This window comes from Carcharhinus amblyrhynchos, chromosome 28 (assembly GCF_965287045.1).
Source record: "Carcharhinus amblyrhynchos chromosome 28, sCarAmb.v2.hapA, whole genome shotgun sequence".
Taxonomy (NCBI): domain Eukaryota; kingdom Metazoa; phylum Chordata; class Chondrichthyes; order Carcharhiniformes; family Carcharhinidae; genus Carcharhinus; species Carcharhinus amblyrhynchos.
This window is the reverse complement of record NC_137351.1, coordinates 9,866,734-10,010,912: the sequence shown is the minus strand read 5'-3', so window position 1 is coordinate 10,010,912 and position 144,179 is coordinate 9,866,734. Positions and strand designations below refer to the sequence as shown.

The window sequence follows — 144,179 nt, the reverse complement described above, 5'->3', positions numbered from 1 at the left end:
AGAATTACCCACTATCAACATCTTAGGGTTACCATTGACAAGAAACTGAACTGGACTAGCCATATAAATACTGTGGCTACCAGAGCAGGTCAAAAGTCTAAGAACTCCATGGTGAATAACTCACCCCCAACCCCCCAAAGTCTGTCTATTATCTACAAGGTACAAGACAGGAGTGCAATGGAATACTGTCCACTTGCCTGAGTGTAGCTCCAACAACACTCAAGTAGCTTGACACCATCCAAGACAAAGCAGCCCACTTGGTTGCTGCCCCATCCACAAACATTCAATCCCTCCACCACTAATGAACAGTGACAGCAGTGTGTACCATTACAAGATGCACTGCAAGAACTCACCAAGTTTCCTTAAGCAGTACATTCCAAACCCACGACCACCACCATCTCAAAGTGTAGACAGTAAGTCTCTCACAGAACTGACAAAGCGCATCCTTTCTAAATTCACAAAAAAACCCTGCTCTGTGCAAACCTGGAGTTGGAGAATAAACATAAGAACATAAGAACATAAGAAATAGGAGCAGGAGTAGGCCATCTAGCCCTTCGAGCCTGCCCCGCCATTCAATAAGATCATGGCTGATCTGTCGTGGCTCAGTTCCACATTTCCGCCCTCTCCCCATAACCCTTAATCCCCTCTCTTATCAAAAACCCATCAACCCGCGTCTTAAAAATATTTAGCGAGGCAGCCTCCACCACTTCAACGGGCAGAGAATTCCAGAGATTCACCACCCTTTGAGTGAAGAAGTTCCTCCTCAACTCCGTTCTAAACTGCCCCCCTTTTATCTTGAGGCTGTGCCCCCTAGTCCTACTGTCTTTTTTGAGCGGGAAGAGTCTCTCCACCTCTATCCTATCCATCCTATTCATCATCTTATACATCTCAATAAGATCTCCCCTCATTCTTCTAAACTCTAACGAGTACAAGCCCAGTTTATTCAGCCTCTCCTCATAGCTCAACCCCCTCAACTCCGGTATGAGCCTAGTAAACCTCCTCTGCACTCCCTCCAAGGCCAAAATATCTTTGCGCAGGTGCGGCGCCCAAAACTGCACACAGTACTCCAGCTGCGGCCTCACCAATGCCCTATACAGCTGCAGCAAGACCTCCCTACTTTTATATTCAATCCCCCTCGCTATGAAGGCCAGCATCCCATTCGCCTTCCTGACCACCTGCTGCACCTGCAAGCTGGGTTTTTGCGACTCATGCACAAGGACCCCGAGGTCCCTCTGCACCGCCGCCTGCTGCAGTTTTTCGCCCCGTAAGTAATAGTCCTTCCTACCATTCTTCCTACCAAAGTGGACCACCTCACACTTGCCAACATTAAATTCCATTTGCCATTTCCTGGCCCATTCGCCCAGCCTATCTAGATCCTTCTGCAGACTCTCCACACCCTCCGCACAATTTGCCGCTCCCCCAATCTTGGTGTCATCAGCAAATTTCGACACCCTACACTCGGTTCCCTCCTCCAGATCATCTATATAAATGGTAAAAAGCTGAGGCCCCAGCACCGACCCCTGGGGCACTCCACTAGTCACCATCCGCCAATCCGAATAGCACCCGTTGACCCCCACTCTCTGCCTCCTATTTGACAACCAATCCTCTAACCACGCTAACACCCTACCCCCAACTCCATGTCCCTTGACCTTCTGCAATAACCTCTTGTGAATCATTTAATCTCTCCTCACATGGCTGGAACAATATATATAGATAAATGCATACAGTTTTATAAATAGAAAAGCATTAAACTTGTAATTTTTTCAAGAAATCAATGTGACAGCAAGTGGTTTCTAAATTTATACTAGAATGCAAGATATCTGCTGAGAAATAATTATGCACAATGCAGACATCTGAGGTGTTTTCTGAGCACATGGTTTACTGGGTAATTCAGTAGATTCCAACTATTAGATTTAGCCCCAGCCTTACTGGGATCCATCTGTAATTAAGAAGAGGAATCAAGGAATATTGATTCCTTTTCTTAATAGCAAGGTGCAGGAAGTGAATAAAAATAACACAAAAGCAAAATACTGTGGATGCTGGAGATCTGAAATAAAAATAAAGAGTTGGAAAAAGTCAGTTGGTCCATCAGCATATGTAAAGTGGGAAAAACAGAGCTAATATTTCAGGTTCAATGTGATTCATAGGCTTCCTTCAATCTTTGATTGACGTTGAATTAACAGAGTCAGGGTAGCGGCAGAGTCAATACAAGTGGCCTCAGCAGCCCTGTCTGTGCATGGCATATGAAAGATCAACTGGGGTGGTCAGTCCCGATTGCTACCCATTGTTTTGGGTACATCCATGTCCATCGAGAACAGGATTGGGATCAAATCTTGATTTTTCTTCCTCTTGATGTCAGCACAAGGAACAACCAAGTCAGATTAGATCTGCAGTGAAAACATTCCTTCCAGTCAAACCGAATTCCAACTTCAAAAAAGAACCCTCTAAAGACACTTCCCTCTATTTGCCATCATTATAAACCTCACCATTAAGCTGCTAATCTCATAGCAATTTATGCACAATCCTTGACTGCTAATATTTCTGACTGCATACTATCTTTTTCAGTGAAGACCTTTCTGCTTCGGACTGTCTATTTTAATGAATGAAGAATGGTTACCTGTGCAAAGTGCACCATGATGGCTGGCATCCATTTATGGAACTATGGTTCAGCATGAATCAAGTACAACAGCTCTGTTCTAATATACATCTCCAGCTGCTTCATGAGAGGAGTTGTTAAATTTCAAGAGGGGGATAAAATAAGGAAATAACATTAGTTAAAAAAATTAATTGGGCGGGAGGGGGGAGTGGAGGGATGGGAATAAGAAATGAAAAAGAAACCTTAAAGTTTCAATATTCTCCTAAACACTCTCCATTGAAACAAGATTGAATCATAGTAAAAAATCATAGAATACAACACTTAAGGAGGCTATTCAGCCCATTGTGTCCTTGTCAGCTCTCTACAAAGTCAACTCAGCTAATTCCAGTCTCCCTTCTTTCCCTGTAGCCCTGTAGATATTTTCTTTTCAAATAATTATCCAATTCCCTATTGAAAGCCATGTTTGAATCTACCTCCACCACACTGAATGGCAGTGCATTCCAGAATCCTGGGCAGGATTCTCTGATCTTGTCCATGCCTGATGCAAATGAGATCGGAGAATTTGGCATTCCAGGCATGACTTCATTCACTTTCAGCAGCACTGGAAAATCCCCGTCGCGAATGATGGAGGTTTTCGGTGCAAAAGTTTTTTTATAGTTTTATTTATTAGTCAAAAGTATGCTTAAATTAACACTGCAGTGACATTACTGTGAAAATCCCCTAATTGCCAGTGCCTGTTCAGGTACACTGAGGGAGAATTTAGCATGGCCAATGCACCATAACCTGCATATCTTTGAACTGTGGGAGGAAACCGGAGCACCCAGAGGAAATCCACGCAGACATGGGGAGAACATGCAGACTCCGCACAGTTACCCAAGCTGGGAATTGAACCCAGGTCCCTGGCACTGTGAGGCAGCAGTGCTAACTACTGTGCCATCATGAAGTGGGGGTTGAGTGGGAGTGGTTGGTGGTGCAGGAGGATGGGTGCAGAGAAAGGTGTCAACTCGCTCCCGTTGCTTTTAAACATACCATTCTTTTGTGAATGCCTCACTTTGTGCTGTCTACATTCTCTGATTCTATTCTAAGAACCTTTCCCCATCTTTACAATACCTTAGCTCTCCTTCCTGCCCAAGTCTAGCTGTTAGAAGAAGCTAGACTTGGTTCTTGGTGAATTTTTCACTAAAGCGGGTGAATTCACACTTGAGCATTCAGATCTCTTGGAGAGGGGAAGTGAGGAGGATGAAGGGAGTAAAAAAAAAGTCAGGAGGTAAACTGAGTTGGTGAAGATGCAGAAAATAAAAGTTAGGAATTGGAGAGTCTGTCTACAAGTAGGATTATACAGCACAAATGTCTAGACCCTTGCACAGATGGAGGAGGAAGTTATTACTTTAAAGATAAATAACAGTAAAAGAGAGTTTGTAAAGAGAATGGTTTGGATAGAGGTTGGAGATAGACAAATCCCTGAACATGTCCTCCTGGCTGACGCTCTCTGCTCAGCTCAGGTGAGCTTCCAGCCAGCTGCGCGCGCCCCTCACCTGCCGCTCGCTCCCGGGGAGGCGGGGCTCGCGCCCCAGGTGCGGGCGGCGCGTGCGCGCGCTTTCCCATTGTGACGCAGCGCACGTGCAAAAAAAAAGCACCAGGACAACTGGTGGCCAAGAGCAGAGAGGCAAAGACGCCATGTGTGGCTGGAAGACTGGCATGCTATCACTCTGCCTCATATCCCTCCATGCAGCCACCTGCATGATATTTCGAGGTAGGTGACCTTTCCTGGTCTACTTTCCATCGGTGCATCCTGGATGTGGCTTCAAACATCATGGGTAAACCCTCAACAGGTTCACCAACATTGGGGTTAGGGCTACAATGCTGTAGGACAGAGCTGCCCAGGTGGGAGAATCCACTGGGTGCCTCAACCTTGAGTACTTATCCGTTCATTACAAACATTGACCAGAATTTTCCCGTCCCACTTACAGTGGGAATCAAAGCAGGTTGGGGGGGAGGGGGTAGACCGTGCAAAGGACTGTTGATCTCAGGTGGGATTTTCTGCTTTGGGGGCGAGTGCAGCTGGAAAATCCCACCCATTATTTTACCTTTTATCTCTGGGCGGCACAGTAGTTAACAATGCTGCCTCCTAGTGCCAGGGACCTGGGCTTGATTCCTGACTTGGGTCACTGTCTGTATAAAGTATGCACGTTCTCCCCGTGTTTGCGCGGGTTTCCTCCCACAGTCCGAAAGACATGCTGATTAGGTGCATTGGCAATGCTAAGGTGTGCCTGAACAGGTGCTGGAGTGTGGCGACTAGAGAATTTTCACAGTACCATTGCAGTTAATGTAAGCCTGGTTGTGATATTAATAAATAGACTTTAAAATTAAACTAATGATGTCTAGCTCACAAAACAAATGCCTCAAGCATTTTGGTTGCTCAGCTGTAAATGAATGATCAGATGATGCTCTTCAGTCTTTATTTGTTGATGTTCTTATCACTCATTATTGCCAGCTCCCCACCCCACCCCACTCACCCTCCTTATATTCGTTTCTCTCAAGTAAAATTTCCCTTCCTCCTCACCATTGCTAAACTTGTCTCCAAAACCTCATTTTGGGTCAGACATTTTAGTCCTCAACAACTGTGTCCATAAAGCACAAAATTCATTCTAACCTGGGGAAGGACAAGAAGGCCAGGATTTGGGTAACAGTGAGTTTTTGGAGAATTGGGGTTGGGGAAGGTTAGTGGGAGGGGCAAGATCAGTAAAGCAAGGATGCTCACCAAGTGGGACTTTTGATTTGATTTGATTTATTATTGTCACACATGTTGGTATACAGTGAAAAGTATTGTTTCTTGCATGCTTTACAGACAAAGCATACTATTCACAGAGAAGGAAACGAGAGAGTGCAGAATGTAGTGTTACAGTCATAGCTAGGGTGTAGAGAAAGATCAACGTAATGCAAGGTAGGTCCCTTCAAAAGTCTCATGGCAGCAGGGAAGAAGCTGTTCTTGAGTTGGTTGGTATGTGACCACAGACTTTTGTACCTTTTTCCTGACAGAAGGAGGTGGAAGAGAGAATGTCCGGGGTGCATAAGAACATAAGAACATAAGAAATAGGAGCAGGAGTAGGCCATCTGGCCCCTCGAGCCTGCCCCGCCATTCAATAAGATCATGGCTGATCTGTTGTGGCTCAGTTCCACATTCCCGCCCTCTCCCCATAACCCTTAATCCCCTCTCTTATCAAAAACCCATCAACCCGCGTCTTAAAAACATTTAGCGAGGTAGCCTCCACCACTTCAACGGGCAGAGAATTCCAGAGATTCACCACCCTTTGAGTGAAGAAGTTCCTCCTCAACTCCGTTCTAAACTGCCCCCCTTTATTTTGAGGATGTGCCCCCTAGTCCTACTGTCCTTTCTGAGTGGGAAGAGTCTCTCCACCTCTATCCTATCCATCCCATTCATCATCTTATACGTCTCAATGAGATCTCCCCTCATTCTTCTAAATTCTAACGAGTACAAGCCGAGTTTATTCAGCCTCTCCTCATAGCTTAATTAAGGACCCGCATAGGGTCCTTAATTAAGCTGCTTTGCCAAGGCAGTGGGAAGTGTAGACAGTTAATGGATAGGAGGCTGGTTTGAGTGATGAATTGGGCTGCTTTCACGACCTTTTGTAGTTTCTTGTGGTCTTGGGCAGAGTAGGAGCCATACCAAGCTGTAATACAACCAGAAAGAATGCTTTCTATGGTGATCTGTAAAAGTTAGTGAGACTCATAGCTGACATGCCAAATTTCCTTAGTCTTCTGAAGAAATTAGAGACTTTCAGCATTTGCTTAAGAGATTTGGATGAGCTGAAGTGTGTAGAAGAAGGAGAATGGAAGTCCATCCAGGATAGCATTTAAATAGTCAAGTCTGGAAGTAACAGAGCACAAATAGGCATTTTGATAGTAAATGGGTTGAGGCAGGAGCAGGGATGTGCCATGTTATTAAGTTGGAAGTAGAGAGTGATAATGATACCAGGAAACATTTATTTAGTTGGGTGGTGCCATGTTCAGGATGCTCCTTTGTCATTTGAATATGACTTTGTGTTGACTGCTGTGAATGTAATGAAATGCAACAGCCAATTTGAGCATAGCAAAGTTCTATAAACATCAAAGAGAATATGACCAGATAATCTGTTTTAGTGAGTCTGGTTGATAAATAAATTTTAGCCAGGAGAATGGTGAAAACTCTCCTTCTCTTTGGCATTCTTGCGTAAGTCTTGACGAGTGCAAGATGAAGGTAGCAGCTTTCTTTTTGTGGCAATACACAAGTTCTGTACTACCAAGCAACTCTCTCCTCCTGCCATGAGATGTTTTACATCCACCTGTGTAGGCACTCTGGGCCTCAGTTTAACATCCCGTCTGAAAGACGTCACATCCAACAGTGCAGCACTCATTCTGTGATGCATTGATGTGCTGGCCTAGTTTATGTGCTCAAGTCTCCAGAGTAGAACTTGGACACCAATCTTCTGATTTGGAGATAAGAGTTCCACTATACAGTTAATCAGCTAAGGCATAAAAGCTTCCTCCCCAGTGTTTATGAATTATACTGCGGACTGTCTTCCCTAACTTTGCCAACATTGGAAACAGGTATTGGAAATTGCAGAAATAAACTTAGATCCAGCTAATCCTGCACATGCATTTAGTGATTCGCTAGTATGCTGTTTTCATTTGAAGACTTTAATCAAACTCTTCTAGCCTCAATATTAAGTGTCCATCTTATTCAAATTGGGGGGATTAGCTCAGATGGTAAGAGTGCTCACTTTGCGTATGAGTGGTAGTGGGATTGATGCCCACATTCTCCAATTTGATTTTGGTGGGAGGTCAGATGTTTCTCATGTGTCGGTGCAGACTTGATGGGCTTCTGCACTGTATGATTTTATGAAAATGCTCTCTTTAACCATACATGTACAACCTGCAAAATAGATAATTTCAGCCAATTCATCCAATAATTATTGTGCATTATCTAATGCAGGTTACAAATATGGAACATCAGGCTTGAGTACTGATGTATCCATAAGTCCATAAGATATAGGAGCAGAATTAGGCCATTCAGCCCATTGAGTCTGCTCCGCCATTCAATCATGGCTCATATAATTCTCATCCCCACTCTCCTGCTTTCTCCCTGTAATCCTTGATTCCCTTATTGATAAAGAACTATCTATCTCTGTCTTAAAGACACTCAGTGACCTGCCCTCCACAGCCATATGTGCAATGAGTTCCACAGATTCACCACTCTCTGGCTGAAGAAGTTCCTCCTCGTCTCAGTTTGAAAGGAGCGTTCCTCCACTCTGAAGTTGTTACCTCGAGCCTCTCCCACTAGTGGAAACATCCTCTCCATGTCCACTCTATCTAGGCCTCTCAGTTTCTGTAAGTTTCAATTAAATTCCCCCCTCATCCTTCTAAACTCCATTGAGTATAGACCCAGACTCCTTAACCGCTCCTCATATGACAAGCCCTTCATTCCTCAGTTCATTCTTGTGAACCTCATCTGGACCCCCTCCAAGGCCAGAAATGTTGTGAAATGGGGTCCAAAAGTTCAGCATTTAAACAAATAAATTTCTTTTGAAGTTGCTCAGAGCTGGGAGTGTATTTGTGATGTTTAGATGCGAACTTGTCCCATCTCAATAAATTCACTGCCCTAAATAGGAAAAACAACAGTTACTTGTAGGTACATAAAAGTGTTGAGATCAATTAAAAGGTATTTATAACTGCATGCAAACTGCGGTTGGTAGTCTGGTCTCTTTCTGTTTTGTAAAACAATTGCTTTGAGTCTGTAGTGTGACACTGGTATGTATGTGACATAGAAACACAAAGAGAAATTTTTTTAACATATATATAGATTAAATATATTAAAACATTCTGTTACAAAACATAATAGAATATGTATGGAATGCTTATTTGGTGAATATGATTAAAAACAGAGCAGTATGAAATTTGAATCATAAATAATAAAAATTCCTGGTTGTTTAATATTTCCCATTTATGCCAATGTGATTAACGATTGTTAACATTACAGAACTCAAATCAATTATGACTTAATGAAGACCTGTATTCATCTGAATTGCCACATAAAGGTACATGGTGTAAAGGGAGATGCCCAAGCACTTATTGGCATCCATCAGTCCTTCCTTGTTCCGAGGATTTATTCTTTAAAGTTGCTTGCCATTGACAGCATGGAATAAGACATATTGAACAGGATTGTAATTTTCTTAGTGCAGCTGCCAAATGTCACAGAATCATGGTAACATACTCAGATCTCCCCATTAGCATTGGCTAAACTAGACTCCCATTGCTTCTGGAAATACACTATTAGACTTTTTAAGATTTGCATTCTTATATTCAGGAGCATGTTTCAATATAAGGCCATTCCTCCAATGCAACATGTTCTTTCACATTCTTGTCATTATTTTAGTAATACAGTACTACAATGCTCAGGGTTCCTGAACGTTCCTCAATTATTCCTTCAGAAATGGGAATATGCTATCCCATACAATTTCTTCTTTCCCTCTACCACACCACGGTAAAATCAAAGCCCAGCTTACATTTATTAGCTCTAACTCATCCATTCAGCCCACCTGAACACTCTGGAGTTCCTTACTGCTTTCAGTCTTCCTTTACAATCTCAGGCCTTACCTTACCTAAGGACAATTTATGATTTACCTAATTTACGTGACAGCATGGTGGCACAGTGGTTGGCACTGTTGCCTCACAGCATCAGGGACCTGGGTTCAATTTCGGTCCTGGGCGACCGTGTGGAGGTTGCACGTTCTACCTGTATCTGTGTCGATTTCCTCCAGATGCTCCGGTTACCTCCCACCCTCCAAAGATGCGCAGGTTAGATGGATTGACCACGCTAAATTGTCCCTAAGCGTCCAATGATGTATATGTAGGTCAGGGGGATTTGCGGGGCAAATATATAGCTACAGTGATAGGACCTGCGTGGGGTACTCTGTCGGAAAGTTGGTGCAGAATTGATGTGCCGAATGGCCTCCTTCTGCACTGGAGAGACTGGATGATTCTAATATTTATCCACCCTTTCCTATGCTGTTCTCAACCTCAATGGTGTCCTGCATGGTGGACCAAGATGTTACTTTGATCTCTGAATTTTAAAACAGTACTGAGTGGCTGGAAATACACAATGAAAGAGTATTTTGATTACAGTTCAAATATTCATTCAGCTGCACATAATTCTGTGCTAGGCCACAGAATAACTACGTTTTGGAGGAGCATGTTTCCACACATTGCCATTGGTGTTGACGACAGTACTCCCACATAGAAAGGCTGATAAATCATGGTTCTTTGTATAGATAGTTGCTGCTTTGACTTCATGAACTGAAGGGAGGGCCATCTGACCTCTGAGTGATGAAGTGCATTCCTACCCTTGATATTGCTGAAGCAAAGCATTGTAGTAGCAAAATGAAGGACGTTCTACATAAAAATATTTGATTTTAGATTACCTCTGATTCGAGGTTTTTAAAATGGGAGAATAAGCCAGGCTGTGATCATTTGAGTATACAGAAATATTTACAGCATTCATGTCCTATTTTGACAGTCAAAATGTTTTTGGCTGGAATAGTCCTAACATGAACTAGACTGGTGCATGAACTCGCCAATATTAAAATCACACCCTTCAAATTTAACACAGTTTTAAAAGTACATTTATTTCAGTTTAGATAATTAGTATCAGTTCAAGGTGTCGCACTGTCACCTCATGCAACACCATGCCAGAATTAACTGGGGATAGGCTTGAGAGATATAACTGCTTTGTAGCTGCAATTACGGACTTCAAAAGTAGATTGAAGCCTGAAACAAGTAGGGGTTAAGCCTCTTTCCATTGTTGAGCTAAAGGAAAGAAAAGGTCTGCAGAAACTGATGATGTGGTGAAATGGCAATCCAAGATTTTAGAGCGTTTGACAGGAGGTCAAAGAATATTGTTTCCTTACAACCATCAAACCAACCTACTTGTTTTATTTGTGTGGACAGGGTTTGGTATCAGTGACTTCACAAAGTCTACAAGCATCCCCCCCACTGATGTAGCTCGTGTGCATGCAGCAGGTGTGACGGCAAGATTCACGGTGGCAGACTCCCCCCATTGTATAAGGGCAGTCTAAACGGGGACAAATGCGTGCTGAACGTCTACCTCACAGTGGAGGAACCATTTCTGAATTAGAGCCGGCTGCACTGTAAAAAAAGGTAAGGGCGTTATGTGGCAACCTGGATGAATACATGTCTTTAAAGTTGATGTATGAAATATATATGGAACGACCAGTCCAAAGATGTGCTGGTTACATTGATTAACCATGCTAAATTGCTCCTCAGTGTCAGGGGGGTTAGCAGGATAAATAAGTGGGGTTCCACGGAAAGGGCTGGGGTGGGATTGTCGTCGGGGTGGGAGGCTGAATGGCCTCCTCCTGCACTGTAGGGATTCGATGATATCTTTGCAGAAGGGAAAAACAGTTCAAAGATTTCACATTCCAGTAAAAATTACTAATATTGGCACTAGTAATACCGGAGTTTCATTTTAAGGTATACAATTTGGTATTACACCTGCATATATCACACTATATGTTGCATGATGTGGATGGCCTGAAATAATAGGGGGCTGGTTAGAGCTCAGTTTGCTGGGTGGCTTGTTCGTGATGCGGAGCAAAGCAGCGCAGCTTCGATTCCTGTACCGGTTGAGGTTATTCATGAGTCTCTGCCTTCTCAACCTTGCCCCTTTGCCTGAGATGTGGTGATCCTCAGGTTAAATCACCATCAGTCAGCTCTGCCCCACAAAAAAGGGAGAGAGCAGCTAATGGCCCTCAGGGACTTTGGTGATTTTCAGGCACGTTTTACTGGTACCCTTAATTTCCAAGTTTTACTGGCTTTTTCTTTTGAGTTTCTTTAGATCAGACTGAAATATTGAAACTGTAGAGCACAGGGGCACCAGAAAATTCAGTTTTTCTCAAAGTATTTAGACCTCATGGTTAAACAAGCCATAAAATTACAGTATGAAATGGAGGACCAGAGCTATCACCCCTTGTTGTGAATTCTTCCCATCAGAGGAAATACTTCTCAGTGTCTGCCTTATTGTGTGCCTTTATCATTTTAGAGACCTTGAAGAACTTATCCTTCAGTCTTCTAAACACAATGAATAGAATACAGTTTATGCAACCTGACCTTGTAATTTAACTCTTTAAGTTATAATTCTGTTGATTGCACTGTACCACCTTGAACCTGTTCCATCGTTCAGTTAGATCAGGGGGCAGCACCTTGGCACAGAGGTTCGTGCTGCTGCCTCTCAGCGCCAGGGACCCTGGTTTGATTCCCAGCTTAGGTCACTGGCTGTGCCGAGTCTGCATTGTTCTCCCCATGCCTGCGTGAGTTTCCTCTGGGTGCTGCAGTTTCTTCCCACGTTCCAAAGATGTGCAGGTTAGGTGGATTGGCCATGATAAATTGCCCCTTAGTATCCAAAGATGTGTAGGTTATTTGGTTCAATCATAGTAAATGCACAGGTTTATGGGGATGGGGCGGGGGAGAGGATCTGGGTAAGATGCTCTTTCAGAGAGTCAGTGCAGACTTGTTGGGCCAGATGCACTTTCAGGATTTTGCGATGCTCTGATCTGTGTTGTAACTCCATTTACACACCTTTCTTCCCCATCCTTTGCTTTTTTTACCTGGCAAAAATGATCACTCAGCCTTGATTATTTCAATTGACCCAGAAACCACATAGCTTTAAGGGGTGGTTTCTATTATTCTGTTCAATTGCTGTGTTCCAGTTTTGATACCCCCAAAATTGTTACGTCCCGGGGGAGGAGGGATAAACTGGCTCCCAGTCTTTCTTCAGCCCCCTCCGTTGTTAGGAATAAGGTTCAGTCTAAAAAAGGAATGCCTTTTCACGGATTTCTTTTCCCATGCCCAATATATATATTTTAAAAGAAGCCAATTTAACTTGGCTTTCTTGAGTTAAGATAGAGTGAGTTCACTAACTGCTAAAAGGCAAGATAAAATGGAGAAACACAGAGGTTAGGAGAGAGACCTCTCCTAAGAGAGTCCAAAGTAAGTAAATGAAAAAAAAGGTATAAGGAAACATCCTTGACTGGCAAGGAGTAGATGGTGAAATTAAAAAAAGTTTAACTTATTTATTAGCGTCACAACTAAGCTTACGTTAACACTGCAATGAAGTTACTGTGAAAGCCCCTTTGTCGCCACACTCTGGTGCCTGTTCGGGTATATTGAGGGAGAATTTGGCATGGCCAATGACCTAACCAGCACGTCTTTCAGACTGAACCGGAGCAGCTGGAGGAAACCCATGCAGACATGGGGAGAATGTGCAAACGCTGCACAAACAATGGCCCAAGCCAGGAATCGAATGTATGTCCCTGGCACTATGAGGCAGCAATGCTAACTACTGTGCCATCGTGCCGCTCTATGGTGCAACTGTTACAATTCAAGCTTCCAGTAAAGTTGACTTCTGTGAATAAGTAATGAGATTTCAGTAGAATTTATTTCAGTGGGCAAGAATCTGGTTTGTCAATTCCAGTGTTCTGTCATGTCTTACAGCTTTAATTTAAACACCTTTCAAGCATTCCAGTTTAATGAGACCCTTAAGGATAGTAATTAAATTATTTCTTTATTTAACACTTCCAATACCAACTCAAACATAAACAGTTGCAACTCATCAACTCTTTATTGAACTTTAACTCTAACTGAACATCAACTTTAATATCAACTTTAACTATTTAACTAAAAATAAATACTACCAAGTTTAGGAAAACCTTGGCCAAGAAACATCTTTGATATAGAATCTATCTTCTTGTTCTCTGAAGCATCCTTCAGGGTACAGGTCTTGTTGTGACGGTTGGTCTCTTTGAGTTATCGCTGCCAAACAAAGGACTCACATGCCTTTTTATCCACAATTGTTCACTTGCTTCTGGAAGATTCTCTGTCATCCAGCCAACTGTGTAACCAAAGACTGATCACATTGCTTGAACATGCAATGAAATTACTTTTGAATGACGCCATGATGTTTGCTTCATTTAACATGTACCATATATAACAGCCATATAAATCAGTCACATTGTCTCGATTAATGTAAAGAACTTTCCTTATCTGGGCCAACACAGGGGGCTTGAGGTCACAGCTCCTAGACAAGAGCTTTACAACCTGCATCTGGTTTTAATCTATAATTTGACCAAAACTCCCAGATGCTTAACTCTCAAGCCAGAATTGCCATTTTAAAGCCATTATTGCCAGTATTGTTAAATCATTGTTGTAGCCATTCTTTCTCTGTTCACAGTAGTTCGGCATGAAGCTTACATAGTTCTCCTTTCAACTTTGGTCACTTGATGACTGGCTGATTTCCACAGGCACATAAAGATTTGAGATCTACCTGGAAAAGTGACCATTTGCAGGGCTGCTTCTGCTACTGTGTCATATACTTTCTGTGTAAAAAACATGCAGCACCAGTCTCTCAGAGCACAGTCAGGTGACCTGCAGCAGCTGGCTTTGAACCCATTCTTTAGAGATTCTGTATAGAAGACAGAATCCACAATTCCATCTGTGTCTTTACTCAGAGAATCTCTGAAGACGAGACGGTCATTATGTTTCTACCAGAAACAGCAATTAGTTTCTGGATGCTTCCCAGGAAACAGGGTGGGGTTCCATTGTCTCTCAGAGCAATTAAGCCAGTGGCTTGGATGTCCATTCTAAAATATAAAACCCAGATCTTATTTAAAGTTCAATATTTCATGAGTAATTCCAAGGTTTTTGCCCAAGATCATGACAGTACCTATGTTAACTCTTTAAACCATGGTGTGATTCTGGTGAATGTATATTGAATCTCCTCCAAGGCTGATATCTCTTTCCTGAGGTTTGATGTTAAAAAATGAAGGTAGTACTTTAGGTGGGATCTGCCCCTGGTTCTGTACATCCACCATAAGTATCTCAATTTTGAATTCCACTCTTTTGACATAAAGACCAACACTGCATTTGCCTTTCTGGGTACTGTTAATATCTGTGCAGTGGCGTCTAATGATTTGCTCCTCCACATCTTCCAAATTCACACCATTAAGAAAATGTTCCAGTTTCTCCTTCTTGAGTCCAAAGTGGACGACTTCACATTTCTACTCCTCGAACTCGAAAGCTGGTTAAGTTGATAAGACATAGGAGCAGAATTAGGCCATTCAGCCCATTGAGTCTGCTGTGCCATTCAATCATGGCTGATATGCTCCTCATTCCCATTTTCCTGCCTTTTCCCCACAGCTCTTCAAGCCATTACCAATTAAAAATCTCCTCCTTAAGTTTGCTCGTTGTCCCAGCATCCACCGCACTTTGGGGTGGCGAATTCCATAGATTCACAACCCTTTGGGAGAAGTAGTTTCTCCTCAATTCTGTTTTAAATTTGCTATCCCTTATCCTAAGACTATGATCTCTCATCCTAGAATGCCCCACAAGAGGAAGCATCCGCTCCACGTCTACTTTATCCATACCTTTTATCACCTTGAATACCTCAATTTGATCTCCCCTCATTCTTCTAAATTCCAGAGATTATAGGCCTAAACTGTTCAACCTCTCTTCAAGTGACAAGCCACTCATCACTGGAATTAATCTGGAGAACCTGCTCTGAACTGCCTCCAATGTCACTACATCTTTCCTCAAATAAGGGGACCAAAACTGTGCACAATACTCCAGGTGTGGCCTCACCAATGCCTTGTATATTTGCAACAATATGTCCTTACCTTTATATTCTATTCCTTTAGCTATAAACGCTTAACATTTCCATTTGCTTTCTTTATTACCTGCTGTTTGATAAAATGGTGATAATCCTCCTATTAGTCATTTTAACCCAACTCACAAGGCTAGAATATACTATTTGTGATAATCTATGTGCACAAACGTTTTGTGCTTCGCAAATGCCTGACAAACCAGCAATGTTCTTTGAAAAAAAATTGTGATTAATTTTCCCAGGAAACAATTAAAAGACACCTTAATTCGTGTTTCGAGTCCTGAGCTCAGAACTAACAGTGCTTTCAATAATAATTCAAACCAACTTTGGGTTAATAAAACAATATATTGTCCAATTCACTATGAACAGTGATGTGGTATGCCACCAGCCCTAATTTAAAGAAAGATATGAAAGCTTCATATTATAGCGCCAGGAATTGGCTGTGAAGGAACCATGTTCTTATTGCACAACATGAAACTAAACAATAACCTCAAGCCTCTGGTGGACACGACAAGTCCCAACCGGGACTAAAAGGTTACTGGACCCTTCTCAGGGTCCTGCTTTATACAGGGCTTGGTATACGAGCTCCACCTGGTTGGCTGATTACCAATTCTTAGGGAGCTCATATTCAACGAGCGCAACTGGGAGGTCAATTAGTGATTCCCTATGCAAATCAGGGGGGTTATCACTCTTCACTTCAATTCTTCCTGTCTTCAGTTTCTCCTACCCTTTGTTCTTCCCTGTCCCAGTTTTTCTGTTAACCTCAACTGCCAAACACATAATTTCAGCATTTATTTTCATTACTCTCCTCCCGGTTTTGCTCTACTGTTAGGTGCTGTGTTTGCTGCGGCTAAGAGAAGTCTCTGATTTGCTACTACTCAGTGGCAAAAGCTATTTTAGTGACCAATCAGGAAATAGAATACTGCGATATTTTTATCTCTAGTTAATATCACTGAAGCTCAAATAATTGTGCTAAAAATCACTTGGATGCCTGAATTGTTACTGTGATATTTTATGTTGATGGCTAAGGCAGCTGGTCTCTTCAAAGCATATAAAGATAGATTTTCCAATGCCTGTTCATTTTCCATGGTCAGTGCATCTTAATTATTTTGAGTTCCAGGTGTAGATTGGATATGTGTAGAATGTACACCAGTGAGAGTGGGAAATTGTGTCTAGGTTAAATGTAAAGTATCCTAAGGAGCCAGAAAATAAAGCAAAATTTCCAAGATGTTTGAAATGAAATGAAGATGGGGATGCTTGCTGATGATTGCATAGTGTCCAGATCTAATCACATCCTCTCAGATAATAAAATAGTCTGTTCCCGCCATGAACATGTATTGTAGCTACAAGGACAAGTCAGAGGTTGGGTACTCTGTGGCAAGTAGCTCACCTCCTGATTCACCAAAGCCTGTCCACCAACTGCAAGGAATCAAACAGCTACTCTCTACTGACCTCAATAACTGCAATGTCAATAACACTCAAGAAGCTCAACACCATCCAGGACAATGCAGCCTGCTTGACTGCACAAGGACAAAAGCAGAAAGTGCATTATGTTTAGGTATCACTTACCTTTGGGACTTGAAGCTTGCATATGTACAAAAGATCTGCAGTTGTCTCTGTGGGTGTGACTGCGGCAAACTACGAGTGGGGTTCTCCATTTCTTTTCTAAGGACAGCGATGGGAGGTTCCATCGGGGCTGTTTCCATTGGCTCGAATGGCGTGGACTTACTCTCGATTCCACACCTGCCGCCTCATTGCTTATGCACAAGCAAACATCTGCCCCAATCATCGGGTGGTTCCAGAGCTGATTCACCTGGTTGTCATCAGCTAGCCGATTTCAAGGTCATATGTAAATCCAGTCCAGTACCCTCATATCACTCTCTCCAGCCCACATGCCTTCATGAGGCTGAGCAGAACCCAGAGGCAGAAGGCTAGCAGCCTCAAGAAGAAGTCTGCACCCTGATTCAATTACAATGCCTTGTCGGTGGCCAGCTTCCTGCTTCTTGCTCCTCACTCTATTTCCATTGTTCATCATCCTCACTCACCTCCTAGCACCTCTGCATGAGATCATGCACCCTCACCCTTCAACGTCACCCCCCCCCTTGCCCATTCACAGCGCTCCTTCTACAGATTCCCCTCCCCCCCCTTTTTATTTGTCACCTCTCCTCCACCCTCACCTCATAACCCACCCCAGTTCGAACTTCAGCCCTCTGGAGTGGAGGGTCCATGAGTCCTACAGCAGAGTGCTGTCCATAAAGACCAGCTGGACATGGAGCTGGAGGGGGGAGGCATGAACCGAGCTGCCCCAGCAGCGTGGAGTTCAGCGCAACAGGAGTGGTGTGGTACTGTGGCAGGCAGGCTATGTAAGTTGCACTTACCTCAAAATCTGAAGCAAACTGAGATCAACCTTGTGCATTCTTCATCAAATGGATTTGATAAAGATTTCCTGATGGCGTGACGCAAGATTGGCAGGCCTGATGGGATTCTGGCGAGCAGATATTTTAATGAGCATTCCTGAGATACAAATGATTGGAACAGGCATTTACACCACCAAAAAATGGAAGAAGTGTCCCGCCACTAGGATAATTTCAAATTTTTTACACCAGCCGGTTCCCAACTTTTCAGCTCCCAGTGCATTCTCCACTCCCAATCTTGCTGTGGACGAGATGGGGGAATGTACATTGAGTATTAGAATGGCAAAATACTGCAGATGCCGCAAATCTGAGATGGAAAAGGAAAATACTGGAAAAGCTCAGCAGTCTGGCAGCATGTTTTTTTTATTCATTAGCAGCACATGGGTGTCGCTGGCTGGCCAGCATTTATTGCACATCCCTATTGTCCTGGGAGGGCAATTGAGAGTCAACCACATTACTGTGGTTCTGGAGTCACATGTAGGCCAGACCAGGTAAGGTCAGCAGATTTCCTACATAGGTGAACCAGATGGCTCTTTCTGCCAATCTGCAATTGTTTCATGGTCATCGGTAGATTCTTAAATCCAGATTTTAAAAAAAAATTGAATTCAAATTCTAAGCCAGGCGCCTAGAATGTTAGCTGAGTTACTGGATTAATAGTCTAGCAATAATGCCACTAGACCATCGTCTCACGGTGACGAGAGAAGCAGAGCTAATAATATTTCAATTTGAATGGCTCTTCTTTGGAACACTGTTGACTCGAAACATTAACTTTTGTTTTTCTCTCTCCACTGATGCTGCCAGACTTGCTGAGCTTTCCCAGTACTTTTACATCTCCAGTATTGCCTGAAATTACATTTGCAACACTGTGTACAGTTCTGGTCACCCTGTTATAGAAAGGATATTATTAAACTAGAAAGAGTGCCAAAGAGATTTACTAGCTTGATACTGGGACTTGATGGTTTCAGTTATAAGGAGAGGCTGGATAGGCTGGAACTTTTTTTCTCTGGAGCGTAGACGGTGGAGGGATGATCTTATAGAGGTCTATAAAATAATGAGAGGCATAGGTTAGCTAGATAGTCAATATCTTTTCCCAAAGGTAGGGGAGTCTAAAACTAGAGGGCATAGATTTAAGGTGAGAGGGGAGAGAGACAAAAGGGTCCAGAGGGGCAATTGTTTCACAGAGGATGGTGAGTGTCTGGAAGAAGCTGCCAGAGGTAATAGTAGAAGCAGGTGCAATTTTGTCTTTTAAAAAGCATTTAGATAGTTACATGGGTAAAATGGGTATACAAGGATATGGGCCAAACGCAGGCAACTGGGACTAGCTTCAGGATTTTAAAAAAGGGCGGCATGGACAAGTTGAGCCAAAGGATGTGTTTCCATGCTGTAAACCTCTATGACTTTATGAGCTGTCAAGAATCCGTCCAGTCGCCCTTCTCTCCTTCTTGCCATTGGAGCAATTTCAAAAGCAGCTGATTGGCTGTAAAGTGCTTTGGGATGCCATGAAAGGTTTTACACAAATTCTAGTTTGGACTTCCTTTCTCAATAGTGAGAACCTGAAACTGGAGGATGAACACAAAAACGAAGGAGCCATTGCCACCAGGATTCCACAATACGAGAGAAAAATAAGACAAACAGTGCAGAAATTACTTTAAGATTGTTAAATGATTTTTTTTAACCATGCCCTTTAAATGAACTTGTGTATGTAACTGATTCCCTGTCAACCCTGGAAGCCTATTATTTAGGGGTATAATTATTGCTGTATGTCCTACGTGAATGAATGTGAGGAGATTTTATGCAGGACATTAGCAGCCTTATTTCAATATCTTAATACAACTCCTGCTGATGATAAAAAGGAATTTCCTGCCCCCATTTCTCCCTAAATTTCGCTAAGACCTGGTGTTACAGATCTTTTCCCAACTATTTTCTCATCTGCTCTGGCAACCTAAGGGCTCTGTGAATGGATGTTGCAAATAAAGTAATTCTGCTGTGAAGTCGAAATTATAGAGTATTTATTTTCACAGGATGTCACCAATTCTGGAGGGTGTTACACAGTGAAATAATAGGTTGAGATACTCGAGCTTCTGTGGTCCTTTACTGGTGTAGTTGGCCTTATTTTCGTTGAGTGAATTCTTTTTGCAGCAGGTAGTGTGGTTAATAGTGACAGGTGTTCACATTTAAACGTGAGTTCCTAACAGAATTGCCTTCATACCAAATGATTTAAGGAGCAGGAATGTTGGGATTTATTTTACTCATTAGAGGTTATAAGGAAATAAACATGTCCTACATATATTTGAAATTAATCTCCACAAAAGATTTTGCTTTTGCATTCATCACAACTATGGTTTGGATTGCATAGCAACATTGGCCATGCTAAATTGACTATTAATATCATCAGGAGGATTAGCAAGGGGGTTACAGGGATGGGGCCCAAATGGGATTGTTGTCAGTACAGGCTTGATAGGCTGACTGGCCTCCTTCTGCACTGTAGGGATTCTATGATGTGTACACGATTCTATGATTATTATACAAATACTGTTGATGCACTTATTACCCATTCCTATTTGTCCTTGAATTGGTGCACCTCTCTCTGCAATACATGTGGTGTTCGTACAACCACGTTGTTGTTAGGAAAGTGTTCCAGTGTTTTTTGATTGTATAACAGTGAAGGAACAGTGTGATATAGTTCAGTGTCAAGACAGTATGATTTAGAGGGGGACTTGCAGTTGTTGTTGTTCCCAAGCATCTGCACTCCTGTTCTTTGACGTGGTCGATGTTGCTGGCTTGGAAGGTGCCCTCGAGGGAGGCTTGATAGGTTATAGAGTCATAGAGGTTTACAGCATGAAAACAGGCCCTTCGACCCATCTTGTCCATGGGGCCATCCAGTTTTTACCACTAAGCTAGTCCCAATTGCCTGCATTGAGCCCATATCCCTCTACACTCATCTAACCCATGCAACTATCTAAATGTTTTCTAAAAGACAAAATTGTACCTGCCTCTACTACTGCCTCTGGCAGCTTGTTCCAGATACTCACCACCCTCTGTGTGAAAATTTGCCCTCCCTGGACCCTTTTGTATCTTTTGTATCTCTGAAGAGAGAGGCAGCAAGGGTTCTGCAGGAAATTGCAGAGCTTAGTGACCAGGAGTCTAAAGACCTGTGGGTGAAGGAGTTCAGCGATGCACAGGAGGCCAAAATGGGAGAAATGTAGAGTTGTTGATGAATTGTATGGGTGAAGGAGCTTACAGAGGTTAGCAATGTAGGTCAGTGACAAGGGAGGTGAATGGGGGAACTGGACATGACCCATGTTTGGTGGCAGGCAGCAGAGTTTTGAATGAGATTAAGTCTATAAAGGATAGAGGAAACGAGGTGAGTCAGAAGAGCATTGGAATTGTGCAGTCTAGTGGCAAAAAAATCATGGGTAAGGGGTTTATCAGGAGATGGGCTGAATTATGATTGGTTTGAAGGAATATATAATCCTTCAATAAAGTTGTGAAGTTAGAGACAATAATGGAGTTAAGGCGGCGTGGTAGCCCAGTGGTTGGCACTGCTGCCTCACAGTGCCAGGGTCCTGGGTTCGATTCCTGGCTTGGTTCACTGTCTGTGTAGAGCTTGCACGTTCCTCTTGTGTCTGCGTGGGCTTTCCTCGAGGTGCTCTAGTTTCCTCCCACAGTGCAAAGATGTGTGGGTCAGGTTGATTTGCCATGCTAAGTTGCCACTTAGTGTTAGGAGGACTAGCAGGGTAAATACGTGGGGCTATGGGGATAGGGGTTGGGTGGGATTGTGGTCGGTGAAGACTGGATAGGCCAAATGGCCTCCTTCTGCACTGTAAGGGTTCTATGATTCTAAGATGCCGTTGAATGTAAGATTGGATTTGTTGGAAAACTGGAGGAATTACTTTCAGTGAACCAATGTTTTTTTTTCTCATTCTTAACTTCTTTCGCTTTTAAACAATGTGCACTCATATATCGCAGTGGTTTTAAACTGTGACAGTGTAACTATAGCTCCACACTCCCCCTATAGCGAATGGCTATCGGAACAATGCTATATAGGCCAGAGGGGAATGAATTTCCCTGCCTAAATAATGTAGCAATAACATCAGTACATGCAAAAAGAACAAGTTTATGATGTGACCATAGAAATTCCTTCCTTCCATTTGTAAAATACCAAGTTTAATCCTAGACCTGTGGAATCAGCTGATCTGACATGAGACAGGGGTGAGGAAAGAAAATAGCATCAGTGTTTTCTAACGTTTAGAAAATGTATGTAGTGAATGAGGCTTTGGGACCAGAAATTTTCCATAGCGCTCTCGACCACGGGTCACTTGGAGTGACGGTGTCGGTCAGTGATGAGCAACCTAGGCTAACCAGAGGGCTGCATCTCAATGGGCTGCAAGATTGAAATACCATAAATATCATAGAATCCCCAGAAGGAGGCCATTTGGCCTATTGAGTCTGCAATGACTCTCTGTAAAAGAAACTCACTCAGGCTCAACTCACCTCTGCCCCCCCGAGTCATATCCCTGTAACCCCGCACATTTACCATGGCTAATCCACCTAACCTACACATCTTTGGATACTAAAGGGCAATTTAGCATGGTCAATCCCCCTAACCTACTCAGCTTTGGACTGTGGGAGGAAATGCACAGGCATGGGACAAACTTGCAAACTTCACACAGACAGTGACCCAAGCCAGGAATTGAACCAGGGACCCTGCTTCTGTGAGGCAGCAGGGCTAACCACTGTGCCATTCATGAAATCAGACTTGTTCTTTAACTATGACACCACGAATAAGATTAAGTACATTTAATACACTCTAAATATTTTGTAATAAGTTACAGAAAATGCTTAATCATTTATATATTAATCGAACTGTCATCAGCTTCAAATGGGAAAAATAAAATAAATATTTGCATTTTGGACACAGAGGGAATGTACGGCTCTAACAGTCAGTGTTGTGAGCAATCAGCATGCACATCACTTCACTCTCCCTTGCTTTACGTGGAATCACTTCAGTCACACCAGTCGAGACTAAGCTGCAGGGACAGTAATCAGCAGAATATGGCAACTCTGCATGTGGGCAATGGTCAGCGAAATCAGTAAAGTTTATTTATTAGTGTCACAAGCAGGCTTACATTAACACTGCAGTGAAGTTACTGTTAATCCTGGAGTTGCTGCACTCCAGCGCCTGTTTGGGTACACTGAGGAAGAATTTAGCATGGCCAATGGACCTAACCAGCACATCTTTCAGACTGTGGGAGGAAACTAGAGCACCCGGGGGAAACCTATGCAGACTAGGAGAACATGCAGATTTCGCTCCGACACTGACCCAAGTCAAGAATCGAACCCAGGTCCCTGATGCTGTGAGACAGCAGTGCTAACCACTGTGCCACCATGCACAAATGTCTGGTGGGTCACACTCTGAACCCCAATGGGCTGCAGGTTACTGCTATTGATATAGTAATTGGCCTCAGTATCCCTCTTAGGGAGGTGAAAATCCATCAGGATTTTGCTTCTAAATGCATCCAGGAGATTAGGCTATGAAGATAATAAAACCTTTTGGCTAAGATCAAGTGTAGTATCGACATGCTATACTTGGTTGAAGTCATTAGGTTACATTTTAGCTTCATTTGAAGCAATTTTTTTAAAGCGGTATCTCAGTCTTTTGGCTAAGATGCAAATGAGATCAAGCCTTGGAGGAGGAGCTATGCCTACTCCAATCAGTTTAGATCATGTAGATCAAGCCCAAGATAGGAGGTGAGAGCCCTGTCTCGTCAGCTTGGATCGGGAATGTCTCAACTTGTTGGGACTCTGAATTGGACTTGATTTGATTGGGATTGAATTGGAATAAAGTATGAAGATCATAAAATGAAAAAGATGCCAGGATTTGGATTAATGTAATGCCTTTCACGATCTCAAACTTACACTTATGGAACACCTTTAACATGAGAAACTGTGTGCGAGAGCATTAGAAGTGTCAATTCTAGAGTGACAAAGGTGTAATGAGCTGGGCAAGTTTACAGACGCTATGCAGGGGGTCTCGGTGATGGAGAGGATACAGAATTGGACTCTCAGCTCAGGCTCAGATGGTTACCAAGTTTATGAGCGTGTTTGTTCAGCCTCACACAATGGTCTGGTATCATGATGGGGTCAGTGGCACAGTGACATTTCTCCTGGGGGTCGAAGGCTGATGGCATAGGTCTTCCCGATATTTAGTTGGAGGAAGTTTCCGCTCATCAAGCAACATGTAATTGCACAATGTGTCACATCGGAGGCAGTCAGTGGGCAGGAAAAGTAATGGTGAGCTAAAGAAGTGCGGGTTAGGTGGATTGGCCGTGCAAAATTGACTCTCATGTCAGGAGGGCCTAGCAGGGTAAATATATGGGATTACAGGAATAGAGCTTGGGTGGGATTGTGGTCGGTGCAGACTCGATGGTCCAAATGGCCTTCTTCTGCACTGTGGGATTCTTTGATTTGATTTGATTCATTATTGTCACATGTATTAACATACAGTGAAAGGTATTATTTTTTGCGCGCTATACAGACAAAACATACCATTCATAGAGAAGGAAACAAGAGAGCGCAGAATATAATGTTACGGTCATAGCTAGGGTGTAGAGAAAGATCAACTTAATGCAAGATGAGTCCATTCAAAAGTCTGACAGCAGCAGGGAAGAAGCTGTTCTTGAGTCGATTGGTACATGACCTCAGACTTTTGTCTCTTTTTCCCGAAGGAAGAAGGTGGAAGAGAGAATGTCCAGTGTACATGGGTCCTTAATTATGCTGGCTGCTTTGCCGAGGCAGTGGGGAATGTAGACAGAGTCAATGGATGGGAGGCTGGTTTGCGTGATTCTATGATTCTATCAACAATCTATTTAGTTTTTGGTAATAATTCTGGAATTTTTCTTGTAGACCAGCTTCCGAAATTCCGTTCCCAAAGATCAGTGCCGAAAATAGAGGTAAGAGCGTCGTTTTTTTTTCCATTCCAATGAGGCTGTACAATAAGAATAAGATATTCTTCATATATTTTTCTCCATAGATGGCTGGCTAAGTCAGTTCTGTTCGTGCATAAAATCAAGCAATGGGAAAAAGAATGTTCAGCCTGTTCTCGATCCTTTAGGGAGTTATATAGTCATAATTTTCCAAATGCTTTCCAGATTCAGCAAATGTGCTAAGGATTGGAGAATTGTGAATTTTGTCTCTCTGTTTACCAAATGAGGGAGGGAGAAAATAGAAAATTGATGTCGAACATCTGTTGTAGGCAGGTTCAGTCATCAGAAAGTGACTGAGACATAAATGTGAGTTCATAGAATCCCTACAGTGCAGAAGAGGCCATTCAGCCCATTGTGTTTGACAGAGCATCCCCCCCAGGTGCCTCTCCCCTGCCCGTCACCCCACACATTTACCATGGTTAATCCATCTTTGGACACTAGGGGGTAATTTAGCATGGCCAATCCACCTAACCTGCATATCTTTGGACTGTGGGAGGAAATGACTGAGGCGTCATTCTTTTCACCGTGTAAATGACTTGAGTGAAAGAGTAGATGGCTGTATATTCCAGTTTGCAGATGACGCTACACTCAAAGGCACAGGAAGTCATGTAGATGGGAGCGGGAAGTTACAAGGAAGAAAATTAGTACTGATGGCGTTCAGTGTAATCTGAGAAAGGCAAATCAGAATGTCTTCTTAATGATGAGTGAGCTCAAACTGTAGGAAAGCGATAGGTCCGAAATTAAAAATCCTGGCAAATTTGCTAAGTTGGTGCAAAGGGCGGCACAGCGGCACAGTGGTTAGCACTGCTGCCTCACAATGCCAGGGACCTAGGTTCGATTCCTGGCTTGGGTCACTGTCTGTGTGGAATCTGCATGTTCTCCCCATGTCTGCGTGGGCTTCCTCTGTGTACTCCAGTTTCCCCCCACAGTCCAAAAGCCATGCTGGTTAGATGCACTGGCCATGCTAAATTCTCCCTCGGTGCACCCGAACAGGTGCTGGAGTGTGGTGACTAGGGGATTTTCCCAGTAACCTCATTCCAGTGTTAATATAAGCCTACTTGTGACACTAATAAATAACGTTAAACTTTAAAAAAAGTAAGAACTGGCATAGTGAAAAATCGGCCACTAATTCTCGAGGAGCATGTTTCACACTGCTGGCCTGAAATGATTCCATCGTCCTATCTGTCATCATCCGTGTAGAGACATTGGTTGCATCATGCAGATGTTTTGTGACATGTTCTGCCTTTGTCTGTAGCCCAAAATAGTTAGATGGAAATTAGATACTGAGTGAAAAACTTCAAAAGCCAGAAGTTTGAGAAAACATTAGAAAATGTTGGCAGTATAGAGAAGATGTATCACAGGGAGGAGACAGGTAATGTTTCTAATGTACGTCTTTCATCAGAAGCGACTTTAACATGTCAAAACTATAGTTAGAGTTAGCGTGCCAGCTCGGTTTCACATGGTAATGCAGTTAGCTCCCATCACCCATGGAGGTTCCATTCCTGTGTAATCTTGCAACTGCTGAAATAGCGAGTGGTGAACTTGCACATGAGCAATGTGTACTTTGTACATGGGAGTGACATGGGAAAGGTGAGAGTTTAATCTTCCTTCTACTAATTCTCTGGTAGTCCAGAAAACTGAGAGTCATTGGTCCATTTGAAAAAAATGATGCATACAGAATTATGCGGCATATCTTTGGACCTCTTATTCATATCCCTTGCCACAATAAGTATCCCACACACCCTTAAATTGGAGGAACAGACATTTGGGGAAGCTAGAACTTTGATATTTTTGCTGCAAAGCCAAAGATTCCATCTCCGAAATCCAAGGACACTGTTTGATTTGGATGTTGTCTGCTTGATGTGGAATCTCTGTTGAAGATTGTTTTGAAGGCAAGCCCCCAGAAATGGTGTTGCTGGAGAGCTTGATTACAGAATTTAAAACTTATCTGTTGGTGCACCCCGTTTTGTTGGAGAGGCACGTTATTTGGCATCAAACTCAGTTTCCCATTGGTCCCCCTTTTAACCCTTTTTTAATTTCTATCAATAGGTGAGTGGGTGGCACAGTGGTTAGCCCTGCTGCGTCAGAATGCCAGGGACCCGGCTTTGATTCCCGGCTTGGGTCACTGTCTGTGCGGAGTTTGCACATTCTACCCGTGTCTTCATGGGTTTCCTTCCGGTGCTCCAGTTTCCTCACACAGTTTGAAAGACGTGCTGGTTAGGTGCATTGACCCAAACAGGCGCCAGAGAGTAGCGACTAGGAGAATTTCACAGTAACTTCATTGCACTGTTAATGTAAGCCTTACTTGTGACTAATAAATAAACTTTAACTTTACTGCTATATATTTGCAGTTCCGAAAGGTTGCCTTGCACATCTTGAGATTTCCCTGATGCCTGAACCATGTGGCGCTCTACAAATAGCCTGGTTTTTTTAACTTGTTGGGAACATTTTCTCTACGTCTACCTCATCAATCCCTTTCATAATCTTAAAGACCCATATCGGGTCACCTTTCTGTTTCCCCTTTTCCAGAGGAAAAGGACCTGGCTTGTTCAATCATTCCTGACATTTAGCAACTCTGAATTCTTTGTCTGAAGGATGTCTGTAATGATAAATAACTCACAGAATCCCTATAGTGCAGAAGGAGGCCATTCGGCCCATTGAGTCTGCACCACCCACAATCCCACCCAGATCCAATCCCCATAACCCCAAGCATTTACCCTAGCTAGTCCACCTGACACTAAGGAGCAATTTAGCACGGCCAATCCACCTAACCTGCACATCTTTCAGGGAGGAAACAAGAGCACCCAGAGGAAACCCACACAGACACGAGCAGAACGTGCAGACTCTGCACAGACAGTCACCAGGAATTGAACCCGGGTCCCTGGCACAGTGAGGCAGCAGTGTTAACCACTGTGCCCCCTTCTCACCTATTGATAGAAATTAAAAAAGGGTTGAAAGGTGTTAAAATATATGAAAGACTGGTCTGCTTGTTATTTTATGGGGAAGGAACTTCATTCTTATGTCTTATGCCACGCAAGATGTACATCAGTCTGTCCACTGTACAGGCAGCATTCAATGGATTTATTCGGCACTGATCTGTGTGTAGTGTAAGATATTTCTGTGAATTGACTGCCATCCAGTGGATAATGCTTGTCACAGTGATCTGATTGAATGCTCTCTGTGGCTTCAACTGATGGTTAATCCCAAATCAGAATTCCCCACTGATGGCTAAAATAAATAATAATTGTATTTAGGTGGCACAGTGGTTGGCACTTTGACTCACAACGCCAGGGATCCAGGTTTGAATCCTGGCTTGGGTCGCTACTTGTACGGAGTTGGCACATTCTCCCCATGTCTGCGTGGGTTTCTTCTGGGTGCTCCAGTTTCCTCCCCAGGCTGAAAGATGTGCTGGTTAGGTGCACTGACCATGCTAAATCCTCCCGCAGTGTACCCAAACAGGTGCCGGAGTGTGGCAGCTAGGGGATTTTCACAGTAAATTCATTGCAATGTTAATGTAAGCCTATTTGTGACACAAATAAATAAACTTTAAAAAACTTTATATTGATAGAAATTAAATAAGGAGTAAAAGGAGTTAAAATGTACAAAACATTGGCTAGGTTCTTATTTTATGGTTCCTTCACATGGTGAAGGAACTTCATTCTTATGTCTTACGCCATACAAAATATACACCAGTCTGTCCACTGTACAGGCAGTATTCAGTGGATTTATTTGGCACTGATCTGAGTGTAATATAAGACATTTCTGTGAATTGACTGCCATCCAGTGGATAATGCTTGTTACAGTGAACTGATTGAATGCTCCTGTGGCTTCAATCCCAAATCAGAATTCTCCACTGAATAAATAATAATTGTATCTATGTAGCACCCTTTAAAGAATAATGATGGTTTGCAGCTGTTTTGCACAAGGAAGATCCCATTAACAACCACGAGGTGACTGACCAGTTCGTCTGCTTTTGGCAATAATTTGATTTGATTGATTTATTATTGTATACAGTGAAAAATATTGCTTCTTGTGTGTTATACAGACAAAGCATACCATTCATAGAGAAGAAGAGGAGGTGGTGCAGAATGTAGCATGGTCGGTGCAGGCTTGGAGGGCCGAAGGGCCTGTTCCTGTGCTATAATTTTCTTTTTTCTTTGTTTTTTTATATGTTAATCCTGCCATCCCAGGAATCAGTCTGGTAAACCTTTGGTGCACTCTCTCCATAGTAAGAGCATTCTTCCTTAGATAAGGGGACCAAAACTGCGCACAATATTCCTCCATCTCAATAAATTTCAGGCTTGACATGATACAGAACTCTTCTTCTGCTGCCTTTGTGTCTGTGCCCAGTAAGCCTCCCCTCGTTCAATGGACCCATTCGCCTGCCTCCAATATTCTCCCTCCACCTCTCTTTTGCTGTTATTCTTTTCATTGAGGACTGTCGATGTGACAATGGCTGTCTCAGTTTCTCTTCTCCACTCACCCACTCTAACCTTCGCCTTCTGAACTTGCTGCACTTCGCTCTTTTAGGTCCAACCCTGACTTTGTTATCAAACCCGGCGACAAGTTGTTGGCCTGTCGTACTGACCCCAACCTCACAGAGGCTGAGTGCCAACTCTCAGATGCTTCCTCTCCCCAGACCACAACCCCACCATCGAACATCAAGCTATTATTTCCAGGATTATCACCGACCTCTTCTACTCCGGAGATCTTCTTTCCACAGTTTCCAACCTTATAACCTCCCAGCCCCAGACAGCCCGCTTCCACCTCCTTCTCAAAATCCACAGGAAGGCTGTCTCGGTTGACCCATTGTGTCAGCCTGTTCCTGCCCCACTGAACACATTACTTCCTATCTTTACTCTATCTTTTTGTCCAGTCCCTTACCCACCTACATCCACGATTCTTCTGATGCTCTACATCATATCGACAACTTCCAGTTCCCTGGCCCAAACCGCCTCCTTTTTACCTTGGATGTCCAATCTCTGTGTATCTCCATTCCCTGCCAGGGTGGCCTGAGAGCTCTCCACTTCTTCCTTGAACAAAGGCCTAAAGAATCTTCATCCACCACCATTCTCCTCCCTCGAACTGAACGTGTTTTCTCATTCAGCTATTAGCTCTGATGAAGGGTCATTCTGACTCGAAACGTTGGCTCTATTCTCTCTCCACAGATGCTGTCAGACTTGTTGAGATTCTGTTTTTGTTTTAGATTCCAGCATTCACAGTAATTTGCTTTGAACATAATATTTCAGATGTGGTCTCACCAAGGCCTTGTATAACTGCAGTTTTTGCTATGAAGGCCAAAATGCCATTTGCCTTCTTCACCACCTGCCTGCTTACGTTCAGTAACTGGTGTACAAAAACATTGCACATTCCCCAATCTTTAGCCATTCAGATAATAATCTGCCTTCCTGTTTTTACTGCCAAAGCGGATAGCCTCACATTTATCCGCCTTATTTTGTACCTGCCGTGCATTTGCGCACTCACTCAGCCTGTCCAAATCATGTTGAAGCATCTCTATGTCCTCCTCACAGCTCACTCTCCCATACAACATTGTATCCTCTGCAAATTTGGAGATATTGCATTTCGTTCCTGCATTTAAATCATTAATTTACATTGTGAATAGCTGTGGTCCCAGCACTGATCCCTGTGGTACTCCACTAATCACTGCTGTCATTTGGGAAAAGACTCGTTTATTCCTACTCATTGTTTCCTGTCTGTCAACCAGTTTTCTATCCATCTCAATACACTGCCCTCAGTCCCGTGCGCTTTAATTTTGTATGTTAGTCTCTTATGTTGGACCTTGTCGAAAGCCTTCTGAAAATCCAAATAAGCTACATCCACTGGTGCCCCTTCATCAACTCTACTAGTTACATCCTCAAAATATTTCAGTAGATTTGTCAAGCATGATTTCCCTTTCTTTAATCCATGCTGGCTGTGTCCGATCCTGCCACTGTTTCCCTGGTGCTCTACATTTTCCCTGGACTCTACATTTTCCCCATTGATGTTAGGCTGAATGGTCAACAATTCTCTGTTTTCTCTCTACCTCCCTTTTTAAATAGTGGGGTTACATTAGCTCCTCTCCAAATCATAGGAACTATAGTCTGTAGAATCTTGGAAGTTGATCACCAATTCATCTACTATTTTTAGGTCACTTCCTTACGTACTCTAGGATGTAGATATCAGGCCTTGGGAATTTATTGGCCTTGAACCCCATCAATTTCTCCAACACCATTTCCCTACTAACACTGATTTCCTTTCCTTCCACCGTCTCGCTAAATGCTGTGTTCCCCAACATTTTTGGTACATTATTTGTGAGCTCCTTTGTGAAGACAGAACTAAAATATGTGTTTAGTCAGTCGGCCACTTCTTCATTCACCATTAGAAATTGCCCTGCTTCTGACTGTAAGGAACCTACATTTGTCTTCACCAAGTGTTCACCACGAGTGTTGTGGGGTAGTTTTTCTACCCTCGCAGAACTGAAGCTACAATCTAATGATTCTGAGGTAAGATTACCTCAGCAAAAGTGGACAAAAAAATTGATTAAGAAGGGAAAATAGTATACGAAAGTAAACTTGTAGGGAATGTAAAAACTGACTGGAAAATCTTCCAGAGAAAATCATTGATTTGATTTGACTAATTATTGTCACATGTACCGAGATACAGTGAAAAGTATTGTCTTGCGTGCTATCCATATAAATCATACCAGACATAGCTCACAAAGAGTCACCACGCTCCAGAGCCATCTGGAGACATGGGTATCCAGTGAGACACAGCTAGCACCAATGCTAGGTTAGAATTTATAACAAAATAATTTAGATTAAATTAAAACTCTCAGGATAATCTCTCCAGCTGCTTGCTGTGAATTCGCCACCATCTCTCCCCTCTCTCTATCTCAGTCTCAATTTCTCTGCCTCTATTTCTCTATGTCTCCCCCTCTCTCTCTGTCTCCCTTTCTCTCTTTCTCTGTCTCTCTCTCTCCTTCTTCCCTCTCTCTCCCTCTCCCTCTCTCTATTTCTTTCTCTCTCATTCCTTCTCTCCATCTCTCTCTTTCTCCTTTTTTCTCTCCCTCTCTCTCCCCTTCTCTCTCTCCGTGGGGATATGTTACTAATTTCACTGTGGATTGACCATACTTATGTTTCCAGATGGTGCTGAAGTCTGGCGACTCTTTGTGAGTTATGTCTGGTATGATTTGTATGGATAGTGCACAAAACAAAACTTTTCATTGTATCTCGGTACATGTGACAATAATAAATCAAGTCAAATCAATGATTTTCTCTTCACATTATTTGAGACGACTTTCCAGTCCATTTTTATGTTCCCCACAAGTTTATTCTTGTACTCTTTTTTCCCCTTCTTAATCAATCTTTTTGTCCATCTTTGCTCAGTTATGTATAATATAATTTCAAGGTGTCTGTGATACTAAAGTTCTTCCTTCTGCTCATCTATTCTGCACTTTGTAGTTCGACCAGGAGGTTGGCTCAGAAAGTGTGTTTAATTCTTTCAACTTCTTTTATCTTTTCCAGGATCACAATATGTCAGCAACGTTGTTTGAGATCGCATTACTCAATGCTATAAGTGATTTTAGCAACGAAAGAGGCAAGGCTATTTGATTTCTATACTCAGTTGAAAGAAGTTGTGTAAAAAACATAATAGTACATTATAATCAGGCCACTTAAATGCTGAACGTAGCAGAGCAATGTGAAAATTTCCAGAGCGTTGCCTGAATTCTGGACAATGTGCTGTGTCTGGCACTGGCAATAGTAAGAAGTCTCACAACACCAGGTTAAAATCCTACAGGTTTACTTGGAATCACAAGCTTTCGGTGCGCTACTCCTTCATTAGGTGAATCTCTCACCTGAGTCTTCATCACTCAACTGGTGAAGGAGCAGCGCTCCAAAAGCTCATGATTCCAAATAAACCTGTTGGACTTTAACCTGGTGTTGTGAAACTTCTTACTGTGCCCACCCCAATCCAACGCCAGCATCTCCACATCCTGGCACTGGTGAAGTTGAGGAGTGTCACAAGTTTTTTATATTTTTCTTCTGACTTTTTGCTTCCAATTCCATGGGCTGGAAAAGAAGGGTGCATCCAATCAAAATCCAGTGACACCCCATCCCTATTGGAAAGGGTTCATTGTTGCAAAACTGGGTTAGAACAAGATGCATCTCACTGTCCGTCCGCTGGCTTCCACATCCCACCCCGATCTAATCTCTGTCTCCCACACACACAGACAAGCAAGAGTCAATATTGGCTGCCCGTGTTTGGTGTTAACTTTTAAAAGTAAATTTATTAGTCACAAGTAGGCTTACTTTAACACTGCAATGAAGTTACTGTGAAAATCCCCTAGTTGCCATACTCTGGCACCTGTTCGGGTACACTGAGGGAGAATTTAGCATGGCCAATGCACCGAACCAGCATGTCTTTCGGACTGTGGGAGGAAATTGGAACATCTGGAGGATATCCACGCAGACACAGGGAGAACGTGCAAACTCCGCACAGACAGTGACCCAAGCTGGGAATCGAACGCGGATCCCTGGTGCTGCGAGGCAGTGGTACTAACCACTGTGCCACCGTGCATAGCGAACATGGGGCTTTTGAAGTCCCTCCCACTCCTTTAACATCAGCGATATGACCAGCCCCATTTTGAAAGGGGTTGGATATCCAAAGCGTCCACTTGTTTCAGGAGGGCCATCTCCCCACCCCATCTCTTTTATATGAAAACCAGGGACCTGGGACCGAACTAGATTCCTGATTGCCATTTCAGGACAGACAGCCTGACCCTGACAAACTTTGACCACTTCATAAAACAATGTTAGAGTAGAGGCCTCACAAAGGGAAACTGTTGTATTATTTTTGCGGTGCTCTGAGACAGACTGCACTTCTGGGGTCCTACAAAATAGCCTGAACTGCTGGTATCCTGGGAGACCCACCCTTCATGATCAGGATCCATTCCCTTCCTCTGAATCCGGGCCTTACTATCCCGCCAGCTACAATTGGGACATCTATTTGTCAGCCTGAACTGCACCTGCCAACACTTTAGTGGTGTCCTCAGACTAGCGCGGCAGGGCCTCTTCACTGGCAGGGACACAGGGCAATATTGTGTGATGTGGGGGCTGTGGCGGAGAAAGAGCGGGGGAGGAGTGCCTCAGATCCTCAACATGCTCCACCAATGGTTCACCAAATAGTCAACACCCACTCTACTGCCCAGCATCACACACAGGGGGGTGACCAGTATCAACATCACATAACAATTAAAAAGATGTTGAGGTCTCATGTCTACTACTTTACTAAAGTGTCCACCTGTCATTTTAATGTATGTTAAGGTATGTTACATCAATAAAGTTAGCTTAATAAGCTTTTGCTTGTCTGACATCCATCCAGTATGCTGAAATTCCCTCCAGTTAAATATTGGGAAGAACAGAGTTGGAAAGGTCGGAATTCTCTGGTTATCCATGTCCCGCCAGCACTGCCAGCGAGAATGGAGAATTTGGTGCTCAGCCAAATGGCCATTCACTGCAGCAGGACTGGAGAAACTCAGCTGCAGGCGAGGTTGGAGAACTTTGGCCCGGCTCATTGCCTTTGGTTCTGACCAGGAGGTGCATTTCTTAGCCACTGATTCCAATCCCTCTTCTGGTCACTCATTGAGTCTGCCCCTGACCGCTGGTTACCCAAGTACAGAAACATTGATGATAGGAGCAGGAGGAGGCCATTTGGCCCTTCATGCCTGCTCTGCCATTCATTACAATCATGGCTGATCGTCCAACTCAGTAGCCGAACCCTGTGTTCGCCCCATAATCTTTGATCCCATTCACCCCAAGTGCAATATCCAGCGTCTGTTGAATACATAGCATCATAATCAATCCTGAATTGTTTTTCTGCAAGCCTATCATTCCCCCCTCCCACTACTCCCTAGCCCCCCTCCTGCTCCCAAACCCTTGGTGTCACCACAATATTGCCCTGTTTCCACTTCTGCTTCAGACTGTGTGGTGAAATGCTTGGCCATGCTGTGCTGCATCCAGAGTTGACTAATGCAAGACTCTTCTTGAAAGCCTCTCATTTTCCACTGTCCATAAACTTGACCTCATCCAAAACTTTGCTGCCTTGAACCTTGACTCACACCAAACCCGATTGGTCCATCATCCCTGTGCTCGGCAACAATGCATTTGTTTTCAGTTCAAAAACATTAGGAACTTACAATTTTCATTCCTTACCCGCCTGTCTCCATAGCTCTTATCTCTTTAACTTCCAAGAACTCTGCATCCTTCCAATTTTGGCCTTTTACGCAATTACAGTTTCCTCCAACTCACTTTGGCAATTGCACCTTTGGCTACCTGGGCCCTCATCTCCAGGTTCCTTCCCTCAACCGTTCCACCGCTCTCGCACCTCATTTAAGAAGCTCCTTTAAAGCTACCTCTTTAACCAAGCTTTTGCCCACTTGTCTTAACATCTCCTTACGAGGCTCAGCATCAGTTTTGTCTTATAACACTCTTGTGCAGTATTTTGTGAAATTCCACTGTATTAAAGCCATTATATAAATGCAAGTTATTGGTGTTAATACACTGTACATCTTCAGCTGAGTCAGAGTCAGCAATATACTGACATCTGATATACAATATACTGATGAAAGAGTAAGAAGTCTCACAACACCAGGCTAAAGTCCAACAGGTTTATTTGGAATCATGAGCTTTCAGAGCGCTGCTTCTTCATCAGGTTAATGTTCTCACTTGTTGGACTTTAACTTGGTGTTGTGTGACTTTTTACTGTGATCACCCCAGTCCAGTGCAGGCATCTCCACATCATCAATGAAACAGCCTGTGATTTTGTTGAAAATATTCACAGGACTATTTTTTTGATTACATTGTGTAGTTATTAAAATTTTAAACATTTATGTTTCTGCTAGACCTTACATTACATAAAGAGGACCAACAGAACAAAAGTAAAACGGTAGAAGTTCCTTCAGGGGCTTTGGTCAGATTACTAAAAGAACATCCTGTGGAGCAGTTAAACATCGATTTAGGAACTATTGTCAAAGAGAAAGGAGTAGAGGAAATAAAAGCTACTCCCGTTAGTCAGGATCAGGACGTGCTTCCTGAAATCAACAGCATATTAGAGAAGATGTACCTTGAAGCAAACTTGCTGAAAATGATGAATAATGAATCCTCAGACCCCTTTCTTCCAGAAGGCAGCACCACGCAACCATCTATCCAAGGTGGAGATACAAACACATCGCAGGCTGATAACAATAACCTTACGAGCCAAGTTCTGGTGGAAGGTGGTTCTAAAAGCCACGGCCCCAAGGGAGAACCTGAAAATAAATTATTGGCCACTCAGATCACAAAGGTGATGAATCATTATTTGCAAAATGTATCAGTGGCTAACGAGACAGTTAAAGTGGTAAATGCCAGCCATTTGTATCGAAATGGACAGAAATTTTCAGAACTTTTAGCAAAGTTGGACAAAGTGATGGCTGCAGTGCCAGACATGCTCACGATGGACAAAAGAGAGGACCTTCAAATTAGCGAGGGCATCTTGTTAAAGATTCTTAACCTCAGCAACAATGCTGTTCAGGATCTGAATGGTCGACTCAAGGGAAACTTGGTGCACAAGGTTGTCGATGCTGAGCCAGATAAACCTTTAATGGGAAACGGATCGATAGAGAAAAAATCCAAACAGGAAGAATTTGACGAAGTTAATCACTTTGTGCAAATGTTTTATAAGCTGGAGGAAAATCTTTCCAAACTGAAGGTATTCCTGGAAACTCACAATAAGGCGAAGGGATATGCAGGGGCTCTGCAACTTTTGGATCAGTCGCTTAAGACGGTCACTCAGCTGGAACGGATCCCATGGTTGAGAGGGAAAAATTCCTTCATAGATTTTGAACTGAAGGCTTTAAGGGACTTTGCAGGGGTGTTGTCAGAATCAAAATTTACACAACAGAAGCCGTCAGTATGATCAAGTATGAGATATAAACAAGCTTAAAACAGAGTACATCACACTAAGCAATTGGAGCTACTTGAAATTATAATCAGCTGCTGCAATATTTACTTCATCAAGGAATTAATCAGCACTTGAAATGAACAATAATTTTAAAAAATGGATACCCGTATATGCACACAATGATGTGCTCATTCTTCCCAGAGGCCAGGACCAAGGCAGATCTTTGTTTAAAGGTGTTTTCTATCTAATTTCAATAACTAAATTAAGATAGTAATTTCAGCTGAAGCATTAAAGTTTTGACATGGAGAGACCATCTTTGTTTTGTGCTTTGAAAAAAATAAATTGTAAACAAAAGGAGAGAGGATGGGCGATAATACAAATTGTCTCAGAGACATCACGGGCAGAGTTTCGACATGGCTATTTCTTGGCAGTTTTTTCTGAAAATTTCATATTGCAAAATTTCAGATGTAAATTATGCATCACACAAATCTAGTTTTTATGGTACAGTGGCCTGTTTTCAAAAAAAAAATTGCATTAGAAGCCAACCTTGCTAAAAAAATCTGTCTGTGCCTCAGAGTGAATTAATCAAGTTTCTACTAATTGTACTCACATGTGGACACTCAAAAAGTGAGGTTGGAATCTTTGGGTGCAAGGATACCAAGAAGCACAATGTAAAAGATTTTGAATGGGGACATTTTTTACTTTATTGAGGAACTGACACTGTACAAACAGGACTAGTACATAGTCAGTGTAATTCCTAAAAGCCCTCTTCTGTAATTTAAAACCACGTTAATCACAGGTAGTGTATTGACACTGTGATTAAAAATGTGTCTTTTCGTACTAAACTCATTTTCTGATCTATTACCCAAGCAAGTTGCTGCTTGTAAAGGTATCAAGGGATATTTTTAAAGCAATTTTTAAAAAAAATTACATTTTAAATATAATTCCAGTCCTGGTGTCAATTACATTTTTTAAATGTTGCTAGCTTGCGATGGTACATGGCAGATTTTGCATCCACCGATATGCAAATGAGTTTGAGTGGAAAGTGGGAAAAAGATTCCTTTCAAGACCAGAACAATTTTGTACTTAATTTGATAGGTTGATTATGCCCATATTGGAAACTCTTTCCCCAGGTTTGAGTTGTTTCATTTAAATCAGGGCAGAGGTTTCTCCATTGTTCATTAGGACGGCACAGTGGTTAACACTGCTGCCTCACAGTGCCAAGGATCCGGGTTTGATTCCCTAAATTGACCCTAGTGTCAGGGGATTAGCAGAGTAGGGGCTTGGGTGGGATTGTGATTGATGTAGATTTGATGGGCCAAATGGCCTCCTTCTACACTGCAGGGATTCTATGATCTCTCCATACTCACAATGCTTTACCACATGAGCAAGAGACATAAGTTGCAATGCTTTCTTGGGCAACATCAACAAGCCAACTCTTTTTCCTGTCTACCCCATACAAACTTTGACTCCTTTGCTTATCAAGAATAACTCAGTCTTAAAAATATTAAATGAACCAACTGCACTGCTGTCTGGGGAAGAGATCTTCTGAGGGAAAAAAATTCTCTTCACCTCCATCTTGAGTGGTCAGAGTTGACCTGCCTAGTTTGAAAGTAAACAAAAGCTCAGCAGTTAACTGTTCCCTGGTGCATGCTCAATGGTAATGCTTCTACCAATCAGAGTCCACATCCCAACCAATCAGCACTCTCATCATGCCTTATAAATAATTATTTCCTTTACAATTAGTATTCTTGCGAATTGTCACTACCAGAAGAATGTGCATGCTTTGGAGAGAGTACAGAAGAGACTTATTAGGATGTTGCCTGGTCTGGAGGGTATTAGCTATGAGGAGGGGTTGGATAAATTTGGTTTGTTCTCACTGGAACGACGGAGGTTGAAGGGACTGACAGAGATTTACAAGCTTATATGTGGCGTGGAAAGAGTGGATAGTCAGATGCTAGGGTAGAAAAGTCAAGTACTAGAGGACATAGGTTTAAGGTGCATGGGGAAAAGTTTAGAGGTGATGTACGAGGCAAGTTTTTTTTACACAGAGGGTGGTGAATGTCTGGAACACGCTGCCTGGGGAGATGGGGGGAACAGATAAAATAGTGGTATTTAAGGGGCATTTAGACAAAATCATGAATAGGATGGGAATGGAAGGGTACAGACTCCGAAAGTGCATACGGTTTTAGATTAGACAGGCATCATGATCAGTACAGGCTTGGAGGGCCGAAGGGCCTGTTCCAGTGTTGTATTGTTCTTTTGTCCTGACGAGTGCAAGATGAAAAGCTTCAACACCGTGACCCTTTTTTCAACATTACTCTCGAGTTCTGCACTACCGAGCAACTGTTTGTATGCCTGAGACAGAAATACAACAAAGACCAAAGTTTGGGATAATAACAACATAGTTAGACTCACAGCTGAGTTAAGAACAGGTAAGCTATCTATTGAGAGTGTATTAGAGCCACATTGTGCCAGTGTTCATTTCCAAGCATTGTGATAATTAATAAAGTGAGACACTGATCCACAATTGAGCAAATACTTTATTCAAGATGAGATTGAACTGATTGGCAGTAGGGTTGCTAATTTATGCCATTGCCCTACATTGAGCTTGGGCTGAGATGTGCAAATGGCTTTCATTTATCAATTTGATCTGTTTGTGGCACTATATTGCCTCAATACAAGACTGCACCATAAACGATAGCTACTTGAAACATGCTCATACTGTAAACTCACTTAAGCAGTAGCTCTTTGGCAGTGCAATCTCTTTGACCTGTACTCTCAGAGAGCAAGAAGCTTGTTCCTGCGCATAGTTTCAATATTGGTGGGTCTGCATCCCACATCAAACAGGAAGAGGTGTTTGCTGGGCTCGAACTCCTCTACTTGCAGCTGTCCCACCATAAACCAAAGACACTGAACCCTTGGAAGTGTGTCTAACTAACCCAACACACATATATTGCAGGATTCTGAAGGACTTGGCTAATTTTCAAACGCAAAGCAAATTTCTGTCGGAGCCCTCAAGGTCAATGCAGACATACACAGCTGTAAATTTAACAAAGGGACAGCAATAGTTATCTTCAATAGGCATGACTATACCCATAAAATGCATGCCATTCTTATTGTCAGGTTCAAATTTGTTTCCATTGGACCTGTTGCTAAGCATGACTGGATAGCCTGCCTCAAGAGCAAATTACAAAAACACTTGTTGGTCTTGGATAAGAGTATCGAGCTGGCAGTTGGTACATATAATAAGATTCTTCTTTGTGGCTCACTGCATCTGCCTATGTAAAGGAAACAAAAATGCAATGTCCTTTTACGCACTATCTCAGATATGACTAGTTCCAGAAACATAGAAAATAGGAGCAGGAGAAGGCCATTCGGGCCTTCAAGCCTGCTCCAGCATTCATCACGATCGTGGCTGATCGTCCAACTCAGTAATCTAATCCTGCTTTCTCTCCATAACCTTTGATCCCGTTCGCCCCATCTAGCCACCTCTTGTTCAATGTTCTGGCGAAAAACTGCAACAAAGTCAGACTTTCGCAGGAGGGTCACACACCCGCTGTCGGATTGCGGTGCGCTACCTCTTCCCGGCCCAATGAGAGCCTGGGAGCAGAGCTGTCAGTGCTGAGTTCCCACCTCCTGGCTCTCCCCCAAAACCCTGCTCCTCCCCGACAACTGCCCCTGCCTCCTCCCTACCATCCCCCCTCTCTCGTTTCCAAACCCCTCGTCCGATTTCTGCGAAATATGAATTGGCCGAATAGTTGGGCGAGCCGCTGCAACCAGTTTTGAGCAGGTTTTTCAGATGAGGTGAAGGATCCCGTTAGCAATGATTATCGAGAACTTGCCTATCGATGGTAATGCTGTGTCCCTGTGCTCACTAAACATCGCTAGCCTGTTCATGAAGAATGGATTAAGAATTGATCTGCTGATTTCAGTTTTGATTTGGTGCTTGATTCTCTGTTAATACCTGGCCATGCAAATTTAAAACTCATTCCTTTGTTATTGGTCTTTGGCAGCAGCCAGGGTAAATAGATTCCCTTCTTGAAAAAAATAACTTGCTCTGTAAAACTATATAAATGCAATTTGTTTTGTTTATGTACGGAATAATTTAGAAGTCATTTTCTGACTATTTCTATCATGGACACTTTTGCTCATGTAATTGTGTAGATTTAAACAAAATATACTGCTCAGGGAAGCCGTGGACATTTGCACTCACTATTACCATGGGGATCAGTAAGTGCCTCTATTGTCTGAATGTGTACTCATTGAGTTTATGAACTGATAAATTTATGCAGTTTAATTCACTTTAAATGATACCACGTGTGCCCAAATGAATGGTCTTACTGTGGGATCCCCTTTAGGCCCAGCTCTCGCAAATATCTTTGTCGGTTTCCGTGCGATACATGTTGCTGATGGAATAACCCTAACCTCCTACCCCTTGCCTAGTTCAATACATTTGCCCAGTGGGCCGACGGTGGTGCAGTGGTTAGCACTGCTGCCTCACAGCACCAAGGACCCAGGTTCAATTCCCACTTGGGTCACTGCCTGTGTGGACCCTGCATGGTCTCCCCATGTCTGCGAGGGTTTCCTCGGGTGCTCCAATTTCCTCCCACAGTCCGAAAGATGTGCTGCTTAGGTGCATAGGCCACGTTAAATTCTCCCTCGGTGTGCCCGAACAGGAGTGTGGCGATTAGGGCATTTTCACAGTAACTGCATTGCAGTGTTAATGTAAGCCTACTTGCAACATTAAAAAATAAACTTTAAAAAAAAGTAATAATTTCCTTACGTACCTTTGAAATGGAGCAGCCCAATGTGCTCCCTTTCCTTGATGTGCCAGTTGAGAAATCTGTCAGTTTGTTCTCTACTACTCTCTACCCCAGCCCACTTCCACTGATCAATGTATGCGTTGGAATTTCAACATTTCCACATGTTATAAAATTAACTTTATTAACTACCTCCTAAACCTGAGCTGTTTGCTCATTGCACAAGTTTGAAGGTGAAAAGGGGGACATCAAAGGCATCCTGTGGGTTAATGGCTACCCCAATCAGATCTTTACTCACTGTGTATTGCACAAACTCATGAATGAGCCTAAGGCCAGCCCCTTTGGTCCTGAAAAGTTCTCAGTTTACCTCAAAATACCTTGGAACAAAGAACCTACAGCATAATTCAGGCCCTTCAGCCTACCATGCCTGCCCTAATCATGCCCTATTTAGACCAATTGCCTGTATCCCTCTATTCCCCACCTGTTTATCTGTCTATCCAGATAAGTCTTAAATGTCACTAATGTGTCTGTGTCAACCACCTCGCTTGGCAGTGCATTGCAGGCCCTCGCCACCCTCTGTGTAAAAAACGTCCCTTGCACATCTCTACTGACCCTTTCCCCCCTTTACCTTGAACATGTGCCCCCTTGTAATTGTTATTTTTGCCCTGGGAAAAAGCTTCCAACTGTTCACCTTATCTATGTCCCTCATAATTTTATAAACTTCTATCAGGTCGCTTTTTAGCCTCCACCTTTGCAGGGAGAACTATCCCAGTTTATTCAATCTCTCCTCATAGCTAATACCCTTCATACCAGGCAATAAAAGGTAAAGTGTTGGAAATTTGCACAAGAGGTGAAACTAGCCTTACATGTTGCTACTATGCAGCAGCACCACCAAGTGGACTAACTTCACTGACAGGATGCTGCCATCAAACCACAATGATGTTCTGCCTATCACACAAAGGAGTATTATGATATATGAATTTCAGTGCCATTGTGGTGCTGGGTATGTAAGTTGTATGTCCCAATGACTGGTCGATCATATCAAACACAATGCTCTTTGAATGTTTGCAACAAGCAAAGTATTGATCATACCCAAACAGCCTGTTGCTTACAAAACGGACAACATATTGTCCAACATTAGATATGATTTTGTGATTGTAAAGCATTTGCTATGCAAATCTAATTGTGTTATGATTTACAGTGACAACCAATTTAAGATTATCAGTCAGGCTTGTTGTGTGTCACATTTACACATGCTCAAAGCTATATATGTTCATGTACGGCCCTGTCCTTTGCAGATGGAAGGAGCATATGCATGCATTGTGACTTTTTCAATGAAATAAAGATTGGAGGCCAGCCATTCTCTGGTTCATTCCCTAGGGCAACGTCTTGGCCAATCAGAGTCGATCTGCCTGATTTGAATTTAAACAGAAGCTTGGCAGTTAACTGTTCCCTGATGCATTCTCCATGGCAATGCCTCTCCCCATCAGAATCCATTTGTCAACCAATTAACACCCTCTTCCCATGTAGTACAAATAGTTGATTCCTCTTGTGAATTTGTCCTGATGAGTGCAAGTTGAAAAGCTTCAACAGCATATAGTTTTTTCAGAAATATTCAAGTTCTTCCATTGCAAACAATTATTTGAATATCCAACTCTGTCCTATTGTTGCACTCACTTTGTTGATGTCATCAGTCCAGTTAATTGTCTAGCCAGGCCTGAGCAACAGAATATTAATGGTTTAAAGGGCAGAAATGGTTTTTGTCTTTTTTAGAACAAATGACAAAGAAAGAACAAAGAAAAGTACAGCATAGGAACAGGCCCTTAGGCCCTTCAAGCCTATGCCAATCATGATGCCCTAACTAAAAAAACCCTTCTGCCCTTACTCAGTCCCTTTATTTCCTCCCTATTCATATATCCATCCAGATGCCTCTTAAATGTTGCTAATGTGTCTGCTTCTACCACCTCCTCTGGCAGTGTGTCCCAGGCACCCACCACTCTGCATGAAAAAATGTCACTAATGTATCTGCTTCACCCTCACATCTCCCTTAAACTTTTCCCTTCTCACCTTGAACCTGTGTCTTCTTGCAATTGACACTTCCACTATTGGAAAAAGCCTTTGACTATCTACTCTGTCTAAGCCTCTCATAATTTTGCAGACCTCTACCAGGTCTCCCCTCAGCCTCTGTCCTTCCACTGAAAACAGTTCTAGTTTATTCAACCTCTCCACATAGCCAATGCCCCCGAGACCAGGCAACATCCTGGTGAACCTTTTTTGCACTCTCTCCAAAGCTTCCACGTCCTTCTGGTAGTGCAGCAACCAGAACTGCACGCAGAACTCCTAATGCGGTCTAACCAAGGTTTTATATAGCTGCAACATGACTTCCCAACACTTGTATTCAATGTTGTGGCCAATGAAGGCAAGCATGCTTGCCACAAGTCTTGTCACTTTTAGGGAACTGTGGACCTGCATGCCCAATTCCGTCTGTATGTTAATGCTCCTAAGGATTTACCATTTACAGTATAAATGTCCTTGGTGAAGTATTTGAAGAATATTAAGCCGAAGGTCTCTCAGTATAACTAATCTTCCGTTAAAGACTAGAATAAATCATCATTGGCAGTAAAGTGCTTGTGCTGTTCAAAATACCGGGATAGTATTGGATTACTGGGAATATAGTCTGGCCATCCTTCCAGACAATATTCTTGGGTTTGAAGATATTCTCCATCCTATTTCTGAGCTTGCTTTACTTCCTGCAATTCCCTTGCTGTGGTTGGGAAGTGCTGCAAGTTTAAGGATGTATATGTTTCAACCTCCTTGATGAACTCTAAATTCTCTTGTTCAATTGCATCTGCTAATGTCCACCTTAGTGTGTCTTATGACCAGGCAACATCCTGGTGAACCTTCTTTGCACTCTCTCCAAACCTTCTATATCTTTCTGGTAGTGTGACAACCAGAACTGCACACAGCACACCAAATGCGGCCTAACCAAGGTTTTATATAGCTGCAACATGATTTCCCAACTCTTGTACTCAGTGTCCTGGCTGATGAAGGCAAGCATGCCATATACCTTTCTAATCACCTTGGCCTCCTGTGTTGCCATGTTTCGGTAACCGTGGAGCTGCACACACAGATCCCTCTGTATGTTAATACTCCTAAGGATTCCACCATTTCCAGTATAATTCACAGCTAAATTTGATCCTCCAAAATGCATCACCTCGCATTTGTCCGGATTAAACCCCACCTGCCATTTCTGTGTCCAAGTCTCCAATCTATCTATATCTTGTTGTATCCTCTGACAATCCTCAGCACTATCAGCAACTCTGCCACTCTTCGTGTCATCTTCAAACTCATTAATCAGACCACCCACGTTTTCAGATCAGATCATTTATATATACTACAACCAACAGAGGTCCCAGCACTGATCCCTGCAGAACATCACTAGCTACAGAACTCCATTCTGAAAAACACCCTTCCACCGCTACGCTCTGTCTCTATAACCAAGCCAGTTCTGTATCCATCTAGTCAGCCCACCCCGAATCCCAGGTGATTTTAGTTTTTGTACCAGTCTGCTATGTGGGACCTTGCCAAAAGCTTTACTAAAGTCCATATAAACTAAATCCACAGCCCTTCCCTCATCAATTATCTTTGCCATCACTTCAAAAAGCTCACTCAAGTTGGTGAGACTTGTAATTTTGATTAAAGATAGCCACTGATCGATATTAATTTTACATATTACTGCCCAGATGTTATCCAAGCCCGAAATGAGTGGCTTAATTAACTGTGTCGAAAGCTGTAGAATTATGCTGGAGGTTAGAAATAGTCTCTTATTAACAGACTTTACCAAATAAGGGACATTATATGTCTATATGGACTTTTGGCAAGGTCCCACATAGCAGATTGGTACAAAAACTAAACTCACCCGGGATTTGGGATGGGCTGATGAGATGGATACAGAACTAGCTTGGTTAATGAAGTCCTGGCTCTCAAGAACTTCTTAAAAAATTTGTTCATGAGATGTGGACATTGCTGGGTAAGCCATTTCACAGAGCATTTGCTGTGGCTTTGGAGTCACATATAGGCTGGACCAGGTAAGGAGAGCAGATTCCTTCCTTAAGGGGTACACTCATGAATCAGATGTATTTTGACAACATTTGATGTGTGGTCATCATTGGATTTTTAATTCCAGATTTTACGTTACACTATCTACTAGTGGTGGGATTCGAACCTGGGCCTCCAGAGCATTAGCCTGGGTCTCTGGATTACTGGTCCAATGACACTACGCCACAACCTCCCCGTTACTACTGCAGCGATGTACAGATTGTGTGATGGTTTACCTCCACAGCCAGGGCACAATCCCCCGTATCGGGTTAAACACCTCCCACTTCAGAGTTTTACTCGGTTGTGATGGAAGGTCACAGATTTTAAATGTTAACCATGTTCCTCTCTCCACAGTCGCTGCCTGACCTGCTAAAAAAAATCATTTTTTTTTACCATTTCTGACTTCCAGCATCTGCAGTATTTTGCTTATGTCTTTCTACTTGTGGGGGCTTGCTGCATGCACACGTGGCTGCGGTGTTCCCTGCGTTACAGCTGCATCAGTGCTTCATTGGCTGCAATCGCTCTGGGACATCTTAAGGTTGTGGAAGGCATTGTGTAAATGCAAGATCATCAATAACCACTTGAAAGGTGTAATTGAGAATAGATTGTCAGAACCATCTGTTCCTTGAAGAATCAGAAACCTTGAGGGGAGGAAACGAGAAAATTCAAGACCTTTCTTAAAAGTTGTAAAAACAGCAAGAGTTGCTTGAATTTGTGCCTTGGAAAATATCCGTTTGTTCTGTGGTGACTTTGTTTTCCTTGGAATTACATGATACATTTTGGGAATTAGTTTTTCTGGAACAAATTAAATGCTGTCATTGTTTTCAAGAGCAGAAATATTTGAATGGAAGCTTCATTAATATTCAGGTTCACGGATAGAATCCAAGTGTGCTCCTGAAAACTGCATCTTGCCGTCATCGGAAACTGGAGCCACTTGAAAGGTGTAACTGGGAATAGGTTGTCAACAGCACATGCTCCCCGATGAATCACTCGAAATCCTTTAATCTACGGACGAACGCACGTAACCATCACAAAGCAAAGTGCGGGCATGGCTTGAAAATCTTCTGTACTACCAGAAACACAAACAAGACAAGATATTCCATACTCGGATAACTCCACTGTACACAAAAGAGGGAAAAGAAAATCGAGGGAAAGAGATATCTTTAAAAAGAATTGTTTCGAGATGCTTTGGACAATAGCTACATCTTCCCTGACATGGTTATGAAAAATAACAGGTAAATCTGTCCCCTGTCTTTTGTTAGGTTTATTTTTAAAGTAATCCAACTATGTATTCAGTAGCTGAAGATCCAATTTTATGCACTGTTGTTGGATTCATGTTATTTAGATTTTTTTATTGCAAGGGTTTGATTTGTATGGTGCTAAAAAGCTTGAGGTTGAACCTTTACTTCCGGTTCTGTTGGGTGCATTTTTCTTACAGCTATCGCCAATTTTGTCCTCTACCATCTTGGAAAATGAGAGTGCCCCGTATTGGCAGGGTGGCACACTGGCTTGCGCTGCTGCCTCACAGCGCAAGGAACCCAGGTTCAATTCCCAGCTTGGATCACTGTCTGTATGGAGTTTGCATTGTTCTCCCCGTGTCTGTGTGGGTTTCCTCTGGGTGCTCCGGTTTCCTCCCACAGCCCAAAAGATGTGCTGGTAGGTGCATTGGCCATGCTAAATTCTCCTTCAGTGTACCTAAAACAGACACTGGAGTGTGGCGACTAGGGGATTTTCACAGTAAGTTCATTGCAGTGTTAATGTTAGCTTACTTGTGATACTAATAAAATAAACTTTAAGTCCCACAAATGCTGAAGATCCTTTGGTTCCTCACCAAGCTCACTCTTCTTCATTGTAGAAGTGAGATGGAGTGATGGTCAAGCAGGCTGTTAAGTCTGGAAGGAATTAGAGGTTAAACCTGATCGTGTTCTGATGAGACATCTGTGTACTAGTTGCAGTAACCGGATAGCAATCAGGAGTGGGAAATTAAGCCAATTTCCCCCCTCTGCAACTCACCATAGCATTCCAAACCAAGCTGTCAACAAAAGATGTCCTGAACCATGCTGTTTGGGATTAATTAATTCAAGGTAGATCAGAGCTTGACTGCCAGACATTCCTGGTGTCAGTATCATACTATTTAATGCAATTACGAATATTCCGTTTTGCACTAAATCCCAGTCGACGAAATTACTTCTCATTTATTCCCATTGAAGAGACACTTCTCCTCCCATTCACTCCCAATGAATATCAGTCGTACTAATGAACAAATAAATTATTTTATATTCAATTCTTTTCAAGGTTATGAAGGGAGATCTGGTGTTAATTTTGTCAAGGGAGTTTAATTGTGTTCCGGTAGTGGCATTAATTGGAGGCTCATCTGTGCTCCGATATATAGCAACAGTTTAAAACTTTGAAAGTTGGATTGCAGCATATCTTCCATCTCTATAAATAAACTGTTTGTACAAAGTGCATAAAGACTTGGCTCCAGGTCCACCCTTCACTATCTGGCTAGATAAATTGGGTCAGCACGGTGGCACAGTGGTTAGCACTACTGCCAGGGACTCGGGTTCTGTTCCCGGCTTGAGTCACTATCTGTGTGGAGCCTGCACGTTCTCCCCGTATCAGTGTGGGTTTTCTCTGGGTGCTCCGGTTTCCTTCCACAGTTTGAAAGATGTGCTGGTTACGTGCATTGACCCGACGGCTGAGAATTTCAACCAAATCAGGCAGAATGGGTGTTCATTTTTCCTTCAAGATTAGGCTGTTACCCCGCAGACACGATGATAACATGCTGACTCTGCTCAGATAGTGACCCAACCCGGGAATCGAATCCGGGTCCCTAGCGCTGCGAGGCAGCAGTGCTAATCACTGTTTCACCATGCTCCCATGGCATTGCTTCTGGCACAAATTCACCATCCTCTGTAAGAAGTAGTTCCTCCTCATCTTAGTTTTAAATCTGCTGCCTCTCAATCTATTCCTGTGACCCCTTGTCCAAGATTGCCCCATAAGAGGAAACATTTGGTCTATGTTTACTTTATCAATTCCCTTTTTGTATTTTATATACCCAAATCTGATCCGCTTTCATCCTTCTAAACTTCAACAAGTATAAGCCCAAACTGTTCAATCTCTCTTCATATGTCAACCCTTCAACCTTCAGTCCAAAGATGTGCGGGTTAGATGGATTGGCCATGCTAAATTACCCCACAGTGTCAGAAGGACTGGTTAGGGTAAATGCATGGGGTTATGGGGATAGGGCTTGGGTGGACTTGTGATTGATGCAGACTCGATGGGCCAAATGGCCTCCTTCTGCACTGTAGGGATTCTACGATTCTTTTATTAATCTGGTGAATCTCCCCTAAACTGCCTCCAATGCCAGAACATCCTTCCTCAAATAAGGAGACCAAAACTGGATACAATGGAAGCAGCATCTCACACTCCCCTGTGCACCGGACATGGGTTCCTATGTGCCAGCTGTTTGTTCCTCTTCAACCCAGACTGCTCTGGATTGTGAATGAGTTAGTGGCTGTTCCATGCTGTAAGTGTGGTTCATTTTGGCGTGGTTATTAAGGGTATTTTAAGAGGGTTGCAGCCTCCTGCACTACTGAGCTCAGGGTATAATGTCTCTGGAGTCAGCCAGGATTAGTGTCAAATAAACAAGATGTGAGTGACTGTAGAGGCTGCAGTTATGAAAGATCTGCAGCTACACTAACCTGACCCAAGTGTGAAACAAATTTAAGTTGACATTAATTGTTTCCCTTTGTCTGAATGTTAGTTGTAGCTGTCACAAGCATGACACGAGGTGTGGTGAATGGCTGCAATGGTGCAGAGTCTCAAACTGTTTCGACACCAGTCCTGCCCCCAGGAAAGACCACATTAAATCTATGATGGACAGGGGCCAGAGTGAGAAATAGCAGAGGGTATGAGCTAAATCATTGCCAGAGGTTCTGTTTCAGAGCAAAGATCAGGCTGCCATCATCCAGAGCACTCAGCATGTTTGCATCCATGGTCCGATACACTTTGCATCATGTTTTAAACTGGCTTGGAATTGAGTGGCAATGGAATGGCTGTACTTTGAACATTTATATTTAGGGTTCTGTACAAGATAAGGGGGATACATTAATCCATACTGCACCTTTTGGGTATTTGTTTTGGGTATTTTGAAGTAAACAAGAGTCTATTTACAAATGAGCAGCAAATAGAACCCTTGACCTAAAACTACAGCAACATCTCCCAAAAACATGGGGCAATTTCTTCAGCTAAATGCAGTAAGTGGAGGATAGTTCCTTATACAAGGATAGTTCCTTATATCAATCCTAGTCACTTACCCCAGAGGTGATTGATGGGGCAATTATTTAGTCATCTTCACCCCGGCCGAGAATAGTGGCAGCAATGTATGCAAACAAATTGTAGCACTTTCAACTCGAAAGCAGCTTCTGGCAAGAATCAACCCTTTATAGAGTCATAGAGGTTTACAACATGGAAACAGGCCCTCCGGCCCAACTTGTCCGTGCCACCCTTTTTTGTTAAACCGCTAAGCTGGTCCCAATTGCCACAAGTGGCCCATATCTCTCTCTACCCATCTTTCCCATGTAACTGTCTAAATGCTTTTTAAAAGACAAAATTGTACCCACCTCTACTACTACCTCTGGCAGCTTGTTCCAGACACTCACCCTCTATGTGAAAAAATTGCCCCTCTGGAGCCTTTTGTATCTCTCTCCTCTTACCTTAAACCTATGCCTTCTAGTTTTAGACTCCCCTACCTTTGGGAAAAGGTATTGACTACCTAGCTGATCTGTGCCCCTCATTATTTTATAGATCTCTATAAGATCACCCCTCAGCCTTCCACACTCCAGAGAAAAAAGTCCCAGTCTATCCAGCCTCTCCTTATAATTTAAACTTTATCGTGAGGGCTAGAGTGAAACTAAGGGTAGCATGGCCAATGAGGAGCCCGAACCTTAGGAGAAAGCACCACTATGCCATCTCATCTATTGGCAATGAATGGGAGTCTCAGGCAGGGTTGGGCAGCACAATGGCACAGAGGTTAGCATTGCTGTCTCACTGCGCCAGGGACCCGGGTTCAATTCCTGCCTTGGATGACTGTCTGTATGGAGTTTGCACATTCTCTCTGGATGGAATTGTCCTGTCCTGCCTGCCCCGGGAATCCGAGCGGTGGTTCAAGATCATACAAAGGTCCATTGACCACAGACAGGGTTTTCCGGTCTTGGGGTGAGCGCGGCAGGAAAATCCCGTCCTGTGTATCTGCGTGGGTTTCCTGCAGGTGCTCCAGTTTCCTCCCACAGTCTGAAGATTTTGCACATTAGATGGATTGGCCATGGTGACTCGCCCCTTAGTGTCAGGAGGATTAGCAGGGTTAATATGCGGGGTTACAGGGAGGACCTGGGTGGGATTATTGCCAGTGCAGACTCGATGGGCTGAATGGCCTCCCTCTGCACTGTCATGGTTCTGTGACTCCATGATAATAAACTGCTGTGTCCCAAAACTAAAATATGTAGTTCTAATTTGCATATTTGCATAATTAACATACAATCTCACAAATCTTTTGTCAATTACTCTTAAACAAGCAACAGGTCAATAATAGCAGATAACAGCAAGTGTTACAAATTATACACCTTAAAAATAGTTCTCATTAAGTAAACTTGGGTAAAATATTTGAATAAAGCCTGGAGAGAGAGAAGATTTACTCACGTTGTAAATGCATCAGTGACATTAGAAACGCAACAAGATGGTTTTTTATCTTTGTTTCTTCCAGTGCCACGCTAAAACTGTACGGAGAAAGTGAGCTTATGATGTTGGAAATTACAGTTGCGAAATTGTCTTTTGAATTTGTTCATGGGGTGTGGGCATCGTTGGCTGGGCCAGCATTTATTGCCCATCCTTGAGGACATTTAAACGTCAACCACATTGCTGTGGATCTGGAGTCACATGTTGGCCAGATCATGCAAGGATGGCAGATTTCTCTCCCTAAAGAGCATTACTGAACCAAATTTTTTTTTCTACAACAATCGGCACTGGGTTCACAGACTTCATTAGACTCTTAATTCCAGATTTGTTTTTGGATTCAAATTTCACCATCTGCCATTGTAGTGGGATTCAAACTTTGGTCTCCAGAGCATTATTCTGGTCTCTGGATTACTAGTCCAGTAACAATACTACGACACTGTTTCCTCCCTATCCTCCTGAATCCATTAATGAGACATATTTTTAATATTTGGTCACCCACATTATTTTGGAATCAGGAGTTTATTTTGTGGAAAAAATATTGGGGATGGGAGGGGGAAGGATGGTTTGACTGATTATTCGTTTTCCATTCACTGTGGAAAGATGTGCCTCGGGAAGATGGATGTGTTGGGTGTCATACATTCTGTACATCTCAGGGCAATCAGAAATGATACTCGTTTCTAACTGTGCAACAGATTTCTTGATAAGAGTTTGGAGATTTCTCTGCAATCACAAAATGTCTACGCTCATGCTTACAGCTCAGCTTCTGGCAGCTTCCAGTGATGCTCTTTACTCACCACCGAGTCAACACCCAGGCTTAACCAAACAAACACAGTGAGCATAGATCAGTCATCAGACACACATAATCAAACGCGGAACATTTGGATTAAATAATGCCTCATCTGATAAAACTATCTCTTTCTGTTGCAGCACAATGAATGTCGACGATGATGCCAAGTGGTTGGAATGGGTGACAAAGCAGTTTGAAAATATTGCGGGTGAAGATAAAGAGATTAATTTGGAAGAATTCAAGACAGCGCTTAAAGTAAAAGAGGCAAGTTTACCTTCTTAACACACACTTAACACTTTATGATTGTTGCCATTTCAAAACTCAGTGGTTGTAGGTTTTATAGTTAAAGTAAAAAATGATTACAGGAAGAATTTTCCTCTGTGTATTAAAGCAGCAGCTGTGTTTAATAAAAAAGTACAGTGACTTCAGTCAGGCCATTGAGGCTGGTCGACTGGAGAATGAATTCCCTCATTAATGACATTGAATATATAATGGACAGGAACCTGAGTAAGAAATAGCAGAAAAAATGAGCTAAGTCATTGCCAGACCTAAACACAGTCCAAAGATGTGCGGGTTAGGTGGATTGACCATTCTAAATTGACCCTAGTGTCAGGGGGTTAGCAGGGTAATTAAGTTGGGTTAGGGGGATAGGGCCTGGGAGGGATTGTGATCGGTACAGACTCGATGGGCCAAATGACCTCCTTCTGCACTGTAGGGATTCTATGATTAAGAATCCAATTGATAGACCAATCAGGGAGTCTTTGCCTTGTATTTAACTGGGAGTGTCAGTTCCTCTGGACCCCCGGAGGTAGACTGCTGATTGATAGCACTCTGTGTACAGCTGTTAGAGTCATAAATAAAGGGATTTAGATGAAGGGATTTCTGCCTCTGTAGACTTATTACAAAAAGAAACATTTATTCTTTAAATACAAATTACAAGCAGAGGAAATCTTCCTGGCTGTGTGTATGTTCATTATCAGATAATATGTGCACCAATATTTGCAGCAGATTTCAACTTAACTATGTATTATGTTAATTGTTAAGTATGTCTGGTGTACTTAGGGAACTGTTCAAAAAGAATTGCCTATTTTATTTGTAATACTATGATCAGAAGTTGAATATACAATGAGGTTTGCCCAATGCTGCACTATCCAGTTGCAAGTATCAGCCACCAGTGGGAAAATTCTTTGCATATTTTCATTTAAAAATAAACTACCGGCAGACATAATGAAGGAATCATGGAGTCATACACAAGGAGGCCATTCAGGCCATCGCATCTGTACTGGGTCTTTGAAACAACAATTTTTTTTATTCATTCGTGGGACACGGGCATCGCTGGCTGGGCCAGCATTTATTGCCCATCCCTTGTTGCCCTTGAGCAGGTGGTGGTGAGCTGCCTTCTTTAATTGCTGCAGTCCATGTGTTATAGGTATACCCACAATGCCGTTAGACGGAGAATTCCAGGATTTTGACACAATGACTGCGAAGAATCAGTGATATTCTTCCAAGTTAGGATAGTGAGCGGTTTGGAGGGGAACTTGGTGGTGGTGTTCCCATTTATCTGCTGCTTTGTCCTTCTAGATGGAATGGTAGGGGTTTGAAAGGCGCTGCCTGAGGATCTTTGGTGAATTGCTGCGGTGCATCTTGTACATCGTACACACTGCTGCTACTGAGCGTCAGTGGTGGAGAGAATGGATGTTTGTGGATGGGGTGTCAATGAAGTGGGCTGCTTTGTCCTGGATGATGTCTAGCATCTTGAGCATTGCACCCATTCAGTGTATTCCATTACACTCCTGACTTGTGCATTGGACAGGCTTAGGAGAGTCAGGAAGTGAGTTACTTGCCGCAGTGTTTCTAGCCTCTGACTTCATTAGTCCCAATTATCTGCTCTTTCCCACAATTTATTCATGCAATTTATTTCTTTTTCAGTTATGTAGCCAATTCCCTTTTGGAAGTTAATATTGAATGTGCTTTTAGACGATGTAATGCATTCCAGGTCATAACAAGATTCTGTAATTTCTTTCTCTCACCACCCACTCCTGCCAATTAATTTGCCAATTAACCTAAAATTTGGATGCTCTGGCTACTGATGTTCCTGGTGGTGAAAGCTCTTTTACCCTTCCATCCCTAACAAAGGCCCTCATTGCTGTGGACTGCTCTATTCAGCCTCACCTGAACCGTCTCAGCTCAGAGGACAATGAGCCCACCTCTCTCGTCTTCCATTTAACTGAATAAAGAAATGAACATGAATATTTTATTTAAAAGTTTATTTACTAGTCACAAGTAGGCTTACATTAACATTACAATTAAGTTACTGTGAAAATCCCCTAGTCACCACACTCAGGCACCTGTTCAGGTATACTGAGGGAGTATTTAGCATGGCCACACCTACCAACATGTCTTTCAGACTGTCAGAGGAAACTGGAGCACCCGGAGGAAACTCACACAGACACGGGGAGAACATGCAAACTCCACACAGACAGTGACCTAAGCCGGGAATCAAACCCAGGTCCCTGGTGCTATGAGGCAGCAGTGCTAACCATTGTGCCACCGAGCCTCACCTAGTTCTTATATAGCACCTTGTTGTGTAATTGGGATGTCCCAGAGCACTGACCAACTAATTGATTACTCTTCAAGTGCAAGTGGAGAAATTTGTACAAAAATTTAAACAAAATGGTAAATAATTAGTTGATTTCCTTTTCACTTGGAAGTGCTCATTGAAAGAACATTGGCCAAGAAAATGGGAGATCTTTTTCCTAAGCATCAAATTGCATTCAACAGGGATGATGGGACATTGGGTAATGTACCATCTACTCTGACCGTATTGCTCTTAATTTAACTGACAGCAAAAGCGTACATGATTACAGCTATCTGCTTCAAAGTTGAGCAGATCACCTATTGTTTCTAGCTGAGTTATCACATGTAGGGGATTTCTAAGTGTTAGATGTGAACCTTAGCTCATTTGATAGATGGGAGGCTTGAGGTCATTAGCCAGGTTGACATTTGCAGTGCAGTGCTGAGGGGGTGCTGCACCGTCAGAGGTGCCGCATGAGGTGTTAAACGGAGGCCTTGCCTGCCCTTGGGCTTTGGGGAAAGAGCTAAACAAAAAGGAAAGATTGCATCTAAATAGCGGTGCTTGTGACCACTGGACATCTCAAAGCATTTTACGGCCATTGAAGTACTTCTGAAATGTAATAAAAGCAAAACACTGCAGGTGCTGGAAATCTGAAATAAAACAGAAAATTCTGGATAAACTCAGCAGATCTGGCAGCATTTGTGGAGCGAGAAACAGAGTTAATGCTTCAAGTGCTTATGGCTCTATAGTAGTTAACTCTGATTCTCTCTCCCTACAGATGCTGAAAGACTTGCTGAGTTTATCCAGCATTTTCTGTTTTTCACTTTTGAAGAGTTGTCACTGTGGCAATGTAGCAAATACAGCAAAGAGGCCGTGGAATCAACTGGACAGCTCTTCCAAAGAGTTAGCACAGCTATGATGGCCTCTTTATGTCTTGGGGCTAAAGGAATCAAAGGCTATGGGGGGAAGACATGATTGAATTTGATGATCAGCCATGATCATAATAAGTGGTGGAGCAGGCTCGAAGGGCCGAATGGTCTACTCTTGCTTCAGTTTTCTATGTATGCTTCTATATATATGTCCTGTATGATTCTAGGAACATGCTGCATCACTCATGGCTTTCTCTTTTTAGCAGGTGTGCTAATAAACTCTGTCTCCTTTTCTCAGTCCTTCTTTGCAGAAAGATTTTTCACTCTGTTTGACTCTGATGGAAGTGGCAGTATAAGCCTGGATGAATTACTGAAAGCTCTGAACCTCCTCACTCATGGAAGCGAAACAGACAAACTGCGATTCCTTTTCCAAGTTTATGATGTCGATGGTAAGATTACATTCCTTCACTGGCACAGACTTTGACAGGAAAAACAAATCAGAGTTTTCGATTTGATTTTTTGATTTATTATTGTCACACGTATTAGCACAGTGAAAAATAATGTTTCTTGCACGCTATGCAGACAGAGCATAATGTTCATAGAGAAGGAAATGAGAGAGTGCAGAATGTAGTGTTACAGTCATAGCTAGGGTGTAGAGAAAGATCAACTTAATGCAAGGTAGGTCCGTTCAAAAGTCTGATGGCAGCAGGGAAGAAGCTGTTCCTGAGTCGGTTGACCTCAGACTTTTGTATCTTTTTCCTGAAGGAAGAAGGTGGAAGAGAGAATGTCTGGGGTGCTAGGGTCTTCGTGCTGGCTGCTTTGCTGAGGCAGCGAGAAGTGTAGACAGAGTCAATAGATGGGAGGCTGCATCCATGACCTTTTGTAGTTCCTTGCAGTCTTGGGCAGAGCAGGAGCCATACCAAGCTGTGATACAACCAGAAAGAATGCTTTCTATGATGCATCTGTAAAAGTTAGTGAGAGTTGTAGCTGACATGCCAAATTTTCTTAGTCTTCTGAGAAAGTAGAGGCATTGGTGGGCTTTCTTAACTATAATGTCGGTATAGGGGGAACTGGTTTTGAAGATCTTACAGTGTAATGGAAATCAGTGAGCTGTGCACACAAGCAGTGGAAGCGAGCACATCCTGAGTGAGACACAGCCAGGGTGAGTGTGGGTATCTGAAAGTTGGAGCACATTGGGGATTGGACTAGCAAGTCTTTCTCTTTCATTTGTAAGTTCGGTCGTCTAGTTAAAAGATTGATAAGGTAGCTGACTGAGTGACAGTTAACTGTTAATCAAATGAGGCCTGATTAGGGCCTCAATAGGTTTATCTCCTGCAGCCATGTTTTCATTCCACAGTTAATAAAACTCTAAATCCCAATGTAATAACTCAGGAGGCCAACTGGAAAGAAACAATGTTTTATTAATCAAAGCAGAAGTTAAACCACAGCCCTGTGGTACCTGTATAGGATTCCCATCCAGGACAATATGCATCCGGTTAGGTAATGGCCTGTTACCATGGGAACTCATATTCCAGCAGTCCCACAGGGAGGTCAGTTAAGGATTCCCCATGTCAGTCCTGGGGGTTACCACAGCATGGTGGCACAGTGGTTAGCACTGCTGCCTCACAGTGTGGAGATGCCGGCATTGGACTGGGGTAAACACAGTAAGAAGTCTCACAACACCAGGTTAAAGTCCAACAACTTTATTTGGTAGCAAAATCCACTAGCTTTCGGAGCGCTTGCTGCTCCATCGTCAGGTGAGTCACAGTGCCAGAGACCCGGGTTCAATTCCCAGTTTGGATCACTATCTGTGCGGAGTTTGCACGTTCTCCTCATGTCTGCGTGGGTTTTCTCCAGGTGCTCTGGTTTCCTCCCACAGTCCAAAGATGTGCGGATTAGGTGGATTGGCTAAATTGCCCCTTAGTGTCAGGGTGACTAGCTAGGGTAAATACATGGGATCATGGGGATAGGGCCTGGATGGGATTGTGGTTGGTGCAGTCTCGAAGGCCTATTGGCTCCTTCTGCACTATAGGATTCTATGATTATCACTGAGTATCACTTGTTTATTTCCTTGTATCTCTTGCTCTTGGTAACCTTGGTGATAACCTATACCTTAAACATTTGCTTAGATTTTCAACACAAGAAAGCTTCACTCATACAGCTTGCAATGGAAGAATTGTGGGACTACTGTCTTGTTCCTCAAATTGCACATTATCATTTTATGTAAGGCCTATTTTTACCCTCAATGAAATTACTCCCTTTAATCATTCCCTAGCAACCACTGATGTATGTGTATCCATCCAATCATCCCAATAAATAACAACATACACATTGTTTTAACTAAAGTCATTCGAATTCCTCAGGTACATGATTACTTTGTGATGAATTCCAGTTATCCATTATTCTTGATACAAAACTGAAATCCTGCTCTCACAGTTAATTAATTTGACATAAATTTGAGTCGTAATTTTTTACTTACTAGCTTGTTTTTAGTAATACAATAATTACAAACTGGAAACATCCAGTTCAACCCATTCTAAACTGCTTCTTAAAACCCAAGCTTATAATATCTCTTGTCTGGTTCAATGTCAAATGTTGTTTGATAACACTTTTGTGAAGTGCCTTGGGGACATTTATTTTGTTAAAGGTGTGATATAAATTCACATTGCTATTTTAGAAGGTTTAGGTGATGGAGCAGGAGAAGTATTTTTACATATGAGGCTGCAATAGGCACTATGGGAGTTTCTGATTGAAACAGAAATCATGTCAACATTTAGGTAGAGATGAACTAGATGATTAAGGCAAAGTGTTTATGAGGGATATGAGAACAGGAGATAAGGACGATGGCTCACGATTCATGAATCCAGTGCATGCCGGTGACCACAGGAACATAGGAATCAAGAGCGAGAGTAGGCAATTGAGCTTTTCGAGCCCACTCCCCCATTCTATATCATCGTGGTTGATCTCCATCTCTTCCTAACTCTACTTCCCTATCTTTTCCCCATTATCTCACTTTTGATCAAATACTTATCTACCTCTTTCTTGAATCCATTGATTGATGCTGCATCCACTGCACTCTGGGGCAGTGAGTTCCGTAGATTCATGAATCTTGAGCCATAGGATCCCCGCAGCTGAAAACAGAATTCCAATGGCAGAGCAAAAATAAATCAGGGATGCACCAGAGGCCAGAATTGGAGGAACGTAGAGATCTTGGAAGGTTGGAGGAATGGAAGATAGTCACATAGATCAGAAGGTGCAAAGCTATTAAAGGTGTGGAACACATGGATGACATTTAATTTTGTACCTATGACCTCTTGTCCTCTACCCCACAACAACTGGAAACAGTCTGTTTCTGTTCAACTTTAAACATTTGTCTCAGTCATCCTGTAATCTCCTTCATTCCAATGTAAACGGTCCTGATTTATTATTGCTGTAAATATTGAATCATAGGCAGTGGATCCATAGACCCTGATGAATTACGCATTGTCCTCAAATCCTGTTTACGAGAAAGTGCCATCTCATTACCAGAGGAGAAACTCGATGACTTAACAATGGCACTTTTTGAGTCTGCCGACAAAGATAACAGTGGCGCCATCACCTTCGAGGAGCTCAAGGAAGAGTTGGAGAACTTTCCAGAGGTGATGGAGAACCTGACAATAAGGTATTGTTCGAAGAATGAATTTCAGTTTCTGTCCAATTTCTTAACCATTGCCAAACCACAGCACAAATTGTTCATAGTTTTTTAAGTTTTTAAGTTTATTTATTAGTGTCACAAGTAGGCTGATATTAACACTGCAATGAAGTTACTGTGAAAATCTCCTAGCCATCACACTCTGGCACCTGTTCAGGTACTGAGGGAGAATTTAACATGGCCAATACGTCTAACCAGCACAAAAAATGAAAATTCATCAAGGAAAAATCTTGCTTTAAGATCACCAGCAGAATTTCCAAATCAAACAGGGAGAGAGGGAAAATACTTCTTTTCAGCTTGCTGTCCCTTCTGAAACTGAAACTCAAACCTGCAGCTCCAAACTGAAAATGAAAAAATCCTATCCAAAAACACATGACCATCCTTCTAACAATGCAAGGTCATAAAACTAGTCCCAGAGTAAACACAAACAACCCTATTTAAACTATTTAAGTAGCAATAAAAGGACTCATCGCAGACAGCCCAACAACAATGATATCACTGAATCTGTGAGCTGCAGAAATCATGTGTTTTAAATAAAGGTACATTGATGTCACAGTGTCAACCTTGTAAACTGGCCTTTCCCTAATATAAACATCCTCACTTTAAAAGCATAAGATTTGCCCCAAGGAAAGCTCACATGCTGTGGAGGCCAAGTATAATGCCTTCCCAGTGGAGATTTCCTGAATAAATGATTGAATCTGTGACCTCTCTGTATGACTTCTGAGCTCGCAGAGTTTAATCTTTGAGGTACCTTCAATTTGACCAGAATTATCTACTGGCCCCACCAAGACTCTCAACCAAGTGGGTACAAAGATGATGTTTGTACAGATGCTCCCTGCACTTGCTTGACAGTTACAATAAATTATTCAATTGCTTGTGACCACAGCATTGTTTAATTAAGCATTGATGAGGATCTATACAGTAAACAAATGTGTAATGTTTTTAACAATTGAAATGGTTAGTTATATTTATATGTCCATGGCGGCAAGATCCAGAGCTCCGAGTGTGCATGTAACACTCCTGGGGGTTATTATGGAGCTGTGTATCATTGGGCTGTCAAATCATTACAAGGCTTTTATTCCAAAGCTCTTAAGATGTTCAGGTGAAATTGCAAAGCTCTGAAAGCAGCCATTCAAAAACTAATATTCAAATCAAATAGTCAGTGTATAACACCTAAAGTTAAACTAATACCTTAAAGAGTAGACATGTCGACTTTCACATCACAGGAGTGGAGGCAAGGATCTCCACATTCTGTGCTTCACTGGCATGAAGAAACCAAGGTTCCAGGGACAGATGGCTCCCTGAAGAAAATGGCTCTATGACTCTGTTGCTAATGCGAGGAATCAGATTTCTTTGGTGTCAACAGATCTCCCATGTTGACTCTCTTGAAAAAACCTTTCAAAGCCAAGCAATGGTAATCCTATCAACCATTCTACACCCTATCCAAAGTTTTTTTCCATTTGCTTTAGACAGGGTGTTTAACAGATGGTCAATCTGCTACTAGTGGTAAACAGTAATGCCTCCTGTTTTATTTTAAATGATTGCAGAGCCCAAGACATCTCCAGGAGAGTTTGTGCTCCGAATATGAAGCTGGGAGGGTCTGTCAGGCAACCTGAGGCAGCAGCCTTGTGTAAAGTTGATCAGGTCAGCTGCACACACACCTCCCTGTAACGTAGCTTTGAGCGTGGATTAAGAGGTCCATCATTCCTCATAATTTGTTGGGGTACATTGCCTGACTATTACATTACATTAACCTTTGGTTAAAATGCTCATGTGAAGTGCTAATGCAGGAACAGGTGGCAATCAGAAAATATATCATCTCTAAGAGTTTGAAGAATTAGCAGGTTGGAATTAAATTACTCATTGCATCATAAGAACATAAGAACATAAGAAATAGGAGCAGGAGTAGGCCATCTAGCCCTTCGAGCCTGCCCCGCCATTCAATAAGATCATGGCTGATCTGTTGTAGCTCAGTTCCACTTTCCCGCCCTCTCCCCATAACCCTTAATCCCCTCTCTTATCAAGAACCCATCAACCCGCTTCTTAAAAATATTTAGCGAGGCAGCCTCCACCACTTCAACGGGCAGAGAATTCCAGAGATTCACCACCCTTTGAGTGAAGAAGTTCCTCCTCAACTCCGTTCTAAACCGCCTCCCCTTTATCTTGAGGCTGTGCCCCCTAGTCCTACTGTCTTTTTTGAGCGGGAAGAGTCTCTCCACCTCTATCCTATCCATCCCATTCATTATCTTATACGTCTCAATGAGATCTCCCCTCATTCTTCTAAACTCTAACGAGTACAAGCCTAGTTTATTCAGCCTCTCCTCATAGCTCAATCCCCTCAACTCCGGTATCAGCCTAGTAAACCTCCTCTGCACTCCCTCCAGGGCCAAAATATCCTTGCGCAGGTGCGGCGCCCAAAACTGCACACAGTACTCCAGCTGCGGCCTCACCAATGCCCTATACAGCTGCAGCAAGACCTCCCTACTTTTATATTCAATCCCCCTCGCTATGAAGGCCAGCATCCCATTTGCCTTCCTGACCACCTGCTGCACCTGCAAGCTGGGTTTTTGCGACTCATGCACAAGGACCCCGAGGTCCCTCTGCACCGTCGCCTGCTGCAGTTTTTCGCCACGTAAGTAATAGTCCTTCCTACCATTCTTCCTACCAAAGTGGACCACCTCACACTTGCCAACATTAAATTCCATTTGCCATTTCCTGGCCCATTCGCCCAGCCTATCTAGATCCTTCTGCAGACTCTCCACACCCTCCGCACAATTTGCCTTTCCCCCAATCTTGGTGTCATCAGCAAATTTCGACACCCTGCACTCGGTTCCCTCCTCCAGATCATCTATATAAATGGTAAATAGCTGAGGCCCCAGCACCGACCCCTGGGGCACCCCACTAGTCACCAACCGCCAATCCGAATAGCATAGAATCCCTAAAAGCAGAGTGAGGCCATTCGGCCCATCGAGCCTGAATTGACAACAATCCCACCCAACCCCATGTATTCACTCTGCTAGTCCCCTTGGCACTAAGGGGCAATTTATCATGGCCAATCCACCTAACACACATATTTTTGGATTGTGAGATAAAACTGGAGCACCTGGAGGGAACCCACACAGACACGGGGAGAATGTGCAAACTCCACACAGACAGTGACCCAAGCTGGGACTCGAACCAGGGCCCGTGGCACTGGGAGGCAGCAGTGCTAACCACTGTGCCACCGTGCTGCATTTCTTTAGTTATAATAAAAACACAATCACAATGCAAACAACCCCATTGAAGCTAACTTCACTCATTTATTTACATTTGTCTGCATTTTCCACATTGCTTATTGTCCATGAACGTACAGTTACTGATGCAGAGGCAGACTTATTATGAGGGTGCAGGGCTGCATCTATGAATCCTTTTTATGCGTAGAATTACATCACGAAATTAGGTCCAGCTAGTCCAGGCTGATGCTTATGCTCCACACTTCCGTTCATCCAGCCCTATCAGTGAAATATCTTGCAAATCAGGTGACCACCAAATAAATTAATGAATGACCAGTTTATTAAAGTAAGTAAATATGTACAGAGAGTGATATAAAGCCCTTCGTACTCCACGATTCCAGACTCCGAAGTGGCAAGGAAAAGCCGTGCGCAGTTCCAGGATTCACGCACTCTGGTCCAGTTGACTGAGTGGGTCAAATGACCCTCCAAGAGTGTGCTCCAAGGGACACACTAACACAAACAGCATATTTTCTTCCTCATGTTGCTACCTTCAATGTATCAATATAGTCTTCCTTCAGCTATTCCTATTGGCAGGAAGTTCCACTTTCTGGACGAAGATGTTTCTCCTGAACTCCTACTGGATTTATTAATGACTATCTTAAATTTATAAACTTTAGTTTTAACCACCCTCACAAGCAAAAGATTATTCTCAATCCCTATCAAGCCTTTCACAGGTGCCCAGCCTGTCCAGTCTTTCCTGATAGGTATAACCTCTGAGTTCTGGTAAATTCTCGTAAATCTTGTTGGGGCGGCATGGCAGTGCAGTCGTTAGCACTGCTGCGTCACAGCATCAATGACCTGGGTTCGATTCTGGCCCGCGGGTCACTGTCTGGGTGGAGTTTGCGCATTCTCCCCATGTCTGTGTGGGTTTCCTCTGGGTGCTCTGATTTCCTTCCACACTCCAAAGAAGTGTGGGTTAGGTATTTTGGCCATGCTAAATTGTGTCAGTGTAAATACGTGGAGTTACAGGGATAGGATCTGGGTGCGATTGTTGTTGGTGCAAACTCAATGGGCTGAATGGCCTCTTTCTGCATTGTAGGGGTTCTGTGATTCTTTGCATCTTTTCAATTGCGTTATATTCTTTTTATGATATGGAGGTCAGAACTTTTCACAACACTCCAATTTATACATCCTGTCATCTGCTGAGATTTGGAACCTTTCTGTACAGCTCAATATTGCTCTTGTTTTTGTGTGAAGACTTATGTTGTAGACTGTTGTGGGGTGAGCAGGACACTGGGATTATTAGGCTTTGACTGTCCTAGCAAAAATCCAACAGACATACCAACATACAAAGTAGGAGCAGGAGTTGGCCATTTGGTCCCTCAAACCTGCTCTGCCATTCATGGTGGCATGGTGGTTAGCACTGCTGCTTCACAGTGCCAGGGACCTGGGTTTGATTCCCGGCTTGGGTCACTATCTGTATGGAGTTTGCGTGTTCTCCCCGTGTCTGTGTGGGTTTCCTCCGGGTGCTCCGGTTTCCTCCCACATTCTGAAAGACATGCTGGTTAGGTGCATTGACCCAAAAAGTGTGGCGACTAGGGAAATTGCACAATAGCTTCATTGCAATGTTAATGTAAGTCTTACTTGTGACTAATAAATAAACTAACAACTTCTTTTAACAATAAGATCATAGCTGATCCAATTTTAATCTCACATTCTCACCTCACCTTTCATCTCCTTGCTTATCCAGAATCAATCTGCTTCTGCCTGACAGATATTCAAAGACTCTACCTCAACCAAAGTCTCACGCCCCTCCGGGAGAATTCTTCTTCTTCAACTGTTTTCAATGGGCGGCCCCTTAATTTTAAACAAGTTCTAGATTCCCCCGCAAGAGGATCCACCCTGCCAAGCCCCCTCAGGATCCCAAAGGTTTTGATCAAGTTGCCCATACTCTTCTAAACTCCTGTGGAAACAAGTCTGACCTGTTGAGCCTTTTCTCATAAGACAAACGCCCATCCCAGATATTGGTCTAGTAAACCTTCCCTAACTTCTTTTGATGCATGTGAAATAAGGGGTCCAATTCTGTACATAGTACTCCTATTGTGGTCTCACAAATATCCTGCATAACTGAAGCATAACTTCCCTATTCCTGTATTCAATTCCCCTTACAATAAATTATAACATTATATTAGCTTTGCTAATTACTTGCTGTACCTGCATTTTAGCCATTTGTGATTGAGGCACTAAGCATGCAGATCTCTCTACATCTCAGAGTTCTGCAATCTCTCCCCATTTGTACAATAAGTTTTTTATTTGTCCTGCCAAAATGGACAACCTCCCACATTGCCTCACAGCAGCAGAGACCCGGGTTCGATTCCCAGCTTGGGTCACTGTCTGTGTGGAGTTTGTAGATTCTTCCTGTGTCTGCATGGATTTTCTCCGAGTGCTCTGGTTTCCTCCCACAGTCGAAAGACGTGCTGGTCAGGTGCATTGGCCATGCTAAGTTCTCCCTCAGTGTACCCTAACAGGCGCTGGAGTGTGGCAACTAGGGGATTTTCACAGTAACTTCATTGCAGTGTTAATATAAGCCTACTTGTGATGCCAATAAATAAACTTCTAAAAAAATTTAAATTATTCTCTAGTTTCCAGGTCTTTGTCCACTCATCTAACCGATCTACAACCTTTTGTAGCCTCCTTATCTCCTCTTATCAACTTGCTTTCCTACCTATCTTTGTGTCTTCAGCAAAATTAGTAACCTTACCAACAGTCTCTTCATTCAAGTTATTTATATAAATTATAAAGAGTAGACGCCCTGTCACTGATCCCTGTAGCACACCACTTGTCACACACTCTGCCAACCACAAAATGATACTGTGGACCAAATAGCCACCTGCCCTGCTGTTAACCTTTAAATTAAAAACAGAGGAGATGCTTAAAAAAAGTGTGCTGACGTAAACTGAAAAGCTGAAATGTTTGGAAGCGACATGGAGAATTTCTGTGTCATAGTTTGTGCTAAATATGAGTCTTGAATGCTGTCGAAATTCAGCATCTTCAGTAAGTGTAAGACACTGGATGTCATAGAATCCCCACAGTGTAGAAGGTGGCTGTTGGGCCCATCGAGTCTGTACTGACCACAATCCCACCCAGCCCCTATCCCTGTAGCCTTACGTATTTACCCTGCTGGTTCCCCCTTGATACTGAGTGGCCATTTAGCATGGCCAATCACCCTAACCTGTATACCTTTGGACTGTGGGAAGAAACCAGAGCACTCAGAGGAAATTCACACAGGCACAAGGAGAATGTGCAAACTCCACAAAGACAATGTCTTATGTCTTATACACAGAATGCCTCGCAATTGTAAAGTTCTAATCTGACAATAGAAAGTTGAATAGGAAAGTCCACTGTAGATCACAGTGTCAATTGTTACAACACAGAGGTGATGTTTCCCTGTGTGCAATTTTGGAATGCCCAAACAATTAACAGGTCTTTCTTTTTAAAACTGGTGACAACCATATTGAAACAATTAACAAATTGAATCAACTCCCCAATGGAACGCTGTTCCAATTACAAGGCCTATTCAGGAATAATGAAACAAATCATTACAGAATATAGTCATTCTCAAATAATATAATACCAGACGTCTGTTGGAAGTATGAACTTTCTTCTGATGCTTCAGTCTGGAATACTTTTTGAGTTGGTTTCTCCTTAAATTTAGATGGTGATTTGATGAAGCTATATATTACTGCAGAATTCCACCTGAGAGACTCGCCATTCTCTCCTTCAATCTAAAGAGGTGGCGAGGTTGCTCTAACTGTTATTTCTCCCTGTCAACAACACTCAAATTTGAATTAAATTAGGTCTGTGTCTTTGAGTGCTTGCTTTAAAATCATTGGACCAATTCAAAAGCCTGTGTTGCTCTGCTGGAACTCTGGCTACTGCTTTAGACACAAATGTTGCAAAATTGGCTTCTGCATTTTAAAATCCCAAGCACAAAGACACATGCTTTTAAAGAGACAATGCGATATGGTTTGGTTTCAGCATTTCTTTTCAATATGTACATTTGTCAAACACCACATTTTTAACCTTATACATGCAACTTCATATCACTGTTGACATGATATCAGCCTTGGGAAGCCTAGAGTTAATACATCCCACTCCTCTGAAGGATAGTGGCTAACTTGGTGACATTTGTTCTCTCTCTACAGTGCAGCCAACTGGTTAAAGCCGCCGGCCACAGAGAAACACACCAGGCAGACCCCGCGGTATCTGACGCCAGCCTACTGGCACAATAATAGCCGCAAGCTGCTCTTCATGTGTTGCTACATCCTCATCAACATCTTCCTTTTTGTATTCGCCGCCTTGAAGCATACCAGCTCTGGTGGGTGGGTTATGTTGGCAAAAGGCTGTGGGCAGTGTCTTAACTTCAACTGTACCTTCGTCGGGGTGAGTACTGATAGATGTTCCTGTTGGAACTAAAGCTTTTGACAGTGAATTTACACCATGAAGGATTTGTGCATTTGTTTAGTGGGTCACACCAGAACAGGGAAGCTCTGAGGTTTAATCTGAGTTGAGTTCATTACGACCAGGTTGACGATGGTTGTGCATGTATTGGCGACAAGAGTGGAAAATCAATCAGTGTTCCTGTTTCCGAGTGATCACTGCTGAAATTGTCAGGATGGGCTTATGCACACCTGGATTCTCCCTCCTGTCTCCGCATCATCTGTTTGCTCTCAGGAGGTCATAGAATACAAGGAATCCCTCCAGTGCAGAAGGAAGCCTTTCGGCCCATCGAGCCTACCCACTTTGGACATGGTTCATGCAATGTCCGAACTATGTTAGGGCTTCTGGGTTTTAAACAAAAAGAAAAACATGTGGTTTGCCCACGTTAATTCAAAGTAACACGCAACAGGTTTATTGAAAAGCTGTTTCCCTGCACAGAACAGAAACTGAAACTAAACATCACCCTGTGAAACACCCTAACTACATCACCATCAAATGTGCAATTTGCTCTGAAAGCAGTCATAAGACTATTTAAATATATAACAGTTCATGATCCAGGGAGATACAGGATTAAATAGAAAGAAAATATCCTGTTAAAATAACAGTCCCTAACTAATTAGGGCAGTTGATGTTGAATCTGATGGGAATTCATGATATTATTTCATATTCACAACACATTATCAGAATATTCAGCCAACAAATCATGTTATTGTTTATGATCTGCACAAGTCTCTTGCCATCCTACATCTAACGCCACCATCGTATCCTATTTCCTGTTTATCTAGCTTCTCCTTAAGCAACTATGCTAATAGCCTCAACTATTTCTTGTGAAACCGAGTTCTAATCTCTGGGTAATGAAGTTAGCGCAGTGGTTAGCTCTGCTGCCTCACAGTGCCAGGGACCTGGCTTTGATTCCCAGCTTGGGTCACTGTCTGTGCGGAATCTACATGTTCTCCCCACATCTTTCCTTTGGATGCTCCGGTTTCCTCCCACAGTCCAAAAGACATGCTGGTTAGCTGCATTGGCCACGCTAAATTCTCCCTCAGTGTACTCAAATAGGCGCCGGAGTGTAGCGACTGGGGGATTTTCACAGTAACTTCATTGTGGTGCTGATGTAAGCCTACTTGTGACATAGTAAATAAACAGTAACGCGAATAAGTTTCCCTTGAATTCCCTATTAGGTTTGTTTAGTGACGATCTTAAATTTTTGGCCCGAATAGAATATACAATAGAAACAAGTTGATTTGAGTAGAACCTCCGAACACATTTGTGTCATGACGATTCTTCCTGTTATTATCGATGTTACGGCAATTTCAGATTATTTTAGTCAAACCTTCATTGCTTTTCAATCTCAAAGGTCCTGATGCTGCGCCGATGTCTGACCTGGTTACGAGCGACCTGGATGGTGAGGGTTTTGCCTTTGGACCAACACGTACTCTTACACCAGCTGGTGGGGTTTGCAATATTTGGACTGAGTGTTGTTCACACCATTGCCCATATTGTGAACTTTGGTAAGTTCAAACAGAGTGACAGACAGCATTATGTACACGTTACAGCATCTTACTTGTGAAATAAGAAAGTGTTTCCAATCAGGTTTTTCAAAGTTGGCTTGAAGATGAGTATTTCGTTTGAAAAGAACAGTCTGCATGAGTTGATTGTAGGAACATAAAGAATGGGGAGCTGGAATAGGCCTAACAAGCCCCTGGAGCTTCCTCCAGCAATCAATAAGATCATAACTGATTCGCCATCTCAATCCACTTTCCTATCTGATCCCCACATCCCTTGATTTCCTTAGAGTCCAAAAGCTATTGATCTTGACCTTCAATCCTGAGCACCTCCAGCCTCTGGGACAAACAATTCCAAACACTCACAATGTTCCGAGTGAAGAAAGTTCCCCTTGTTTCAGTCAGAAATGATCGTATTCTTATATCCCCAGACTATCCCTCTGGTTTTAGGATCTCGGCATCTGCTCTGTCAAGCCCTCTCAGAAACATATGAACAGAATAGAACCACTATAGTGCAGAAGGAAGCCATTCAGCCCATTGAGTCTGCACCGATGCTCTAACAGAGCATTTTACCCAGGCCCATCCCCCTTACTCACTTAACCACACTCATTTACCCCACTAATCCCCCTAACGTACAAATCTTGGAACGCTCAAGGACAATTTAGCATGGCTAATCCACCTAACCAGCGCGTCTCTTGGACTGTGGGAGGAAACTGGAGCACCTGGAGGAAACCCATGCAGACACAGGGAGAACGTGCAGACTCCACACAGACAATGACCCAAGCTGGGAATTGAACCGAAGATCCCTGGCACTGTAAGGCAGCAGTGCTAACCACTGTGTCACTGTGCCGCCCATATATTTCAACGAAAGCACCTTTCATTCTTCTGTAACCCAGGACTGATAGATCCATTCTGCTCAAATTAACTTGGCATGATCATTTTATGCAAATTTACTCACTGAACGGCCTTAATATTTAATTTATACATTTTGGGTTCTTTTGCACTTGCCAAGGAGGCAGAGTAATAGTCTTTTCTCCTGCCAATACTTCCAATTTGACCCAAAGTGAAGCTTCAAAACGATCCTTGAATGTTAGATAACTTTTTCTTGTGCCAGAGTTACACACTTCATTTTCAGGATGACGCGAAAGAATTCTCCCAGCCCACGGTGAGTTTGATGGTGAGTGGGTAGGTGCAGAGAATCTGGTGAGACCCAAATAGTTGGAACCCGCCAGTGTAAAGTTAATTAGAATTCTCCCTGTGGCAGGCTAATGGTGAGTTGATCTCCCAGTAGCGAGTTAATGGTGAGTCAATCTTCCTGCTGGCTGGAAGCATGGACAACATTTACACCTCATGAATGCTCCTTAAAACAGCATCTCGTCAGCGTTCCAATCTTGTGCCATGTCAGTGGGAAATCACTCTGGTGTCAAACCCGATTGCTAAAGAATGGCGTACACAAGACGGTCCTCAATTGGCAAGAGACTCAGGGGTGAGTGCAACATCTTTCTGCCACAGTGCTGCGTTGTTCTTGATGCGCTGTTCACTGCTCTGCCAGGGCAGACCAGCTCCTGCCTCTATCTCCATGCCAACCTCGTCTTCATGGCAGCACCATGCTGCTGGACCCATGGACCTTCCGGTGTCGAGTTGGACCAGTACAGCACCTGGGGTTGGGGAACATGGTGCTATCCAGATAGTCACTGTTATGCGGCACGAGGGGGGTGTCTCCTTCCCCTGGTGCTGCGTAGCAGTGTCTATCTGGGACAGCACGGTGCTGTGGGACTCATGATGCCATGCAACAAAGGTCTGAAGTTTGACCAGGAGTGAAATGCGAGTTGAGGTGGGTTGAGGTGTGGTATGCTGACAAAGCCAGAGGGGTGGCAATATGGGAGGAGGACTGTGCAAGGAGGGGGGAGGGTTGGATGATGGATCACAATGGCAGTCAGCGGGGCATGGAGGTAGATGAAGAAGATAAGTGATGGAAGGCAGAAGGAAGACTGAGGGGAGAGGAGCTGGACCCTGACAAGGATGCATGAAAAGCTCAGAGACAAAGGGATAACACATCCCTTAACGTATCAAAGGAATAACACATGGACAGGAACGCACAAAGAATCCAGAGGTGGTGGGTAGATATCCCAGTGGGATATGGGTGCCTCGCAGGTGATGGGCTCGGGAGAGGTGGTTGAATCCAGGAACAGACTTTCTCTTAAGGCTGCTAGCTTTCTCTGCTGCATTGACACCATCCTGAACTGTCTAGTGATGACAAATGGGCCAGGATCAGTGTTGGACTGGTGTTTAAATATGGCAGCAGGATCTGTGAACCCACCAACTGATAACAGGCAGACGAATCAGCTGCTGGCCTGCCAGGAGGGTCAGAGGGGAGTGTGCCAGTGCGTAAGCAAAGAGGTTCCAAGCACAGAATCTGCCTTGGGATCATGCCATTCTGGTCAGTGGGATAGGCATCGCTGGAGCTTCCTTGCACTTACTTACTCCCAGATTGGGAGAATTCCATTCCATATCTCGAGTAACTTTCTGAATGAGAATAAACATTTCCAATCTTGTCCATAACAACAACCTGTATTTATATAGTGCCTTTAACGTCATAACATGTCCCCAACTGCTTAATGGGAACATTATCAAATGAATCTTGGCACCAATGGATGACCAAAACCTTGGTCAAAAAGTTAGATTTTAAGGAACTTCTTCAAACAAGGAGACAGAGATAAAGATGTTGATGGCTTCAGGGTGGAATTTCGAACGTAGGCAGCTTTTTTTTATTAACTTGTAGGTCATGGGTGTCATTAGCTGGTCAGCATTTATTGCCCATCCCTAGTTGCCCTTGGAGGGCAGTTGAGAGTCAACCAGATTGCTATGGAGTCACATGTAGGCCAAACCAGATAAAGATGGCAGATTTCCTTCCCTAAAGGACATTAGTAAGTCAGATGGGTTTTTCTGACAATCAACAATGGTTTCAAGGTCATTGGTAGATTCTTAATACCAAATGTTTTTTAAATGAATTGAAATTTCACCATCTACCATGGTGGGATTTGAACCCACGTCCCCAGAACATTAACTGAGTTTCTGGATTGATAGTCTAGCAATAATACCACTGGGCCATCACCCCACTTAAGGGCAGGGCGTGAAGACAGAGCTACTGAAGCAATGTAATGGGTGTTTCAGTGGCTGCCACTGAGGGACACAGTGATCCCAGATGGTGAAGGATACAGTCAGGACCAACCCAACACTACCTTGTCTCTCATTATCCTGGTGTTAATGCTCAACATCAGCCTCAAACCCCCCACAATCCTATCGATATATCCTTCTTTTCCTTTCAACCTGTCACTATCAGCTTTCCATGAAATGTATGCCTGTTATTCACCATGGTTGCTGTAAGTAGCAGCAGGTTTATTGAGATTTATTTTATTTTACAGTGTTATTGTCTCGCAATGTTGGCACCTATCAGCTGTGGGAGTACCTCTTTACAACAAGACCTGGCATTGGTTGGATTTATGGAACATCTTCCATTACTGGAGTAATCCTGCAGCTTCTGATCATTTTGATGTTAATCTGTTCGAGTACATTTGTTCGCAGGAGCGGACACTTTGAGGTACAAGAAACTGCAGTCAGTATTCTTTAATAATCAGGTTTAGTAATCATTCGGTTTAATAATCAGGAACAGTAATTTGTTTTTTGCTTTTTGTTGGTACCTTTTGCTACTTTAATTCTAATCAAAAAAGCCAATTCAAAGTAAGTTTGATCATGGTCCCCAATTGAGGCATGAACCAGATCCAAGCTGAGAATACAAGACATTGCATCCTATCTTGGGCTTGACTAAAGAAGGTCTAAGCTGACAGGATGAGGCATTGCACCCCGTCCTGGGCCTGATCTAATGCTTCACCTTAGCCCAAAGGCTGAGGTGGCTTTGAAAAGTTGCATCAGGTAAAGCCTTGGTTTAACCTCAGTGGCTACCCTGATCCTTTACTCTACCCTAGCTTACACAAATGACCATCGCAGGCGTCAGCATCCCCCCAGTGCAATGGGCTGACCTGTCCCCCTGCTTGATCATGGTTTCACCCATGCCAGTAATGTCAGACCATTGAAGTGAGCGAGTCAATTTAAGACGGGAAGGAGAGGGCTGTTTGACTCACGGGGGTTCCCCATTACATTTTGGAGATTATTCCTGTCCAAGTGCTTTGTTCCCACTCTTCCACTGTGTCACATTGTGGACTGCAAGCAAAGTGTCCAGTGTGAACTATACTCTTCTGTTCAAACAGTCACTTTCCCATATCATGGGGCTTTAACAAACACACTCTTCCCCTCGGACTAAAGCAATAACAGATAATGAGAGCAACTAATGAGGGCACCTTGTCGGTGGCACAGTGGTTAACACTGCTCCAGGAACCTGGTTCAATTCGTTTCTTGGATCACTGGCTATGTGGAGTCTGCACATTCTGCAAATGTCTGCATGGGTTTCCTCTGAGTGCTCCGGCTTCCTCCCACAAACTGAAAGGCATGCTGGTTAGGTGAATTGACCATGCTCCCTTAGTGTACCCAAACAGGTGTCGGAGTGTGATGACTAGGGAATTCTCACAGTAACTTCATTACATTAGTGCCTACTTGTGGCACTAATAAATAAACTTTAATCCAGACAATACTTACTAACCGTCAATGAATCGCAAGGGAATAAATGATGGCAAGTTATTTGCTGTGGCAGATGAACACCCACACTGAAGAGATGCTTGCAATCTTTGTGTATCTCTGTAAATCTCCTCCTTTCATCCCAAAGTCTAGACTTTGCACCCCTGATGCTGCTTGGTCTCACTACTCAATCCCTGAATTCATAGAATCATAAAATCCAAACAGCGCAGAGGAGGCAATTCAACCCATCAAGCCTGCAAGGACAACAATCCCACCCTATTCCTGCAGCCTCACATATTTATCCTGCTAATTTCCCTGACACTACGGGGCAATTTAGTGTGGCCAATCAACCTAAATTATGGCCAAAATTCTCCCATCCCACCCGCCACTGGAATTCTAGCGGACAGGAAGCGGACCAAGTAAAGATCCATTGAAGTCAGGCAGGAATCCTGGGATTTCAGATGAGCATGGCTGGAGAATCCCGCCCTATATACACATTGCCTGCTGGTGAAATACCCACTTTCTCTCTGCCTATCAGATTGTCAGCATAGTTAGGTATGTACCAGCTGCTTCGGGAATTGTTTGAAGGGCATTGTATAAGCTGGACAACAACCTGGCTACGTGCAATAAGCAACAAAAGTTACTGGGATGGTTCTTTCTAAAGACAACCCAATTCCAATAGCTTATCAAGCAGTGAACTGTACACCTGGGTACATAACACAGAGGGGTTGTGTCAAATAGTCGTTACTGTCTGTTACAGATACTGATTGCGTTGTACAAGTTATACAAAAGTTTGAAGTTTACTTATTAGTCACAAAAAGGCTCACATTAACACTGCAATGAAAGTTACTGTGAAAATCCCCTAGTTGCCACACTCTGGCGCCTGTTCGGGTACACTGAGGGAGAATTTAGCATGACCAATGCACCTAACCAGCACATCTTTGGACTATGGGAGGAAACCGGAGCACCTGGAGGAAAACCACGCAGACTCGGGGAGGATGTGCAGACTCCACACAGACAGTGACCTAAGCTGGGAATCGAACTCGGGTCCCTGGCACTGTGAGGCAGTAGTGCTAAGATGTTGCAGAATAATCTGAGCACTAAACAGTTTTTATAGAGTCTGATTCCACTGGATTACTGCATCTAGTAAAGGCATGTACATATTTACCGTGATTGACAGGTTTAGATCAGTATTCACAAACCTGTACACATCTTCTGTGTGACCAGCTGGTAACCATGACATTGACTGGACATTTCTTGACACCGAATTGGGTTCTATTGTTTGCACTTCCAAAGTTGCTAACCCCATCCCATATCCCTCTATTCCAGGTGTTTTATTGGACCCACTTGAGCTACATTTGGGTCTGGGCTCTGTTAATCCTTCATGGTTCCAACTTCTGGAAGTGGTTTGTGGCCTCAGGATTCTTGTTCCTTATGGAAAAAATAGTCGGAATCGCAGTTTCGCGAATTGGTGGCACTCAGGTCGTGGAGGTCAACTTGCTGCCGTCAAAGGTGAGCGATACTGCTGTGCGTGTTCACACTGGTGACTGAGTGAATGGATAGACCGATAGATAGCGGGTCCTTCCTTCAAATGGACCGTGAGACCAATGCAAAATGCTGCAGGTGCTGGAAATCTGAAATAAAAACAAAAAGAAAATGCTGGAAATACTCTGCAACTGATGAAAGGTCATGCCAGTTTGAAATATTAACTCCATTTCTCTCTACAGAAGCTTCTTGATTTATCTCATACTTGCTACTCTTTTCAACCTAGGGTAATGCGACCTGAAGGTGTGTTTGGGTTCTCACTAAAGAAGATAGACAGACAAAATGTTGTGGCCTGCCCTTTCCTGCTGTTGAAGTCAATATGGAAAAGTGACTTAAAATTAATTTTATGGGACTAATATTTAAATTTCTCTGCCATTTACTGGCCAATTCTTCTCGTGGAGCCTTCAAATGGATCCCTCCGTGATCGAGGATTGTTCCATTTGAGGAAAGTAGCAAAAAAAACTTCTATATATTGGGGTGGCATGGTGGCACAGTGGTTAGCACTGCTGCCTCGCAGCGCCAGGAACCTGAGTTCAATTCCAAGCTCAGGTCGCTGTCTGTGTGGAGTTTGCACATTCTTCCTGTGTCTGCATGGGGTTCATCCCACAGCCCAAAGATGTGTGGATTAGGTGGATTGGCCATGGTAAGTTGCCTCTTAGTGTCAGGTGGATTAACAGGGTAAATATGTGGGGTTACGGGGATGGGGCCTGGGTGGGATTGTGGATGGTGCAGACTCGTTGGGTCAAATAGCCTCTTCTGCACTGTAGGGATTCTATGGTTCATATATCATAGAATCAGAGTCAATGGGCTACTTGTGCTCCTATGTCTTAAGATCCTGTGGTCAGACTGTCTATATTAGAAACTCGTATGAGGAATGGCTGAGGACTCTGGGTCTGTACTCGTTGGAGTTTAGAAGGATGGGAGGGGATCTTATTGAAATTTATAGTACACTGCGAGACCTGAATTGGGTGAACATGGAGAGGATGTTTCCTTTAGTAGGAAAAACTAGAATCAGAGGGCACAACCTCAGGCAAAGGGACAATCCTGTAAAACAAAGATGAGGAGGAATTTCTTCAGCCAGGGAGTGATGAATCTGTGGAACTCTTTGCCGCAGAAGGCTGTGGAGGCCAGGTCATTGAGTGTCTTTAAGCCAGAGATAGAAACGTTCTTGATGAATAAGGAGTTCAGGGGTTATAGGGAAAAGGCAGGAGAATGGGGATGAGACAAAATGTCAGCCATGAGTGAATGGCAGAGCAGACTCGATGGGCCGAGTGGCCTAATTTTGCTCCTATGTCTGATAGTTTTATACTCTTAATCCACCCGGCATTATTTTAAGATGGGGGCAAGGGATTTTGAGATCTGAGGAAAGCTGGTTTTCACCCAGAGGGTGGTGGGAGTCTGGGATGCATTGCCTGGGAGGATAATTGGGCGGGGGGGGGGGGAGGTGGCGGTGGCGCGGGTGGGGGTGGAATCCTCACAACCTTTAAAAGTACGTGGGTGAGCACTTAAAATGTCATAACATTCAAGGCTACGGGCCAAGTGCTGGAAAGTGGGATGAGTGTGGATTTAGTGTAGTTTTGTCGGTGCAGACTCAATGGGCCTCTTCTGTAGAATGTGACTGCGTGGGCACGATCTTACTGGCTGTTCACGTCCCATGCTGCAAGCAAGGATGGAGAATTTAGCGCTCAGCCAAATCTCCATTCACTGCAGCGAGACCAGAAAACCCCACCGACACGAGTGGCTGGAAGATTCCACCCCATCACTCCTTGAATTCAGGTGCTGGGAAAGAGTGGCAAGTGGCATATACCAGAAATTAAAAACAGACTACCTAATTCAGCAGCTGCCAAGACAAATCTGCTCAGTAGGTAGCAATATTACTTAAATTTGGCTTGATTTATTATTGTCACAGGTATTAACATACAGTGAAAAGTACTGTTTCTTGCACACTATGCAGACAAAACATCCCATTCACATAGAAGGAGAGGGGCGGGTGCACAATGTTGTGTTATAGTCATAGCTAGGGTGTAGAGAAAGCTCAACTTAATGTAAGATAGGTCCATTCAAAAGGGAAGAAGCTGTACTTGAGTCAGTTGGCGTGTGGCCTCAGACTTTTGTACCCTTTCCCGACAGAAGAAGGTAGGAAAGAGAATGTCCGAGGTGCGTGGGATCCTTAATTATGCCGGCTGCTGCTTCGAGACAGTGGGAAATGTAGATAGAGTTAATGGATGGGAGGCAGATTTGTGTGATGGACTGGACTTCATTCATGACCCTTTGTTATTTCTTGTGATCTTGGACAAAGCAGGAGCCAGACCAAACTGTGGTACATTCAGAAAGGATGCTATCTATGGTGCATTGCTTCTGGGTCAGGTGTTTGTGCCTCGGCTGTCACTCCAGTGCCACAATACAAATGTGTGTTTCACAAATTAGGCAACTATTGTGTGTTACAGATTACAGATTGTGTTGTGCAAGTTACATCACGCTTGTATCATGGAAGTATTAAAGTATAACTATTTTATTGTGATACCGTACCTCAATACAAACACTGGTCGCCATCCTTTCCCTTCTGGATCCTCCTCTTGTCCACAAACAGCTCTGTCTGGGGGAAAACCCAGCTCTTAAGTAAAGGCTTCAATGAGCATCAGCTGCTCTCAACTCACTCTGAAGCAAGGTCTGGTTTACTCTTAAATGGGCCTGCATTTCTAACGTTGTCAAGGGTGCGATATTAAAGTGAGTCAATGTGAGAAGCAATTGGAAATATTTTGATGCTAATGAACTTTGTTATAAGTACATGCGTCAGAAGTCTCACAACGCCAGGTTAAATTCCAACAGGTTTATTTGGAATCACGAGCTTTCAGAATGCAACTCCTTCATCAGGTGAGTGGGGGTAGGTTCACAAACACGGTAGATATAGACAAAGACACTATTACATGATAATTACAGGTTGGAATGTGAAGAATGGTTGGAATGCGAGTCTTTACAGGTACAAACAGTGCGCATGGAGAGAGGGATAATCACAGGTTAAAGAGGTGTGAATTGTCTCAAGCCAGGATAGTTAGTAGATTTTATAAGCATATTTATTTTTTGTCTAGTTGTTTGGTTTATGTTAATCTAACATTGGCTCAGCCAATTCTGACCCAACTCTCAGTGTTTGGTTTTTAATTGTTTCGCCTCAGTAGCTATAAGACTCCCTTGCAGTGACTAAGATTCATCATTATCCACTGTTGTACAAGGCTGGCCAAATTCACATTTGCAGTGAAAATACATTTTGTTTCCAGTCCCTTCCAGGTACTCTGTTGCCTGGTCACTGACTCCATCCCTCTTACTGGCAACTGAGGCTCCACCAGCTCATTCAAACTTTTCTCTCAATTTTGAACCCCAGAAGAGCTTCCAATAACATAATCACAAGGTATTATATTCATAATTCATAGAATCCCTATAGTGCAGAAGGAGCCCATTCGGCCCATCAAGTCTGCACCAACTTTCCAACAAAGCATCTTACCTTGGCTCTATCCCCATAACCCCATGTATTTACCCTGCTAATCCCTCTAACCTACACACCTTTGGACACTAATGGGCAATTCAGCATGGCCAATGCACCTCATCTGCACATCTTTGGAGTGTGGAAAACTAGAGCACCCAGAGGAATCCCAAGCAGACACGGGGAGAACATACAAACCCGCACAACAGTCACCCAAGGCTGGAATTGAACCTGGGTCCCTGGCGCCGTGAGGCAGCAGTGCTAACCACTGTGCTTCTGTAGTGTCCTTGTAGATCTCCATCTGCTTTTCTTTTGGAAGAAAGATGTTGCATTTACCCTGCTATCTGTTCATGTTCTTCCTTCGTGTTGATAGACTTCTTCCCAAACTTTCCTCTGCTGGCTTGCAGCTGGCCCTTTAATTGGCTGCAGATGCCTCAGATTTGCCCTAGCAGTTGACTTTCCTGTCCCAGTCTCTGCTGAGGGGCCACTGAGAGTCAGAGGGAAAAGAATCCAAATTAGGCCACCCACAGGAGATGCACCGGATTCGGTGGCAGAGGTTGTGGGGGGAGGGAGAATAACCAATCTCACCCAAGTTAGCCCAGCATGATGCCAGGTCCACAGTAGATATCGTTCCTGGGGCTGGATCATCAACTCTGTCAGAGCCACAGTCAAAGGCAGGCAGCTGTGGGATTCCGTGCCATCGACCATCATTCTAATTCCTCGGCCATATCTCATCCTTGGGCCATTTTCCCCGAGATATGATGTGGGGAGCAGCAGGCTACAACAGTGGGTAGGCCTGGAGGCCTGGCAGAGAGCAGCAGCAACCACAAGCCATTCAGTGGACAGGTTTTCCCTCCACTGTGTGGCCCTAGCCACACAAACAATTCTGAATTTCAAGTTTGATAAAGTTGGAGAAAGCTTGCCTCCATTTTGGAGCGGCCCCTCCCTCCCTTACCTACCATGGCATCTGCTGCTGCTCCTAAGCTGGACAGCTTCTGACTTGCCTTCCAGTTTCTAGAGTCTGCCTGTCGTCCATAATTGGACAATTAGCCTGTCCTCTGGCCATTAGTTGGTCTCTTTGGGGAAAGTGACTGTCCTCCCGCAGACAGTGTGGGTTTTGGAGCCCCATTTGAATCTGACAGTGGGGTTCAGAAGCCCACAGAGAAAAATCCCATGTGAAGTTTTCAATCAATTGTGCCAAGTAGACACTAAAAGCAATTGACATCTGTATATGAAATTATATGAAAATATCTTTCTTAATATTCAGGTTACCCATCTAGTTATCAAGCGATCACCATTCTTTCACTATAAGCCAGGAGATTACGTGTACGTCAACATCCCAGCAATAGCCAAGTACGAGTGGCATCCATTTACAATCAGCAGTGCTCCGGAACAGCAAGGTATGATGGGAGTAATGGTAAGCCATCTGTTGTATCGGTGGGTCGAGAGTGGGTAGAGAAGGCATCAAGATGACTCAAGTGACATTTCCAAAGTTTTGAAGAGAACTGACAAAAATTGATCAAAGATGTGCAGGTTAGGTGGATTGGCCGTGCTAAATTGCCCCTTTGTGTCAGAGGGATTAGCAGAGTAAATACGTTGGGTTATGGAGGTAGGGCCATGATAAGATTTTTGTTAGTGCATGCTTGATAGGCTGAATGGCCTTCATCTGCACTGTAGGATATTCGATGATTCCATGAACTTGATCACTATGACAAAGGGTTCAAATACCAGGGGATAGAAAAGAAATAACAATTTAAGAGTAGGAACATAAGAACATAAGAAATAGGAGCAGGAGTAGGCCATCTAGCCCTTCAAGCCTGCCCCGCCATTCAATAAGATCATGGCTGATCTGTTGTGGCTCAGTTCCACTTTCCCGCCCTCTCCCCATAACCCTTAATCCCCTCTCTTATCAAGAACCCATCAACCCGCTTCTTAAAAATATTTAGCGAGGCAGCCTCCACCACTTCAACGGGCAGAGAATTCCAGAGATTCACCACCCTTTGAGTGAAGAAGTTCCTCCTCAACTCCGTTCTAAACCGCCTCCCCTTTATCTTGAGGCTGTGCCCCCTAGTCCTACTGTCTTTTTTGAGCGGGAAGAGTCTCTCCACCTCTATCCTATCCATCCCATTCATCATCTTATACGTCTCAATGAGATCTCCCCTCATTCTTCTAAACTCTAACGAGTACAAGCCTAGTTTATTCAGCCTCTCCTCATAGCTCAACCCCCTCAACTCCGGTATCAGCCTAGTAAACCTCCTCTGCACTCCCTCCAAGGCCAAAATATCCTTGCGCAGGTGCGGCGCCCAAAACTGCACACAGTACTCCAGCTGCGGCCTCACCAATGCCCTACACAGCTGCAGCAAGACCTCCCTACTTTTATATTCAATCCCCCTCGCTATGAAGGCCAGCATCCCATTCGCCTTCCTGACCACCTGCTGCACCTGCAAGCTGGGTTTTTGCGACTCATGCACAAGGACCCCGAGGTCCCTCTGCACCGTCGCCTGCTGCAGTTTTTCGCCACGTAAGTAATAGTCCTTCCTACCATTCTTCCTACCAAAGTGGACCACCTCACACTTGCCAACATTAAATTCCATTTGCCATTTCCTGGCCCATTCGCCCAGCCTATCTAGATCCTTCTGCAGACTCTCCACACCCTCCGCACAATTTGCCTTTCCCCCAATCTTGGTGTCATCAGCAAATTTCGACACCCTACACTCGGTTCCCTCCTCCAGATCATCTATATAAATGGTAAATAGCTGAGGCCCCAGCACCATGTTTGAAGAGTGGAAGTTCTTTCAAGCATGATGGACTGAAATAAATTTCCAGGAAAGGGTAATTTGTGGGTTCAAGATGCAATGGGATTTGTTGCTGAAGAGATAAGATTGAAAGATTAAAAGAGGAAAAGTTAAACTGAACTGACCTGTTAAAAAGGAAAATGCTCAAAGGGCCATATATATATATTCTGTCTAAAAAACACCCTGCTCCAATTTGCATCTTATGCCAATTATTGTGCGACATGGTGGCACAGTGGTCAGTACTGCTGCCTCACAGTGCCAGGGACCCTAGTTTAATTCCAGCCTTGGCTTACTGTATGTGTGGAGCTTGCATGTTCTCCCTGTATCTGTGTGGGCTTCCTCCAAAGATGTGGAGGTTGGGTTGATTGGCCATACTAAATTGCCCCTTAGTGTCAGGGGGATTAGCAGGGTGAGTACTAGGGATTGGTTGGAATTGTTGGTGCAGGCTCGCTGCCTCCTTCAACACTGTAAGGGGCCTATGATTATTTTCCTATCTTCTACTCAACCGATTAAAAAATAATATTGATGTGCGCCTTCAGGTGCTGGACAGTTTATGTAAGGACCATGTATTCTTTTATATCTCGTCTATGTGCGATGAACAGGTAAAACCATCACCAAGTTAAAATTATCACTCAGTTTAAAATCGTAGTATCCACTTTGTATTATCAAAAGGCAACTGATATTGTGACATATAAAAGTTATTACAGAAGATAAGAGATCATGCTGTTGGGGAAATGTATTAGCACGATGGAAAGTTGGCTAACTGACAGGAAGCAGATAGTTGGGATAAATGGCAAAGTATAAAATTTAAGATTTTTAAAGTTTATTTATTAGTGTCGTATGTAGGCTTACAATAACACTGCAATGAAGTTACTGTGAAAATCCACAGTTGCCACACTCCGATACCTGTTCGGATATACTAAGGGAGAATTTAGCATGGCCAATACACCTAACCAGTACATCTTTGGAAGGACTTTGGGAGGAACTTGGAGAATCTGTAGGCCCACACAGACACAGGGAGAACGTGCAGATTCTGCACAGACAGTGACCCAAGCCAGGAATCAATCCCAGGTCCCTGGCCCTGTGAGGCAGCAGTGCTAACCACTGTATGTGAAATGCCACAGAGATCAGTGCAGGGGCCCCGGCTATCTCAGTGGGCCACAAGATTGAAATTGGGCTTGTTCATGGTCTTTTGGCTAAGATCAAGATCAGATCAACCCAAGATGTGGCAATGCCTTATTTTGTCAGCTTGGATCTTGTCTGTCTCCCTTGTGGGGATGTGGAGATGCCGGCGTTGGACTGGGGTAAACAAAGTAAGAAGTCTGACAACACCAGGTTTAAGTCCAACCGGTTTAATAAATCAGTTGGATTTAAACCTGGTGTTGTCAGACTTCCCTTGTGGGGACCATGAATTGGATTCAATTGGATTTTGAATTTGGTTTTTGGAAAAGTAAGGAATGGATTTGGGTTTGCCCCGGTCCACTCTGAGCATTGGCTTTGTAACGTTAAGGATGGAGTAACACCTTTTAAAATTATTGTTCTATAACTATGATCCCATGAACAAGTTTTAAGTTTATTTTAAAGTTTATTTTATCAGTGTCACAATTAGGCTTACATTAACACTGTAAAGAAGTTACTGTGAAAATCCCCTGATTCTAACCAAATCTATGAATACTTCAATATGATTAAACACATTTAATTCACTCTGATTATTTCATAATGAGTTACAGAAGCTGCCTCATCATTTATATATTGATAGAACTATCATCAACTTCATATGGTAAAAACAAAAGAAATATTTATGCACATCTCTCACAGTTAATGTTGTGAGCAATCAGCACACACCTCACTTCACTTGCCCTTGCTTTACATGCGAATCACTTCAATCAGAGCAGTAGAAAAAAAACTACATGGATGGAAATCAGCAGAATGTGACAACCCCTGTACCTGGGCAATGGCCAACAAAATGTCTCCTGGACCACACTCAGAACCCAGGTGGGCTGCAGGTTGCCCACCACTGTCTCTACAGAAGGAACTCTTCAAATGCAAACAATAAAAATATAACAAAACATACTCCAACTTATAAATCAAAGAAAGAGTTTAATAAAGAAACTTCATTACTCCAAACTTGGGGCCTCACCCCGGGCCAATCCAAGCTCCCCACAATTCCCAACAGGTTCTTATTTATAGTGCGTCAGCTGGTCAGCTGACCATCACATCTTTCTGTAATTGGTTCCATGATTAGCTGACCCTTACAGCTTGTTACCATTGGTCACATTATATCCAATGCAAAGTTGTCACCGGTTACTTTCTAACAACTACTTGAAGCTTCAGGGCGTGATCTTACCAGCCGTCCATGCCCCATTCTCGCTGCAGCGAAGCATTTGGGACTCAACCAAATCTCTGTTCACTGCAGCGGGATCAAAAAATTCACCGGTGTGAACAGCAGAAAGATTCCAGCCTTCCTTTTAATACTAAATATCAAGAAGGGAGAGAGGAGATCTGATTGGGGTATATGAAAGTTTAAAAGGGATTGATAGAGTAAATGTAGACCAAATGTTTCCTCTTATGGGACAATCTAGATCAAGAGGTCACAGCTCCAGGTTGAGAGGCGGTAGATTTAAAACTGAAATGAAGAAGAATTACTTGCAGAGGGTGGTGAATTTGTGGAACTTGCTGCCCCATAGCGCGGTGGAGTCTGAATCTTTATTGAAAGACTTCAAGAAGGAGATAGATATATTTCTAATTAAAAAAAGGGGAAGAGGGATATGGGAATGGGTGGAGAGGTGGATTTGAGACCAGGGAGAGATCAACCATGATCTGATTGAATGGCGGGGCAGGCTCGGAGGGATGAATTTGCCGACTTCTACTCCTAATCCCTATGTTCCTATAACGGTGAGTTTGTGACAGTTCATTCACTGGACTCTGAATCATGTGCAAAGAGTGACATCTGGTGGCACACGTTTATTGAATCATCCCTTTCGCAGAAGGAAGGAAGATGTTTGTGATGTTTACACTTGTTTTAATCTGCAGACACTATCTGGCTTCATGTCAGGTCCCTTGGCCAATGGACCAACCAACTCTATGAATACTTCCGACAGTCGGAGCTACTGGACAATGAACCAAAGCGGTTGACAAAAAACCTGAGGAACAAGAAACACCTGATGTGTGCTCAGGTCCGTCCTTCTGTTTTTGTTGCTTTTATCAGTGAACTTGCTCCTCGCTGTATATATAAAATCCTGGTTTTATAACTGAAGTGATAACAGGTTGATGCCATTTTCCAAAGTTGACAATTTTTTCATGATTGATGTAACCACTTCCCATATTGGGCAGCATTTTATGGCTTCGCTCATCCCGAAATCGTAAAAACTCACCTGAGATCAACAGACCTTCTCATGCTCTGCCCCTCGCCCACTCCAATTCACATGGTGGGTGGGACACTAAAATTTCAGCGATTGATTCTGACCTGGGCAACTTTATGCTGGGATTTAAGCTTGGCAAACCCATAAAACCATAGAATAGAATCGTAGAATCCCTACAGTATAGAAGGAGGCCATTCAGCCCATCGAGTCTGCATTGAACACAATCCCACCCAGCCCCTATTCTCGTAACCTCACATATTAATCCTGCCAATCCCCCTATCACTAGGGTCGATTTATCATGGTGAGTCAAACTAACCTGTACATCTTTGGTCTGTGGGAGGAAACCGGAGCACCCGGAGAAAACCTACACAGATATGGGGAGAATGTGCAAACTCCACAAAGTCAGTTATCTGAGGCCGGAATTGAACCCGGGTCCCTGGTGCTATGAGGCAGCAATGCCACTTTGTCACCGTATTATGGCTGCTACCATTAACCTTGCATTGGACTTAACTGAAACTTTCCAGGATAAGTATTCCAAATCTAATGGATCACAAATCCTGTACCTACCAATTATTGCATTTACTAACTCTTAACTCAGTGTATAGCAATCTTGTGGTGGAGTGGATTCGTGTCCCTGCCTCTGAGCCAGAAGATCCAGGTTTGAGTCCCATCCCAGAACTTGATGGCTGAGGAAGGTGCGTTTGTAACACGGCCAAACAGGTTGAGTGTCAACCTGCAAAATCCTTCCAAACACGCCATTGGCTGGCGGTCAGCCAGGTTAGATGTGGCGTGGCGCTCCTCAAACTATAAGTCTCTGTGACAGGTTAGCCGCCTTTTCCAGGGACAGATGAAAGTTTGCTTTTGCGCACCACTATGTATGGGAACCCAGGGGTTTACTGATATTATACCTGGAGGAGATGGTCTGAGATCCAACAGAAGTGTACATTGACAAATTTGAACATCATCATTCCTCCGTCTCTGCCTTTCCAATGTCCTTCTGATATTTGGGAAAATAATCTTAAAGGAAAAATGTCCTGATTTTAGAAACGATGCAAAGCCAAGTGTCACAGCTATTCAATGTCCCTCCTATTGAGTTAGATGATAATTTCCATTTGCTAAACCTTCTGCTGAAGATGATTCTGTTCTGATTTTCGGAAATGGATTGTTCGGGACTGCCATCTGCTCAAGAGAGCCATAAAGGCCAGGAAGTTGCCACTGTTTCCCATGTGCTCCTAGGCAACAGCAGATTGAGGACTTGTGATGTGTCCTGACAAATTGTTTGAGTTTCAGACTTATTGGGGGCTAACTCTTGACTATGTGTAAATAGTGAGTGGGCAGCCTTTTTCACGTTGACTTCAGTGGAAATAAAAAATTGAGAGAGACCCATTTTACATCAATTACAGATATACCCCATGGTCTATATCATTATCCAGAGACTCAATCTGCTTCTAGTAACTTGATGTTTGAGTTATAAGGAGAGGCTGGATAGTCTGGGACTTTTTTCTGTGGAGTGTAGGAGGCTTAGGAGTGATCTTATATAGATCTATAAAATAATAAGGGGCATTCCTCAGTGAGATAGTCAATATCTTTTCTCAAAGGTAGGGGAGTCTAAAACTAAAGGGCGTAGGTTTAAGGTGAGAAGGGAGAGATACAAAAGGGTCCAGAGAGGCAACTTTTTCACAGAGGGTGGTGTGTGTCTGGACCAAGCTCAGTAAGAAGCCTCAAAGCACCAGATTAAAGTCCAATAGGTTTATTTGGTAGCTCAAGCTTTCAGAGCGTCGCTCGTTCTTCAGGTGAATGACACTCACCTGAAGAAGGAGTGACACTCCGAAAGCTTGTGCTACTAAATAAACCTGTTGGACTATAATCTGGTGTTGTGAGACTATTTATTGATCTTACCCCAGTCCAATGCTGGCATCTCTATATCATGGAACAAGCTGCCAGAGGTAGTAGTAGAGGCTGGTATGATTTTGTCTTTCAAAAAGTGTTTAGACAGTTGCATGGGTAAGATGTGTATAGAGGGATATGGGCCAAACGTGGGTAATTGGGACTAGCTTAGGGGTTAAAAAAGGAGCAACATGGACAAGTTGGGCTGAAGGGCCTGTTTCTATGCTGAAAACCTCTATGACTCTATGATCCTAACATGTAATGAACGCTACACTTGGCCTCCTTACAGTTACCTCTCATTCCTTCTCAGACTGCTTAGCTAAGGCTCTTCTCCTGCTTTTTGCTGTCACTAGGAGCACCTTCATAACTTGGCTGCTTCGAACGATTCAGTGGCGACCAGCAAGGAGGACATGGTGGAGCTGACATCATATAAACCCCACATGCGCTGTCAGAACGAGTCCTTGGATGATAACATTAAATTGGATGGTCTAGATGGTCCTCAGCTCAGGGAGGTATGAAGCAGACCTGGCTATAGAGGAATATGTCAATGGGATTAGATGATATTAGGGTGAAGGATTGGTGGGTGCCCATGTATGGAACAAAAATGGACATGGAACCTGAGGTGCCAAGTGATTGGTTTCTGTGTTGTACATTCTCTGTAATCAATACTGCGGAAAATCCAAGTTATAGAATCATTATTACTGCTCTTCTCTAATAACTCTCCAATGTTCCAAGATATTCTTAATGAATGTTAAGGGGGGGCAAGAGTTAATGGGAACCTGAGGAGCAACTTTTTTTACACAGAGGGGGTACGTATGTGGATTGAGCTGCTGGAGGAAGTGGTTGAGCCAGTGACATTGACAACATTTCATAGAATCATAGAAACCCTACAGCACTGAAGGCCATTCAGCCCATTGAGCACTGACCACAATCCCACCTAGGCCCTACCCCCATATTCCTACATATTTACCCACTAATCCCTCTAACCAACGCATCTCAGGACGCTAAGGGCAATTTTAGCATGGTCAATCAACTTAACCCGCACATCTTCGGATTGTGCGAGGAAACCGGAGCAGCCGGAGGAAACCTACGCAGACATGGGGAGAACGTGCAAACTCCACACAGACAGTGACCCAAGCCGGGAATTGAACCCAGGTCCCTGGAATGTGAAGCAGCAGTGCTAACCACTGTGCTACCGTGCCACCCATATTTAAAAGGCATTTGGACAAATATATGGATAGGAAAGGTTTAGAGGGATATGGGCCAAATGCAGGCAAATGGGGTTAGCTTAGATGGGCTTTTTGGTCAGCATGGACTAGTTTGGGCTGAAGGGCCTGTCTCCATGCCATAGATTCTATGATTCAATGTATAATAAGTATGGAGATAAAGGTGGATTTTTCTCGAAAGACAGGGACATGTATTTTTTAAGCTTTTTCATTGGCTGTGAGGCACTTTTGTGACAACTAATGGTCAAGTGAAGAACTATACAAATACAAGTCTTTCTTTACCAAAAAGATGTTCAGTATATTTCTGCCTGATATTAAACTCATGTCCTGCCCACCATATTGGAGGCTTGACGTACTGTCTAGACAACAGGTACTGGAATGACTCATTTCTAGGTCAAAGTATATTTGTAAGAATGTTTGTTACATTGAATGTTTTGCCAGTAAGGAAGACAGCTTTCAGGTGCAATCTTACAACCTCGTCCCGCCCAACTTACGTTGAGACAAGGTGGGAAGATCAGGCAGGAGGTGAAAATCGAGAAACACACCCTGGTTCTCACCTCTCCTGATCGTACTGGCACTGTTTTGCCAGTGAAAGCCAATTTAAATATTAAATATTGGTGGTGGCGATGGGGTGGGTGGGATATGGGAGAACGGCAAGGGTGGGGGGTTCAATCGGTGTACACTGGGAGATTGGGGCACCTGCGCAATGGCATCCATAAAACTTAGCAGTTGGCTTCCCCGGCGAGCTCAAACCCTCTGCCATTGCTGGTGAGAATTGCATCTTGGCACTTTTCTGCAGTAAGTGCCATAAGATTGCATTTTCAATCTCACCTGAGGAAGTAAGTCTGAAACGCTTCCATTTTCTCGCTCATTCAGCATTTAGGATTTATTCGGAAAATTCCACCCTCATCTTGAAATAAATATTTTAAAACTTACTACAAGTTTTTTTATTTATTAGTCACAAGTAGGCTTACATTCACACTGCAACAAAGTTACTATGAAAATTTCCGAGTTACCCCACTCCTGCGCCTGTTCGGGTACACTGAGGGAGAATTTAGCATGGCCAATGCACCATAACCAGCACATCTTTCAGACTGTGGGAGGAAACTGGAGCAATGGAGGAAACTCATGCAGACATGGGGAGAATGTGCAAACTCCACACAGACAGTGACCCAAACCTGGAATTGAAGCTGGGTCCCTGACGCTGAGAGGCAGCAGTGCTAACCACTGTGCCACCATGCCACCCCTAGAATGTTGGCTGCTTTAGTGAATGTCCCACTTGCAGCCCATTATTTGAATGAGTGAAGTTTTTTTGGCAGCTTCACTTTCTAATCAACTAGCAGCACCTTGTTACGCACCAGTTCACTGGGAGACTGCAGTGATTTAAGTATTTTCAGATGAAAAGGATAAAGAAAACCCACAGATGATGGAACACCTGAGGCTGGAGCCTGAACCACCACCAGGGCTAGGAATGAAGATGGACAGGAGGTTAAGATATCGAGCTGGCCTGTATGTCAGTTTCTCTGTGCCATCTCGCCTCCAGACTAAATTCCCAGAGGCAGAATGAAGGGTTTGCAGGTTGACATTGAGTACAGAAGTTGGGACATCTTGTTGAAGTTGATCAAGACATTGGTAAGGCTACACTTGGAATACTGTGTATAGTTCTGGTCACCCTGTTATAAAAAGGATATTATTAAACTATGAAGCGTGCTTAAAAGATTTACTAGGATGCTACTGGGTTTAAGTTATAAGAAGAGGCTGGGTAGATTGGGACTTTTTTCTCTGGAGGGCAGAATGCTGAGGGGTGATCTTATAGAGGTCTATAAAATAATGAGGGGCATAATATCTTTCCCCAAAAATAGGGGAGTCTAAAACTAGAGGGCATAGGTTTAAGGTGAGAGGGGAGAGATACAAAAGTGTCCAGTGCGACAGTTTTTTCACACAGAGAGTGATGAGTGTCTGGAATGAGCTGCCAGAGGTAGTAGTAGAGGCGGGTACAGTTTTGTCTTGTAAAAAGCATTTGGACAGTTACATGGGTAAGATGGGTACAGAGGGATATGGGCCAAATGCGGGCAATTGGGATTAGCTTGGTGGTAAAAACTGGGCGGCATGGACAAGTTGGGCTGAAGGGCCTGTTTCCATGCTGTAACCTCTATGACTGACTGTAAGATGTACCAGTCCTGATGTGATATTATTGACTCACTTGGAAACTTTGATCAGTACAAACTTTATTTAACAATACAGATTAAGGGGGATATTGAACGAGGTGTTCGGAATCACGAGGGGAAGGGAGAGGGTTTGGATGGGGTGAATGCGGAGAAAGTGTTTCCAGCGACACAGGTGACTCGGTAACCAGAGGGGACACAGATTGAAGAGAATCGGGAAAAGAACCGGGGTTGGGGGTGGGGGTGGTAGAATTATATTTTGACATACAGCGAGTTGTTGTGATCTGGAAGGTGCTGCCTGGAAGAGCGGTGAAAGCAGATTCAATAGGAACTTTCAAAAGGGACAATTGGAGAAGAACTGGAAGGGGGAAAATTTAAAGGGATAACGGGAGAAAGAGTGTGGGGACTAACTGGAGAGTTGTGCAGGTTTGGCAGATTGGCCATACTAAATTGTCCTTTAGTGTCCAAGGATAAGTAGGTTGGGGGGGGGATTAGCAATGGTAAATGTGTGGAGTTGTAGAGATAGGGTGGAGGGGAGGGCCTGGGTAGGATGCTGTTTGGGGCTAAAGGGATCTAGGGATATGGGGGGGAAGGTGGAATAAGGGTACTGATTTTCATAATCAGCCATGATCAAAATGAATGGCGGGGCAGGCTCGAAGGGCCAAATGGCCTACTCCTACTTCTAGTTTTTATGTTTCTATGACTCATCCGCCCTATAAATTGCAGCTTTTCTCTTTTTTTCAGTTATTGTTGCAAGTTGCTAATGATATAAATAAGTAGAAAAGAAAACATTAATTAATCTGGAACGTGGAGATGCCAGAGGCTGCCGAGATTGAAGCTTATTTGAAGATTTGTTAAATTTATCAGCCTTGCAGCGAAGCAACTTTATCTCCAACTGCACACTGTTCCTGTCTGGATTGACACCAGGAACTGCTTTCATGCCTGCATATTAATTATCATTCTTTATCTCCAGCGCATTTTTAATTAAGTTATCCCCCCTCGTTGTTGGAGCACTGCATGCCTTCCCTTTCTGTGCTTGTCATCTTGGAGTTATCCACAAGGTGATGCTCAAGACCAGCCTTGAGATGACCCGTAGAGCAAAGAAAGAGTTTACATTTATATAGCGTCTTTTATGGCCTCTGGACATCCAAAAGTGTTTTGGAGCCATTAAGATGCTTTTTTTGTGCTGTCGTTTTGTGCACGGCAAACTCCAACAAACAGCCAAATGATAATCATCAGATCATTTGCTTTGGTGTTGTCTCCTGAGAGATAAATATCATAAGAAGTTGCACAGCACCAGGTTAAAGTCCAACAGATTTATTTGGTAGCAAATCAATCTGTTGGACTTTAACCTGGTGTTGTGAGACTTCTTACTATGTTTACCCCAATCCAACGCCAGCATCTCCACATCAGATAAATACCGGCCAGGACATCTGGAAGCATTTCCCTGCTCTTCTTCATGTTAAAAAAAATCATTCATAGGACAAGGGCATTGCTGGCTAGACCAGCATTTATTGCCCATCCCTAATTGCCCTTGAGAAGATGGTGGTGAGCCGCCTTCTTGAACGGCTGTAGTCCCTGTGATGTAGGTGTACGCTCAGTGCTACTTGGGAGGATTTTGACCCAGTGGCGTGAAGGAACGAGTAAGGATGATGAGTGGCTTGGTGGGGACCTGGAGTTCCCAGGAATCTGCTGCCCTCATCCTTCTAAGTGGTAGAGGTCATGGGTTTGGAACGTGCTGTTGGAAGAGCCTCGGTGAGTTGCTGCGGAGCATCTTGTAGACGGTACACACTGCTGCCCCTGTGCGTCAGTGATGGATGGGATACCAATCTAGCTTAGTCCTGGATGGTGTCAAACGTCTTGAGTGTTGTTGAAGCTGCACTCATCCAGGCTAATGGAGAGTGTTCCATCATACACAGCACAGTGGCACAATCCTCCGGGTGCTCCGGTTTCCTCCCACAGTCTTAACTTGACTTGTGCCTTGTAGATGGTCTTGTGGAATTTGTTATGTTGACCTAAAAAAGCAGATGGGACCTTTTTTTTCATTTTCTTTGAATGTTTTTGTTCATTAGTTATCAAAAATATATACTTGGGAACAATGACATAGTAGTTATGTTACTGGGCTAGTAATCCAGAAGCCTGAACAAATAATCTGGAGGCATTTGTTCAAATCCCACCATAGCAGCTAGGGAACTTAAATTCAATTAAATAAAACTGGAAAAGATATTGTATCTAATATCAGGAATGTGCTCCACCTTAGTCCCAGGTGGCCATAGGCTGCTGGTGATTTAATCTGAGGGTCACCACATCTCAGGCGAGGGGCAAAGTTGGAAAGGTGGGGCCTTCGTAGATAACCTTAGCCAGTGCGGGAATTGAATCCGCGCTGTTGGCTTCGCTCTGCATCACAAACCAACCATCCAGCCAACTGAGTGAAACCGATCCCCCAACATCTGTAATAATGACCATGAAATTAGCAGATTGTCATAAAAATTCATGTGGTTCACAATGTTCTTCAAGGAAGGAAATCTGCCATTCTTCCTTGGTCTGCGCCATGTACGACTCCAGACACATAAAAATGGGGTTGTCTCTTAACTAACCTTCAAATGATCTGGAAAAAACTGCTGCAATAATGTCCAGTGAGAATAAAACTGGACAGACCACCTGGCATTGGCCTGGGCACCACACTAAAGGCACCTCCTGTTGACCCCACATGTTCCCTTCAGTAACATCTGGGGAACTTGTGGCAAAATTGGGAGAGTGGTTCCACAGATTAGTCAAGCAACATGGTCATCCTCACCACATGAACATCTTATTGTCAAAATTGCAGTCTCCATTATCACAATTATGTCCTGTTCCACTGACGGAGGTGGAAGGCAGCTCTCTTGCGAGTCCTCATTGCTTGACTCAATGGCATCAGGTCAAACGCAGGCAGGGAGATGCGCTGCTGATTACACTCGTCCTGAGTGCTGGGCACTGTCTGGTCAGGTGAAGGGAGTGACGGAGTCAGAATCAGCCCTAGCTCTGATATTCTCTTGTCTGGCAGGGTGAGAAAGAAGGTCTGTTCTGTGCTGGAAGACTGCTGGCACACAATGACTGAGATCTCATCTGAATCAGCACCTTCAGAGAAGGAGGGGAGGAAACTGGGTAGCGGGAGTGTCGATGAATATACAACCAGCTTGGTAATTAATCCTCTTTTCTTCTTAAGGTCTCCACAAAGCTGAGTGACAATCATCGATACTGCAACATCAAGGTAAAACATTCTGAATAGTTGTTTAAAGTGCATTTCAATTATTTTTTGTATGCAATATATCACTTTTGGGCATTGTCACTGTTGTCATTTATATTTATTAATCACAAGTAAGGCTCACATTAACACTGCAATGAAGTTACTGTGAAATTCCCCTAGTCGCCACACTCCGGCGCCTGTTCGGATCAATGCACCTCACCAGCACGTCTTTCAGACTGTTGGAGGAAACTGGACCCGGGGGAAACCCACGCAGACACAGGGAGAATGTGCAAACTCCACACAGTGACCCAAGGCCAGAATCGAACTTGGGTCCCTGGCGCTGTGAGGCAGCAGTGCTAACCACTGTGTCACCGTGCCACGTAAGATGTTAATCATAAGATTAGAGAACATAGGACAGTACAGCACAGGAACAGGCCCTTTGGCCCACGATGTTGTGCTGAACATGATGCCACATTAAACTAGTATCTTCTATATTCAGGTGCCCATCTAAAAGCTCATTTATGTTTGTTTGAGGCTGATTTTATACTTTGCACAAGATACGAATTTATACACATTTAATTATCAGTAATATTTCCAGAATTTACAGAAAATCAGCAGGGTTGGATGTGACATTTTTCACAACAACAACTCATTTTTATTTAGCACCTTTTTTGTAATGAACTTCCCAAGGTGCTTCACATGAGCATTATAAAACAAAATATGAAACAAAATATACATAAGGGGATATTAGGTCAGAAGGCTGACAGTTTGATCAGAGATAGGTTTTACAGAGCGTCTTAAGAGGAAAGGGAGATAGAGAGAGTCTTCCAGAACTGAGTGCCATGGCAACTGTAGGCAAGGCCACCAGTGGTGAAGTGATTAAAACCCAGGATGTTCAGCGGCCTGAGTCAGAGGAGTGCAGATATCTGCTCAAAGGGCTGAATGGCCTACTCCTGCTTCTAATTTCTATGTTTCTATCTCAAGAGGGTGGTAGGTTGGGGGAGGTTACAGAGATACGGAGGGGCAAGGCCCTGGAAAAGTTTAAAAAGGAGGAGAATTTTAAAACTGGGGCATTGCTTGTTGGTGAGCCAGTGTAGATCAGCGAGCACAGGGGTGATAGTTAAACAGGGCTTGGTACAAGCTGAAGATGCGGCAGCAGAATTTGGGTGACCTTACGTTTAGAGAGGTAGAATACCTACTGTGCAGAATGAGATCGTTCAGCCCATTGAATCTGCACCGACCACAATCCTGCCCAGGCCTCCCCCTGACACTAGGGTTAATTTAGCATGGCCAATCAACCTAATACACACATCTTTGAACTGTGGGAGGAAACTCACGTAGATGCAGGGAGAATGTGCAGACTCCACACATACAGTAACCCGAGGCTGGAATTGAACCCAAGTCCCTGGCACTGGGAGGCAGCAGTGCTAACCAGCAGTGCCACACCACGTGCCCCCAGGATGTGGGAGACCAGCCAGCAGTGCATTGGAATAATCACGTCCCAAGGTAACAAAGGCAAGGTTGATTCGTCAAAGGTCCTGCTGATTGGGTGTTAGGAAGAAGGAAGCGATTCCTCCCACAGTCAGAAACCCTGAGCTGAAATTCAACATCTCGAGGAAAAGGAGGGGAATGTGAGAAGAGCTGAGAAATTAACATTTGGAAATAAAGTACAGAAGCACCGTATTCACGTCTTTCTGAAACCTCACAAACTATCGAATCTGCAAGGTGAAAGATTGCAGGAGAGCTTTCAAAAGTTCTTGAAAAAAATGGGAGAGATCTGAAATGATTTCAGACAAATAGTTTGTCTATATATTCAGGAATGGTGTATTTTTGATATCTTTTTCTATTTAAAAGTAAATCCATCAATGAATTGTGATCTTCACCAGTGCTACATTGATGGTCCGTACGGAACACCAACCAGGACAATCTTCACCTCAGAACATGCAGTGCTGATTGGAGCCGGCATTGGTATCACCCCATTTGCCTCCATTTTGCAAAGCATCATGTACAGGTGAGCGTGGACCTCCAGTAACAACATGAGGAGCAAATGTGACACTGTCAGATTGCTGTACATGTCTCAAGCTGAGAAGTACCTGGCCAGTGGGTTGGAAACATTCCTTTACAGAAATAGCATGACCAGGCCACCTAAAGAACAAAATAAATAACTTACATTTACATAGTGCCTCTTTAGGGGAGGCGATGGCCTAGTGGTATTAATCCAGAAACTCAGCAAATGTTCTGGGGATCCGGGTAGCACGGTGGCACAGTGGTTAGTGGCCAGCAGAATGGCACAGTGGTTAGTACTGCTGCCTTACAGCTCCAGGGACCCGGGTTTGATTCCCGGCTTGGGTCACTGTCTATGTGGAATCTGCATGTTCTCCCCGTGTCTGCGTGGGTTTCCTCCGGGTGCACTGATTTCCTCCCACAGTCCAAAGATGTACGGGTTAGGTGGATTGGCCATGCTAAATTGCCCCTTAGTGTCCAGGGATACATAGGTTAGAGGGATTAGTGGAGTAAATATGGGAGCTGCAGGGATGGGGCCTGGGTGGGATTGTAGTTTGTGCAGACACGATGGACCGAATGGTCTCCTTCTGCAATGTAAGATTCTATGATTCTAAATCCTGCCACGGCAGATGATGGAATTTGAATTCAATAAAAAATATCTGGAATTAAGAATCTGTGGATGACAATGAAATCTTTGTCAATTGTTGGAAAACCCATCTGGTTCTCTAATGTTCTTTAGGGAAGGAAATCTGCCTTCCTTACCCGGTCTGGTCTACCTGTGACTCCAGACCCATAGCAATGTGGTTGACTCTTAACAGCCCCTCTGAAATGTCCTAGCAAGCCACTCAGATCAAGGGCAACTAGGGATGGGCAATAAATGGTGGCCCAGCCAGCAATGCCCTTGTTCCATTTTTTAATTAAATAAAAGGCATTGGATGCCCGAAAGTGCTTCAGATCCGCTGAAATACTTCTCAAGTGTAGTCACTATTGGAATGTAAGAAGTGCAACAGCCAATTTGCACACAATGAGCTTCTACAAAAGCTCTATGAGATAATTTGAGTTTTTTGAAGGGATAATCAAGAAGGTAGATGAAGGCAGTGCAGTTGATGTTGTCTACATGGACTTTAGCAAGGCCTTTGACAAGGTACCGCATGGTAAGCTGTTGCATAAGGTTAAATTTCACAGGATCCAGTGTGAAATAGCTAAATGGATACAAAATTGGCTTGATGACAGAAGACAGAGGGTGGTTGTAGAAGATTGTTTCAAACTGGAGTGTCTGGTGTGTTTCAGGTATCAGTGCCGAGTCCACTGTTATTTGTCATTTATATTAATGATTTGGATGAGAATACAGGAGGCATAGTTAGTAAGTTTGCAGATGACACCAAGATTGGTGGCATAGTGGGCAGTGAAGAAAGTGGGTGGGATTGTTGAGAGTGCAGCCTTGATGGGCTGAATGGCCACATTCTGCACTGTAGGGATTCTGTGATTCTATGAATTCTGTTCCAACAATATGCTTTACCTTCACCTTGTGAAGATAATGGGTTGAGTTTTCCGCCGTTCCTGCCCCACCGCTGCTGTAAGCTAGGCTGGAGAATATGGCGCCCAGCCAAACCTCCGTTCACTGCAGCTGGACTGGAAAATCCAACCAGCATCAGCAGCTGGATCATTCTGGTCACTGTCTTTCTACAACAGGGTAGCAGTTTATAATTTCCCATACCAGTCGCACAGAATGGATAGAAAGACCTATTTACCTCAGCAGAGAAGTTGATTACCAGGGATAAGCAATTGATGCTAATTCCAGTGATTGTATTTTTTTTATTCATTCATGGGACATGGCCAGCATTTATTGCCCATCCCTAGTTGCCCTTGAGAAGCTGCCTTCTTGAGTCGGTGAAGTCCATGTTCTGTGGGTTGACCCACAATGCCATTAGGGAGGGAAGTCTAGGATTTTGACCCAGCGACTGTGAAGGAACGATGATATCTTTCCGAGTCAGGATGGTGAGTGGCTTGGAGGGGAACTTGCAGGTGATGGTTGTATGTTGAGGTAGAGTGGGTCTGAGGCTGACGTGGACTTTAAAACAGGTTCATTTCCAAGGCAGTGAAGTAAAGTCACAGACGCACCCAGTTCCTCCCAGAGTGAACCAGTTTAGATACCCATGCAATGATTCCATAATCCTTTCCCATTTGAAGACAGCTCTACTTAATCATCAACTTAAAGCCTGTATTTAATTGCATTAGCAATTGACAGAAGCATAAGAGGGGAGTCAAGGAGAAATTGTTTCAGCCAGAGGGTGATGGGTGTCTGAAACTCACTGCCAGAAACACTGGAAGAAGCAGAAACCCTCTTTATATTTAAAAAGAACATTTGACTATACATTTCAGATGCCAGGACATGCGAAAGCCCTGGACTGAGAGCTGGTAAGTGGGATTAGGTTAGCACTAACATGATGGGCTGAACTTCCCCCTTCAATGTAGTAAGTTTTCTTTGTTTCTTTAGTCTGTTGGAGTTAAAAAGTTCCAGTTTAGTGCAAGCTGGGGGCAATATGTGGTGTAAGACATGCCCAGGAAAACTGACCAAGCAGAGTCTAATTATCACAGGAGTGTGGTCATTCGATCGATGTCTGTAAACATTCCGGTCATTGTCCTGGCAGTTTCGTACATGGCTCACCATCATTTGTCTTGTACTTAGTGTGTTGCTGTAATAAGCCCTTGGAGGCAGAAGTCCCTTCACCAAAATCCCTTTATTTACAAGTCTGACAGCAGCATACGGAGAGCTCTCAGTTTGCAGCCTGCACTCGGAGTCCCAGAGGAACTGGTTAAATGTATAGCAAGAGGCTCCCTGATTGGCCCATCAATTTGGCCCTTAATCAGGGAGTTCATATTTTAACAGGCCCACCTCAATCCCTGATTAAAGTCAGTACAGTTGCCCTGTAAGAGTTAAAGGGTTAGAAATTTGTACCAGGCAATGGCAATATGGGCGCTATCATACTGGCCATCCGTTCGACTGCAACGGAAATGAATATCTAATGTTGCATATAACAAGATGCTGATCTGATACTGCCTGTATCCCACCATCGCCTGAGACAAATTTTGATCCCAAATTATTTGAGGAAGTTGTTTCCATTATATAGGTGAAATTCACACTTTAGCAGTTCTGACATAGAGCATTATATGATGGAACTGAGGTACACAGGGAAGCACTGGCAATGATTCCAATCTATCTGTAGACTTGAAAATCATGAGAATTGAACACAATGCCCTCCAATTCCCAAACTGCTCGACTGTCACCTAGTCAGGTGCTTTCACACCGTCTAGCTTTATAAATGTACGCATAGAGTGGCAAGGAATTTCACCACTTACTTCAATTCAGGATGTGGGGTGTCTATTAGAGCCAATCCTGACAGTGGGCATTAGGCAGGGTACACCCAGAATGGGACGGCAGGGCACACACATACGCACGCACACACAAGCACGCATGCACTCTTGCACACGCACACAATTTAACACGGCCAATCCACCTAATTGGCACTTGTTTACATGTTTGGACTGTGGGAGGAAATTGGAGCGCCCTGAGGAAACCCACACAAACATGGGGAGAACTCTAAGGCTAGAATTGAACCTGGGTCCCTGGAGCTATGAAGCAGCAATGGTAATCACTGGGCCACTGTACCACCCAATAAGGGAGTTATTGTGATCCTTCGAAAAACATTGGTTTGGCCTCAACTAGGAGATAGTGTCAAATTCTGGACAAAGCATTTCTGGAAGGATGTGAAAGTTTTGTAAAGAGAGCAGAGCAGTTTATGGGAATAGTTGCCAGGGGACAGACTTCAAATACTGGGATAGATTGGAGAAGATGGGGTTGTTCCCTGAGAGAAGGTTGAGAAGAGATCTGACAGAGATGTCCAAAATCATGAGTGACCTAGACAGAGTAGAGAGGAAGAAAGTGGTCCCATTGGCAGAAGGATTGAGATCCGGAGGACACCAATTTAAGGTGAAGGGCAAAAGAACTAAAAATGACATGAGGAACACTGTATTTACATTGTGTTTACAGTGGTTAGAATCTGGAACGCATGACTTGAGAATGTGCTGGAGGCAGGTTCAACTGTGGCTGCCAAAAGTGCTTGGATAAGCATCTGAAGAGAAAATAGCCAAGACATGGGAGCTGAAATGAAGTAATTTGCTCTTGCAGAGAGCTAGCATGGGCATGAGGGGCCAAATGGTCCCTTTTGGTGCTGCAACTTACTGTGATTAATTGTAGTTTAAGATTCACCCTATGGAGAGTTATCCTGGGAGTGTTTCTTTTCTCACTTGTCTTTAAGTAAGCGTTGAGACTCTGTTTGTATTTAATTATAAAAATAATAAAATATTTTAATAATACATGAGATAATATTCACTGTATTAATTTTGTGCTTCTTATTTGTTACAGGTATCGCATGCGAAAGCAGAATTGTCCGAGTTGCAGCTATTCTTGGTGTGAAAATGTCAAGGATAATGAGATGAGTTTGAGAAAGGTAAATGGATATGTGAGAGGTCAAAGCCACTCTGACCAACCCTCCAGAGTTGTCAGGAGGCTCCAGACATTAAACATTAAACCAGAACAAACTGATGAGCAAGCCAGGCAGAGAAATCATGGGAGCAATAAAAACGTGTTTTTCATTTTCTTTGCATATTTGAATTTATTAGTAGAGAACACACTTGGAGCTGGCAGGTCAAGTGAAAAAACATCCAGAAATATGTGCAGAGTTGGCAACCTTATATATCCAAGAGCATAGACCCCAGGACCAAGGTAAGACATAGCAAGTGATGAACTAGGATGTTGGAAGGCAGGAGGAAAGGAAGAATGCTGGAATTGGGAGAGATGATGGACTGAGGAGGTGATGGCTTCATGGTATTATTGCTAGGCTACTAATCCAGAAACTCAGCTAATATTCTGGGAACCCGGGTTCAAATCCCACCACAGAAAATGGTGGAAATGGAATTCAGTAAAAAGAAATCTGGAATTAAGAATCTTCTGATGACCGTCTTCCAATGGAACCATTGTTGATTGGCAGAGAAACCCATCCAGTTCACTAATGTCCTTTTGGAAAGGAAATCTGTCATCCTTACCCGGTCTGGCCTACATCAGCCTACACTGCAATGTGATTGATTCTCAACTCCCTTCTGAACAAGGGCAACGAGGGATGGGCAATAAATGCCAGCCAGCAATGCCCATGCTCCACAAATGAATAAAACAAAAGGTGCAAGATTTCCCTGTGGAAGGTAGATTGTAACAAATCTGAACTAAATCGGCGGACCCTAATACTTGAATTTTCATGAGGCCACTGTCACCTCTTCTTGTGGAACAGTGGGTAGCGTCCCTACCTCTGAATCAGAAGCTTTGGGTTCAAGTCCCACCCCAGGTTCTGATGAGAGGGAAGGCGCGATCTAAACACAGCCAAACAGGTTGAGTGTCAACGTGCCAATTCCTTCCAAACAATCCAGTGGCTGGCATTAAGAGCAGGAGAAAGTCCTGGTCAGCCCCGTTTGATGTGGAGTGGCACCCCCCAGGGCAACAGACAAATGTCTACTAAGTGCGGGAAGAGAATTAGAATTGGAAGAGTAACCTGAGAGTTAAACTAGCTGCCCATGGGAATATGGCACAAAGTGGGATGTAAATATTCACCACCTATTTTGACCCTTGCTTACGCACAACTTATATTGAGGGATGGGAGGGGGTTAAAATTAGGGCTACAACAGTTTTCATTTACTTATTCTTCTCCTTATTTGTGCATTTCAAATGAGAAAGCTCTGATTTGCAGCTAGGGGCTTACTCTGTGGAAGGTTGGATGACCATTTTCCCACTGCAAAATACACATTGTTTAAACTTTTTTGGAACACAGAAAGCAATAATGGCAGCATCCGTCTATTACAACACTGTCAGAGTGTTACTGTTACCGATTCAGGCTGCACTTGCCTCTCCTTTGTGTGAGGTATGAGTGAGCTGTGTGAAATCAGTAATTCAGTTGGCATCAGGTTCTGGGTGATTTGGGTAGCTTGGCTGTGATTACTGAGGTCTAAAACTGAATAACCGCCAACGCACTTGCCCATTGCTGTGAGAATGGTTCTTGCTGTATAGTTAGCTGGTCCCATACAAGGGCATTTTATTTCAAGTACAGAAGTTGATTAATTAATTAATGTTGTGAAAGATTAACTGGCATTTATATTCTCTGATCATCAACTGGTTTATAAGAAAAATAGTGAACAACAAAAAATTATTTTTTAGAATTCATTTCTGGTTTATGCCTGTTGCTGGCCAGCATTTATTGTCCATCCCTACTTGCCCTTGAGAAGGTGGTAGTGATCTGCCTTCTTCAACCACAATCCATATGGTACACGTACACCCACAGTGCAGTTAAGGAGGGAGTTTCATTACTTTGATCCAGCGATATTTTCATTACTACTTCCTCAGTGAAGAAACGACGATATATTTTCAATTAAGGATGGTGTGTGACTTGGAGGGGCACCATGTATGTTTCCATGTATCTGCTGCTTGTCCTAAATGGAAGTGGTCGTGGGTTTGGAAGGTGATGTCTAAGGAAAGTTGGTGAGTGTCTATATCTTGTAGATAGTACACACTGCTGCCACTATGTGTGTTGGTGATGGAGGGTATAAATGATTGCAGGTGGGGTGCTTTGTCCAGGATGGTATTGAGCTTCTTTAGTGTTGTTGGAGCTGCACTCATTAGGAGATAGTAACTTCTATGAAGAATTAAAGGAAGGCAATGGCATAATGATGTTGTCACTGGGCTAGTATTGAAACTCAGAGTAATGCTCTAGGGACCTGGGTTCAAATCATGCCATGGCAGATGGTGAAATTTGAATCCAATGAAAATCTGGAATTGAAATTCTAATGGTGACCATGAAATCATTGTCGATTATTGTAAAAACCCATCTGGTTCACTAATGTCCTTTAGGGAGGGAAATCTGCTCTCCTTACCTGGTCTGGCCTACATGTGACTCCAGATCCACAGCATTGTGGTTGTCTTTTAAATGTTGATGCAATTAGGCTTGGGCAATAAATGCCCACGAGAGCATTCCTAAAAGAAATTTGGCAACAGAAAGCAGGAAATGGGATTCTCTGGCCATTCACGCCAGCAGGATTCTCCTGCCCCTCTTTGGCAGCGACGGTGAGGCGTGAACAGCCAGAGAATTCCAGCCATGATTGTAACAGGATCCATTCGATTAATGAAACCAAAACCAAGCCACAGAACTTTTCTTTGTGAAGAGAGTTTATTGACTTGAGGAGTCTCATGGCACTCCTCCCATTCGACCCAGTATCCCAGCTATCCTCTATGTGCTCAGAGGGAACTACCCATCACATGTTCTCTTAACCTTAAGAATGTAATGGACATTAAAAAATCTGGACAGTGTAATTGATAAGACATTGACACAGAAGATAAATGCTTATCGTTCATTTGTAAAAGTAAGTGTCAATTTTCTTTGTGTTTTCCTTGAAGTCCCTGAGGTTGGTCACACATCCATCTCTCACTAAAAGGCTTCACGTGTGAGCACTTGCTGAGTTATACAACTATGAAAATCATGCTATTGCAAAGCCTGGTTTTATTGTCAGCTGCTGTACTCGTTTTTACAGTGTCTGCGCTGTTTCACCACGATTCTTCCATTAAGCAGATGGATGAGTACCCATTACAGAGTGTAGTGATTCATCCAAGCTTTAAAGAATCATGCTGAACCAGCGCAGCCACTGAGAAACAAAGCCCCATGCATTCTAATGTAATCAGATTGCTGATAAAATTACTGAAAAGCCTGAAAAAAATTAAGGGTTACCTCACAGTGAAGCGTTTTGTTTCTCTACTTCTGAACCCTCTGTATATATTTTTTTTTATTTGAAATTAGTCAAAGTTTTTGCTCATATCTGTTGGGTATATTGCATAATTGGAGCACAAATGCAAGCGGATTAGAAATTATCTGTATATTAGAAACAGAAATAGCAAAACTATTGAGGCCATCCGTACAAGGTAGTCAGGCAGAAATGAAATCAGGGATTCGGAAGAAATGATTTTGTAATGATTTGAATGAGGCCCATGAGGTTGGCCTCTTGGAGTATGAGCTCCCTGATTGAGGTAATGATTGCCCGCCCAATCAGGGAGTCTCACTTGTGGAAATATTGAGGAGTCTTGGGGCTAATGGCACTTCGGATTCTGACTTTGTACCTGAAACACTTCTAGGACTGGAGATAAGTTTGTAAATAAAGAGAATCTGGCGAAGGGACCCCTGGTCTCTGAGGAGTTATTTCAATCTTTATCCAGAGAGTTCTGAGAATGTGGGAGTCGCTACCTCAGGGAGTACTTGTACCTATAGCATAGATGCATTCAAGAGAAAGCTAGTTAAGTACATGAGGAAAAAGGTACTAGGGGATTAAGCTTGATGGATTTCAATCAAGAAGAATGGGAGAATAAATACTTGCTTGGGCTTTTGCATCATATTACCTGTTTCTGTAAACAGTGTGTGGGATTTTCCAGCACGTTCACCCTGAAAACTAAAAATCCTGCCCGAGGTCAACGGACCTTTCTATGATCCACCCCTCGCTTGGAACAATTCCTGTAGCACGTTGAATGGGAAAATCCACCCAAATATATCTACTTTTTGATGTGATTCTGCAATTGGGCACCACTCGTTGAACAATCCTGAGTTTGCTAATAGCGCCACCAGAAAATCAATTTAAGATAGATGAACCAAACTCATAACATTGCTCATTTATGCTTGCTAGAAGCAGCATACACAGGGACCCCTCTCTGCAAACTAAAGGAATAAGTTCAAGCCTTTTTCTTTGTTGAATTACATGGCGGAGCATGTTATGACTTCAATCAGGCCATTGAGGTTAGCCTATTGGAGTATGAACTCCCTGATTAAGGACCCAATTGCAGGGCCAATCAGGGAGTCTTGGCCTTGTACTTAACTGGGAGTGTCAGTTCCTCTGACACCCCCAGAGGGAGACTGCTGACTGCTCGCACTCTGTGCACTCCTGTTAGATTATATTTAAAGAGGTTTTGCTGAAGGGACTTCTGCCTCCACAGACTTATTACGGAGCCTATAATTCAGCTAATCAGAGTCATCTCGCCAGCCAATCTTTTCACCTACAGTATAAATTGTTATGATTGTTTGAAATTCGGCATTCTTGCATTTGTCCTGATGAGTGCCAGATAAAAAACTTCAGCAAAGTGTCTCACTTTTTTCTATAATCAAGTTCTGTACCACTAAGCAACATTTTTTGTTCACGTTGAACCAAATGTGCCTTTCCCAAAGCTACAACTGTGAGGGCATGAAACATGTTTAAGGTTGGCCTGTTGGGAATTAATGGTAAAATACTCAGACACTTTCATTAACAAACTATGTAGTCGAGTTAGTTATTTCTCTTGTGTGTAGTTATTTTCTTCTTTCTGCCAACACTGATTGAATGCAGTTTATGTGCAGCTAGTTGGCAGTTTAGCACAGCTTGTAATGACTGATTTTTCAATTATCCCTCTCTCAATGGGAAGAAATATCCACTTAAGATGGGGAATGGAACAGATTCTTGATCTCTCAGGAAATCAGTGGATTATGGGGAGCAGTCAGGAATATGAAGTTGAGGTAGGCGATGGCCCACGGGTATTATCGCTAGACTATTAATTCAGAATCTCAGCTCATGTTCTGGGGACTTGGGTTCGAATCCTGCCACAGCAAATGATGCCATTTGAATTCAGTTAAACAAAACTCCAGAGCCACAGCGATGTGGTTGACTCCCAACTGCCCCCCAAATAAGACAACTAAGGATGGGCAATAAATGATGACCCAGCCACAGACACCCATGTCCCACGAATGAATAAAAATAAAAGGCAAGCTAGTCATGATCGTACTGAACAGAGGGACCAAATGGCCTATTCAAGCTCCTATTTATTATGATTGTATGGTTCTTTGAACGGTCTGGTAGATTCAGAGATCTGTTGGACTGTGAAGAATTTTGTGCGGCACGGTGGCACAGCGGTTAGCACTGCTGCCCCACAGTGCCAGGGACCCACATTTAATTCTGGGCTTGGGTGTCTGTCTGTATGGAGTTTGCACATTCTCCCCACGTGTGTTTCCTCCGGGTGCTCTGATTTCCTTCCACAGCCCAAAGATGTGGAGGCTAGGTAGATTGGCCATACTAAATTGTCCCAGTGTCCAAAAATGTGCAGGTTGGCTGAATTAGCCATGGTAAACTGTTCCTTAGTGTGCAAAGATATGTAAATTAGATGGATAAGTGGGACAAATACATGGGGATAGAGCCTGGGTAGGATGATCTGATGGAAAGCCAGTGCAGACTCGATGGGCCAAATGGCCTCATTCTGCACTGCAGGGATTCTATGATTCTATGAATTGCGACTTCCTATTAGGCAGAGATCATGAGTTAGAATCATAGAATCCATGCAGTACAGAAGGAGGCCATTCAGCCTATTGAACCTGCACCGACAACAATCCCACCCAGGTCCTAGCCCCGTAACCCCACATATCTAACCTGATAGTCCCCCTGACAATAAGGGCAATTTGGTATGGCCAATCCACCTAACCTATACAATCTTTAGAGTTGCAACTGGTTGTTTTGTAAGAGATTAATGATGATGGTTTGTGATTGCAGGTTGATTTTATCTGGATCAACAGGGATCAGAAATCGTTTGAGTGGTTTGTTAGCCTCCTAACTAAACTAGAGATGGACCAGGCAGATGAAGAGCCTCAAGGTATGTTGTTATCAATGGAAGAAGAGTAGACTCATCTTCTTATTCTGCGCCATTGCCAAGTCACAGCTGGCAGCAGTAAACTGGCCTATCCACTTTTTAGTTACTATCACACAATGAGATCCTGGATCATAGGTAAGAATTAAATCACCGAGAGCCTGTAGGTTTCTACCCAAGCCCTCAATAAGGAAATAGACTAAAACTTGCACTTGTCATGATTCTAGAATGTTCTGCAGTACTTTACAGTCAATGAAGTACTTTTTAAGTTTTGTCATGCAGAAAATCTGATATAAGAACGTAAGAACATAAGAAATAGGAGCAGGAGTAGGCCATCTAGCCCTTCGAGCCTGCCCCGCCATTCAATAAGATCATGGCTGATCTGTTGCGGCTCAGTTCCACATTCCCGCCTCTCCCCATAACCCTTAATCCCCTCGCTTATCAAAAACCCATCAACCCGCGTCTTAAAAATATTTAGCGAGGCAGCCTCCACCACTTCAACGGGCAGAGAATTCCAGAGATTCACCACCCTTTGAGTGAAGAAGTTCCTCCTCAACTCCGTTCTAAACCGCCCCCCCCCTTTATCTTGAGGCTGTGCCCCCTAGTCCTACTGTCCTTTCTGAGCGGGAAGAGCCTTTCCACCTCTATCCTATCCATCCCATTCATCATCTTATATGTCTCAATGAGATCTCCCCTCGTTCTTCTAAACTCTAAAGTGTACAAGCCTAGTTTATTCAGCCTCTCCTCATAGCTCAACCCCCTCAACTCCGGTATCAGCCTAGTAAACCTCCTCTGCACTCCCTCCAAGGCCAAAATATCCTTGCGTAAGTACGGCGCCCAAAACTGCACACAGTACTCCAGCTGCAGCCTCACCAATGCCCTATACAGCCGCAGCAAGACTTCCCTACTTTTATATTCAATCCCCCTCGCTATGTATCCATTTGTACACAAAGAACTCACACAAACAGCAATGTGATCACGACTGGATAATAGAAACGTAGAAACTAGAAGCAGGAGTAGGCCATTTGGCCCATCGAGCCTGCTGTCCCAATTATTTTAATCATGGCTGATCATTGAATTCAATATCCTGATCCTCCCTTCCCCCCAAATCCCTTGATCCCTTTAGCCCCAGGAGCGATTTCTGATTTCTTCTTGAAATCACACAACGTTGTGGCCTCAACTACTCTCTATGATAGTGAATTCCACACATTCACCACCCTCTAGGGGAAGAAATTTCTCCTCACCTCAGTCCTAAAATGTTTACCCCTTATCCTCAGACTAGGACCCCCTAGTTCTGGATTCCCCCACCATCGGGAACATTCTTTCTGAATCTACCCTGTCTAACCTTATTAGAATTGTATAATTTTCCATGAGGTCCCCTCTCACTTTTCTGAACTCCAGTGAATATAATAGATGACGTTGAGGGATAAATTTTGGCCAGGACACTGGGGAGTACCTCCCTATTCTTCTTCAATTTTGGCCATGAGGTCTTTTACATCCACCTCAGAGGGCAGACGGTGCCTCAGTTTAATGTTAATTCACAGGTCAGTAATGTCCGCTAGATTTAATTCAAGTATAAACATGGATATGAGAAATATTCCTATTATTCTCACCTGTGCACCTGGCAGTACAACTATAGGTTTTCATCTTTCCAGAGCTGGACTGTGTTTGGAGAATGTTTTGTGTGCAGTTTTGGTCCCTTTCTGGGGAAGGATGTTCTTGCTCTCGAGAGAGTGCAGCAAAGGTTTACCAAGCTGATTCCAGGGATGGTGGGACTGATGTGTGAGGAGAGATTGACTAGCTTAGAATTGTTTTTCCTGGAGTTCAGACAAATGAGAGGGGAATTTCATAGAAACTTATAAAATATTAACAGATCTAGACAGGGTAAATGTAGGGAGTTCCCGACGGTGGGGGAGTCCAGAACCAGGGGCCACAGTCTGAGGGTTCGGGATAGTCCATTTAGGATGGAGATGAAGAGATATTTCTTCACCCAAAGAGTGGTGAGCCTCTGGAATTCATTATCACAGGAAGTAGTTGATACCAAAACATTGAATGTATTCAAGAGGTGGCTGGAATGGGATCAAAGGTTATGGGAAGAAAGCAGGATTAGGCTTTTGTGTCAGATGATCAGCCATGCTCATGACGAATGACAGAACAGGCTTGAAGGGCTGAATGGCCTATTGCTGCTCCTTTCTTCTATGTTTCGATGAATTGTGTAAAACTGTGATGAAATTCTGGTGGTTATGAACAGCTACATTATAAATCACTGATTAATTAAATGTATGGCTACAGATCAAACACGGGAAAATTGAATTACACCAGGTAATTAATTTTTGGCTAACATAGATGGGCTGAATGGCCTTCTTCTGTGCCGTAGACATTTATGATTCTATGAATTAAGAGTATTAATATTAAAACATATGTGTTCCTTTTTTTAAATTATACTGTTACAAAGATACTGACTGGGTCCAGGACTGTACATGCATGCATGCCTTATGTGGAAGTTATAGAGGTCTACAGCACAGATAAAGGCCTTTCAGCCCATCACATCTGCGCTGGTCAAAGCAAACCACCCAACCATTCTAATCCCATTCTCCAGCACGTGGCTTATAGCCATGCATGCCTTGGCATTGCAAATGCAAATCTAAATGCTTCTTAAGTGTTAAATCTTCTCCTTCTTCTGTAAAGGGGTTTTCCCTCTGGTGCCATGTATTGAGCTGAACTCAGCTAGTACAAAGACTCGTGAATGACAGTATGCAGTTAAAGACTTTATTTATTGATTAACTTGCATTGGGAGAGAGACAGTTGGAAGAATCCAAATTCTCTCTGATGTTATAGTACATGTGTAAAACAGATATACCTTTTTGAAGGTTCATTTCTCCCACCAAGCCTGTCATCCAAACTGTGAACCCTGGTTCTGGACATCCCCAAAGTCGGGAACATTTGTCCTGCACCTAGCCTATCCAGTCCCATCAGGATTTTATATGTTTCTATGAGATCCCCTCTCATTCTTCTAAATTCCAGTGAGTACGAGCCCAGATCCAATCTTTCTTCATGTGTCAGTCCTGCCATTCCAGAGATCAGTCTGCTGAAACTTCACTGGACTCCCTCAACAGCAAGAATGTCCCTCCTCAGACTAGGAGACCAAAACTACACACAATACTCAAGTTGTGGCCTCCCCAAGGCCCTCTATAAATGCAGCAAGACATCCTTACTCCTACGCTCCAATCCTCTTGCAATGAAGGCCAGCATGTCATTAGCTTTCCTCACTGCCTGCTGTACCTGCATGCCAACTTTCAGTGACTGTTCCACCATAACATCCAGGACACATTGCACTTCCCCTTTACCTAAACTGCCACCATTCAGATAATAATCTTCCTTCCTGTTTTTGCCACCAAAGTGGATAACCTCACATTTATCCACATTATATTGCATTTGCCAAGTATTTGCCCACTCAGCTCCCAGCCCGTCCAAGTCACCCTGCAGCCTCCTGGCATCCTCCTCACAGCACACACTGCCACCCAGCCTAAGTGTCGCCTGCAAATTTGGAGCTTTTGCATTCAGTTCCTTCGTCCAAATCATTGTGTGTGATTTTAAACACGCCCAGAGCCTTGAGATTAGCAATATGCCCGTGCTGAATTTCCTCATGATAACAGTCTGGTGAAGTTTAATACAGGCCATGAGTCCATGTTATGAACCTATCCACAAACCCCGTTAACAGGTTGATGTGGGACAGTGGAACTAGGGCACTGTGGGTTTTCTTTGAGATCAAAACGTATGTTTAGGTTAGACTAGAGTCCCTTCTAGTCTGCTGTTTCCTTGTGAGATACCTGATACGAAACTGCTTGATGCCAATAACGTGTGATACGTGGAAAATTATTCTGTGCTTTTGCAGGTGTTATCCTTAGCTCAGTTGTAGATCTCCTAACCTTTGGGGCGGCACAGTGGCACAGTGGTTAGCGCTACTGCCTCACAACGCTAGGGACCCGGGTTCAATCCTCAGTTTGGGTCACTGTCTGTGCAGAGTCCGCACGTTGTCTCAGTGTCTGCGTGAGTTTCCTCCAGGTGCTCTAGTTTCCTCCCACAATCTGAAGGACAAGCAGGTTAGGTGACCGTACTAAATTCTCTCTCAGTGTACCCAAACAGGTGCCAGAGTGTGGTGACTAGGAGTAACTTCATTGCAGTGTTAATGCAAGCCTACTTGTGATACTAGTAAATAAACTTTAAACTCCGAATTAGAGAAAGGGGATTCAAACCCCATTCTGACTCCTTGAACACATAATGTGCACTGACAGTTTAGTGTAGTATTGAAGGAGGGCTACACTGGTACTGAAGGTACTGAAATTTGGAAGCTGCGTTAAGCCAAGGCCACATCTGTCCTCTCAAGTGGACATAGAGAAATCCCAAAACAGTATTTGAATTGTCCTGGCCAGAACCTTTCACTGAACATCAGAAAACAGGTCATGTGCTCATTTATATCATTGCTGTTTGTGGGATCTTGCTGTGCACAGGTTGGCTGCTCTACTTGCTACATTGCAATGGTGAAAGCCCTTCAGAAATACTTAAAATATTCTTAAAGTTTTACTAACTATTAGAAATAGGCTTACATTAACACTGCAATGAATTTACTGTGAAATTCCCCTAGTCGCCACACTCTGGCGTCTGTTCGGGTACACTGAGGGAGAATTTAGCATGGCCAATGCACCTAACCTGCACATCTTTCAGACTGTGCGTGGAAACTGGAGCACCCAGAGGAAACCCTTGCAGACACGGGGAGAACATGCAGATTCCACACAGATAGTGACCCAAGCCAGGAATCGAATCCGGATCCCTAGCACTGTGACGCAGCAGTGCTAACCCCTTTTGAACATCCTGAGGTCATGAAAGTCTGGATAAATACGCAAGTTCTTTCTACATTCACATGCCTCATATTTATTAGAACAAAAGTCATTAAAGATGTTACAAGGAAGTCCTTCAGAAAAAATAAAGTTAATATTCATTTATTGAATCATTTTTGTCCTGGATATGGTGTGGCACAGTGGCACAGTGGTCAGCACTGCTGCCTCACGCCTTCAGGGACCTGGGTTCAATTCCCAGCTTGGGTGACTGTCTTTGTGCAGTTTGCACGTTCTCCCGTGTCTGCATGGGTTTTCTCTGGGTGCTCCAGTTTCCTCCCACAGTCCAAAATTGTGCAGGTTAGGTTGATTGGCCATGCTAAATTGCCCCTTAGCGTCCCACAATATGTATGTTAAAGGGATTAGCAGGATAAATATGAGCAATTTTGGGGATAGGGCCTGGGTGGGATTGTGGTTGGTGCAGACTCAATGGGCTGAATGGCCTCCTTCTGCACTGAAGGGATTCTATATGAATAGCATTGGAAAGGCTGAATTTACTACCTATCTGTGATTGCTTTGGGAAAACTCTCAATGAGATGGTGTTGACAAAACTGCCAAGATTGACAATGTGTAAGAAACAGAGAATACTTAATTAGTGCAAAACCCTGTCACTAAATTATTATTAGTGGCTCGTTTGACTCTGTTCTTAACACTCAGAATCAAACTTTGAAATTGTTAGTTGGTCATTTCTGAGAAATAGACCTCAATTTGGACGGTGAAAGAGGAAATTAGATGCAAATTATTTTCTTGATAATTGGTTTATTTACAGAAAGCAGCATTTTATATGTCTGCCTCCTACTTAGCAGCCCAGAGTCCCAGCAGTCTCTCCTTGTATGTGTTCAGAGTACTTCATTAAACCGTGCCCTTCACCTGTGGTATTATATAACAATATAATTAACATATCATTAATAATTTCTTCCTCCCAATGTGTAGGTCGATTCTTGGAGATGCACATGTACATGACCTCTGCCCTCAGTAAAAACGACATGAAGGCTTTAGGACTGCAGATGGCTCTGGACCTGTTGGCCAAGAAGGAGAATCGTGATTCCATCACAGGTCTACGGACCAGAACACAACCAGGTCGGCCGGACTGGAGGAAGGTAATTGTTTTCGTCCACAGAGGGAAGAGGAATGTTCTTTATTGCAAGAGGATTTGAGTACAGGAGTAAAGATGTCTTATTTCAATGATATACCGCCTTGGTTACAACCCGTCTGGAGTATTGTGTACAATTTTGGTCTCCTTACTGAAGGAAGGATATACTTGCCATCGAGTGAATGAATTTCTAGGATGGTGGAGTTGTTCTATGAGGAGAGACTGAGATAACTGTGTCTTTACTCTCTTGAGTTTAGAGGAATGAGAGGTGATCTCATTGCAACTTACAAATTTCTTAAGGGGCTTGACAGGATCAATGCAGAAAGGATGTTTCCTCTGGCTGGAACGTCTGAAACCAGAAGACGCAGTCTCAGACTAACAGGCAAGCCATTTACCATGCTGGGTGGCATGGTGGCAAGTCCTGCAGCCTCACAGCGCCAGGGAGCCAGGTTCGATTCCCAACTTGCATCACTGTATGTGTGTGTGGAATCTGCACATTCTCCACGTGTCTGCATGGGTTTCCTCCAGGTGTTGCAATTTCCTCCCACAATCCAAAGATGTGCGGGTTAGTTTGACTGGCCATGCTGAATTGCCCCTGTGTCAGGGGGACTAGTTAAGGTAAATGCATGGGGTTATGGGGGTGTGGCCTGGGTGGGATTGTGGTCAGTGCAGACTCGATGGGCCAAATGGTCTCCTTCTGCACTGTAGGGATTCTGCATTTAGGACTGAGGAAGTTTTCCATCTGAGGATAGTGAATCTTTGGAAACCTCTACCCCAGAGGGCTGTGGAAGCTCAGTGATCATGTATGTTCAAGACAGAGATCAATCGATTCCTAGATACTAATGACATCAAGAGTTATAGGGATAATGTAGGAAAATGGCGCTGAGTTAGATGATTGGGGGGAATCTCATTGAATCTTATAGAATGCTGAAAGGCCTGGATAGAGTGCATGTGGAGAAGATGTTTCCATCAGTGGGTGAGACTAGGGTCTGCAAGGATAGCCTCAGAGTAAAGGGGCAAACTTTTAGAACCCAGATGTTGAGGAATTTCTTCAGCCAGAGAGTGGTGAATTCATTGCCACAGAAGGCTGTGGAAGCCAGGTCATTGAGTGTATTTAAGACAGAGATAGATTCTTGATTGGTAAGGGAACCAAACGTTATGGGGAAAAGGCAGGAGAGTACGGTTGAGAAACACATCAGCCATGATCGAATGGTGGAGCAGACTTGATGGGCCAAATGGCCTAATTCTACTTCTATATCTTATGGTCAGCCATGATCTAATTGAATGACTGAGCAGGCTCGAGAAGTTGAATGGCCTATTCCTGTTCCTATGTTACTAAGTAAATGGAACTACAGGATCTTCTCCCTGTGGGTGGTGCGATGTATAAGTCCCAGGTTTGTGATAAGTTCACTGATCCCACCTGGGGCAATGCCTGAGGTGCTACAATTGGCTTTATTGTTCCAACATCAGGGAAGTGTGAAGGAAAGAGCAACTGGAGGTGGGGTGACAGAAGAGGGGGTGACACACATGAAATGGGCTCACAGACACCAGTCCATCTTCTGCAAACACTGGAGATCCATCTTGGACTGTATGGGCCCAATTTTACCATCAAGTTGCACCCATTTTTGGATGTGAAGCTTGGTAAAGTCAGGCGTGAGGTGCGTAGTGCCATCCGTGTTCGCCTCTGCACATTGGCATGCATTTAAATTGACTTAATGGGCTGCACGTCCAACCTTACCAGCACTTCCCCCTTTACCACCGTGTTCGCCCATCCAGAATCAGCTCGAAACAGACATGGCCCACAAAAGTCAGATTCAGGCACTCCAGTTAGTGAGGAGGTAAGTGCTGAGCATCCAACAGCTCTCTGCTTGAAATTGGGGGGTGGGGAAGGTGGGTCCAATGGATCTCTGGCTGAGATCAGTAGGAGGGAAGGGGGATCCGCAGCCACTCTGCCTTAGATCAGGAAGGGGGCAGGGGTCCGCGCTCGGTCTGGATGACAGAGGTGTGGGGGGAAATAAGGTGATCAGTAATGTTGTGGGGGTGAGGCAATGTCTGTGGGAGCCAGGGGGAGGCATTATTCGGCCCAGGAGGGATGTGGCAGGGGAGCTGCATTCTATCATTCTTTTTTGCACATGCGCAGTTGGAGGTTCCGATTGGAGCTGCAGCGTTTCGGGTGCATAAAGCCCCACCCATAGGCGATTCAGAATTGCCGATATTTTTTCAGGCAGAGTGCATTTGGGGGCGCTTGAGAACACGTCTAGAAGTTAGATCTGAAACACTCCCAGTTTCAAGTCCACCCAGCACTTAGAATCCAAATGGTAAAATAGGATCCTTGGAGTCAGTTTGTTTTTCTCATTGCTTTACAGCCTAGAAACCGGCACGTTTAATAGAAAGTTTAGTCTACAGGCTTTCAGACCAATTTCTCATCTCTTCCTTTTCCCCTCTCACTACCTTCATGATTGTAACATTCTTTGTTTCCCTGATTGTTTAAATGTTTCTGTCCATTGATTGATGGAAAACTCATTTCCAGTCTGTAACAATGCCTCGGTTTCTTGTTAAGCATCTTATCACCCTTTCCACTCAATCCCCTTCTTGAGTTTCCCTACTTCCTCTTTTCTATTTTACTGACTCTGTTCCCTGCTCCTCTGGTAATGGCAACGTCACAGATCTGTAATCCAGACGCTCGGATTCACGCCCCAGACATGAGTTTCAGTTTAAATAATTAATAAATCAGAATAAAATGCTAATCTTATTAATAATGATCATGAAAGTACCAGATTGTGGTAAAGATTTACGTGATTCAGTAAAGACATCTGCCTTCATTAGCTGGTCTGTCCAACCTGTAACTCCAGATCTATGGCAACGGCCAAAATCTCACCGCCGTTCACACCGATGGGATTTTCCCGTCCCGTTGCAGTGAACGGACATTTGGCTGGCTGCCAAATTCTCCGGCCTCACTGCAGCGGGAGCGTGGCAGATAAGATCACGCCCATTGTAGAATCATAGAAGAATCTCTACAGTGCAGAAGGAGGCCATTTGGCCCATTGAGCCTGCACTGACCACAGTCCCACACTAGTCCCCCTGACGCAAAGGGGCAATTCAGCATGGCCAATCCACCTAACCCGCACATCTTTGGACTGTGGGAAGAAACGGAGCACCTGGAGGAAACCCACGCAGACACGGGGAAAACATGCAAACTCCACACAGACAGTGATCCAAGCCAGATTCAAACCCGGGTTCCTGGTGCTGTGAGGCAGCAGTGCTAACCACTGTGCCACCGTGCCACCCCTGTGTTTGACTCTTCTCTGCTGACAGAATTGGCGAAGCAAATGACCTCTACTGCTTCAGAAAAACACACTGCGGGCTGGATTTTCCAACCCCACTGAGGTCAATAGACGTTTGAATGGCTTGCTACATTTCATGGCCTCACCTCCATGGTGATATGGTGGTAAGCTTCCGTCCATTACCGGCAGTACGTGCACTGCCGTGGCTCATGTAGGTTGTTCACCCAACTTTCCCAAGCACGGTTAGAGCTGGACAATAACTGCTGGTCCTGCCAACCATACTCATATCCCAAGAATGAATAGAAAGGGCAAGAGAAAGAGAATTTGAGAAGAGCTTCAGCCTCTCTGATAGAGTGTATCAACTCAGTCTCAAATCTGCAATTCTTTGGCTTGATCCTAGGTTCATGGCCCTTCCTATTCTTCTGCTGTAATGGTAATGGCAACACAGCCCAGAGTGCTGCCTGTTGAAATCAGTTTAAGATTCCACCACCCCCCCTCTCCATTCATATCATGGAATCAGCTCAGTAGTAGATAGGCAACCAAAGTGATGAATTTTGTGCCTGTTTACACTGCAGATGGATCCAGAGATTGCAATAAACTATAGTACGGCTGAAGGATTTGCACAGGGACATTTGTTTTAAAGATATATTTAGAATGTTGCCATTCTGCTGTTGAATGTTCCTCAATGTCAAGTACCGGCCTATTCAATGACAGCGTACATTTCCGTCAATAGAATGAAATGTTTCACAGGAGCATCATTAAACAAAAGTTGACACCAAGACACGTAAGATGATATCAGGAAAGATGAGCAGAAGCTTGGTCTAAGGGTTAGCTTTTAAACAGTGTCTTAAAGGAGGAGAGGGAGATATTCAGACTAAACAATGTCAACACTGTCTGGATGCCCAGTGGTCCCTGCAACAACAATATTTGCTACTTAATCTCAGCAGGTCTGACAGCATTTGTGGGGAGGGAATAGAACCAATGCTTCAAGTCTAGATGATCCTTCTCAGAGCTGACAGCAAAGAGAATCAGCGGAGGTTTATCATATGAGGGTGTGACGGGATGGAATGGGACAGTATTTTGCTTTTAACTTTTACCACTTGCCATACCATCCGGGTATGGTGGCACAGTGGTTAGCACTGCTGACTCTCAGTGCCAGGATCCCAAATCTGAATCTTGGCTTGGGTCACTGTCTCTGTGGAGTTTGCGTGTTCTCCCGGTATCTGTGTGGCTTTCCTCCAAGTGCTCTGGTTTCCTCCCACAATCCAAAGATGTGCGGGTTACGTTGATTGGCCACGCTGAATTGCCTCTTAGCATCGGGGGACAAGCTAGAGTAAACGCATGTGGGCCTAGGGAGAGCATCTTGATGGGATTGTGATTGATGCAGAATCGATGGGCCGAATGGCCTCCTTCCGCACGATAGCATTCTATGATTCTATTATGGATGAACATTTGTTTCCCAGTTCCTGCAGATGCAAGCCCCATCTCATTTGCATCATATGTCTGCTTCCAAAGGTAGGGCTGTCTCAGGAGACAGGATGTGATGAGGTTGGGATTAACCAGCTAACTAACTCCCATCAAAGCATTGTGGTGGGCTGCCAGGCCTCAGCTGCCTTTCAAAGCTGAACGTTGGTGTTGGGGAGTTCAGGGATAATTGGGACAAAAACTCAGCAGGTCTGGCAGCACCTGTGGAGAGAGAAGCAGAGTTAACGTTTCAGGTCCGCGGGATTCTGGAGACATATGAGCGGGAATTCTCCGGCCGTTCACGTCAGCAGGATTCTCCGGTCCTGCTGATAGTCCACCTCTGCTTGTCGCCAATGGGATTGACAGTGGCAAGACCAGAGAATCCCACCGCTGGCAAACAACACGCCACCTCTCGCCAGCGGGAAACACGTGTCTGGAAGGCCAGAGAACCTCGGCCATGGAATTGGAATGTGAACTCTAATTCTCCAGATCTCTGCAGATGCTGCTGAGTTTTTTCCAGCACTTTTGCTTCTCAGATTTCCAGCTTCTGCAGCATTTTGCGTTTATCTGGGGGGAAAATCGAGGCACAAGTCATGAATGTCATGAGAACATAAGAACTAGGAGCAGGAGTAGGCCATCTGGCCCCTCGAGACTGCTCCGCCATTCAATAAGATCATGGCTGATGTTTTTGTGGACTCAGCTCCACTTACTACCACCCCCCCACCATAACCCTTAATTCCTTTACTGTTCAAAAACTTATCTATCCTTGCCTTAAAAATTCAATGAGGTAGCCTCGACTGCTTCACTGGGCAGGGAATTCCACAGATTCTCAATCCTTTGGGTGAAGAAGTTCCTCTTCAACTCAGTCGTAAATCTGCTCCCCCTTATTTTGAGGCTATGTTCCCTGGTTCTATCACGTTGTGATATAGGCATAGCTTATAACACTTAACTCTTTGTTACAGAGGAATACTATCAAGGAACAAGCACAAAGGAAAGGACAAGAAGAGGATAATTTAATTATATAAAACTAGCAATTGTTACTTGAGCAATATAGTGTGCGTGCCAACTTTTTTATATTCCGAAAGCAAAATGTTGAATGGACACATTAAAAATAATTTATAGCAGGGACACTTTACACAGCATCTTAAATTACATAACAACTGTAAAAAGAGCTTTTAGATTATGACAAAGTGACACATTGATTGCTCTCCAGTTAAAGCTGTAAATCATTGATTTTTATTCTCCCTATCTTTTCTCTGTGCTATCGATTTCAGTCAGTAATTATGTGGGTGTGAAATGTGTATCAAAGCCGACACAGCAATTTAATCTAATGATACATGTTTTACAGTAACAATCACTAATGCATTGCGCAAAAGAAGTTGCATTAAGAAGTATTTTAATAATATGTTGTAAAACTCACAGTCGCTCAACACAAGCAGCAGTAACCTTGCCTTTATTAACCTCCCGCAGGGGAGTTTGTGGCATTTGTCTGAGTGCTTTATTTGTACTAATTCACATTTGGAGGTTTCCTGCACCGCAAGTGAAACAATTGATGGTTAAACTCACTTCCTGTGGGAACCGAGGATGAGCTGATTAGATTTTCAGTGCATTTGGGTCAAAGAAATCAAAAAATTGAACTCCAGACAAGAGCCCTTAATGAACTGAGCCTTTCCCAATGTACAATCAGCCTGGAATTCTATTTAAATTCAGGAGAAGGTGCAGAGTAGGTCTAATAATTACTTGAGGAATACAGCATGTACTATAGTTTGTAGAAACTGAACCTTTGCTACCCCAGTCTCGCCTCTCATCCTGGATTTATGCACTGTATTCACAGCACAGGAGCAGGCCCTTCAGCCCAGCTGGTCTATGCTAGTGTTTTATTTATTAGTATCACAAGTAGGCTTACATTAACATTGAAATGAAGTTACTCTGATAATCTCCTAGTCACCACACTCTGGCACCTGTTTGGGTAAGGGAGAATTTAGCATGGCCAATGCAACTAACCAGCACGTCTTTTGGGACTATGGGAAGAAACCAGAACACCTGGAGGAAACCCATGCAGACACGGGAAGAACGTACAAACTCCACGCAGACAGTGACCCAATTTGGGAATCGAACCCAGGGTACTTGGTGCTGTGAGGCAGCAGTGCTAACCTCTGTGCCACCGTGCCATAGTGTTTATGCTCCACACAATGCTACGCCCAACCTACTCCCAATTTCATCTCAATCTCTATGTGGTGATTGCTCCTTAAGGGCACACAGCAGAGTAAGGGTCATCTGGTCTGGGTGACCAATTGGGATTCAGGGTGGGGAATCACCCAGGGGGAGGAGCTCTCCTAGGCAGCGGTATTTTAGGACTAGCTGCAAACATGCAGCCACTCCTGAAGATCACTAAACCAATCCTGTCCTGTTCCTCAACTAAATCTCTGAAAGACAGTCATTACAACCTATTAGCATATTTCTATTCTTTTCTCCATTGTGTACTTTCCTGAACTCTAATTCACCTCCCACATCTTATGGTGCACAAAGGGAGGCTTTCATCTGTTTCCATAGCTAGTAATTCTTCAAAAAAGTCACTATTCTATTGCTGGAGTCTTATTGCTTGAGTGGGGGGCAACTCCACAGCAAGCGTCGCTGTCCAGAAGCCTCTCCCACTCATACCGTTAATCGTTGGCATGTTAGAAAGGACATGCAGATTAACAATCAACCTGGTTGACGGTGTTATGAATGCGCTTCCTCGACCATCTGGGGTGGGTCTCAAATCCGGAGTGTCTGGCTCAGAGGCAGGGGTGTCACACACTGCTGCCTCACACCATCAGGAACCCGGATCCAATTCTGGCCTCGGGTCAGTGTTTGTGTGGAGTTTGCAGGTTCTCCCCATGTCTGCATGGGTTTTCGCCTGATGCTCTGATTTACTCCCACAGGTGTGGATGTACTGGCGTTGGACTGGGGTAAACACAGTAAAAAGTCTGACAACACCAGGTTTAAGTCCAATCGATTTATTTGATAGTACAATCAAATAAATCGGTTGGACTTAAATCTGGTGTTGTCAGACTTTTTACTGTGTTTACTCCCACAGTCCAAATGATCTGGCAGGGTAAATATGTGGGGTTACAGGGATGGGGACTTGTTGTCAGTGCAGGCTCGTTGGGCTGAATGGCCCCCTTCTGTACTGTAGGGATTCTATGGTTCTAAATTGCCTCTTAGTGTCCCAAGATGTGTAGGTTCGATTGATTAGCCAGGGGAGATGTGGCATTACAGGACAGATCTAGGGAGAGGATATTCTGTCAGAGGGTCGGTGCAGAAATGCAGAAACATTCATTCGCAATCAGACTGATATCTTTGCAAGTATCAAGCAACATTTATAGTCGTTAAGTGGCATGATAAATTATTATGATGAGTTGTGTTCTAACTTTCAGGTTTTCCAAAAGATTGCTGAAGAAAAAAAGGGGAAGGTCCATGTTTTCTTCTGTGGTTCTCCAGTCTTGGCCAAAACAATCAAGGCTGAATGTGAGCATTTTGGCTTCAAGTTCTACAAAGAAAACTTCCAGTGACGTGGGAATGGTAGTCAATGAAGCGGATCTTCCTCTGGTACAATGTGCAGGCCGCAAACATCCAACTGGAACCTCCACTACCCAACATAAGTGGAAAGGATTCACCCGGTGGGCAATGGGAATTTAGTGATTTGGTTTGATTTATTATTGTCACATAAGGCAGCACATTGCACAGTGGTTAGCACTGCTGCCTCACAGTACCAGGTACCCCAGTTTGATTCTGGACTTGGGTCAATATCTGTGTGGAGTTGGTATGTTCTCCCCGTGTCTGCGTGGGTTTCCTCTGGGTGCTCTGGTTTCCTCCCACTGTCCAAAGATGTGCAGGTTAGGTGGATTGGTCATTCTAAATTGCCCCTCAGTGTCCCAAGATATGTAGGTTAGGGGGATTAGTGGGGTAAATACTTGGAGTTACAGGAAACAGGTCTGGGTGGAATTTGGAATCTGGGTGGAATTGCGCACCTGCGCAAGGATATTTTGGCCCTGGAGGGAGTGCAGAGGAGGTTTACTAGGCTGATACCGGAGTTGAGGGGATTGAGCTATGAGGAGAGGCTGAATAAACTAGGCTTGTACTCGTTAGAGTTTAGAAGAATGAGGGGAGATCTCATTGAGACGTATAAGATGATGAATGGGATGGATAGGATAGAGGTGGAGAGACTCTTCCCGCTCAAAAAAGACAGTAGGACTAGGGGGCACAGCCTTAAGATAAAGGGGAGGTGGTTTAGAACGGAGTTGAGGAGGAACTTTTTCACTCAAAGGGTGGTGAATCTCTGGAATTCTCTGCCCGTTGAAGTGGTGGAGGCTGCCTCGCTAAATATTTTTAAGAAGCGGGTTGATGGGTTCTTGATAAGAGAGGGGATTAAGGGTTATGGGGAGAGGGCGGGAAAGTGGAACTGAGCCACAACAGATCAGCCATGATCTTATTGAATGGCGGGGCAGGCTCGAAGGGCTAGATGGCCTACTCCTGCTCCTATTTCTTATGTTCTTATGTTCCTCTTAGTGTCAGAGGGTTATGTGCGGTTACAAGGATAGGACTTGGAAGGGACTGTTGTTAATGGGCTGATTGGTCTCCTTCTGCACTGTAGGGTTTCTATGATTCTCTGTATAAGTATACAGTAAAAAATATTGTTTCTTGCGTGCTATATAGACAAAGCATACAATTCATAGAGTACATAGGGGAGAAGGAAAGGAGTCATAACCTGAGTTTGGCAATATCAGTCTGCTACAAAAATAACCTGGCTCAGGAATGAATAAAAGTGACAAAACTTTTCACTATTTATGAGGTTGACTAATGTCTGCCCAGAGTCGATTGGCTGAGGCAGTGAGAGGAAGTCTTGTCCAAGTTATTTTCTTCCATAATTTTTGCCCAATTATCAGGCAGGCGGAAAGTTGGAGTGTTGATAGTGGAGATTCCATTGTCTTTGTTCCCTCGGCATAATTCACCACACAGAGCTGAAGATCCCAGGAAAATTCCATAAAATGTGCAGAATTAGTTGACCTTAGTCAGGGCAGTGGTTGACTACTGCTGTTAGCCTTAATAGTGCTGAACTATTAAGTTCAGGTGTGTGTTGTGTTAAATTGTGTGTTGAGTTAAATTCTGATGCCCGTTACAGTTGAATATCTTCCCACTAACCTGCTCCACACATGAAGTATGGACATTAAAACTTTCAAAGTTTATTTATTAATGTCACAAGTAAGGCTTACTTTAACACTGCAATGAAGTTACTGTGAAAATCCCCTAGTTGCTCACTCCAGTGCCTGTTCAGGTACACCGAGGGAGAAATTAGCATGGCCAATGCACCCTAACAGCGCATCTTTTGGACTGTGGGAGGAAACCGGAGCGCACAGAGGAAACCCACGCAGACGTGGGGAGATCGTGCAAACTCCGCACAGATAGTCACCCAAGCTGGGAATTGAACCCAAGTCCCTGGTGCTGTGAGGCAGCAGTGCTAACCACTGCGCCACTGTGCTGCCCATGATGTCAAAGAGGGTGCAAATCTCAGGAACTGTGCAAAATGTCCCAGCTTGAATTGGGATGAGCGGGCCAGAAAGGCGGTGGGGAGAGGGGGGGGGAAGGGTCACAGAACTTTAAAGTAATACTTTATAGGCTGAATTCTCTGGCTGTTCACCCCCTGCCGCTGCAATCGAGGACGGAGAATTTGACACTCAGCCAAATCTTTGTTCACTGCAGCAGGACTGGAGAATTCACTGGTTTGAACGGTCAGAGAATCCCACCCTATGTTCAACAGTTTTTTGGGGTCTTTCTTTCGAAACTCCCAGTTTATTGGATAATTTGTAGGTGGAATAATGGGCTGGATCCCTGGGCAGGCGTGTTTCCCATCAGAGGGAGCACACAAAATAGGGTGGGTGCCCATTGCCCACCACATCACCCATCCATATGCTGACCCCCCGTAATACAGGGGTGGGGTTCCGAAATTGACAGCCCACCACCATACCCAAATACATAAACAAGAGTCAATTAAACTTCTACCAAGCAAATTGGCTCCAATAATGCAATGCCCACGTCATAAAATATTTGGCATCAGCAGCCAGCAGGGGGCAGGCAGCCCAATCTTTTCCACTGGAATGTTTAAAGGGTGGGAAGGAAGTGGGTGGACGGGAGGGGTGCCTCTCTTCAGGGGCTGCCCTTTGCTGATTGTGGGCAGCCCCTCCCTAAGGTCAAACCTCCCCTTCCTTCTTACCCGCTCCCTCCTTTAAACCTATCCCTGTGCCTTCTCCCCCAGTCCCTCTCCCTATACTACCCAAGCCTCAACTCAAGACCCCACATTTACATCCTCTGGGGATGGACAAGCCTCGATCTCCCTCTTCTCCAGCAATGCCAACAGCTGCCACTGACAACTTCATAAATGCCCTTCCTGGACATCTCCTTGGTTAATTTAATTGACTGGCAACTCCAGAGGGCGGGTTGAAGCAAGGCATGTCGGCTCCACACCAACAATGTTTCAGGGAGGGTGGAGGGGGCATATGCCATCTGCACTCCCCCAACTCCCCCTCACCCCATCTCCTCCTCCCAAATGCCCCCCCCGCCCCCCCGTCCCCAGTTTTATTCCACCCACTATTCATTGTAACAGAGAGAAGCTCTGATCTACACAATAATCAATGACAATTTGAAAGCTGCAGACAGTTTGTATGTTCAGTTGACCTAGTCTCCTGATATATCTTGATGTCTACAGAAATTATAGTCAAAGCAGCAACAGCCTACTCATGTCACTGACCCTCATCTATTACAGCATAACGTGTACTTTTGAAAGATGATGCTACTTTCTCCTGAGATTTTATGGTCTCTGAGACCCCACAGCACTTCGGAATCATTTACACATTTGTCACCTTTTCAAATATGTATAAATCCGACTCTGCATTGATACCCATGCAATATCCGATTGAATAGAATCCCTACAGTGCAGAAGGAGGCCATTCGGCCCATTGAATCTGAACCAGCAACAACCCCACCCAGGGCCTATCCCCGTAACCCCACATATTTATTCACTAATCCTCCTAACCTACGCATCCCAGGACACTAAGGGGCAATTTAGCATGGCCAATGCACCTAACCTGTACATCTTTGGACTGTGGGAGGAAGCCAGAGCACCCAAAGGAAACCCACGTAGGTACAGGAAGAATGTGCAAACTCTACACAGACAGTGACCCAAGCTAGGAATCGAACCCAGGTCCCTTGAGCTGTGAGGCAGCAGTGCTAACCACTGTGCCGTCCCAATGAATCAATGTCATTTCTGTTCAACTCTTCAGTCAGGGGACTATCCTCAAGAACTCCCTCCACAGGAAAACAGGGAAAAGTGTGGTTGATATACTTCGGAAGAAGTAACTTGACAAGAAAGTACTCAATGAATGGTAGGACACTGGGAAGTTCTGTGGAATAAAGAGACCTTGATGTGTTTGTCCACAGATCTCTGAAAACTGAAGGGCGTTTTAGTAGGGTGGTGAAAAAGGCATATGGGACATTTGTCTTTATCAATTGAGGCATAGATTACAGAAGCAGGGAAGTCATGTTGGAGTTGTTTAGCGGAATTCACTACCACAGAATGTAGTTGAGGCCTAAACATTGCTGATTTCAAGAAGGAATTAGATATAGCTCTTGGGGCTAAAGGGATCATGGGATTTGGGAGGAAGCGGGGAGCTCAGAGTATTGAATTCGCTGATCAGCCATGAACATAATGAATGGTGGAGCAGGCTCAAAGGGGCGAGTGGCTTCTAGTTTCTATGTTTCTGTGTTTCTAACTCTGGTGAGACCATAGCTAGAGCACTGTGTGCAGTTCTGGTCGCCATATTATAGGAAGGATGTGATTGCACTGGAGGGGGGTGCAGAGAAGATTTACCAGGATGCTGCATGGGATGGAACATTTAAGTTATGGAGAGAGATTGTGTAGGCTTGGGTTGTTTTCTCTGGAGCAGAGAAGACTGAGGGGCGACCTGATCAAGGTTTACAAGATTATGAGAGGCATGGACAGAGGGGTTATGTGAGGAATAACTTTTTTACCCAGAGGGTGGTGATGGTCTGGAATGCGCTGCCTGGGGGAGTGGTGGAGGCAGGAAGCCTCGCATCCTTTAAAACGTATCTGGATGAGCACTTGGCACATCATAACATTCAGGGCTATGGGCCAAATGCTGACAGATAAGAGTTCAGATGTTTCTAATGTGTCAGTGCAGACTTGATGGGCCAAAGGGCCTCTTCTGCACTGTATGATTCTAAATCAATCCACACTCGAAATGACAACTGCCCTCTCAGGGCGGTCCCCAGGCAGATCACCCCACACCCAAAGTTTCCTGACCCATCCCTTTAAAGGAGCTATGCCCCAACATACGTAACAGTTTCAGCCACCTGACCTGGTCTGAACTGGACAGCCTGATGTTTCCAGGTGGGTTCCCATGGTAACTATCACTAATTTGATGATAGTTGGTAAAAATACAGTTCCCCAAAAGCTCCTTGAAAAGTGCATGGAGCAAAAACATTTTGATTTCTCCTCATTCCGTACAGTTTGGTATGAACACAATAGTGTTTGATAGGAACAGTTAACAGAAGAAAGGCAATTTCTACCAAAGCTGTTGGTACCAGATTCCACGCGTCTGCTATTTTAACAGAGAAATCATCTGCTTTATTGTAAAAAGAATATTGGATATGGGTTATTGAAAATAATGTCAATACTGAACTATTAATAAGTGCTTCAGGAGTAATTAAACTCTGGTCTCTATTTTGCTTCTTTTTAATGTCCTTCACCCTCGTGATTTAATATCATTTCTATTTTGTCAAGATTTTGAAACATAGATTTATTGTCCTGTGTTTTTCTAGCTCCTATGGCAAGAATCAGAGACGTCAAGGTTAATAGAAATAGTACAAAACAGCACTGGGCATGGATCCCATCTGACCCCACACATCCTGGGGCAGGCAGCTAAGATACAAGAATTTACTTTATATCTTGTAAAAAAAGAGTGATCACCGGAGAGTGATGTCTAAAATGTTAATTTTTGGCATTAAATGGTTTTTACCTGTTCAACTTACTGGTATGCAAGAGCATTTGTGCAAGGAATGTTCCGTTATTAAATCATGAGGTAGTATTGTTCCACATTAGTCTAGACTTGTCTTCCCATCAGCGACAGAGCCTCTGGACTTGGTCCATTTATATGCTTTATATTTCATGGGAAATAGATATCTGCTTGTTAATGGAATTAAACATGGATAATTGTTTCTCCATACTCTTGCTTCTGTATCGTTCTTTATTTCTTAATCTTAATTTGATTGGCACCCCACTCACCATCTTAAATATTCATGCCCTCTACATCGGGCACATAATGCAGATAGTGTGTGCTGTCTACAAGATGCACTGCAGCAATGCACCAAGCCCCTTTCAGCAGCACCTTCCATGGCCCCTACCAGCTAAAAGGATGAGCGCAGGCAGCATTGTGGTGCAGTGGTTAGTACTGCTGCCTCACAGCTCCAGGGGTCCAGGTTCGATTCCGGCCTTGGATGACCGTTTGCGTCATTCTCCCCATGTCTGTGCGGCTTTCCTCCGGGTGCTCTGGTTTCCTCTCATAGTCCAAAGATGTGCAAGTCAGGTAGGTTGCTAAATTGCTCCTTAGTGTCCCATTATCCATGGGAAATGTGTAAGGTTACAGGGATAGAGCAGGTGAGAGGGCCTGGATACTTTATCAGAGAGTCAGTGCATACACCTGGGGCCGAATAGCCTCTTCTGCACTGTAGGGATTCTCTGATTCTTAGAACACCAGAGACATGGGAACGCAACCTCCAAGAACACACCATCTGGATTCGGAATTAGATTACCATTCTTTCACTGTTGCTGGGTCAAAATCTCTAACGGTATTATGGGTATGCCTACACCTCCGCCAGCAGTGGTCCAAAAAAAGGGCTCACCACCACTTTTTCAAAGTAATTGTGAATGGGCAATGAATGCTGGCCTGGTCAACACCAACATCCCAGGAATGAATGAAAAGATTAGCTATGCTAGAATGATAAAATTAGTTATGCTGACACATTGTTCACTCTCATACATCTGGTCACCATGATTATAGTTACTCTCTGGTCTGAAGCCATTCATAAATCTGTGTAACTCTTGTGAATCCACATGTCCTACATTCTGCCTGGACCTTCCATTGTGCACAGCTTTGCCTCTTCAAATGTTTAGTCCAACAGGTGTAAGGGTGCTTAACCCAGAGTCTGGCTTCTGATACGTTTTTCTATGGCAGCCTGATAAAATATTGTCCAACACAGATAAAAGGTCACCACTTTGATTCCCACAGCTTGCGCTGTGTTAGCTGGGGCTACAACTGAGCAAGCTCTGTGCTTAAAGAGATTAGAGTCAGCCTGAACTTACCCATAGAGTGGTTAGAAAATGGAACCGGCTCCCTCACGGTGTAGTTGAATAGTGTAGAATCGTTTTACAGGAAGCCAGATAAAGGTAACAAGGGAGAAAGGAATAGGCAGATACAGTATTCCGATACATTGGGATGAAGCCAGGAATGAGGCTTGTGTGGAGTATAGACATCAGCGAATCCCATCACAGCAGCTTTTGGAATTTGAATCCAGTAAAAAAGTCTGGAATTAAGAAACTACTAATGACCATGAAACCATTGTCAATTGTTGGAAAAATCCATCTGGTTCGCTAAGGGAGGAAATCTTGGTTGAGGGAAGGAAATCTGCCGTCCTTACCTGGTCTGGCCTACATATGACTCCAGGTCTATAGCAATGTGGTTGGCTCTCAACTGCCCTCTGAAATAACCTAGGAAGCCACTCAGTTCAAGGGCGACGAGGGATGGGCAATAAATGCAGCGACACCCTTATCCCATGAATGAATTAAAAAAATTGACCTATTGGGCTGAGCAGCCTGCTTCCATGCTATGGGCGGAATTTTCTCATCACGCTTATTGCATGACTGGAAACTCCCGCCCGAGGCCAATGGGGCATTAAGTAATCTGTCAAATTTTCCATTCCGCTGTGATGATTCCTGCAGCAGGCGGGACTGGAAAATTTACCCCTACACCATTCTGAGTGACGAGGTAGCCAAAGTAACTTTAAGGTATACTTCCAAACTGTAAAGGTTGTTTGAGGCGTAGGAGAGAATCCAGACCAGGAGAGGGAAGCACTCTCCAGTGATCTATTCCATGTTTCCTACATTCACTGGTATATTTCCACAGGCAAGTTCCCACAGCAAAGAGCTGCGTAATCAAAAAATTCAAGTTACTGGTGCTTTCTATTCTCCCTCCAGCTCAAATACAATTTAATAGAGTTTTGCTGCCAGTTTAATGCCGGGAAGAAACTTTTGACTCTTACGTTGACCAATTTTGATTGCATATTCATGAATTAATTAATGACAGGAATTATAAATTAGCACCTGAGAAATAAATACCTAATTAGGTCAATAAGGACAGCATGGTGACCAAGTGATTAGCACTGCTGCTTCACAGCGCCAGGGACCTGAGTTTGATTCCTGACTTGGGTCACTGCCTGTGTAGAGTTTGCACATTCTTCCCATGTCTGCGTGGGTTTCCTCTGGGTGCTCCGGTTTCCTCCCACACTCCAAAGATGTGCAGGTTAGGTTGATTGGCCATGCTAAATTGCCCCTTAGTGTCTCGGGATGCATAGATCAGAGGGAATAGTGGGGTAAATATGTGGGGTTACGGGGATAAGACCTGGGAGGAATTGTTGTCAGTGCAGGCTCAATGGGCTGAATGGCCTCCTTTTGCAATGTAGGGATACAGTGATCAATTATTAAAACCTGGAGCAAACTGAGCTGGCCATTTTGTACAGTGCTTTACTACAAAATATTACACCATTCACATAAAAACATAGGAAAAACAGAAAATGCTGGAACATCTCAGCAGGTCTGACAGCATCTGTGGAGAGAGAACAGAGCCAGCGTTTTGAGTCAGCTCTGACAAAGGGTCATCCAGACTCCAAACATTGGCTCCATTCTCTCCACAGATGCTATCAGACCTGCTGAGATCTTCCAGCATTTTCTGTTTTTGTTTCAGATTCCAGCATCCACAGTATTTCGCCTTTAAGTTTAATGCAAGTTGTATCAGCCAGCACATTAATAAAGACTTGCATTAATATTATGATTTTCACAAGCACTGGATGTCTCAAAGCTTTTTACAATCAATGAAATACTTTTAAAAGTTAAAGTTTATTTATTAGCCACAAGTAAGATTCACATTAACACTGCAATAAAGTGACTGTGAAATTCCCCTAGTCGCCACACTTCAGCATCTGTTCGGATCAATGCACCTAACCAGCACATCTTTCAGACTGTGGGAAGAAACTGGAGCATCCAGAGGAAATCCAGGCAAACACGGGGACAATGTGTAAACACCACACAGAGTGTGACCCAAGCTGGGAATCAAACCCAGGTCCCTGGCACGCTGAAGCAGCATTGCTAACCACTATGCTACCGTGCCACTCTCAATACTTTTTGAAGTGTAGCCACTGTTCTAGTGTTAACAAACACGACAGCCAATTTGCATTCAACAAATTCATAGGAATATAAGAATGATACCTGGACTTCAGGGGTTAAGTTACGAGGCGGGATTAGTCAGATTAGGCCTTTATTCTCTTGAATTCAGAAGGATGAGGGTTATCTGATAGAAGTCTGCAAAATATTTACAGGGAAGGACAGGTGGAGAAGGATAAACTGTTTCCACTGGTTGAAGGCTCTGGAACCAGGGCCATAAATATAAAAATTAGGAACAAGCCATTCAGGAGAGATGTTAGAAAACACTCCTAGACGCAGAGAGTGAGGGAATCTCTTCCTCAAACAGTGGTAGATGCTGGTTCAATTGTTCGGTTTAGGTCTGAGACAAACAAATTTTATTGAGCAGGAGTATCAAGGAGTTATCCCTGGCTTAGGGAAGATGCAGGAAGTTAGACCACTGATCAGCCATGATCTTATTGAATGGCGAGCGGGCTCGAAGAGCTGAATGGCCTGTTCCGATGTTCTTTGCAAATTCCCAAACGCAGCAATGTGATAAAGACTTGATAATCCAGTTTGTTGATGTCGATTGAGGGATAAATATTGCCCCAGACACCAGGAAGAATTCACCCCTTTGGTAACAATACATCCACTCGAGCCGGTAAATAGGGCCTCAGTTTAATGTCTTATCTGAAATACAGCACTTCTGACACTGCAGCACTCCCTCAGCACTGCATTGAAATATCAGCCTTGATATTTACATTGAACGCCTGGAGTGAATTTTGAACCTTGGGCAGCACGATGGCACAGTGGCCAGCACTGCTGCCTCACAGCACCAGGGACCCAGGTTCAATTCTGGCCTTGGTCACTGTCTGTGTGGAGTTTGCACTTTCTCCCTGTGTCTGAGAGGGTTTCCTCCGGCTGCTTGGGTTTCCTCCCACAGTCCAAAGATGTGTGGGTTAGGTTGATTGGCCATACTAAAATTGACCCGAGTGTCGGGGGGATTAGCAGGATAAATGTATGGGGTTATGGGAAAAGGGCCTAGATGGGAATGTGGCCTGTACAGACTTGTGGGGTTACAGGGATAGGGGCTGGGCGGGATTATGGTCAGTGCAGGCTTGATGGGCTGAATGGTCTCCTTCTGCACTATAGGGATTCTATGATTCTCTGAACCCGGAACCTTGTGCTACCAACTGAGTCACTGGGTTGACTGGTTTGATCATCCCTGCTGAACACCTCTGGTAGCGGACGTCCCACTATTGACTTGAACAGGTAGTTACACTGGCTTGATGTGAAACTGACATAAAAACTTGCAACTTATGACTCTTGGCAAAGATGTATAGGTTAGGAGGATTAGCAGGACAGACATGTGGGTTTACACGGATAGGGTGTGGGTAAGATGCTATGTAGATGCAGACTCGATGCCCTAGGGAAGTACTTTGTATGAATGACGTCATGGTCTTAAATAGTATCGAGGAACCCATTATTTTTTCAACAGCAAAAATAATTGGCAAGCTCCAGCCAGCGTATAGTTTGTTGTTGCTTCTGCCAAAGTTGGTTCTCATTATGTTCTTCAATGGTCTCAAGAGGAGATAATTCAATGCTGAGGAAGCAGCAGTCTGCACTTTCAGATAAGTGAAAGAGAGACAGCCTCAGGATGGTAGCACTCTCTCTCTAGTTTATTGCCTCAACAGTTGGCTGCTGCTGTGTTGGGAGCCACCACGGAGTGGGCTATGGTTGCTGAAGTGAGGTATCGAATCATGCAGTGCAGAAGGAGGCCAATCAGCCCATCGAGATTGCACCGACTACAATCCCACCCAGGTCCCATCCTCAGAACCCCACGCATATACCCTGCTAGTCCCCCTGACACTAAGGGGCAATTTAGCAAGGCCAATTCATCAAACCCGCATATCTTTGGACTGTGGGAGGAAACTGGAGCACCCGGAGGAAACCCACGGAGAGAATGTGCAAATTCCACACAGACAGTGACCCAAGCCAAGAATCGAACCCGGGTCCCTGTGAGGTAGCAGTGCTAACCACTGTCCACCATGCTGCCTATATAAGTCACAAAACCTACCTGCAGTACTGCCCCCATGTCACACCCCCACACAACACCTCTCAAACTTTAGTCTGCCATTAGGAAGCCACTTCCAGGTGTCTACACCATTGTCCTATACTCCGAGGACCTGGAAAATTCCAGTCCATCTCTAAGAGCCAACCTTTCCCCCACAAAAGGTTGTGGAAGCTCCATTGTTAAATACATTTACGGCTGGGAGGTAGACAGTTCTTTGATCTCTCATGGGGAATCAAGGAGTATAGAGAGCAGGAAGGAAAGTGGAGTCGAAACCCAAGATTAGCCACAGTGGTGTTGAACAGTGGGGTGGGCTCAGACAGGCTGTGTGGGCCATTTCTGCTCCCATTTCTTATGTTCTGCCAAGTGACAAATTGGGTGAATTTGCTATCTACCATCTCCCATTCCTGCTCCAGGAAAATGGCCATGTTATGAGGGCCATTGGGGGGATCATCAATAGATCTCCAGTGGACTTCATTGAGTATGAGCTGCCATATTAGGTGAGTAGAAGCTGACCGCTTAGGAAATGAACAGCAGGCGGAGGGGGCAGAGGGGGTGGGGGTAGTAGTAGTAGTTTAATACCAGCTCCACTCAGGCCAGCTGTCCATAGACTCAATTCGTATCTACACGCTACAGCCATAGAACGGTCCTCGACTGCCACTGTAAATAAGTGGATGAATGATGATGGAAATATGGGCTTTGGTGAGATTATTACTGACTAGGGGACATGAAAGGCCAAATCCTGCCCCTACCCGCTTACTCGCCTGCTCCCATCAGGGTCTAAAAATTTAACCCAAGAAGCCAACACCTTCAGCAGAAGAGGTTGAGTCAAATTAGACTTTATAAATCTTTGTCCTAATTCAGAACATCACTGGCCAACCATGTTGTGATGAACAGAGGCTGACACATTAACCTGTCTGGCATCAATCACCTTGATTCCTATCATAATTCTACTAAAGACAAGAGTGGTGGCATCACAATAGCCACACTGAGACTTCAATCAATGGAGTTACAGCTCTCATTAGAACAGTTGTTAGCATTACTACTACAATGGGAAATATGAGGGAGGGAATAAAATGAGTTTCAAGACACTATTTAATCTGGGGTTTAATATAGCATCCACCACAACAATTGATTCTTCAATTTGCATAGCAGTGAACAACAAAATGAAGTAATTCCCCAGATATTCACACCATATGTTAAAGATACAACAGATTGTGTTCCAATTTCTGGATTTTTTACAAAATTATGTATTTTCTGAACAAATTCACAGCTCTTCCTCTAAACAATCAATTTCTGCTGCATTGGAAAACCAGAGGTGTTGACAGGCGAAAACTTTATAAACTCTCACTCTTTGGCTAGTCAGACATCCACCCGCCTTGATTTTCAAACGAACCTGGAAACACCCTGAGAGCAATTCAGAATCATCATAGAATCCCTATGGTGCAGAAGGAGGCCATTCGGCCCATTGAGCCTATATCACAACCATCCCACCCAAGCCCTATCTGTGTAGCCCCATGTATTTACCCTGCTAATCCCCCCAGCCAACACATCTTGGGACACTAAGGGGCAATTTAGCAAGGCCAATCAACCTAACCCACACATCTTTGGAGTATGGGAGGAAACCAGAGCACCCGGAGGAAACCCACGCAGACACGGGGAGAATGTGTAAGCTCCACACAGAGAGTCACCCGAGGCCAGAATTGAACCCCGGTCCCTGACGCTGTGAGGCAGCAGTGCTAACCACTGTGCCATCATGCCTGCCCCATACTATAGGAATAGAACATTGGCCAAAATCAGAATTTCATTTTTAAACTCTCACGAACAAATCTGTGTTTGTTGCCAAAGCTTTGAAGCAATTTTGACCTGACTGAGTGGTTGAGATCATTCGCCAAGGTTATAATACTCAAACTTCAAAGTAAGAATCAGGATAAGCCTCGCAGCTGTAACCTAACCTGAGCCAACACTTCCAGGAGAGATAGAGAGATGCAATATTTTGTGAATAGCCATTAATTACAAAGATTTGGAAATCATTTAAAAATATTCCTGCTTCAAACTTTATCAGCATCATTCAGTTGAAGCATTAATTTCTATTTCTTGTTATTTAATCAACTCCAAATATCCATTAATCTTCGGTTATTCTCTGTTTTTCTTCTGTCAAAATATTTGCAATTGGAAGCCAAGAGTGAGAAAAATGTTTTTTTAAGTTCTCAATTGACTTTACTCCATCAGTAACTTGTACCTCTCCCTATGCAGTGCCTGCTAATTACCCACCTCTGCATTGGTAAACTCAAGGACCTTCTCAAGGTTGGGGCAGAATCGTAGAATCCAATCTCTACGGTGCAGAAGGAGGCCAATTGGCCCATTGGGTCTTCACTGACTCTCCGACAGAGTATCTTTCCCAAGCCTTCTCCCAGCCCTATCTCCATAATCCCATACATTTACCATGGTCAGCCCACCTAATCTATACATCTTGGGAATGTGAGAGGAAACCAGAGCACCCGGAGGAAACCCATGCAGATATGGGGCAAATGTGCAGACTCTGCACAGTCCATGGCACTGTGAGACAGCTGTGTTAACTGCTGTGCCATCGTGCCACCCGAGGTCCAGTTGCAGAGGCAGGGTGGGATAGAGGAGTTTGGGACCTAAGAGTTGAGGACTTTGGAGAGGTGTAGAGGAGGTTGGGTGGGGGGATGAGGGTTGTGGGTTTGAGATAATGATGCTAAGGAATTAAGGAAAGGTTCAGGTCAGTTAAGGCATGACTGGTGGACATGAGGACAACAATTCGCCCAATATAGATGAGACAATTCCACTTACCTCACTAGTTGGACCACATCAACCAAAGCAGCAGTTCAAATGTTAAAAGTAGGTTTAATCCCCCTAGGACTCGCAGTCAGAGGTGTTGTAGTTGGTGGCAGGGTAGAGGGAAGAGTGTTCAATTGTTCTGTGTTTGATTTTCAGAGTCTGATAACTGACCTATGCTCACTGTGCTTGATTGGTTAAGCCTGAGTGTTGACTCAGCGCTAGAGTAACAGGGGAAGTATGAGAAACTGAGCTAGGTAATCGGGATAATCATAATAACTCTTGTACATAAACCTGTTGTGTAGTTTGAAATGAGTGCCAGCTCTGCTCCGGGCAAAACAAGCTGCCTTCCTGATCACCAACCTCAAAGAAGCTTGATCCTCAAAGTACTTCATCCCTCAGAAATAAAAGTGGCATTAAAAATAGGAAATTGGCAAGAATGGGATGAATAATGGAGCCACTTAATCTGTTCCCCCACCCTCACTGATCAGCAAGATTTAAAATTTCCCTCCAACGCTTCAACCTTGAAACTGGGTCGCATCGACTTTGGACTGAACAAGTTGCAAACAGCACAAAACTTGAGCAACATCAGAGCAATCTCCCTGATGAGCAGCGATCAAAGGAGTGAATTTAGCAGCTTTGGGAGAAAATGTATTTTCTCATACCTTGTTTGAAGGCAGACAGTACAGTATTAACACCACATCGGTTATTGAAGATTCCTAATGGGAGGTAACGCTGACATTTACAAGGTAACATCAAAAAAAGAGTCTTTGCCTCAGAGGTCAAAGTTAGAAGAATGGTCAATCAATTCAGAGTAATTTTTTTTTGAATGGAGGAATTTGTCTTCATTTCATTGTATGTGACTACATACAGAAGCCATAGTTACTACACGATGCTTCATGACAAATTAATGTGATTGTGGGTGACTCTGCTATAGCTGGGGACATTTTGATGCAACGGAGTAATATTGAAGAATATTAGTTAATTGAAATCCCTCTGGTCCTTTATCTAGCAAGCTACTGTTCATTGTGTATTCCCTTGCCTTGTTAGTCCTCCCAAAATGTATCGCCTCACACTTTTCAGGGTTAAGTTCCATTTGCCCATCTGGCCAGTCTGTCTATATCATCCTGTAATCTAAGGCTTTCCTCCTCGTTATATGCCAGACCACCAATTTGAGTGTCATCTGCAAACTTACTGACCATACCCCCCACATTCACATCTAGATCGTTAATGTACGCTATAAACAACAGGGACCCAGCAGCAATCCCTGCAGTACATCACTGGACACAGGCTTCCAGTCACAAAAAGCATTTAACTGTTACCCTCTGCCTTTTGCCACTGAGTCAATTTTGGATCCAGTTTGCCAAATTGCCCTGGATCCCATGGGCTCTTACCTTCTTGTCCAGTCTCCCATGTAGTATCTTGTCAAAAGCCTCACTGAAGTCTATGTTGACTGCATCAACTGCACTGCCTTCATCTACACACCTAGTCACCTTATCAAAAAATTCAACCAAATATGTTAGATTTGATCTCTCCTTGACAGAGCCATACTGACTAACCATGAGTAATCCTTGGCTCTCCAAGTGGAGATTAACTCTGTCCCTCAGAGTTTTTTATAATAATTTCCCTACTACTGGTGTTAGACTCATCGGCTTGTAACTATCTGGCTTTTGCCTACTTCCCTTGTTGAATAATGGCACCACACTAGCCGTGCTTCAGTCTTGGGCACCTCTCTCGTGGCCTCTCTTGAGGATTTGAAAATTAGTATCAGAGCAATCTCTGTCCTTGCCTCATACAGCACCCTAGGATAGATCTCATCAGGGCTTGGGGATTTATCCACTTTTAAGGCCACTAAAACTGCTTCTTCTCAATGCTAATCTGCTCAATTATATCACAGCTCTCTCCCAGCTCTCCACACGTATGCTGTCCTTCTCTATAGTGAAAAATACTCTTAATTTTGGGGCTGAGCAGAGACACCATCACTAGTGTGAACCTTGCCCAAGCATTCCTGATAGACAAACAAATGGACTTTTTTTTTATTCATTCATGGGACATGGGCGTCGCTGGCTGGCCAACATTTAATACACATCCCCTACTTCCACTTGGAGGGAGGTTGGGAGTCAACCACATTGCTGTGGATCTGCAGTCACATAAAGGCCAGACCAGGTAAGGATGGCAGATTTTTTTCCCTAAAGGACATTAATGAACCAAATGGGGTTTTCCCAACCAGCGACAAGGGTTTCACGGCCATCAGTAGATTCTTCATTCCGGATACTTTCATGGAATTCAAGCTGCTGTGGCGGGAGATGATGGAATTTATGGGAACAATATTAGAAAGTGGACGGTAACTGGGAAGAAAAGTTCAAGCGTGAGGCAGGTCATGTTTGCGAAGAAAGGAATCCATCCGAAAATAAAAATAAAGTACTGGCGATGCCGAAATACTGAAATAAAAACAGAAAATGCTGCGGAACGCTCGGCAGGTTAGGGAGCATCTGTGAACAGAGAGAGAGAGAGAGAGAGAGATGGATGGCTTGCTGACCTTTCTAATGTTCCGTTAGTTCATCCTGCAGTGAAACAAGAGGCCTTTACACTGCCAGCTGGTGGAGTTGGACCCGAGCTGAGAATGCTCGGCCTGATCATAGAGTAAAATCATAGAATCTCTCCAATGCAGAAGGAGGCCATTCGGCCCATCAAGTCTGCACCAATAACAATCCCAGCCAGGCCCTATCCCCATAACCCCACATACTTACCCTGCTAATCCCCCTGACTTTAAGGGGCAATTTTGCACGGTCAATCAACCTAACCTGCACATCTTTGTAGTGTGGGAGGCAATCGGAGCACCCGGAGGAAACCCACGCAGACACGGGGAGAAAGATCACCAGGTGAAATGAGACCATGCCGTTTTTTTTATGCCAGCATCGCTCATCCCTGTTACACACACGTATCGGCAGGAATAAACGAATAAATAGAAGTGGCTGACACACTCCTGGGACAAACTTTCACAGACCTGAGAAATGGCTGAAAATTCACTGCACCAAATTGTAAAAGGCGAAGGGTAATTTGGAATCATTTGCTGTCACAAACTCTCTCTGCGGAACATCATTTACTGGAAAGGCTGACCCACCCTTGGCCTTCGACCCAGGACCACCAAGAAGGCTAAATTGTTTATTGTCTACCCTGTACACGCGCACACCAAGAGAAAGGTGTTTGCATCCAGTGGCAATTTGTTCCAGCCTCCCCCCCAACCCCCGCACCCCGCCCCCGCTCCCTGCTCTGAACGGTTTGATGAGCCTTGACGGTTGTCAGAACTCAGACGTGCCAAGACTACGGAACTACGTAAGTCTGAGTGAACACCCAGCTTCTAAAGCCCGCTGCAGGCATCAAACACGTTGTGTAACAGGTTTTTCAAGATGCTGTTTCTAGGGGCATCAGCGCGGCTCCGAGTTCACCAGTTTTGTTTCATCGCATCGCCTTAAGCCGATGCTGTAAGTTCTGGGTCTGGCGCCAGTAGCAGGGTGCCAAGTTGTGCCCCTCGAGGTCGGCCCACTTTGTGTTGTGGGGTGCCATCTGTAATGAGATGGCTGGCAGTCCACTTTGTTCATTCTCTGTGACGCACCAGACAGGCTCTCAGAGCCTTTTCTCCTTAAAGAGGCTGGCTGGCATCGCGTGAGCGTTCTTACAAAGCCTCCTGCCACTTTCATTATTTAATCATTAACAGAATGCTGCCTGGAGTGATTGTGTGTTAAAGACCATGAGACAGAGGCCTGCTTTGGTTGATAATGATGTTTGAAAAAGACATAAGCGTATCGGAATCTGTCAATACGCTGCAAACTGGATGGTTGCAAAGAATCAGAGAGTCAGGCATTCAACTTAATTCAGCAACATCTCATGATGAGAGGTTTCTGCTTCTACAAGAGTTTTTATATCACAAGAAGGTTCAAAAAGAGTAAAGAATTGGTATTTATACAGCCCCTTTCATGACCTCAGTTCGTTCCAAAGCACTTTACATCCAATTAAGTACTTCTGAAGTGCAGTCACTGTTGTAATGTAGAAAACACAGTGCCATGCTTCTGCATGGGAATAGGGATGTTTTACTGCAATTCTACAAGGTGAGACCACACGTGGGAGTGTTGTGTGCAGTTTTGGTGTCCTTATCTGAGGAAGGAAGTTCTTGCTATCGAGGGGGTACAGTGAAGGTTTACCAGGCTGATTCCTGGGATGGCAGGTCTGTCATAAGAGAAGAGACTAGATCAGTCAGTATTATATGCACTGGAGATTAGAAGAGTGAGAGGGGATCACTTAGAAACTTATAAAATTCTAACAGGGTTAGAAGGGGTAGATTCAGAAAAAATGTTCCCGATGATGGGGGAGTCCACAATCCGCAGGGTGGTCTGGGGCTGATAGCTTGAGAATAAGGAGTAAACCTTTTAGAACTGAGGTGAGGAGAAATTTCTTCACCCAGAGGGTGGTGAATGTGTGGAATTCACGCCGCAGAATGTAGTTGAGGAGAAAAATAAAATTCTAACAAGGTTAGACAGGGTAGATTCAGAAAGAATGCAAGTATCATCATCTAAGATTCAACGATGAGAAGGATTAACTTGTGTGACATTCCAAACAGCAGCAGCGCAGCCTCTGATTACCAACTCCAGCTTGTAATCACCTTCCAAAACTTGGGTTTGAACTTCATTCCTATCTCTGAGTTAGAAGATTAGACAGGGTTCATATCCCTGTACTCCAGACAACTGAACATATATTCCAGGCTGACATTCCAGAGCAGTAATGTTGTATTGTTGGGGGTACAATCTTTCAGATGGAATGTTAAGCTGATACTCATTTCACTATCTCAGGTGAGGGTTAGAAGCCACACCAGTATTATAAAATGGAGGAAGGAATTTGCCTCCGGCGTCCTGTCCAATAAGTCATGCTTCACCCATCATCACACAAAAATCAGATCCTGTCAGTTGTTCATCTGAGTGTTGTTTAGAAACATAGAAAATAGAAACAGGAGTAGGCCATTCGGCCCTTCGAGCCTGCACTGCCATTCATTTTGATCATGGCTGGTCATCAAATTCAATATCCTGATCCCGCCTTCTTCCTACCTCTTGACCCCTTTAGCCCCAAGAGCTATATCTAAATTCTTCTCAAAATCACAGCAACTCACTGCGAAGAATGAATTCTCCATGTTACCACCCAGCCCCCCAACCAGACACCACCCCCCCCCAACTCCCCACCCCAATCCTCTTACCATGTTAAAAGCTGCTTGTCTTGTTTTACCTGCGTCTATTCGTACAGAGCGTGGTGGTGTATATTTATATAACCTGCCTGCACAATGCATTAATCCTATAAAGAATGCTCTATAAAGTGAGGTGCAGGAATAAAACAGTTTCTGAAAGCACATTGTAAAGAATGATGGAAAGGGATGGGGCCAAAATAAAATCTCAAACACATAGTTATCAAAACGGCATTCTCTTTATCATTGTGAGAAATGGCAGCTAAAATGCCACAGTGTCAACCTGTAAATGGCAACAGCACACTCAGACCGTAATGGTCCAGCAACTAAGAAATTTATTGGTTTAGGTGAATGATAATGGATCGGAATGTGGTGTAGATGTCTGGCTGACCTTCAGGTCATTGGCAGAATTGTATAGCAGGAGAAACCATTCGGCCCATTATGTCTGTACTGGCTCTTTGAAAGAATGATGCAATTAGTCTCACTTTCTGCTTTCCCACAATGGATCTGCAAACGTTTCATTTTTTAAAACTATTTATCCACTTCCTTTCTGAAGTTTATCACTGAGTCTGCTTCCAGCAGTAATTCTAAATCACAACAAGCTCTTACAGTGAAAAGACAATCTTCTTGTTTGCCTTCTGATTTTGTTTTAACCAATAGCTTTTCCAGGTTGGCATAGTAACCCTGGTTATAATAACCCCTGGTTATTTGTGTGGTTTTTGGTGCATTTTCTGTTCATTGAGGTGGCTGATTTTTGGGGTAGAAATTGGTGCAGAATGGGTGATATCAGATTGGGCATTGGTTACATACAGCGCCCGATGTTGACAGCAATGAAATTGAATATCAGGCATGGATAGCATGAACAGTGATTCAAGAGCATCCACTTTGCGCCAAATTTCTGTCCCTTGAAGTTATGGGGCTTTATCATCAAGGGCACGGTGGTTAGTACTGCTGCTTCATAGCAACAGGGACCTGAGTTCGATACTGTCCTTGAGTAACATGTCTGTGTGGAGTTTGCACATTGCCCCTGTGTCTGCATGGACTTCCTCCCACAGTTCAAAGACGTGCATGTTAAGTGGATTAGCCATTGTAAGTTGTCCATTAGTGTCCTAAGATGTGTAGATTGTGTGGAATGGCCGTGCTAAATTGCCCCTTAGTGTCCAAAGATGTCCAAGTTAAGTGGATTAACCATGGTGAATGCATGGGGTTACGGAGATAGTGCAGAGGGGAGGGCCTGGGTGAAATATTGTTCACTCTGACTCAATGGGCCAAATGGCCTCTTCCTGCATTGTAAAGGTTCTATGGTATGGATTCTATAGGATATGATCATTTCTGCCAGTTTATTTTTACCAATGGATAAGCTGTTTTAATATTACACCACAATCATGCCAAGGTCACTGGCACTACCAGAAGGGTGGGGGAGGAGGGGGGAGAGTTTGGGAATTTATCCCACCCAATGTGTGAAGAATCATAGCATATAATCCCTTCAGTTCTGAAGAGGCCATTCGGTCCCTCGAGCCCACACATTTCCCATGGCTAAACCGTCTAACTCAGGGATCTTGGGACACTGAGGGACAGGTTAGCATAGCCAATCCATCTAACCCACACATCATTGGACTGAGGAGAGAGAGCACCTTGAAAGGACAGAGAAAAACAGACAAAGAGAAGGAGAGGAAAAAAAAAACACAGGAATGAGGACCAGAAAAGGTTTGGAAAGAGGAAAGCAGAGAATAAGGTTTTGGGGATAATGAAACAGAGAAATGAAAGTGAAGGATGAGGGGGATCTTCACACAATTTTGCTTGCTTGTGTTTTACTTTATCACTCACTCACCGATCTCAATACATCTACCCACAGCTGAGTCAGATCGAATACTGTAACACAGATTACCTACAATTTGATTCCCATTGTGTCATTATGGGACATCTAATATATTTTATGTAACTCAATTGTTACCAATAATTCTATTTCCCCTGTTATAAATATCTCATGTCCTTTTTCTTCCCAGTGAAAATCTAATTGCGCAGAATTCTTTGAACCTCGCATCAGTTCCCAGGCTACAATGCTGACCGGGAAATCGATTCTTGCTTCTCTGTCTCCTTCTCCGGTTCGAAGCTGGCTACAGTCACCTGAATGAGTGTGTGTGCAGAATCTGTATTATCCGAATGAGGACAGGGTGTGCAAAGGAGCTGACAAATCAAACACCATTGAAAACCTGGAAAAAAGGTCATCAAGTAGTCATTACTCATTCACTCTGGATACCTCTAACTGCCAATGAAGTGCTAAGTTGAAGTGTCGTCACTGTTGCAATGTTGTTACCACAACATTTTGGTTTGGGGCAGCACGGTGGCGCAGCGGTTAGCACTACTGCTTCGCAGCTCTAGGGACCCGGTTTCGATTCCCGGCTTGGGTCGTTGTGTGGAGTCTGCATGTTCTCCCCACGTCTAAATGGGTTTCCTCCAGGTGCTGCGGTTTCCTTCCACAGCCCAAAAATGTACAGATTAGGTGGAATGGCTGTGCTAAATTGCCCCTTAGCGTCCCAAAATATGTAGGTTAAATGGATAAGCCGTGGTAAATGTGTGGGAAGAGGGCAGGGGAGAGGAACCTGAGTAAGATTGTCAGAGAGGCAGTGCAGACTCGATGGGCCGAACGGCCTTTTTCTGAGCTGTAGGGATTCTATAATTCTACAAATCAGTTTTGTAGAAGCCCCACAAAACAGCAATGTGATAATGAGATTATCTTTTTTTTAAATTATGTTGGATGAAAGGTAAACATTAGACAATAGAAAAGATCTCCCAGTCTACATGAGATCTTTCACATCTATTTGTGGCCTCAGTATAAAGACTCCTCTGAAGGTGACAACTCCAACAGTTCAACGATCCCGGAGTGCTGGACTAAAATTGTGCTCCAGTTTCTGGAATTTCAATTTGTTGCCTCGGAGACAATCTTTCAAAGTTGCAAACTCTACCTTATATACAAATGACTTGATTCGGGCTGTCCAGGCCCTGTGTTGGCTTGGCTGGTTTCAGTTGGGCTATAAGGGAGTGGGATCTAATTGCCTTTTGTCTATGGGGAGAATTCTGTTCCTGATCACTGTGAGTTGAGGGCTGCACTGAGCATCATTGTGAGACCCCCCTCATTACCCACATCTCAACAGAGGAATAACTAAATGATTGTCACACAGTCAACAGGCTCACACATGAAGCACTCACCTAAAGGACAGTGACTCCCATGGAACTAGACAAGCAGAACATGCACAAATCACTGGATGGCCTCATTCTAAGCTCTGAACCAGTAGAGCCAGTGTGGTCATTGAGCTTCAGAGTTTAACATCATAACATAATCTGTGCATTGGGAATCAGGAAAAGGTGTCCATCATACTTAAAAAAATACCCTAATGGACATTGCTGAATCATAAAAACAAGAATTAGGAGAGGAGTGGGACATTTAAATTGTTTTTCATTATTAATGTCATTGTGCATCATATCTGAGTCAACAAGCTAACCAAACCCCACCAATTTACAGACATGGATGCGTATACACACACACACACACACACACACACATGCACACGCATGCACAGACACATGCACAAAAACACACATCGAACATAGAACATTACAGTGCAGTACAGGCCCTTCGGCCCTCGATGTTGAACCAATCTAATGACCCTCTAACCTAAACTATTCCAATGTTATCCATATGTCTATCCACTGACCATTTGAACACCCTTAAAGTTGGCGAGTCCACAACTGCTGCAGGCAGGGCATTCCACAACCTTACTACCCTCTGAGTAAAGAATATGCACACACTCATGCCCACACACAAACACATGCACATATACGTGAACACACACAAATACACACACATATACAGACATACAACATACACATGCCTACACACAGAGGAAGGCAAAGATATAGGCACAGAAACACACACACATAAACATACCCAGATGCGCACACACACACACAAAGATATAAACACACATACACACGCAAACACAAACTCACATACACATACATACAGACACATACATGCGCTCAAGTACACTCATGCACACACACACACATAAACACACACACTGGGGCAAATTTTCCCATTCCGCAGCCAATGGAATTGTAGCGGGTGAGGAGCGGATCATGGAACATTCCGTTGGCCTTGGGCAGGATTTTCCAAGCGTCGCCGGAATATTTTGCCTCGGCTGCTCAATTGGAATAGCAGCGCAGGCAGGGACAGAGAGGTCAGAGAGAAATTAAAGTTTGCGTCCTTAATATGTCATTCGTGATCCCTAGAAACTTGCCCTTAAATTATGGAATTATAAAATTACTGACTGTTGGTCACTAGAATCCTGAGTATGTGGCTAAATTACAGGAAACAATCCTATGTGTGCAAGCAACGCATGGGATTCTGATTTTGTTGCTCTCTTAGACAGGCAGTTAAAGCCACAGAGAATGGAATGTGGAAGGTGAAGTCTGAAATAATCTATTAATCCGGCCTGCCTCTCCACATCACAGCCAGCTTGCAGCAGACGCAGGCAAATCCCCAGGTATGAATACACTTTCTATTCTGTTCTTAATTTGTATTCTGTCTCTACACCTGAGAATAAGGTTGAGCACCACAATCTCGCAATACGATCGTTATGATTTTAAAGGAATTAGATGTGTACTTGAAAAGGAAATATTTTTCAGCGCTGTGGGAAAAGACTGAGGGAATAGATCTAATTGGATAACTCTGTTAAAGTGCTGACGTGAGCACAATGCCAATTGAAAGAAAAATGAAAGATTTACATATATACATAGCGCTTTTCACAACCACCGGACAATTCAAAGTGCTTCCCAGCCCACTTCTGAAGTGTTGTCCTTCTTGCAATTAAGAATTGTGGCAACCAATTTGTGTACAGGAAGCTCCCACAAGTAGCAATGTGTTAACAACCAGATTGTCTATTTTTGGGGTGTCGATTGAGGGATAAATATTGACTAGGATACCAGGGAGAACTCCGCCCCCATGTTATTACCACCATGGGGCCTTTTCCATCCACATGCGCGAACACTCAGGGCCTCGGCGTAATGTCAAATCCAAAAGCAGCACCTCCAACAGTGCAGCACTCATTCAGTAACTCACTGGAGTACCAGCCTTGATTCTTGTGCTGGTTTAAAAATAGGTGTGGTGAGTTGGGTCAGTTCACTTTAGGGATAAGTAGCCTTGACAGAGAAGTAGGTCAATTATTATATTGTGATAAAGACAAATACTGCAGGTGTTGGAATCTGACACATAGAAAACGCTGCAAAATCTCAGCAGGTCTGACAGCACCTGCGGAGAGAGAATAGAGCCAACGTTTCGAGTCTGGATGACCCTTCGTTAGAGCTGA

General features: G+C 43.7%; 1 protein-coding gene across 1 annotated transcript; it reads left to right on the top strand.

The window, feature by feature from the left end:
- Positions 1-52,191: 52,191 nt before the first annotated feature.
- Positions 52,192-119,753, top strand: nox5 (NADPH oxidase, EF-hand calcium binding domain 5). Its single transcript, XM_080213978.1, has 16 exons — positions 52,192-52,311; positions 55,790-55,940; positions 58,942-59,152; positions 66,600-66,837; positions 68,252-68,405; positions 71,825-72,000; positions 74,361-74,543; positions 79,322-79,454; positions 83,883-84,025; positions 86,452-86,610; positions 92,695-92,739; positions 94,602-94,726; positions 99,146-99,230; positions 105,370-105,469; positions 111,292-111,458; positions 119,619-119,753. The coding sequence occupies exons 1-16, from the start codon at positions 52,192-52,194 to the stop codon at positions 119,751-119,753; spliced, it is 2,325 nt and encodes a 774-aa protein (XP_080070104.1).
- Positions 119,754-144,179: the final 24,426 nt, after the last annotated feature.

Excerpts from the sequence above, each read along its gene's own strand:
- nox5 (XM_080213978.1), top strand. The coding sequence starts at position 52,192 with ATGAATGTCGACGATGATGCCAAGTGGTTGGAATGGGTGACAAAGCAG. Across the intron at positions 94,727-99,145 it reads TTGCAAAGCATCATGTACAG|GTATCGCATGCGAAAGCAGA; the intron begins GTGAGCGTGGAC and ends TATTTGTTACAG. Across the intron at positions 105,470-111,291 it reads GGCAGATGAAGAGCCTCAAG|GTCGATTCTTGGAGATGCAC; the intron begins GTATGTTGTTAT and ends CCCAATGTGTAG.